This window comes from Bombina bombina, chromosome 9 (assembly GCF_027579735.1).
Source record: "Bombina bombina isolate aBomBom1 chromosome 9, aBomBom1.pri, whole genome shotgun sequence".
In the NCBI taxonomy this organism is placed as follows: Eukaryota; Metazoa; Chordata; class Amphibia; order Anura; family Bombinatoridae; genus Bombina; species Bombina bombina.
In genome coordinates, this window is record NC_069507.1 from 164,111,545 (window position 1) to 164,255,723 (window position 144,179).

Genomic DNA, 144,179 nt, shown 5'->3' on the forward strand with positions numbered 1-144,179 from the left:
GGTGTGGTGAGGGGTGTATTTATAGGCATTTTGAGGTTTGGGAAACTTTGCCACTCCTGGTAGGATTGTATATCCCATACATCACTAGCTCATGGACTCTTGCCAATATGAAAGAAATTAATTTATCAGGTAAGTTCTTACATAAATTATGTTTTCTTAATAGTATGTTTACTACTAGTGCTAGTATAATTTTATTTCATGTAATTGGCAAGAGTCCATGAGCTAGTGACGTATGGGATATACATTCCTACCAGGAGGGGCAAAGTTTCCCAAACCTCAAAATGCCTATAAATACACCCCCCACCACACCCACAATTCAGTTTTACAAACTTTGCCTCCTATGGAAGTGGTGAAGTAAGTTTGTGCTAGATTTCTACGTTGATATGCGCTTCGCAGCATGCTGAAGCCCGTTTTCCTCTCAGAGTGCAGTGAATGACAGAGGGATGTGAAGGGAGTATTACCTATTGAATGCAATGGTCAACCTAACGGGGATCTATTTCATAGGTTCTCTGTTTTCGGTCTAGAGATTCATCTCCTACTTCCCTTTTCAGATCGACGATATACTCTTATATACCATTACCTCTGCTGATTCTCGTTTCAGTACTGGTTTGGCTATCTACTTTATGTAGATGAGTGTCTTTTGGTAAGTATGTTTTATTTTATTTATGACACTCTCAGCTATGGTTTGGCACTTTATATGTAAAGTTCTAAATATATGTTTTATACTTATATTTGCCATGATTCAGGTTAATCAGTATATTTCCTTCTTACAGACTGTCTGTTTCATTTTGGGAAATGCATATGAATAAAAAAAATTCTTACCTGAAAATGTTTCAAATTGACTCTTCTTTCTAAATTGCGGGCTGTTAGGCTCGCGGGAGCACAAAATGCTATAATTTATTGCGTAATTTTTGGCGCAAGACTTTTTTTTGGCGCGAGAATTACGTTTGTTGACGTTATGACGTCATTTCCGGTGTCTTAGTTGGCGTCGAGAGTTTTCACGTAGTTGCGTCATCTATGACGCTCGTGTTTGTTGCAGACGTTTTTGGCGCAAAAAAATATTTTGTCAATTGTGGGCGTCATACTGGCGCCAGTTTTTTTGACATTATTTAAGTCATTGTTTCTTTTTGCTTCTGGTTTCCAGAGGCTTATTCTTTTTTGCATTTTTTCCCATTCCTGAAACTGTCATATAAGGAATTTGATAATTTTGCTTTATATGTTGTTTTTTCTATTACATATTGCAAGATGTCTCAATCTGATCCTGTCTCAGAATCTACTTCTGGAATGCTGCTGCCTGATGTCGGTTCTACCAAAGCTAAGTGCATTTGTTGTAAACTTGTGGTAACTGTTCCTCCGGCTGTATTTGTGTTAGTTGTCATGATAAACTTTCAAAAGCAGACAATATTTCCATTAGTAGTAATCCATTACCTGTTGTTCTTCCTTCAACATCTAATGCTCAGGATATTCCTGTTAATGTGAGAGAATTTGTTTCTAATTCTATTCAGAAGGCCCTGTCTGTTATACCACCTTCTAATAAACGTAAAAGGTCTTTTAAAACTTCTCATAAATTCAATGAATTTTTAAATGACCGCCAGCATTCTGATTTATCTATCTCTGATGAGGATCTATCTGGTTCAGAAGATTCTGCCTCAGATATTGACACTGACAAATCTTCATATTTATTTAAAATTTAGTTTATTCGTTCTTTATTAAAAGAGGTGTTGATTGCATTAGATATGGAGGAGTCTAGTCCTCTTGATATTAAAACCAGTAAACATTTAAATTTGGTTTTTAAACCTCATGTAGTTATTCCAGAGGTTTTTCCAGTTCCTGATGCTATTTCAGATGTAATTTCTAGGGAATGGAATAGTTTGGGTACTTCATTTACTCCTTCTTCAAGGTTTAAGAGACTGTACCCGTTGCCATCTGATAGATTGGAGTTTTGGGAGAAAATCCCCAAAGTTGAGGCTATCTCTACTCTTGCTAAACGTACTACTATTCCTATGACAGATAGTACTTCTTTTAAAGACCCTTTAGATAGGAAGCTTGAATCTTATCTAAGGAAGACTTATTTATGTTCAGGTCATCTTCTTAGGCCTGCTATTTCTTTGGCTAATGTTGCTGCGGCTTCAACCTTTTGGTTGGAGGCTGTAGCGCAACAAGTACCAGATCCTAATGTGTATAGCATTGTTAAGCTGATTGAACATGCTAATAATTTCATTTGTGATGCCATTTTTGATATCATTAGAATTGATGTCAGGTATATGTCTTTAGCTATTTTAGCTAGAAGAGCTTTATGGCTTAAATCTTGGAATCTGGATATGACTTCTAAGTCAACTTTGCTATCTCTTTCTTTCCAAGGTAATAAATTGTTTGGTTCTCAGTTGGATTCTATAATGTCAACTGTCACTGGGTGGAAGGGAGCTTTTTTGCCTCAGGATAAAAAAATCTAAGGTTAATTTAGGGCTGCTAACCATTTTCGTTCCTTTCGTCAGAATAAGGAGCAGAAGCCTGACCCTTCCCCTAAAGGAACGGTTTCCAATTGGAAGCCTTCTCCAGTCTGGAATAAATCCAAGCCTTTTAGAAAATCAAAACCAGCCCCCAAGTCCGCATGAATGTGCGGCCCTCATTCCAGCACAGCTGGTAGGGGCAGACTAAGATTTTTCAAAGATATTTGGATCAATTCAATCCAAAATCATTGGATTCAGAACATTGTTTCTCAAGGGTACAGAATAGGTTTCAAGGTAAGACCGCCTGTGAGAAGATTCTTTCTCTCACGCATTCCAGTGAACCCAGTAAAGGCTCAGGCTTTCCTGAAGTGTGTTTCAGACCTGGAGTCATCTGGGGTAATTGTGCCAGTTCCATATCTGGAACGGGGTCTGGGGTTTTATTCAAATCTGTTCATTGTTCCAAAGAAAGAGAATTCCTTCAGACCAGTTCTGGATCTAAAAATTTTGAATCGTTATGTATGAATATCAACATTCAAAATGGTGACTATAAGGACTATTCTGCCTTTTGTTCAGCAAGGGCATTATATGTCCACAATACACTTACAGGATGCTTATCTTCATATTCCGATTATTATTTATTTATTTATTATTATCGGTTATTTATAGAGCGCCAACAGATTCAGCAGCGCTGTAAACAAAGGGGGAGTACAACAAAACAATTATAGGGTAGAGGGCCCTGCCAAGAGTTGCACTGTTGTAGTCAGCTCTTAAGAAGGTGATCTACAAACAGCTGGACTTTTAGGCTTACATGCTAAGGGGGTGCAGGGGATTGCAGTGGAGGAGAGAAACTGGTATTAGGAAAGGTTAGCGTAGGTTGTATGCATCCCTGAACAGTAGAGTCTTTAGGGAGCGCTTGAAGCTTTTAAAACTAGAAGAGAGTCTTGTGGAGCGAGGCAGAGAGTTCCACAAAATGGGAGCCAGTCTGGAGAAGTCCTGTAAACGGGAGTGTGATGAGGTGACAAGAGAGGAAGAGAATAGGAGGTCATGAGCAGAGCGAAGGGGACGGGAGGGAGAGTATCTGGAGACAAGGTCTGAGATGTAGGGGTGAGCAGTGCAGTTGAGGGCTTTGTATGTAAGAGTGAGAGTTTTGTGTTTGATCCTAGAGGCAAGAGGAAGCCAGTGAAGGGATTGGCAGAGAGGCACAGCAGATGAAGAGCGACGTGTAAGGAAGAAGAGTCTGGCAGAGGCATTCATTATGGATTATAAAGGAGCTAGGCGGCAGGTGGGGAGACCAGAGAGGACAGAGTTGCAGTAATCAAGGCGGGAAAGAATGAGAGAGTGGATTAAAATCTTAGTTGTGTCTTGTGTAAGGAAGTGTCTAATTTTAGAGATGTTTTTAAGGTGGAAGCTGCAGGCTGTAGCCAAGGACTGAATGTGAGGAGTGAAGGAAAGATCTGAGTCAAATGTGACCCCGAGACATCGGGCATGCGGGGTAGGGGTAATGATGGAGTTGCCGACAGTTATAGAGATATTGGGGGTGGAGATTTTGGAAGAAGTGGGGAAAATGAGGAGCTCAGTTTTGGAGAGATTTAGCTTGAGAGAGAGGACATCCAGTTGGAGATGTGAGAAAGACAGTTAGTGACACGGGTTAGCAAGGAAGGAGATAGGTCTGGTGCAGAGAAGTAGATTTGGGTGTCATCGGCATACAAATGATATTGGAAACCGTGGGACTTAATTAGGGAACCTAGTGATGATGTATAGATTGAGAAGAGAAGGGGACCGAGGACAGAGCCTTGCAGTACTCTGACAGAAAGTGGTGACGGGGCAGAGGAGGCCCCAGAGAAGGCTACACTGAAGGTACGGTTTGATAAGTAGGAAGAGAGCCATGAAAGGGCTGTGTTACAGATGCCGAAGGATTGGAGGGTTTGGAGTAAAAGAGGGTGGTCGACAGTGTCAAAGGCTGCGGACAGGTCAAGGAGGATAAGCAGAGAGAAGTGGCCTTTTGATTTAGCTGTAAGTAGGTCGTTGGTGACCTTAACAATAGATATCTCTGTGGAGTGATAGGGACGAAATCCAGATTGCAGCGGGTCAAGAAGGGAGTTTAACGTAAGAAAATGGGATAGGTGTGCATATACTAGTTTTTTGAGAAGCTTTGAAGCAAGAGGGAGGAGGGAAATAGGGCGGTAGTTGGATGGGGAGGTAGGATCAAGGGAAGGTTTTTTGAGGATAGGTGTGACCAGTGCATGTTTCATCGATGAGGGAAATGTACCAGTGCTGAGGGAGAGGTTGAAAATGTGTGTTAGTATAGGGGTAAGGGTAGCAGAGAGAGAGGGGAGCAGCTGTGAGGGGATAGGGTCAAGGGGTAGTGAGGTGAGAGCGCAGTATAAGTGCTGAAACTTCTTCCTCAGTAACAGGGGAGAATGAACTAAGTTTCAGGTTATGAGGGTTGTGGTTGAATGAGAGCATTTGAGGGGGGGAGAGAATGGAATTATGTTGAGAGCTGATTTCATGTCTGATGGAGTCAATTTTGTTAATGAAGTGACAGGCAAAGTCTTGAGCTGACAGAGAAGTTGTATTAGGAAGTGGGGGAGGGCGGAGGAGAGTATTGAAAGTGGAGAACAGACGTTTTGGGTTTGAAGAAAGATTAGAGATAAGAGTAGAGAAGTAGTGTTGCTTGTGGAGATTAAGGGCAGAGTAGTAGGAGTTCAAGATGAGTTTGTAATGAAGAAAATCAGCTGAACTCCGTGATTTTCTCCAATGCCGTTCAGCAGTACGGGAACATCTACGTAGGTACCGTGTCAGAGGAGTATGCCAGGGCTGGGTATGAGTGTGTGATTTCCAAGCAGTGGTAAGAGGTAATCCAGATCACTATCAGTTCCTGAGATTCTCTTTTCTAGAAAAGCATTACCAATTTGTTGCTCTTCCTTTTGGCCTAGCAACAGCTCCAAGGATCTTTTCAAAGCATCTCGGTGCCCTACTCTCTGTAATCAGAGAGCGGGGTATTGCGGTGTTTCCTTATTTGGATGATATCTTGGTACTTGCTCAGTCTTTACATTGTGCAGAATCTCACACGAATCAACTAGTGTTGTTTCTTCAAAAAAATGGTTGGAGGATCAATTTACCAAAGAGTTCCTTGGTTCCTCAGACAAGGGTAACCTTTTTAGGATTCCAAATAGATTCAGTATCCATGACTTTGTCTCTAACAGACAAAAGATGTTTGAAATTGATTTCAGCTTGTCGGAATCTTCAGTCTCAGTCATTCCCTTCAGTAGCTATGTGCATGGAGGTTTTAGGTCTCATGACTGCAGCATCAGATGCGATACCTTTTGCTCGTTTTCAAATGAGACCTCTTCAGATTTGTATGCTGAACCAATGGTGCAGGGATTATACAAAGCTATCACAATATCCTTAAATCCCAATACTCGACTATCTCTGACTTGGTGGTTAGATCACCACCGTTTGATTCAGGGGGCTTCTTTTCTTCGTCCAACCTGGACTGTGATTTCAACAGATGCGAGTCTTTCAGGTTGGGGAGCTGTCTGGGGATCTCTGACAGCGCAGGGGGTTTGGAAATTTCAAGAGGCAAGATTACCAATCAATATTTTGGAACGTGCGATTCTCAGAGCTCTTCAGTTCTGGCCTCTTCTGAAGAGAGAACCGTTTATTTGTTTTCAGACAGACAATGTCACAACCGTGGCGTATATCAATCATCAAGGTGGGACTCCAGTCCTCAAGCTATGAAAGAAGTATCTTGGATACTTGCATGGGTGGAATCCAGCTCCTGTCTAATCTCTGCGGTCCATATCCCGGGTATAGACAATTGGGAAGCGGATTATCTCAGTCGCCAGACTTTACATCCGGGAGAATGGTCTCTTCACCCAGATGTGTTTCTTCAGATTGTTCAGATGTGGGGGCTTCCAGAAATAGATCTGATGGCTTCTCATCTAAACAGGAAACTTCCCAGGTACCTGTCCAAGTCCAGGGATCCTCAGGCGGAAGCAGTGGATGCATTGTCACTTCCTTGGAATTATCAACCTGCTTATATCTTTCCGCCTCTAGTTCTTCTTCCAAGAGTGATTTCAAAAATCATAATGGAGCGTTCATTTGTACTGCTGGTGGCTCCAGCATGGCCACACAGGTTTTGGTATGCAGATCTTTTTTGGATGTCCAGTTGCCAACCTTGGCCACTTCCGTTAAGGCTAGACCTTCTATCTCAAGGTTCATTTTTCCATCAGGATCTCAAATCATTAAATTTGAAGGTATGGAGATTGAACGCTTAGTGCTTAGTCATAGAGGTTTCTCTGACTCAGTGATTAATACTATGTTGCAGGCTCGCAAATCTGTGTCTAGAAAGATTTACTACCGAGTTTGGAAGACTTACATTTCATGGTGTTCTTCGCATAAATTCTCTTGGCATTCTTTTAGAATTCCTAGAATTTTACAGTTTCTTCAGGATGGTTTAGATAAGGGTTTGTCTGCAAGTTCCTTGAAAGGACAACTCTCTGCTCTTTCTGTTCTGTTTCACAGAAAAATTGCTAATCTTCCTGACATTCGTTGTTTTGTACAGGCTTTGGTTCGTATCAAGCCTGTTATTAAGTCAATTTCTCCTCCTTGGAATCTTAATTTGGTTTTGAGAGCTTTACAGGCTCCTCTGTTTGAGCCTATGCATTCTCTGGACATTTAATTACTTTCTTGGAAAGTATTGTTTCTTTTGGCCATCTCTTCAGCTAGAAGAGTTTCTGAGTTATCTGCTCTTTCTTGTGAATCTCCTTTTCTGATTTTTCATCAGGATAAGGCAGTTTTGCGGACTTCTTATAATTTTTTACCTAAAGTTGTGAATTCCAACAACATTAGTAGAGAAATTGTTGTCCCTTCGTTGTGTCCTAATCCTAAGAATTCTTTGGAAAGATCTTTACATTCTTTGGACGTGGTAAGAACTTTGAAATATTATGTTGAAGCTACTAAAGATTTCAGAAAGACTTCTAGCCTATTTGTTATCTTTTCTGGTTCTAGGAAAGGTCAGAAGGCTTCTGCCATTTCTTTGGCTTCTTGGTTAAAGCTTTTGATTCATCATGGTTACTTGGATCAGGTAAATCCCCGCCTCAGAGGATTACGGCTCATTCTACTAGGTCAGTTTCTACTTCCTGGGCTTTTAAGAATGAAGCTTCTGTTGATCAGATTTGCAAAGCAGCAACTTGGTCTTCTTTGCATACTTTTACTAAATTCTACCATTTTGATGTTTTCTCTTCCTCAAAAGCAGTTTTTGGTAGAAAAGTTCTTCAGGCAGCTGTTTCAGTTTGATTCTTCTGCTTATAATTTCAGTTTTTTTCATTATAAAGATTAAAACTTTTTGATTTGGGTTGTGGATTCTTTTTTCAGCGGAATTGGCTGTCTTTATTTTTATCCCTCCCTCTCTAGTGACTCTTGCGTGGAGTTCCACATCTTGGGTATTTGCTATCCCATACGTCACTAGCTCATGGACTCTTGCCAATTACATGAAAGAAAACATAATTTATGTAAGAACTTACCTGATAAATTCATTTCTTTCATATTGGCAAGAGTCCATGAGGCCCACCCTTTTTGTGGTGGTTATGATTTTTTTGTATAAAGCACAATTATTCCAATTCCTTGTTGATGTTTTCGCTCCTTTCTTATCACCCCACTTCTTGGCTATTCGTTAAACTGAATTGTGGGTGTGGTGGGGGGTGTATTTATAGGCATTTTGAGGTTTGGGAAACTTTGCCCCTCCTGGTAGGAATGTATATCCCATACGTCACTAGCTCATGGACTCTTGCCAATATGAAAGAAATGAATTTATCAGGTAAGTTCTTACATAAATGATGTTATTTATATAGAATACCCTGATCTATTTAATACTAGGTTATAAACATAAAGTACCTTTAAGCATCAGCTATATCACTATTTCTATAAAGAATATCTAGCTAAAGTCTATTAAAAACTGTAGCAGGTGTCGGGTATACCCGCTAAAGTCAGCTTCTTCCCACCAAACGCCAACCCATGAACCTCCACTGGATACCTTCCGCTATTAGAATAACAGCCGCTGCAAGTTGTTATAGCTACCCCAAAGAACATTAGTCAAGACTGAATGCTTGAGGGTCAAAATTGGAACTGCTTTATTGCACAGAAAACACAGCTTTTATACATTTCCAACAAATGGGGGTAGTTACTGCATAATCAATAGAAACAAATATTATACAATGAGACAAACATCAGACAATGGTTAGTTAAACACGATTCTAATCACATTCTGACTTACAAAAGGACAATGGATGACTCACACAATAACAGAAAGACACTTTACACCTAGACTAGATAACAACAGGGGGTCCCAGCATTAGAGCAGGAGGTTTCAATTAGCTCAAACATACTGAGTCTCTGAGTCTAGGGGGGGTTGTGAAGGGGGTTACAGAGAGAGGCAAAAGTATTTTAAGTCTAAGCGCTGTTACATATATCTCTGTATATCTAGGGGGGGTTGTAGCAGACAATGCTGGATTGGGCTGTTACCTTATACTCCAACAAAACACAGGAATCTTCAAGGCCCTTCAGTTCTTAGAGTCTCTGGGAATTCATGGAAACTGTGTAAACCTGAATCCAGGGTAAAAGTACTCCAAATGTACCCTGGGCACCCACCTCCCAAATCATAGAATCCCCTCAAGTTCCTGGGTCCATAGTCGGTGGGGAGGAGGCTGGCCTGTGGTCCTCTCCAAGTACAAAAGTAACGGAAGCATCCGTTACATTTCTCCCCCCCTGGGGTAGACTAACCAGGTACCAGACCTCCCACTGGTTTGGACCTGAGTTAGTCGGATGGCCCAACCCAAAACGTTCTTCCATTTTAGTTTTTGGCCACTGCCACTGGGGAGTGAGAATGCTGACCTCCTCTTCCTGGAACATGCTAAGCTGCTGGCAAGAGAGGTCGGCTACCTCCTGTCAATGGGACCTGCTTTGTTGCTGGGTAGAGAGGCTGGCTACCTCCTCTCCCTGGAAACTGCTCTGCCTCTGGGGAGAGAGGTCGGCTACCTCCTCTCCCTGGAACTGGTTCTGCTGATGGGGAGAGAGGTCTTGTACCTCCTCTCCCTGGAAACCACTCTGCCGCTGGGGAGAGAGGTCGGCTACCTCCTCTCCCTGGAACTGGTTCTGCCACTGGGGAGAGAGGTTGGCTACCTCCTCTCCCTGAAAACTGCTCTGCTGCTGTGGAGAGAGGTCGGCTACATCCTCTCCCTGAAAACTGTTCTGCCACTGTGTAGAGAGGTCGGCTACCTCCTCTCCCTGGAAACCGCTCTGCCGCTGGGGAGATAGGTCAGCTACCTCCTCTCCCTGGAACTGACTCTGCTGCTGTGGAGAGAGGTCGGCTACCTCCTCTCCCTGGAACTGGTTCTGCCGCTGGGGAGAGAGGTCAGCTACCTCCTCTCCCTGGAACTGGTTCTGCCACTGTGGAGAGAGGTTGGCTACCTCCTCTCCCTGGAAACCACTCTGCCACTGGGGAGATAGGTCAGCTACCTCCTCTCCCTGGAACTGGCTCTGCTGCTGTGGAGAGAGGTCTGCTATCTCCTCTCCCTGGAACTTGTTCTGCCGCTGGGGAGAGAGGTTGGCTACCTCCTTTCCATGAAAACCACTCTGCCACTGTGGAGAGAGTTCAGCTAGCTCCTCTCCCTGGAAAACGCTCTGCCGCTGGGGAGATAGGTCAGCTACCTCCTCTCCATGGAACTGACTCTGCTGCTGTGAAGAGAGGTCAGCTACCTCCTCTCCCTGGCTTCCCGGAGCTGCTGCAGGTGCTGTGCAGAGGCCAGGGGTGCTCTTCCCTGTGGCCATCTCTTCTGCTGGAGTCTCACCGGTCTGTCCCTCTCAGAGGAAAAGTCTATTAAATTATCAATCTCTGGAGCCTGTGGCTGTGTAGAGAAATTGACTACCTCCTCTCCCTGGGACTCCAGAGATATCACAGGTGCTGGACAGAGGCCATTGGTGCCCTGCCTTGTTGCCAGCACTTCTACTGGTGTGGCAAGCTCAGGGCCAGGCTGCTGATCGTGGTCTAGAAGCTCATGGTAGCTCATTACCGGTTGCCACTCCTCTGAGGAAAAGTCCAATAAATTCCTGATCGCTGCACCATAGCCCTCTTCAGGCTCTGAGGCATGCTGCTGAACGAGATCTAACAGCCTTTATATGCCTTTTCTAGCTCCCACTCATGGGCAGCTAGGTAATAAAGATTGTCTCTCAGTCCGGATACTTCTGTAAGGTTCAGCCTCAGCTCTCTGTGTTCCAGTATGTCCTCCTGACGCCACTCTGCCATACTCCCACAGTTGGGGTCCTGTGTGAGACTTTCAAATAGCAATCCTGGGCCGCCAACGCCATAGTCATAGCCCTCTGTAGCATCATCCGTCTCCATCTCCGGACACACCTGGGCCACATACCACTGCAGTGCCCGGTACCCTTCATCCACCTCCATCTCTGTTTGGACCAATCCGTCCAATTCGTCCAACTACTATAGTGAACACATGTGGTGCACCACTTTATCTATCTAAGTTGGCCATTTCCTTGTACTGAAACATTAAATATGGGGGTCCACTTACTTGCATGATTTTAAACGTTTATATATTCTAATAATTGTATTTCTAATAAATATATTATAGTTTTTGCATAGATCGTTTGTACCCGATTTTTTACTGATTTAAATGTAGATTTATAGGTGCTGTTTGCCTAGACTTTTAGACCGCACTTATTTTGTGAGATCTACTCTCTTCCAGGGATAGGCATGGACCAAGGCTGTGGTGGACATTTTCCAAAGTACAGACCTTAGTGAAGGACACCAAGGTACATTTCAAATTAAAAACATCAAAAAACACTCTTTACCGATAGGGTAGTGGATGCATGGTGGAATAGCCATCCAGCAGAAGTGGTAGAGACAGTGAAGGAGTTATAAAATGCATGGGATAGGCATAAGGCTATGCTAGGTATTAGATAAGGCCAGGAAATAATAAAAGTATTTAGAAAATTGGGAAGACTAGATGGGCCGAATGGTTCCTATCTGCCAACACATTCTAAATTTCTTTAAGTCAGGAGAGCGGCACTTTGCTGTCAAATGGGCTGCTTGTTGGTTGCCCCTCATCTAGTTTCACAAGTACAAATTAGTCATCTAATCAAACAAGTTTAAAATAACATTTATATAAAGAATACTTGTGGTATAATAGTATAAAATGTTTTCAACATTCTAATCTTTCTTTTGTTGTTGTTGTTGTTGTATTGAGAGTCTGCAACTCCTAACTTACCCACCTTGATGTTAATCACATGATCATCATGGTTGGTTACCTACTTGGTTAGGTAAGGTTTATCAGAGAAGGCGGCGGTCTTCTACACACAGACACCAGCACCACGCTGCCGCACAGATCAGGGAATTGGGACGGGTCACGGGTGGTTGACACAGGCTGCACTGCAAACAGCTTGCTTCTTCTTTCTCTCTCTTTCCGACTACTAAGCAGTGTCCCGTGGGTGCGGCCCCAACCCTGCAAAATGTGGTTTTGCCAGCATCAAGGAGGAGTCAGGACCAGCATTCATCTGTCCTACTCCTCCCTCCCCACAGTAAATGGGTGGCGGACACTGCAAGGGCCAGTCACGGACACCAGTGTCCGTGTACGGACACCTTGCCTATCCCTGCTCTCTTCTTACATGTATGTACAAATATTTGTTTATAGGTTGCACTATAAACGTTGTGGTAATGAATGTTGTGAAGTGAGCATTACATATTTTCTTTTTTTGCTATAGTTACCTGGATCAGCAGTGCTTCCCTTTTTGAAGAGTGGCACCACATCAGCTTTTCGACAATGTTTCGGTACTATGAGTCTTGAAAAATTAAGAGTAGAGGTTTGTCTATAACAGTGCTAAGTTCCTGTAAAATCCTTGGGTGTATTGCATCTGGTCGTGGAGTTTTATTTACCTTAATATTATCCATTTTTTTCCTGTTATCCTCTAGACATCAAGGAAGCACCCCTAGTCTCTGAACGAATACTTGTATCCACAATTAACAATAGACCACTTCTTTAACTCTGTTATGTTGTGGTGAATAACTAATACATTTAATTTACTTTTTTGTTTTTAAATCCTCTAGACATGCAAGAAAGTTCCCAAAGCCTCTAGTATCAAAAATAAAAATATAGCTTTATTTCATAGACGTTAAAAACGGGAGGAAACATGTAGATTCATGCCCACAACAATCTGACCAGTTTCGGTGCACTTGTGCTGCTTGCAACTTATACACTTTAAAAAACGTTCATTTGGTAAAAACAAATTGACCATAAATTAACAATTAGTAATCCAAATCACAGGGAAAGATTCCAGAACAGGCATTAATCATGTGCATAATCTGCTTAAACCCACCAAATATGTATGTTTTAACATGAAAACAATTAAACATAACACATAGGTTAAAATACATGAATAAATATATACGAGGACTTAACCAAGGAAGGCAATATATGGATAAATTATTTAACAAACATAGCATCAGATGGTGCTCCTATAGTCAGCTTGATGGATATGTAAGCTTAGCTCAGTTAAACCAGCCCTATTGATAATAAATATAAACCTTACATATTAAAGAGTGCCCCTCTAACAGTATATGTATCTGTTAGATAAACATCATATCCATATTAAGGTTTGCCATATATAGAGTAGGTAACATACCATATAGCATTAATGGACCAGGGCCAGCATCTTGGACATAATCCACTCAAAATTATAAGGACTATATATAGTTACCATTAAATAGTAAAATAATCCATTAAGGTTGTTCCGTAAGTTATACAATTGACCCCAAGTGACCATAGATACATATATAATAGAAAGAAAATGTGTCCCCTCTAGTAAGTACTACCATATAAATAGATATAATGGTTCTAAGCCACTGAATTTATGCTGTTAGTAATACTAAGGTGGACAAAAATGTATCTAGTAACTAGGAGATAATAGATAATAGAGATTGTAGAAGATGTATACTGATCTAATTTGTGCCCAGGTCAAAGTTAGAGCAAACACAGAGCTAACACTAAACAATTTACTCAATAATCAACAGAAAGTTGCATAAAAAATTACATAAAAAAGCTATTATCTTTGCCAGGAATTGATAATGTCAAATTCTGTATTGAAACCTATGGGTACTAAACTTTTCAACTTAAAAATCCAATGTATCTCTTGTCTACAAAATGTCAAGAATTTATCATCGTCCCCCTCCCCCCCCACACACTCTGGGTGGCTTACAGATCTACTCTATGGATTGCCATCTGAAGGAGCTAACATTCATGTGGTGTATCTCAATTAAATGGCTGAACAGGGCCTGTCCCCTGAGATGTAAGAAATATGTTCCCATATACGTGTACCAACATCCCTAGTAGTTCTACCCACATACTGCTTTGAACAAGAAGTGCACTCAATCAAATATATCACAAAAGTACTCCTGCAGTTGATACAACCTTTCATTGGAAAATCCTTAGCTGGTGACTTAGAGCTGAAGACATCAGATAAATATACATGATCATACGATTTACAGATCTTCCTACCACACTTAAAGGTTTAATTAAAGTGTAACCAAGAACTGCCTGATCTCTGCTTCTTCAAAAGGCTTGGTGCCAGAATGTTACCTAAAGTGATGTTCCTTCTAGATACAAACTTACATCCTCCTTCTACTGCTTTCCTTAACGTTTTATCACCCATCAGTATGGGCAGGTTATTTTTAATGACAACGCATACTTGCTCATACTGGTTTGAGTAAGTTGTAACAAATTTTGGCATCTGCTGATCAGAGAACATCTCCTTCATGGGATAACTTTGTTTTCCTGCCAGCATTTGCTGCCTGTCCATGTGACATACTTCCAAAAATGCTTTATCAATTATTTTTTTTGGGTACCCCCTTTTCCTTAAACGGTTAGTCAAATCTCTACTCTCATCCAAAAAAGATCTCTCCATGGTAGAGTTGCGTTTTGCATGCATTAATTGACCTTTAGCAATGCCCTTGAAAATGTGCCTAGGATGGTTGCTACGGGCATGTAATAAACTGTTACCAGAGATTGGTTTTCTGAAGAGAGTAGAGACAATGGTTCCATTTGCCACAATCCCTTTGAAGGTAACATCTAAAAAATTAATATCCCTTTCCATTCAAACGTAAATTTGAGTCCTATCTCATTCTGAATTAGACAGTTAACAAAATTTCTAGCCTTTGTAATGCTCGTGGGATATTCCACTATCAGACCGAACCAGTAGTCTTCTTATCCCGGAGTTGAGCCGGAATGATAGGGAATATCCCAGAGCAGAGAAAGTTTGCAAGATGAGGTAAGCAGCACTCACCCCAGGCAGGATGGTCTTCAGCGGCAACAGGCAGGGAAACATAAAAAGGCAGTTCAGGGGTAAACCACAAGAAGGGTCAGGTAGGCAGGGTTTGGCAACGGTAAAGCAGTCCAAAGGTAAACCACTAAAATGCTCAGACAGGCAGGGTTTGACAACAGAGAGGCAATCCAGAACAATAGGGGTTAATCAAGCAACATGGTCAGACAAGCAGAGTTCAGCAGCAGTATATCAATCTAGCAATTTATGGGTTAACAAGCAGAGTGGTCAGACAAGCAGAGTTCAGCAGCAGTATATCAATCCATCAATTTAGGGGTTAACAGGCAGAGAGGTCATACAAGCAGATTTCAGCAACAGTATATTGATCCAGTAATCAACAATCTATCACACCCAGACACACACAAAGTAACACCTATACTTGGGCAGTGATAGATTGCTAAATGGCAACTTACATAGGCGCAGGAAATCCCAACCGGCATCAGAGCGTGTGGTGATGACATCAGCACTGCAGGCAACAGGAGCCGACACAGCCCCTGACAACGAACAGGGAAGCAGGCGCCGCACCCCTAGCAACGGCTAGTGCGGCGTGACAGCCTTAGCTTGGTCTGAGGACCAAATAATAAGAATATCATCTATGTATCTTACATACTTGATCACATAGGAAGCCAGAGTGTCACTACCTCCATAGAGGAAGCAAATTTGACTTCCATAGCCATCCCACATCTCTGGAGGTAGTAACACCCCTGGAACATAATTTTTTTTATGTTCCAATAGGAACTTAATGACTCTGAAGATAGTTTCTTTCAAATCAACCGACAAGTCTGTATACAAATCCAAAAAATACCTAATAGCTACAAGACCCTGTGAATGAGGGATTGAGGAATACAGTGAAACTATGTCCACTGTTAACCAGCTGTATTCTTCTCTTCATCTGATTTTTTCCATTAATTGTAGAGCCTAGGTCGTGTCCTTTATGTAACTGGGTAGTAATTGGACCAGGGGTTGTAAGAAATGATCAACCCATTTGGAAAGAGGATCAAGAAGAGAACCAATACCTGCCACTACACATAACCCAGTTAATGGTAGTCACTGGCATGTTCTAGTTTGTTCCAAAGTATTCTCCATTGGTTCCTCTCTTGTATATACTGAAGAATTGGTTTAGTACCTCAGCCTTCTCCCTGTCACTGCTAATCATGTTACCCTCCATGCAATTTAATGTACCTATATTGTCCTTCTTAGATTTTTTTGCTATTTATGTAAAACAAACAAATGTAGACAAACAAAGAAGTGAACTACATCTAAAATAATGATAAAATAAATTAGGCAATTTTGTCGTTGCTTGATTGGAGAACAGTTCAAACCTTTAGCTTACAAAAAATATGACTTTTGAAGTGGGAAGCCGAAGAGCGGATTATTTAAATTTCATATCTATATTGAAACTGATTAATTAAACTCCATCTAAAATATCACTATCATTCCGTATCTATTTTCATTAAGGGGAAAGAGTTTACCATCACTTTTAGTGCGGTGACATGATGGCAGTTAGCATGGGTACTTCATTTGTTTTACAAATTTCATTCAAACAAGTTTTTTAAAAGAATACTGTCAGGTTTTTTTTCCCCTGCTTTGTTTGCCATGTGCTGCTGGCAGCTATTTTACTCACCTTTCTTACTGAATCTGGTGCAGAGTGTGTGATGATGCTCATTTCCTGCACGCCCTCTTATGGCCAGACTGTTGTACATCATCCGTGTGAAACAGGTTGCAGTCTCAGAATTGTGATGTCATCCCTTATTATTTAAAGGGCCTATGTTCAGTATGTTTTGCTCTTGCGTTGTCTCAGACCTGTTTGTGAGTTCCAGTTCCTGTGCATTACCTGGCTAGTCTGACATCTCTTCTGGTTCCTGATCCCTGGCTTGTTCCTAACTTTGTTGTTCTCCTTGTTCCTGATACCAGCTCGTCTGACTACTTGCTTTGGCTCCTGACTCGGCTCGTCTGACAACAAGCCAGGAGTCAAAACCAGAGCTGGTAATTTAACTTGTGGACTTTTTATTATTTTTGTTATTAATAAAGGTGTGATTATTTTTGCACTTCTCGTCTCAGTCTGATTCCTGGCACCCTGACATTACGCAAGGGCCATGAATCCTGATGGTGCGATTAATCCACATTTCCTACCATCATTTCCAGGATAGATGAACAGGATCACCACTTGGATCAATTTGCACTAGCCCTGCAAACCCTGCTGACTTGCACTGCACATTTGGACCAGAGTGTCCCACAAGTTATGGCTGCTCCTGTTTCCGCTGCTGCACCTAGTCCTACCAGGAGCATGTCCAGTTCTGCACCTCTACCTCAGCGTTATGGATGCGATCCTAATCAGTGTAGAGGGTTTTTGAAGCATGTGGGCATTTACTTTGAGATGTTACCTCAGGCGTTTCCCTCAGACAGAGCTAAGGTGGGATTTCTCATCTCTTTACTCTCTAAAACGGCCCTTGCCTGGGCTTATCCCTTGTGGGAGACTAATAAACCTGTGATTTCTAATTACCCTGAATTTGTGGCCTCCTTTTGAAGGGTATTTGATGTTCTGGCTTGCTCCTCCTCTGCTGCCAAACGACTCATGTCCATTCAGCAAGGTACGAGATCTGTTGCTCAGTATGCCATTGAGTTCCGTACGCTTGCCGCAGAGGTTGGTTGGAACAATGAAGCCCTTGTTGCCGCCTTCTTATATGGGCTTTCTGATGCGATTAAAGATGAAGTTGCTGCCAGAGATTTACCAGAGGCTCTCGAGGCTTTGGTGTCTTTTTTAATCCTAATTGACATCAGATTTAGAGAGAGGCCCTCTTTCAAGGAGCGCTTGCGGAAGCCTCCTGTTATGTTGTCTCCTACATTGTCGTTCCCACCCATGCCTCCCTCTCCTCCCATGTCTCCTGGTCCAAAGTCGCCAGGTACTGCTGTTACGATGCATTTGGGATTAATGCGTCTCTCCATGGTGGAGAGGGCCTTTAGGAGGAGGGAGGGGCTCTGCCTCTATTGTGGGGTACAGGGCCACCTTTTAAAGTCTTGTCCAACACGGCCAGTTAAACACTTGCACCTAGGGTCCTGTCGGGGGCAGAAACCTTTGGTCACGGTTGTCCTTTCCTGGGTGGACTCCTCCATAGTCACCCAGGCTCTTGTTGACTCCAGTGCTGCGGGTTATTTCATAGACAGTGATTTTTTATCACAGCACTCCATTCCTGTATTGCCTCAGTCCGTTATGCTTGCTATCGAGGCCATTGATGGCAGGCCTCTTCAGCCTGCACTCGTTACTCACGAAACCACTTTGTTATCCATGGCTGTTGGGGCTCTCCATTTTGAAACCCTCCAGTTCCAGGTGATTAACTCTCCACATTTTCCGGGTTGTTCTGGGTTATCCCTGGCTCTAAAAGCACAATCCCAGTCTCGACTGGCGTAGGTCCGAAATTTTGTCATGGTCTCCGCAGTGTATTTCCACTTGTCTTCAGAAACCAGACAAAGTCTTCTGCACTTCTTCGGTATCTCAATTGCCTGATGAGTACCAAGAGTTCCAAGACGTGTTTGACAAGGTGCATGCTGGTACGTTGCCTCCTCACAGGTCTTATGATTGTGCCATAGACCTGCAACCCGGAGCCATTCCTCCTCAGGTTGGGTTTACCCTCTATTGGTTGCTGAGAATTGTGCTATGGAGGAGTATGTTGCCGATGCTCTGTCACAGGGGATCATCTGCAAATCCTGCTCTCCTGCAGGGGCTGGCTTCTTCTTCGTAAAGTAAAAGTGTGGCGAGTTAAGACCATGCATCGATTATAGGGGTCTTAATCGTCTTACCATTAAGAATGCTTACCCTATTCCGCTCATTACGGAACTCTTTGGCTGCCTCAAGGAAGCTACTATCTTTTATAAACTTGATTTGAGAGGAGCATACAATCTCGTTAGGATTAAGGAGGGCCACGAATGGAAAACAGCATTTAACACCAGGAGCGGGCATTATGAGTATCTTGTAATGCCCTTTGGCCTATGTAATGCTCCAGCTGTTTTCCAGGAATTTATTAATGATGTTCTATGAGATATGTTGCAAAAGTGTGTTGTGGTGTACTTAGATGATATCCTCATACACTTACCCACTCTTGAGGCTCATTGTTCTGATGTTACACTGGTACTTTAGAGACTACGTCAGAATGGCCTGTTTTTTAAACTCGAGAAATGTGAGTTCCATCAGACTCAAGTAACCTTCCTAGGTTATGTAATCTCCGTTGCAGTGTTCTCCATAGATCCTGACAAGTTGTCTGCAATCCTGCAGTGGCCTCCCCCAGTTGGTCTTCGCTCTATTCAACGTTTTTTGGGCTTTGCTAATTACTATAGGAAGTTTATTAATAACTTTTCTTCCTTGGTCAAACCTATCACTGACATGACCCGTAAGGAGAATGATCCACTCCATTGGTCACCTACTGCCAATAAGGCTTTTGAGAGTCTTAAGACTGCCTTTGTTGCCACTCCAGTTATTGCTCATCCTAACCTTGTCCTGCCTTTCATTCTTGAGGTTGATGCGTCTGAGACTGGAGTAGGTGCCCTCTTGTCTCAACATCCTATGCCTGATGGTTTCTTGCATCCATACGGTTTCTTCTCTAAGAAATTGTCTTCAGCGGAGTGCAATTATGAAATTGGCGACAGGGAATTACTGGCCATAATTTTGGCACTCAAGGAATGGAGGCACCTTCTCGAGGGTACTAGCGTACCAGTGCTCATTCTTACTGACCACAAGAATTTGACTTATCTATCCCAAGCAAAACATGTGTCGCCCCGACAGGCCAGATGGGCGCTATTTTTGTCTCGGTTTAATTATGTAGTCTCCTACCTGCCTGGTAGTAAGAATGTTAGGGCTGATGCCCTCTCTTGTCAATTTTCACCTCTGTATAAGTAGGAGTCTGTACCTATTCCAGTTATACCTCCTGACCATAATTTGGCCACCATACGTACTAATTTCACATCTCCCTTAGGGGGGGGGATATCCTGGCTGCACAAACCAATGCACCTCCTGAGAAACCTAGCGGTAAGTGCTTTGTACCTAAGAATCTTCTAACTAAACTTTTGCACACTTACCACTATCCTAAAGCCGCAGGTCACCCAGACAAGAACCAAATTATTTGGTCTGTCACTCAACAATTCTGGTGGCCAGGTATTTGTTCTGATGTTGCTGCGTATGTTGCCTCCTGCACAGTCTGTGCACAGAATAAGACTCCTCGACGTCTACCTGTGGGTCTTCTTCAACCTATTTCTACTGATGAGTGTCCTTGGACACATCTTTCCATGGACTTCATTGTCGAGCTCCCTGTTTCCAATGGAAATACTGTTATCTTAATGGTGGTTGACCGTTTTTCTAAAATGCCACATTGCATTCCCTTGAAGAAATTGCCTTCTGCTCAGGAACTTGATTCAATTTTTGCCCTGGAGGTCTTCCGTTTACATGGGTTATCCAAGGAGATAGTCTCGGACCGGGGTAGCCAGTCTGTCTCTAGATTTTGGCTCTACTTTTGTGCTCAAATGGGGATCCAGCTTTCCTTCTCCTCGACATATCACCCTCAATCCAATGGGGTTGCGGAACGGTCTAATCAAGCTCTGGAACAGTTCCTCCATTGCTATGTCTCAGATCACCACAATAATTGGTCTGAACTGTTACCTTGGGTAGAGTTCGCTCGTAATAGTGTTATTAATGCTTCCTCCCAGTTATCCCCGTTCATGGCGAATTATGGGTTTCAACCATCCTTGTTGCCCGATTCATTCATGTCTCAGGGTATTCCAGCTTTGGAGGAGCATTCCCAGCAACTTCGTTCCATGTGGGTGCAGATTCAGGATTGCCTTCATTGTTCTATGCAGCGCCAACATTTTCAGGCTGATCGTAGGCGTCTGCCCACGCCTTCCTACCAGGCTGGTGAGAGGGTTTGACTGTCCTCCCGCAACTTGAACCTTCATGTGCCTTCCAATAAACTGGGTCACCATTACGTTGGTCCTTTTCGGATATTCTGATGGGTCAATCCTGTGGTCTACGCTCTTGACCTTCCTCCTGCAATGCGCATTTCCAATGTTTTTCATGTCTCCTTCTTGAAACCATTGGTTTGTAATCAGTTTACCACTGTGTTGCATCATCCCTGTCCTATCTCTGTTGAAAACCATGAAGAATATGAGGTCAGCAGCAATATTAACTCTCGTATGTCTAGGGGACGCGTACAGTATTTGGTTCACTGGAGGGGCTACGGTCCGCAGCAGCGTTCAAGGGTTCCCTCCTCTAATGTTCATGCACCCGCCCTCCTCCATGACTTCTATGCCATTTCCCCAATAAGCCTTTTGTTCTCCCGCGGGGGAGGGGTCATTGATGGGAGGGTACTGTCAGGGTTTTTTTTTCCTGCTTTGTTTGCCATGTGCTGCTGGCAGCCATTTTACTCACCTTTCTTACTGAATCTGGTACAGAGTGTGTGATGCTGCTTATTTCCCTCACTCCCTCTTATGGCCAGACTGTTGTACATCATCCGTGTGAGACAGGTTGCAGTGTCAGAATTGTGATGTCATCACTTATTATTTAAAGGGCCTCTGTTCAGTATGCTTTGCCCTTGCGTTGTCTCAGACCTGTTTGTGAGTTCCAGTTCCTGTGTATTACCTGACTAGTCTGACGTCTCATCTGGTTCCTGATCCCTGGCTTGTTCCTGACTTTGCTGTTCTCCTTGTTCCTGATTCTGGCTCGTCTGACTACTCGCTTTGGCTTCTGATTCGGTTCGTCTGACTACCAGCTCTGGTTTTGACTCCTGGCTTGTTATTTGACTTGTGGACTTTTTATTATTTTTGTTATTAATAAAGGTGTGATTATTTTTGCACTTCTCGTCTCAGTCTGATTCCTGGCACCCTGACAGATACTAAACCCAAATTGTTTACTTTCATGATTCAGATAGAGCATGCAATTTTAAACAACTTTCTAATTTACTCCTATTAGCAATTTTTCTTCATTCTATTGCTATCTTTATTTGAAAAGCAGGAATGTAAAGCTTAGAGCCGGCCCATTTTTGGTTCTGCACCCTGGATAGCACATGCTTTTTGGTGGCAAAATTAAGAAATAAATGTGGGTTTAGTATCCCTTTAAGGAGTTTGTCTGAGACAAATGAAGTGGCTGAGAAATTTGAACAAACCAAATTCCTAGAAAAAATCAAGATTAATTTTTCTCCCATGGACATGTCTAGTGTTTACTGACATGGAGATTGTAAAGGCCATAGCTGTGCAGCAACAAGCTCAACAAATCACCAAACAGATTTCTAGCCACACAACTTGGGGCAGTGATGGAGGTGCAATGTCCAGGGAATACCTGCACAAGCTGGCAGTCCAGAATACAGGAAGGACGGGTGCGCTGCGAGTTTTGGAATACCTTTGTACCTTAATTTTATTGCTGGTATCCAATGGTGCCTTGTTGTTCTTAACCTACTTTTGGAATAAAGTTTTATGCTTTTCCCATGTTGCCTATTCAAGTCCATGTATCCGGAGTACCGGGATCCTATGTACGATGTTTGATGCATTACGCCTGAACAGTGGTGTCTCTTTCAGTGCACATACCTCCCATACTCACATTAGTGAGCTAGCGCAGAAGACCGTCGTTGGTAATATTCTCAGCTGGAGCATCCTACCCCCTTTTGTGTAGTACACAGGAAGTATTGATATGCAAAAGATTTCATGGATGATTAATCTGTGACAATGTGCAAAGTAGACTGAAATCCTTGCACTGTTCCTACTGGGAGAGGCCCAAAAGGCAGACAATTTTTCTGCAGCTAACTTTGATAGTCTTAAAGTATAGATCTTGGTCAGGGCTGGTATAACTCCTTCAATACATGTCCACATATACATCATATGGTCATATTATGAAAAGGAGACCCCAAGGGCATGCTTGTTTAACCCCTTAATGATCGAGGACGTGCCAGGCACATCCTACAAAAAAACTGGCCTGGCATGTCCTCAGGGGTTTCAAGCACTGAAAGCAATCGAGATTGCTTCCAACCACTTTCAGGGTATTGCAGCGATGCCTCGATATTGAGGAATCCGGCAATACCCTCTGGTAAGCAACCAATGCAGAGAGGGCCACTCTTTGCCCCTCTCTGCTCGGACAGTGATGATGCCGATCATTGGTGGCGTGGGAGAGATAGGAGGAAGGCGGGTGGGCACCCCATCGCTGAAGGAGGTCTGGTGAGTGCTAATGAGAGGTCCGGGAGTGGAAGTCAGGGGGTGGGAGTGGGGGGAGGGTGCGGGAGTGGGTGGGACCGCTACACTGCAACAAATGTTAAGTGAGAGGGGGGGATAAGTGTTGGGAAAGGGATATGAGAGGGGGGTAGGGTATTGAGGGGGGGCAGCTACACTACAGAAACAATGATGTTTTTTTGTTTTATAAAAAAAGCCAAATTTTTTGCAAACTGGATACTACAAATAGGTAGAGGGGGAGGGTTAGAGAGCTGTTTGGGGGGATTAGGGAGGCTGGGGGATAAGGGAGGATACTACACTGAAGAATATATATAAAAATTAAAAAAAATATATATATATAAAAAAAGCATTTTATTTTAGTGCTGGCAGACTTTCTGCCAGTACTTAAGATGGCAGAGACAATTGTGAGGTGGGGGAGGGAAGAGAGCTGAGATGGGTCAGGGAGGGATCAGGGGGTGGGATGTGTCAGATGGGAGGCTGATCTCTACACGAAAGCTAAAATTAACCCTAAAAGCTCCCTAATTAACCCCTTCACTGCTGGGCATAATACAAGTGTGGTGCGCAGCGGTATTTAATTACCAAAAAGCAATGCCAGAGCCATATATGTCTGCTATATCTGAACAAAGGGGATCCCAGAGAAGCATTTACAACTATTTGTGCCATAATTGCACAAGCTGTTTGTAAATAATTTCAGTGAGGAACCTAAAGTTTGTGAAAAAGTTAATGATTTTTTAATTTGATTGCATTAGGCGGTAAAATGGTGGCATGAAATATACCAAAATGGGCCTAGATCAATACTTTGGGTTTTCTACTAAAAAAAAATATACATGTGAAGGGTTATTCAGGGATTAACTATTGCTAATTTTGAAAACAAATGGTTTGGAAATAGCAAAGTGCTACTTGTACTTACTGCTCTATAACTTGCAAAAAAAGCAAAGAACATGTAAACATTGGGTATTTCTAAACTCAGGAAAAAATTTAGAAACTATTTAGCATGGGTGTTTTTTGGTGGTTGTAGATGTGTAACAGATTTTGGGGGTCAAAGTTAGAAAAAGTGTGTTTTGTTTTTTTAAACGGTTTTTATTAATTAGTTTCAAAATTACAATACAATATGACATCAGTATTGTTTTGTCAAAATATATACAAGATATTTATACAACATTACAATATTAACTGGTGATACATCTGATGTAATGAACATCATTTATGTTTTCATCATATTTTATAATTTTTTTATAGTAAATTATAAGATATGATGAAAATAATGGTATATTTAGAAAGTCCATTTAATGGCGAGAAAAATTGTATATAATATGTGTGGGTACAGTAAATGAGTAAGAGGAAAATTACAGCTAAACACAAACACAGCAGAAATGTAAAAAAAGCCCTCGTCCTTAAAGGGACACTATACCCAAACATTTTCTTTTATGATTAAGGTAGAGAATATAATTTCTTTCATGTAATTAGCAAGAGTCCATGAGCTAGTGACGTATGGGATATACATTCCTACCAGGAGGGGCAAAGTTTCCCAAACCTCAAAATGCCTATAAATACACCCCTCACCACACCCACAATTCAGTTTTACAAACTTTGCCTCCGATGGAGGTGGTGAAGTAAGTTTGTGCTAGATTCTACGTTGATATGCGCTCCGCAGCAAGTTGGAGCCCGGTTTTCCTCTCAGCGTGCAGTGAATGTCAGAGGGATGTGAGGAGAGTATTGCCTATTTAAATGCAGTGATCTCCTTCTACGGGGTCTATTTCATAGGTTCTCTGTTATCGGTCGTAGAGATTCATCTCTTACCTCCCTTATCAGATCGACGATATACTCTTATATATACCATTACCTCTGCTGATTCTCGTTTCAGTACTGGTTTGGCTTTCTACAAACATGTAGATGAGTGTCCTGGGGTAAGTAAATCTTATTTTCTGTGACACTCTAAGCTATGGTTGGGCACTTTGTTTATAAAGTTCTAAATATATGTATTCAAACATTTATTTTCCTTGACTCAGAATGTTCAACTTTCCTTATTTTTCAGACAGTCAGTTTCATATTTGGGATAATGCATTTGATTTAATCATTTTTTTCTTACCTTCAAAAATTTGACTCTTTTTCCCTGTGGGCTGTTAGGCTCGCGGGGGCTGAAAATGCTTCATTTTATTGCGTCATTCTTGGCACGGACTTTTTTGGCGCAAAAATTCTTTTCCGTTTCCGGCGTCATACGTGTCGCCGGAAGTTGCGTCATTTTTTGACGTTATTTTGCGCCAAAAATGTCGGCGTTCCGGATGTGGCGTCATTTTTGGCGCCAAAAGCATTTAGGCGCCAAATAATGTGGGCATCTTATTTGGCGCTAAAAAATATGGGCGTCGCTTTTGTCTCCACATTATTTAAGTCTCATTTTTCATTGCTTCTGGTTGCTAGAAGCTTGTTCTTTGGCATTTTTTCCCATTCCTGAAACTGTCATTTAAGGAATTTGATCAATTTTGCTTTATATGTTGTTTTTTCTCTTACATATTGCAAGATGTCTCACGTTGCATCTGAGTCAGAAGATACTACAGGAAAATCGCTGTCTAGTGCTGGATCTACCAAAGCTAAGTGTATCTGCTGTAAACTTTTGGTAGCTATTCCTCCAGCTGTTGTTTGTATTGATTGTCATGACAAACTTGTTAATGCAGATAATATTTCCTTTAGTAAAGTACCATTGCCTGTTGCAGTTCCTTCAACATCTAAGGTGCAGAATGTTCCTGATAACATAAGAGATTTTGTTTCTGAATCCATAAAGAAGGCTATGTCTGTTATTTCTCCTTCTAGTAAACGTAAAAAATCTTTTAAAACTTCTCTCCCTACAGATGAATTTTTAAATGAACATCATCATTCTGATTCTGATGACTCTTCTGGTTCAGAGGATTCTGTCTCAGAGGTTGATGCTGATAAATCTTCATATTTATTTAAAATGGAATTTATTCGTTCTTTACTTAAAGAAGTTCTAATTGCTTTAGAAATAGAGGATTCTGGTCCTCTTGATACTAATTCTAAACGTTTGGATAAGGTATTTAAATCTCCTGTGGTTATTCCAGAAGTTTTTCCTGTTCCTAATGCTATTTCTGCAGTAATTTCCAAAGAATGGGATAAATTGGGTAATTCATTTACTCCTTCTAAACGTTTTAAGCAATTATATCCTGTGCCGTCTGACAGATTAGAATTTTGGGACAAAATCCCTAAAGTTGATGGGGCTATTTCTACCCTTGCTAAACGTACTACTATTTCTACGTCAGATGGTACTTCGTTTAAGGATCCTTTAGATAGGAAAATTGAATCCTTTCCAAGAAAAGCTTATCTGTGTTCAGGTAATCTTCTTAGACCTGCTATATCTTTGGCTGATGTTGCTGCAGCTTCAACTTTTAGGTTGGAAACTTTAGCGCAACAAGTAACACATCATGATTCTCATGATATTATTATTCTTCTTCAGCATGCTAATAATTTTATCTGTGATGCCATCTTTGATATTATCAGAGTTGATGTCAGGTTTATGTCTCTAGCTATTTTAGCTAGAAGAGCTTTATGGCTTAAGACTTGGAATGCTGATATGGCTTCTAAATCAACTCTACTTTCCATTTCTTTCCAGGGTAACAAATTATTTGGTTCTCAGTTGGATTCTATTATTTCAACTGTTACTGGTGGGAAAGGAACTTTTTTACCACAGGATAAAAAATCTAAAGGTAAAAACAGGGCTAATAATCGTTTTCGTTCCTTTCGTTTCAACAAAGAACAAAAGTCTGATCCTTCATCCTCAGGAGCAGTTTCTGTTTGGAAACCATCTCCAATTTGGAATAAATCCAAGTCAGCCAGAAAGGCAAAGCCTGCTTCTAAGTCCACATGAAGGTGCGGCCCTCATTCCAGCTCAGCTGGTAGGGGGCAGGTTACGTTTTTTCAAAGAAATTTGGATCAATTCTGTTCACAATCTTTGGATTCAGAACATTGTTTCAGAAGGGTACAGAATTGGTTTCAAGATGAGACCTCCTGCAAAGAGATTTTTTCTTTCCCGTGTCCCAGTAAATCCAGTAAAAGCTCAAGCATTTCTGAATTGTGTTTCAGATCTAGAGTTGACTGGAGTAATTATGCCAGTTCCAGTTCAGGAACAGGGGATGGGGTTTTATTCAAATCTCTTCATTGTACCAAAGAAGGAGAATTCCTTCAGACCAGTTCTGGATCTAAAAATATTGAATCGTTATGTAAGGATACCAACGTTCAAGATGGTAACTGTAAGGACTATCTTGCCTTTTGTTCAGCAAGGGAATTATATGTCCACAATAGATTTACAGGATGCATATCTGCATATTCCGATTCATCCAGATCATTATCAGTTCCTGAGATTCTCTTTTCTGGACAAGCATTACCAGTTTGTGGCTCTGCCGTTTGGCCTAGCTACAGCTCCAAGAATTTTTACAAAGGTTCTCGGTGCCCTTCTGTCTGTAATCAGAGAACAGGGTATTGTGGTATTTCCTTATTTGGACGATATCTTGGTACTTGCTCAGTCTTTACATTTAGCAGAATTTCATACGAATCGACTTGTGTTGTTTCTTCAAGATCATGGTTGGAGGATCAATTTACCAAAAAGTTCATTGATTCCTCAGACAAGGGTAACCTTTCTGGGTTTCCAGATAGATTCAGTGTCCATGACTCTGTCTTTAACAGACAAGAGACGTCTAAAACTGATTGCAGCTTGTCGAAACCTTCAGTCACAATCATTCCCTTCGGTAGCCTTATGCATGGAAATTCTAGGTCTTATGACTGCTGCATCGGACGCGATCCCCTTTGCTCGTTTTCACATGCGACCTCTTCAGCTTTGTATGCTGAATCAATGGTGCAAGGATTACACAAAGATATCTCAATTAATATCTTTAAAACCGATTGTTCGACACTCTCTAACGTGGTGGACAGATCACCATCCTTTAATTCAGGGGGCTTCTTTTGTGCTTCCGACCTGGACTGTAATTTCAACAGATGCAAGTCTCACAGGTTGGGGAGCTGTGTGGGGATCTCTGATGGCACAAGGAGTTTGGGAATCTCAGGAGGTGAGATTACCGATCAATATTTTGGAACTCCGTGCAATTTTCAGAGCTCTTCAGTTTTGGCCTCTTCTGAAGAGAGAATCGTTCATTTGTTTTCAGACAGACAATGTCACAACTGTGGCATACATCAATCATCAAGGAGGAACTCACAGTCCTCTGGCTATGAAAGAAGTATCTCGAATTTTGGTTTGGGCGGAATCCAGCTCCTGTCTAATCTCTGCGGTTCATATCCCAGGTGTAGACAATTGGGAAGCGGATTATCTCAGTCGCCAAACGTTGCATCCGGGCGAATGGTCTCTTCACCCAGAGGTATTTCTTCAGATTGTTCAAATGTGGGAACTTCCAGAAATAGATTTGATGGCGTCCCATCTAAACAAGAAACTTCCCAGGTATCTGTCCAGATCCCGGGATCCTCAGGCGGAAGCAGTGGATGCATTATCACTTCCTTGGAAGTATCATCCTGCCTATATCTTTCCGCCTCTAGTTCTTCTTCCAAGAGTAATCTCCAAGATTCTGAAGGAATGCTCGTTTGATCTGCTGGTAGCTCCGGCATGGCCTCACAGGTTTTGGTATGCGGATCTTGTCCGGATGGCCTCTTGCCAACCGTGGACTCTTCCGTTAAGACCAGACCTTCTGTCACAAGGTCCTTTTTTCCATCAGGATCTGAAATCCTTAAATTTAAAGGTATGGAGATTGAACGCTTGATTCTTCGTCAAAGAGGTTTCTCTGACTCTGTGATTAATACTATGTTACAGGCTCGTAAATCTGTATCTAGAGAGATATATTATAGAGTCTGGAAGACTTATATTTCTTGGTGTATTTCTCATCATTTTTCTTGGCATTCTTTTAGAATACCGAGAATTTTACAGTTTCTTCAGGATGGTTTAGATAAAGGTTTGTCCGCAAGTTCCTTGAAAGGACAAATCTCTGCTCTTTCTGTTCTTTTTCACAGAAAGATTGCTATTCTTCCTGATATTCATTGTTTTGTACAAGCCTTGGTTCGTATAAAACCTGTCATTAAGTCAATTTCTCCTCCTTGGAGTTTGAATTTGGTTCTGGGGGCTCTTCAAGCTCCTCCGTTTGAACCTATGCATTCATTGGACATTAAATTACTTTCTCGGAAAGTTTTGTTCCTTTTGGCCATCTCTTCTGCCAGAAGAGTTTCTGAATTATCTGCTCTTTCTTGTGAGTCTCCTTTTCTGATTTTTCATCAGGATAAGGCGGTGTTGCGAACTTCTTTTGAATTTTTACCTAAAGTTGTGAATTCCAACAACATTAGTAGAGAAATTGTGGTTCCTTCATTATGTCCTAATCCTAAAAATTCTAAGGAGAAATCGTTGCATTCTTTGGATGTTGTTAGAGCTTTGAAATATTATGTTGAAGCTACTAAATCTTTCCGAAAGACTTCTAGTCTATTTGTTATCTTTTCCGGTTCTAGAAAAGGCCAGAAAGCTTCTGCCATTTCTTTGGCATCTTGGTTGAAATCTTTAATTCATCTTGCCTATGTTGAGTCGGGTAAAACTCCGCCTCAGAGAATTACAGCTCATTCTACTAGGTCAGTTTCTACTTCCTGGGCATTTAGGAATGAAGCTTCGGTTGATCAGATTTGCAAAGCAGCAACTTGGTCCTCTTTGCATACTTTTACTAAATTCTACCATTTTGATGTATTTTCTTCTTCTGAAGCAGTTTTTGGTAGAAAAGTACTTCAGGCAGCGGTTTCAGTTTGAATCTTCTGCTTATGTTTTTCGTTAAACTTTATTTTGGGTGTGGATTATTTTCAGCAGGAATTGGCTGTCTTTATTTTATCCCTCCCTCTCTAGTGACTCTTGTGTGGAAAGATCCACATCTTGGGTAATCATTATCCCATACGTCACTAGCTCATGGACTCTTGCTAATTACATGAAAGAAAACATAATTTATGTAAGAACTTACCTGATAAATTCATTTCTTTCATATTAGCAAGAGTCCATGAGGCCCGCCCTTTTTTTGTGGTGGTTATGATTTTGTATAAAGCACAATTATTCCAATTCCTTATTTTATATGCTTTCGCACTTTTTTATCACCCCACTTCTTGGCTATTCGTTAAACTGAATTGTGGGTGTGGTGAGGGGTGTATTTATAGGCATTTTGAGGTTTGGGAAACTTTGCCCCTCCTGGTAGGAATGTATATCCCATACGTCACTAGCTCATGGACTCTTGCTAATATGAAAGAAATGAATTTATCAGGTAAGTTCTTACATAAATTATGTTTTTAAACAACATTCCAATTTACTTCTATTACCTAATTTGCTTTATTCTTTAGATATACTTTAATGAAGAAATAGCAATGAACACGGTGAACCAATCACAGGAGGCATCTATGTGCAGCTACCAAACAGCAGCAACTAAGCATATCTAGATATGCCTTTCCGCAAAGAATATCAAGAGAATGAAACAAAATAGATAATAGAAGTAAATTAGAAAGTTGTTTATAATTGTATGCTCTTTCTAAATCATGATAGAAAAAATGTAGGTTTCATGTCCCTTTAACTGTAAGAAAATTGAAAAATGGTCTGGTCACTAAGGGGTTAAACGAATACATGTGAGAAAGAAATGTTCAACCCCAGTAAGTTCAGTATCTGCACAGATAATTAAGACCCTTTGTTTGGACAGGCTTTTGAAGCTTTGCCACATGCACTATGCTACTGGGATGGGCATGGTAACGCCATTACTTATGACAAAATAGTGTTTGTGGTAGAGACAAATATGTCTGAGAAAACTGAAATCTTTTTCTCCACCTGCAAAAACTCTAAGCAGAAATTACCATAAAACCCAAAGGTATTGTGTTCTAGAAGGCTCCAGAAGATGACAAAATGGAATAGGTCGGGCCCAGAATGGTTTCAAGGATACTAAGCCTTAAATAGAACTGTGGATTGACCCTTTTTCCTTTACTTCTTTTGAGTATAGGTATCCAGGACACAAAGAACCTCACTGTCCACAGTTGCAAGAGCACATGGAATGTGGATATGCTTTGCTTGATATACTTGTGAGTTTGTCTGATGAGTAAGGGAACAGGTGAAAACAAGTGTTTCTATGTAATGTTCTACTAAATGGGAAGGCTGTATTGACCCTTGTAGACTCAGGGAGGGTAATTACCTTTTTATTTTGACGTTTGCTAAAATCTATAAAACTATAATAGAATTTGCTAATCATACTATTGAAATAAAAATCTGGTGCAGTACATAAAAACTGGGGCCGCAATAGTCCTTAGGTTACCTTATCTCCTTACATTGGGTCACAGTTAACTAGGCCTTAAAGCCACATTGCAAGCCCAGTAAACTCCAAAACAACCAGAACTGAATGCTGCAAATCTATGGTATATGTTCCCATTCAATCACTCTAAATTATTTCTTAAAAGGTGTAAGATCTGCAAGTCATAGAAAACTGCCCTAGTCCCTTGACAAAAGCTTAGGCAACAGATATTGTTACCTGTAGTGAGGGAGCAGAAAGGTCATTCACCCCAACCAAAACTATTCCAGATTATATCTTACATACAAAGAGAGAAGCGCTCTACCAGGAACGAACAACAGCTCAGTGGCTTGTTCTATGGCGATTTACCACCCGGAAGCAGCCTCTTTTAGACCAGTGTGCTTTTCACAGAAGAAAACTTTCCTGAAGTATATCAGTCTGATCCCGCCAAGTAAGGTCAGTCCAGCCCTGAAATACCAGGCAATTCTCCTCTGAACAAGGAACATGACAACCCCAGATGATCGTTTCGGCCTCCTATAGGCCTCGTCAGTGAGGTGCAGCCACATTGCTCTAAGCACACTGAGCAAGGAGTCCACGTCTGGTTTCCCCCATCACCCATAGGGAGACTTCCCCAGGGTCATAATAATTTGCATACAAAGAGAGAAGCGCTCTACCAGGAACGAACAACAGCTCAGTGGCTTGTTCTATGGCGATATACCACCCGGAAGCAGCCTCTTTTAGACCAGTGTGCTTTTCACAGAAGAAAACTTTCCTGAAGTATATCAGTCTGATCCCGCCAAGTAAGGTCAGTCCAGCCCCGAAATACCAGGCAATTCTAATCTGAACAAGGAACATGACAACCCCAGATGATTGTTTCGGCCTCCTATGGGCCTCGTCAGTGAGGTGCAGCCACATTCCTCTGAGCAAGGAGTCCACGTATGGTTTCCCCCATCACCCATAGGGAGACTTCCCCAGGGTCATAATAATTTGCATACAAAGAGAGAAGCGCTCTACAAGGAACGAACAACAGCTCAGTGGCTTGTTCTATGGCGATTTACCACCCGGAAGCAGCCTCTTTTAGACCAGTGTACTTTTCACAGAAGAAAACTTTCCTGAAGTATATCAGTCTGATCCCGCCAATTAAAGTCAGTCCAGCCCCGAAATACCAGGCAATTCTCCTCTAAACAAGGAACATGACAACCCCAGACGATCGTTTCGGCCTCCTATGGGCCTCGTCAGTGAAGGTGCAGCCACATTCCTCTAAGCACACTGAGCAAGGAGTCCACGTCTGGTTTCCCCCATCACCCATAGGGAGACTTCCCCAGGGTCATAATAATTTGCATACAAAGAGAGAAGCGCTCTACCAGGAACGAACAACAGCTCAGTGGCTTGTTCTATGGCGATTTACCACCCGGAAGCAGCCTCTTTTAGACCAGTGTGCTTTTCACAGAAGAAAACTTTCCTGAAGTATATCAGTCTGATCCCGCCAAGTAAGGTCAGTCCAGCCCCGAAATACCAGGCAATTCTCCTCTGAACAAGGAACATGACAACCCCAGACGATCGTTTCGGCCTCCTATGGGCCTCGTTAGTGAGGTGCAGCCACATTCCTCTAAGCACACTGAGCAAGGAGTCCACGTCTGGTTTCCCCCATCACCCATAGGGAGACTTCCCCAGGGTCATAATAATTTGCATACAAAGAGAGAAGCACTCTACCAGGAACGAACAACAGCTCAGTGGCTTGTTCTATGGCGATTTACCACCCGGAAGCAGCCTCTTTTAGACCAGTGTGCTTTTCACAGATGAAAACTTTCCTGAAGTATATCAGTCTGATCCCGCCAAGTAAGGTCAGTCCAGCCCCGAAATACCAGGCAATTCTCCTCTGAACAAGGAACATGACAACCCCAGACGATTGTTTCAGCCTCCTATGGGCCTCGTCAGTGAGGTGCAACCACATTCTTCTAAGCACACTGATCAAGGAGTCCACGTCTGGTTTCCCCCATCACCCATAGGGAGACTTCCCCAGGGTCATAATAATTTGCATACAAAGAGAGAAGTGCTCTACCAGGAACGAACAACAGCTCAGTGGCTTGTTCTATGGCGATTTACCACCCGGAAGCAGCCTCTTTTAGACCAGTGTGCTTTTCACAGAAGAAAACTTTCCTGAAGTATATCAGTCTGATCCCGCCAAGTAAGGTCAGTCCAGCCCCGAAATACCAGGCAATTCTAATCTGAACAAGGAACATGACAACCCCAGAGGATTGTTTCGGCCTCCTATGGGCCTCGTCAGTGAGGTGCAGCCACATTCCTCTGAGCAAGGAGTCCACATATGGTTTCCCCCATCACCCATAGGGAGACTTCCCCAGGGTCATAATAATTTGCATACAAAGAGAGAAGCGCTCTACAAGGAACGAACAACAGCTCAGTGGCTTGTTCTATGGCGATTTACCACCCGGAAGCAGCCTCTTTTAGACCAGTGTACTTTTCACAGAAGAAAACTTTCCTGAAGTATATCAGTCTGATCCCGCCAATTAAAGTCAGTCCAGCCCCGAAATACCAGGCAATTCTCCTCTGAACAAGGAACATGACAACCCCAGACGATCGTTTCGGCCTCCTATGGGCCTCGTCAGTGAAGGTGCAGCCACATTCCTCTAAGCACACTGAGCAAGGAGTCCACGTCTGGTTTCCCCCATCACCCATAGAGAGACTTCCCCAGGGTCATAATAATATGCATACAAAGAGAGAAGCGCTCTACCAGGAACGAACAACAGCTCAGTGGCTTGTTCTATGGCGATTTACCACCCGGAAGCAGCCTCTTTTAGACCAGTGTGCTTTTCACAGAAGAAAACTTTCCTGAAGTATATCAGTCTGATCCCGCCAAGTAAGGTCAGTCCAGCCCCGAAATACCAGGCAATTCTGCTCTGAACAAGGAACATGACAGCCTCAGACGATAGTGTCGGCCTCCTCTGGGCCTCGTCAGTGAGGTGCAGCCACATTCCTCTAAGCACACTGAGCAAGGAGTCCACGTCTGGTTTCCCCCATAGGGAGACTTCCCCAGGGTCATAATAATTTGCATACAAAGAGAGAAGCGCTCTACCAGGAACTAACAACAGCTCAGTGGCTTGTTCTATGGCGATTTACCACCTGGAAGCAGCCTCTTTTAGACCAGTGTGCTTTTCACAGAAGAAAACTTTCCTGAAGTATATCAGTCTGATCCCGTCAAGTAAGGTCAGTCCAGCCCCGAAATACCAGGCAATTCTCCTCTGAACAAGGAACATGACAACCCCAGACGATCATTTCGGCCTCCTATGGGCCTCGTCAGTGAGGTGCAGCCACATTCCTCTAAGCACACTGAGCAAGGAGTCCATGTCTGGTTTCCCCCATCACCCATAGGGAGACTTCCCCAGGGTCATAATAATTTGCATACAAAGAGAGAAGCGCTCTACCAGGAACAAACAACAGCTCAGTGGCTTGTTCTATGGCGATTTAGCACCCGGAAGCAGCCTCTTTTAGACCAGTGTGATTTTCACAGAAGAAAACTTTCCTGAAGTATATCAGTCTGATCCCGCCAAGTAAGGTCAGTCCAGCCCCGAAATACCAGGCAATTCTCCTCTGAACAAGGAACATGACAACCCCAGACGATCGTTTCGGCCTCCTATGGGCCTCGTCAGTGAGGTGCAGCCACATTCCTCTAAACACACTGAGCAAGGAGTCCACGTCTGGTTTCCCCCATCACCCATAGGGAGACTTCCCCAGGGTCATAATAATTTGCATACAAAGAGAGAAGCGCTCTACCAGGAACGAACAACAGCTCAGTGGCTTGTTCTATGGCGATTTACCACCCGGAAGCAGCCTCTTTTAGACCAGTGTGCTTTTCACAGAAGAAAACTTTCCTGAAGTATATCAGTCTGATCCCGCTAAGTAAGGTCAGTCCAGCCCCGAAATACCAGGCAATTCTCCTCTGAACAAGGAACATGACAACCTCAGACGATCGTTTCGGCCTCCTATGGGCCTCGTCAGTGAGGTGCAGCCACATTCCTCTAAGCACACTGAGCAAGAAGTCCACGTCTGGTTTCCCCCATCACCCATAGGGAGACTTCCCCAGGGCCATAATAATTTGCATACAAAGAGAGAAGCGCTCTACCAGGAACGAACAACAGCTCAGTGGCTTGTTCTATGGCGATTTACCACCCGTAAGCAGCCTCTTTTAGACCAGTGTGCTTTTCACAGAAGAAAACTTTCCTGAAGTATATCAGTCTGATCCTGCCAAGTAAGGTCAGTCCAGCCCCGAAATACCAGGCAATTCTCCTCTGAACAAGGAACATGACAACCCCAGACGATTGTTTCGACCTCCTATGGGCCTCGTCAGTGAGGTGCAACCACATTCCTCTAAGCACACTGAGCAAGGAGTCCACGTCTGGTTTCCCCCATCACCCATAGGGAGACTTCCCCAGGGTCATAATAATTTGCATACAAAGAGAGAAGCGCTCTACCAGGAACGAACAACAGCTCAGTGGCTTGTTCTATGGCGATTTACCACCCGGAAGCAGCCTCTTTTAGACCAGTGTGCTTTTCACAGAAGAAAACTTTCCTGAAGTATATCAGTCTGATCCCGCCAAGTAAGGTCAGTCCAGCCCCGAAATACCAGGCAATTCTCCTCTGAACAAGGAACATGACAACCCCAGAGGATTGTTTCGGCCTCCTATGGGCCTCGTCAGTGAGGTGCAGCCACATTTCTCTAAGCACACTGAGCAAGGAGTCCACGTCTGGTTTCCCCCATAGGGAGACTTCCCCAGGGTCATAATAATTTGCATACAAAGAGAGAAGCGCTCTACCAGGAACTAACAACAGCTCAGTGGCTTGTTCTATGGCGATTTACCACCTGGAAGCAGCCTCTTTTAGACCAGTGTGCTTTTCACAGAAGAAAACTTTCCTGAAGTATATCAGTCTGATCCCGTCAAGTAAGGTCAGTCCAGCCCCGAAATACCAGGCAATTCTCCTCTGAACAAGGAACATGACAACCCCAGACGATCATTTCGGCCTCCTATGGGCCTCGTCAGTGAGGTGCAGCCACATTCCTCTAAGCACACTGAGCAAGGAGTCCATGTCTGGTTTCCCCCATCACCCATAGGGAGACTTCCCCAGGGTCATAATAATTTGCATACAAAGAGAGAAGCGCTCTACCAGGAACGAACAACAGCTCAGTGGCTTGTTCTATGGCGATTTACCACCCGGAAGCAGCCTCTTTTAGACCAGTGTGCTTTTCACAGAAGAAAACTTTCCTGAAGTATATCAGTCTGATCCCGCCAAGTAAGGTCAGTCCAAGGCCGAAACGATCATCTGGGGTTGTCATGTTCCTTGTTCAGAGGAGAATTGCCTGGTATTTCGGGGCTGGACTGACCTTACTTGGCAGGATCAGACTGATATACTTCAGGAAAGTTTTCTTCTATGAAAAGCACACTGGTCTAAAAGAGGCTGCTTCCGGGTGGTAAATCGCCATAGAACAAGCCACTGAGCTGTTGTTCGTTCCTGGTAGAGCGCTTCTCTCTTTGTATGCAAATTATTATGACCCTGGGGAAGTCTCCCTATGGGTGATGGGGGAAACCAGACGTGGACTCCTTGCCCAGTGTGCTTAGAGGAATGTGGCTGCACCTCACTGATGAGGCCCATAGGAGGCCGAAACGATCGTCTGGGGTTGTCATGTTCCTTGTTCAGAGGAGAATTGCCTGGTATTTCGGGGCTGGACTGACCTTACTTGGCAGGATCAGACTGATATACTTCAGGAAAGTTTTCTTCTGTGAAAAGCACACTGGTCTAAAAGAGGCTGCTTCAGGGTGGTAAATCGCCATAGAACAAGCCACTGAGCTGTTGTTCGTTCCTGTTAGAGCGCTTCTCTCTTTGTATGCCAATTATTATGACCCTGGGGAAGTCTCCCTATGGGTGATGGGGGAAACCAGACGTGGACTCCTTGCCCAGTGTGCTTAGAGGAATGTAGCTGCACCTCACTGACGAGGCCCATAGGAGGCTGAAACGATCATCTGAGGTTGTCATGTTCCTTGTTCAGAGGAGAATTGCCTGGTATTTCGGGGCTGGACTGACCTTACTTGGCAGGACCAGACTGATATACTTCAGGAAAGTTTGCTTCTGTGAAAAGCACACTGGTCTAAAAGAGGCTGCATCCGGGTGGTAAATCGCCATAGAACAAGCCACTGAGCTGTTGTTCGTTCCTGGTAGAGCGCTTCTCTCTTTGTATGCAAATTATTATGACCCTGGGGAAGTCTCCCTATGGGTGATGGGGGAAACCAGACGTGGACTCCTTGCCCAGTGTGCTTAGAGGAATGTGGCTGCACCTCACTGACGAGGCCCATAGGAGGCCGAAACGATCGTCTGGGGTTGTCATGTTCCTTGTTCAGAGGAGATTTGCCTGGTATTTCGGGGCTGGACTGACCTTACTTGGCAGGATCAGACTGATATACTTCAGGAAAGTTTTCTTCTGTGAAAAGTACACTGGTCTAAAAGAGGCTGCTTCCGGGTGGTAAATCGCCATAGAACAAGCCACTGAGCTGTTGTTCGTTCCTGGTAGAGCGCTTCTCTCTTTGTATGTAGATTATATCTCAGTAGACCGTCTAGTCTTATCCCACACTAAACAATCTTACATAAAACACACATCTTGGTCTGACCACTCACTAGTTGCATGCGTCATAAAATGGCCAACAGGTAGTAGGGTAGGTAGGGTAGGGTAGTGCAGGGTATGCTCTCAATAGGACTACGTTATGAATAGCGCTCAATATGGTATTGAGCGCAACTCATAAATCACCACTTGAAATATGAGGGATGTAAGTATTTTTAAACATTCACTTTTTAATACCAGATTGTGCACTATTCATACAGTGTGCCCACAATATTGTACACATACATACACATACACACTTAAAAAATATACAGACACAAACACGCATATATATATATATATATATATATATATATATATATATATATATATGCGTGGGAATGCAGGGTCTCAATAGCCTACTTGATAGCCAAACTCTCCTTCTCTACAACTGTTTATTTCTTCTCTCTTGATAGCTCACAGGCTTGTTCCCTACATACTGGGACAGTACTACCCCAAGAACCACTTCTGAAGGATCAGTCTGCTATCTAAAATGTGGACTATCAAGTTTGGGTGACAGCATAAAGCTGCTCTCAGTGATTAACCTTTCTGCTTCTTCACTATATATATATATATATATATATATATATATATATATATATATACAGTATATATATATATTTATTTGCATACGAATAGAGAATCGCTCTACCAGGAACGAACAGCTCATCAGCTAGTTCTATGGCAATTTACCACCCAGAACCAGCTTCTTTTAGACTAGTGTGCTTTACAGAGAGGAAATGTGGCTGCACCTAACTGACGAGGTCCATAGGAGGCCAAAACGATCGCCTGGGGTTGTCATGTTCCTTGTTCAGAGGAGAATTGCCTGGTATTTCGGGGCTGGACTGACCTTACTTGGCAGGATTAGACTAATCTACTTCAGGAAAGTTTTATATATACTAGGGATGGGCGAATGTTTCTAAAAATTTTAAATTTAAAACTAATTTTGATACATAAGTTCGTTCGAATCGAATTTCGAATGTTTATATAACATTCTAACATTCTTTTTTCGAATTTTCGTTTTTGAATTTTTCAATAAAATTTGAAAATGTTCGTTCAAATAATAGAATGTATAGCTATGTATTCATTCAATTTCGAAATGTAATATTCAAATTCGAATGTGAGAAATTCGAAATAATATTTCTAGTCTACAACTGTGTTTAATAAATGTAATATTCGAATTCGAATGCTACATTCGAATGTCACATTTGAATTTGAAATAGTATTTCTAGTCTAATACTGTGTTTTAAATGTAACATGTGACATTCGAATTCAAAATAGTATTTCTAGTTTACAACTGTGTTTAATAAATGTATATTTGATTTGAATGTGATATTCGATTCGAATGTGACATTCGAATTCAAAATAGTATTTCTAGTCTAATACTGTGTTTTATAAATGAAATATTCTAATTTGAATGTGACATTCGAATTCAAATGTCACATTCGAATTCGAATTTGACATTCGAAAACTGTAAATAACATTCGAAAATCTAATTTTTAAGAATATTCGTTCTTATCAACATTCTATTATGTAAATCGAATTTCTACAATAACATTCGTTTGAATTCGAATATAAACGCATTCACCCATCCCTAATATACACACACACACACACACACACACATGAGCCCTTCCCAGTCTAACACCTTTTCATAAATTGCTGGTGTGTATAATATATCCACACACACATACACAGCATTTTTATATAGAAAGCTTAAAAAGTGTAATTTCCCTTTATCACTGATGTCCAATGAATGCAAAGCCCCATCTCAAACTAAATAACAATTCATAGACTGTTACATAAGTCATATACTTATAAACCAATGATGTTATATTAAACATATGGGAGAAATTCCAGCCAGCTTAGTTCTACTACAGACAAGTGCTTTACGAATGTCAGGAGATAAGTTAGTAAAAGCTATATGGCTTGCTTTAGTAACACATTTTTAATGCTTCACTTCTGAAAAATTTAATTTCAAGAGAAAATAAATGAAGAAAGTTGTGTTGTTGCTATTATTCCTCATTATTTATATGAAAACATGGACAATGGTATTAAAGATTATTTTAAGTTTTTGAATCTCTTACTACAAATTTGTGCATAATATTTTGTTTTAGGAATTATCCAGAAAGGTAATGAACTGATAAGAAACAAATGGTGCAATTGGCTGTGTTAGATAACTAAAACACAAAGGTCTTCAACTTTGAATTATATGTTAGACCAACTATGGATGAGTTGCTAATGCCAGTGAAAACACTGAGACACAAAGTGTTAACCATTTCAGACAGTGTTAAGTGTTTTTTTAGCTTGCATTTTGCTGCAGGTTTAAATTTGTCATTCTGTTTTACAGGTGCACAGGCATTTTGGCCATAGCCTTTTCGATAACTTATTTTACGGTTGTCTTGCTAATTATTCTTTTTAGACCTGTTTTCAGAGGCTGAAAACAGGCATGTCTAGTTTTCAGCCACCCCAATCAATATGTTGAAGGGACACTAAACACTGCAGTCCAGAACAGACAAACACCACAATACCTGTTGCACGTGGTAGAGAGCCACTGCACACACCTCTCAATGTAACCACAACAGCAGAAATCCACAGCACCAAATAAAGAGGAATATTCTTGTCTTTATGTCATTAGCATGATTAAGGGTGAATAGCCCGAAACGTTGCTTTTGTTGCTGTGTGCCTATATACTTTCTGTAAGCTAATAAATGACATAAAGACAAGAATATTCCTCTTTATTTGGTGCTGTGGATTTCTGCTGTTGTGCACACTAAACACTAAGGGACAGATTACAAGTGGATCGCTATCGTTAGCACTAGGAGCGTAAAATCTACATTACAAGTGGCAAGCTGTTTAAAATACCGCTAATTCATTTGCGCAACTTTGTGGTAATTTCTGCTCCCCATATTTTCTATGGACGGCGTTAAGTGGCAATTTCTGCTTGTATTACAATTTTAAAGTAAATGCGATTCCTCAAATCAATCGTATTTAATGCTCAAACTTTTACGTCGCGTAAAAGGTTTGGCCTGAGGAAACAGTTGCACTAAACTATTCTATTTACCCCTAAACCGCCAACCCCTATTGCAAAGAAAGCAAATACACTATTAACCCCTAAACTGCCACACCCCAATCACAAACGGCTAGATTTAGAGTTTTGACGGTAAGGACCAGCGTAGCTAACGCTGGCTTTTTTCTGGCCGCACCATAAAAATAACTCTGGTATTGAGAGTCCACATAAAGGCTGCGTTAGGCTCCAAAAAAGGAGCGTAGAGCATATTTAACGCAGCTTCAACTCTCAATACCAGAGTTGCTTACGGACGCGGCCAGCCTCAAAAACGTGCTCGTGCACGATTCCCCCATAGGAAACAATGGGGCTGTTTGAGCTGAAAAACACCTGCAAAAAAGCCACGTTCAGCTCCTAACGCAGCCCCAATGTTTGCTATGGGGAAACACTTCCTACGTCTGCACCTAACACCCTAACATGTACCCCGAGTCTAAACACCCCTAGCCTTACACTTATTAACCCCTAATCTGCTGCCCCCGCTATCGCTGACCCCTGCATATTATTTTTAACCCCTAATCTGCCGCTCCGTAAACCGCCGCTACTTACATTATCCTTATGTACCCCTAATCTGCTGCCCCTAACACCGCCGACCCCTATATTATATTTATTAACCCCTAATCTGCCCCCCACAACGTCGCCTCCACCTGCCTACACTTATTAACCCCTAATCTGCCGACCGGACCGCACCGCTATCATAATAAAGTTATTAACCCCTAATCCGCCTCACTAACCCTATAATAAATAGTATTAACCCCTAATCTGCCCTCCCTAACATCGCCGACACCTAACTTCAATTATTAACCCCTAATCTGCCGACTGGAGCTCACCGCTATTCTAATAAATGTATTAACCCCTAAAGCTAAGTCTAACCCTAACACTAACACCCCACTAAATTAAATATAATTTTAATCTAACGAAATTAATTAACTCTTATTAAATAAATTATTCCTATTTAAAGATAAATACTTACCTGTAAAATAAATCCTAATATAGCTACAATATAAATTATAATTATATTATAGCTATTTTAGGATTAATATTTATTTTACAGGTAACTTTGTATTTATTTTAACCAGGTACAATAGCTATTAAATAGTTAAGAACTATTTAATAGCTAAAATAGTTAAAATAATTACAAAATTACCTGTAAAATAAATCCTAACCTAAGTTACAATTAAACCTAACACTACACTATCAATAAATTAATTAAATAAAATACCTATAATTATCTACAATTAAACCTAAAACTACACTATCAATAAATAAATTAAATACAATACCTACAAATAACTGCAATGAAATAAACTATCTAAAGTACAAAAAATAAAAAAGAACTAAGTTACAAAAAATAAAAAAATATTTACAAACATAAGAAAAATATTACAACAATTTTAAACTAATTACACCTACTCTAAGCCCCCTAATAAAATAACAAAGCCCCCCAAAATAAAAAAATGCCCTACCCTATTCTAAATTACTAAAGTTCAAAGCTCTTTTACCTTACCAGCCCTGAACAGGGCCCTTTGCGGGGCATGCCCCAAGAAGTTCAGCTCTTTTGCCTGTAAAAAAAAACATACAATACCCCCCCCCAACATTACAACCCACCACCCACATACCCCTAATCTAACCCAAACCCCCCTTAAATAAACCTAACACTAAGCCCCTGAAGATCTTCCTACCTTATCTTCACCATACCAGGTTCACCGATCGATCCAGAAGAGCTCCTCCGATGTCCTGATCCAAGCCCAAGCGGGGGGCTGAAGAGGTCCATGATCCGGCTGAAGTCATTATCCAAGCGGGAGCTGAAGAGGTCCATGATCCGGCTGAAGTCTTCATCCAAGCGGGAGCTGAAGAAGTCCATGATCCGGATGAAGTCTTCTATCAACGGCATCTTCAATCTTCTTTCTTCGGGAGCCATCATCTTCCATCCGATGCGGAACATCCTCTTTTCCCGACGCCTACTAGCCGAATGACGGTTCCTTTAAATGACGTCATCCAAGATGGCGTCCCTCGAATTCCGATTGGCTGATAGGATTCTATCAGCCAATCGGAATTAAGGTAGGAATATTCTGATTGGCTGATTCCATCAGCCAATCAGAATCAAGTTCAATCCGATTGGCTGATCCAATCAGCCAATCGGATTGAACTTGATTCTGATTGGCTGATTCCATCAGCCAATCAGAATATTCCTACCTTAATTCCGATTGGCTGATAGAATCCTATCAGCCAATCGGAATTCGAGGGACGCCATCTTGGATGACGTCATTTAAAGGAACCGTCATTCGTCGTTCAGTCGTCGGCCAGGATGGATGTTCCGCGTCGGAGGTCTTCAGGATCCTGCCGCTCCGCTCCGGATGGATGACGATAGAAGATCCCTCTTGGATGAAGACTTCAATCGGATGGAAGACCTCTTCTGCCCCGCTTGGATGAAGACTTCTACCGGATGGAGGACCTCTTCTTGCTCCGCTTGGATGAAGAATTTGGCTCGGCTGGGTGAAGACGACTCAAGGTAGGGAGATCTTCAGGGGCTTAGTGTTAGGTTTATTTAAGGGGGGTTTGGGTTAGATTAGGGGTATGTGGGTGGTGGGTTGTAATGTTGGGGGGGGTATTGTATGTTTTTTTTTACAGGCAAAAGAGCTGAACTTCTTGGGGCATGCCCCACAAAGGGCCCTGTTCAGGGCTGGTAAGGTAAAAGAGCTTTGAACTTTAGTAATCTAGAATAGGGTAGGGCATTTTTTTATTTTGGGGGGCTTTGTTATTTTATTAGGGGGCTTAGAGTAGGTGTAATTAGTTTAAAATTGTTGTAATATTTTTCTTATGTTTGTAAATATTTTTTTATTTTTTGTAACTTAGTTCTTTTTTATTTTTTGTACTTTAGTTAGTTTATTTCATTGTAGTTATTTGTAGGTATTGTATTTAATTAATTTATTGATAGTGTAGTGTTAGGTTTAATTGTAGGTAATTGTAGGTATTTTATTTAATTAATTTATTGATAGTGTAGAGTTAGGTTTAATTGTAACCTAGGTTAGGATTTATTTTACAGGTAAATTTGTAATTATTTTAACTATTTTAGCTATTAAATAGTTCTTAACTATTTAATAGCTATTGTACCTGGTTAAAATAAATACAAAGTTACCTGTAAAATAAATATTAATCCTAAAATAGCTATAATATAATTATAATTTATATTGTAGCTATATTAGGATTTATTTTACAGGTAAGTATTTAGCTTTAAATAGGAATAATTTATTTAATAAGAGTTCATTAATTTTGTTAGATTAAAATTATATTTAATTTAGGGGGTGTTAGTGTTAGGGTTAGACTTAGCTTTAGGGGTTAATACATTTATTAGAATAGCGGTGAGCTCCAGTCGGCAGATTAGGGGTTAATGTTTGAAGTTAGGTATCGGCGATGTTAGGGAGGGCAGATTAGGGGTTAATACTATTTATTATAGGGTTAGTGAGGCGGATTAGGGGTTAATAACTTTATAATAATAGCGGTGCGGTCCGCTCGGCAGATTAGGGGTTAATAAGTGTAGGCATGTGGAGGCGACGTTGAGGGGGGCAGATTAGGGGTTAATAAATATAATATAGGGGTCGGCGGTGTTAGGGGCAGCAGATTAGGGGTACATAAGTATAACGTAGGTGGCTGCGCTTTGCGGTCGGCAGATTGGGGGTTAATTATTGTAGGTAGCTGGCTGCGACGTTGTGGGGGGCAGGTTAGGGGTTAATAAATATAATATAGGGGTCGGCGGTGTTAGGGGCAGCAGATTAGGGGTACATAAGTATAACGTAGGTGGCGGTCGGCAGATTAGGGGTTAAAAAAATGTAATCGAGTGGCGGCGATGTGGGGGGACCTCGGTTTAGGGGTACATAGGTAGTTTATGGGTGTTAGTGTACTTTAGAGTACAGTAGTTAAGAGCTTTATGAACCGGCGTTAGCCCAGAAAGCTCTTAACTACTGACTTTTTTCTGCGGCTGGAGTTTTGTCGTTAGATTTCTAACGCTCACTTCAGACACGACTCTAAATACCGGAGTTAGAAAAATCCCATTGAAAAGATAGGATACGCAATTTACGTAAGGGGATCTGCGGTATGGAAAAGTCGCGGCTGAAAAGTGAGCGTTAGACCCTTTTTTTAATGGCTCCAAATACCGGAGGTAGCCTAAAACCAGCGTTAGGAGCCTCTAACGCTGGTTTTCACGGCTACCGCCAAACTCCAAATCTAGGCCAAAGTAAGCCACAACACTATTAACCCCTAAACCACCACAACCCCCATCGTAAAGTAACCGACTAAAATCTAAAAAATCTTAACTCCCTAACCTGACACCCCCTAAGATACCCCAAAACAGACTAACCTTACCTAAAAAAAAATAACAAAAAAAACTAACAGTACTTTAAAAAAAAAAAAATTACCTGAAAAAAATAAAAGTGACGTTTTCAGGGCAATGCCAGACCCAAATGCCCTTCAGGGCAATTTTACAGTAATTTTTCTTTAGGTAGCCTTAATTTTTTTTCGGGGGGGGGTAAGATTAAGGTTAAGGTTGTGTGGAATTATTTTTTTTTACCAAAAAGAGCTGACATTTTAGGGTAATCCCCTACAAAAGGCCCTTTAAGTACCATTTCTGTAGTTTAGTGTAAGTATAGGTTTTTTGGGGGGGGACTTTTCGGTGGGCTATGCCAATAAGTAAGCTTTACTTTTTTCTTAATAATCCTGACCCCATTTAAAAAAAATAGAAAACCAATTTATTTTTGTGCTGCTGCTGGCGTGGCTTGTAGCAGTAGCACTAGCTACTACTTTATTTTAAGTTTAAGCTGTTGTTGAGCTGCTCCTTTGCTTCTCTGAACACTTTTTCCCTAGCAAATAAGGGGTAAATAAATTTCTGGTAATGAATGAATAATGTCAACATTTGTCTTAACCCAGCAATCCCCTCAACTAATATTGGACAAAAATAAATACTTTTTTGTGACTAATGATTTGTCTGAAACAAATTTTAGTCTGTGTGCATGTCTAGAAGAGTGTTTCTATGTATCTATGTAGTCTGTGCATACTTGGGATCTTAAAGGGACAGTATGAGCTAACATAAGTTTCTAAATATATAATACATCCAAAGCTTACCTGCAAAACAGTTTCTGTTTTAACCCCCATTAACCCCTTTAATTCATGCATAGTTTTGTTTGCAGCAAGCTCCTACCCTGGGCATTTTCATATATGGAAGGTGCTTTTCAGGCCATAGCTTCTGCAGAATGCACTCATGCACATGCACGGTAAGGGGCAGAGTCACATGACACCTGACTAAGGCAGTGCACAGTCAGTACAATGCTGAAGCCTTCACAAAGCATGTGACATTGTCCCCAACAAACAATAGTAGTACCTTCTGTCCCTCCTCAACCCCCCTTACTTGTATAAGTAATTATCTTCATGTGCACACTTTGTTACATGATACCACAAGGTATCAGGACACTGATAAGGAGGGTGGAGCAGGCTACACTTGGCAACATTAAAGTAAAAGTAATTTTGCAGATTTTTGGAAATTTTATTAAAATACTGATAAGCTTTTCTTTTTTTACACTTTTTTTTCACACAATGTTTTACCTCAGTTTACTCTTTTATATTTTGCACATAACTCAAAATGTTTTAAGGCACTTTAAAAGAATAGTATAACCTGCTGCAATAATAATAATGCTCAAAAACTAATGAAGCTGCAATACATTTTAAAAAAGCCTAATTTAGAAGGATCAAAATATGTGTGTATATATATATATATATATATATTATATATATATATATATATATATATATATATATATATACAGGTGGCCCTCGGTTTACGCCGGTTCAATTTGCGCCATTTCAGAATAATAACCTTTTTTTTCAGTCATGTGACTGCTATTGAAAAGCTTTGGAAAGCATAGTGCACTAATTAAAATAGCCAGTAGGTGGAGCTGTCCCCTTGTTTTGCAGAAAAGTTATGCAACTTAACAGCCTGAAATTGATCTGTGTACACAGAGCAGACATTATCTATCGAGCAACAAGTTTTAGCAGCCACTTCCCTATTATCTTCCTGAACAGCTGCTTGAGGTGAGGCTGCCTAACTGCTTAATCACTGCAGATTGAAATGCATAGAATAGGTGCAGACCCAATATTATCTAACATGCTAACAATGCAGAGAACTGATTGCAGAGAAATGCAAGTAAAAAAACTTTTTTGTTTATTAAACTTCTGTTGTGTGATTATTTAAATAGATGCTGTTAGCAAATGTTTTTGTTCATTAAACTATGTTTGATGATGATACAATCTATATTATTAGGTTTATAATGCTGTTTAGCATTTAAAGTCTTCATTTCAAAGCTTTAAAAATAATGTATTAGGTGTTACTTATGACAATTTTGAGAGGGGTCTGGAACCTAACCCCCTCACTTCCCATTGACTTACATTATAAACTGGGTTTAAATTTACAACGGTTTCGATTTACAACCATTCCTCCTGGAACCTAACCCCGGCATAAACTGAGGGCTACCTGTATATATATATTTGTACTTCTGGGTTCCAAGCACTCACTGTATTGGTGAATTGCCGGGGTGCTCTCTATGGTAGATAGGTAGAAACTTCAAAGAAAGAAGAGGCACTCACAGGGTTTAATAAACATTAGTTTTATTAGTGTTTCATCAATACGATTTCAGTCAACGTTTCGGTCCTCACAGGGACCTTTGTCAAGACTGTTTCTAATAGAAAATACATAAGTTAAAATCATAGTAAATACCCCTAAATGTAAGGCAACATATCAAAAGGGTTACAACCAGAAAGAAAAGGAAAAAGAAAAGACAAATAAAAATACAAATAAAATTCCATTGTCTATACATAGGTAAATAGGTAACTGTATACAAATCTAGATTACATCTATATAGAATTTAACGCCCAAGAATAGTCAGGTAAACTGTATACAATAGATAGATATGTAAGCAGTTAATTTTATACCTAGTAGGAAGAGGACAATAGTCAACTTAACACAGCGCCATATATATTACAATCAACATAGACAATACCGTATTAGTAAAGTAAATTGTTATATTTGAATTATGTTACTATGAAAACTCAAACCCATAGATATAGTATCCTAATCACTGTACAGAGAGTGCATGTATATGTACCAGAGTGACAAACCATTTGCACCTAATTAATAATTTATATTAATGGTGTGGAATTAACAATTTTATTTAAGTTTTTGTAATTTTACTATTACATTTTTTTTTTTACATTTTTTTGCAATCATAAGTGAACAATTCAGATTATTATAGCCTATGGTGAATAAATAATCTTGATTTTATGGCAAGACAGAAGGCTTCATATTTTGCATAAAATCTTTAGTGAATCCAAACAGCAGCAAAGAAAACATACAGAGAAAAAATAATAACATAGTAGCAAGACTGCATCAATCAGCACACAGCAGTCTAATAAACTGTGATGAACAAATCCAGCACTTCCTCTTTTCTTTGATCATAAGACAGCGGAACCAGTCATGAAGAGAACAAACTCCAAAAATATTCATCCTAGACCAAAATGGAACAGCGATACCCAGGAACGGAGAAACAACAGATGACCTGGTCCGTAGATAAGGGAGAACATAAAATCCACAAAGTCACTGAAAAGAGAAAAAAAAACGCAAAGTAACAACAATCCCAGAAAAGGAAAATCAACAGCAATAACGTCATTTAGATGAAATTTCCAGAAAACAAAATCTTATTAATATATAATGGGAGGGAACAGAAGGGGGGGAAATATTCGCCTCCTGTCTTTAATAAAATCAAGATTATTTATTCACAATAGGCAATAATAATCTGAATTTTATGGCAAGACAGGAGACTTCATATTTTGCATTTTTAAAGCACTTACATAAAAAATTTCAAAACAAAATAAACAATTTCAAATATTTGTCAGAGTCGCAGCTCTGATGTCCATCTTGAAAACCCTGGGGAAGGAAGGTTCTTACCCCATTTTACCTCTGGGGAGGAGGTTCTATCACCCCAATGTGAAAAGCCCGGGGGAGGGGCTAACAGCCTCCGAGCTGGAGTTATGCCTCTATGTAAGAATGGGAGATATAGGGTCTTCCCAAATCAATTGCGAAGATAAAAGAGACTCTGATATTGAGCTACAGAGTTTAGAGCAAGTCTCATAGGAATTCAGGGATACCTCTGAAAAGGGTTTAAGGATGATTTAATACGTCGGCCATGGCTGATACAAACATTCAAAGGCAAAAAAACTACTTAGAAGAAGGAAGAGGGTAGAAAAGAGAAATACACAAGGAAAATACATTTTCAAAGGAAGAATAAAACTAGGAAATTAAAGGAAATAAAACCACAATAAGAAACCAGTGTCGCACTGAGCAGCGGCTCGCATGACCGACTGGAACTAGTCACTGGTCAGGCACGTGTCCGCGTGGACTCTCAGCACAGCACTGGAGGAGATGGACAAAATACATTAAAGAGATAGTATTGCCAAAACCAAATCTTGATATTCACCTTCGACTAGACTATCCCTCCAAGGGAAATAATAGGTAAAAAGATTAGAGGAGTACTAACAAAGAAGCTAGTTAGTACAGAACAGATTAAACAGTAATCCTAAGTGAGGCGCCCGGGAGAGGGGCTTGAGACCTTCCAAAGCCGCTTGAGGGCAAAAGTGGCACCGATACTGGGCTGAAAGAGACTGAAGCATGGGAGACAGTTCTGGAGTGTGTTGAGAGGGTTTATGATCCTTCTCAAAAGAGGGTGGAAAGGATTTACTTTTGTGTCGAAAGCAAAGGTAAAAAAATGTAAGGAAGAAGTCCTCTTCAGAAGTAGGAAAAGTTTAAAAGGCTAATATTTGAATTTGGAATAGCCTAAATGCAGGATAAATATAGTTATATTTAATAAAGCCTTAATACAGGCTACAAGTTACAGAATATAGCCTTAATAGGCTTAATAGATTAATTGAGTCTTATATAATTTATGATTATTATTATTATTATTATCGGATATTTGGAGAGTGCCAACAGATACCGCCACACGAATTAATACAGGACTAATATAGCTATATTTAAAATAGCCTAAAACATGCTTAAAATATACAAAAAATAAACCAGGGGACAGCACTATCTTTAGTTTATTCTATCTATGTGCTCATGCACGGGATAGAGTAGGGTCATTCTATAGTAATAAGAATTTAATTATGATACCAACTTTGACAAAATCCACCACAGTGGATAGAACAGCTCTAATGTTGATTCTGGAGGGTTCCCAATGGGATCATTGAGACGCCATCACCTGCTGGTATCTAGAGCCGGAGTTATCTATGTGTCTGTACGCCTGCATCCCGGTATGACTACGACGATGGGGTAAGAGACCGAAGCGGTCTGAAGATTTGCCATTTCCACACTCGACGGGGAATAGTCTCACAGCGGCATTGAAGTCTCATAGAGACACCGCAACACCAGGTAACACTGTTACTAATTGGGAATAATATTGCAAGATTGAAGTGCATAATACATCAGATCGTCAGAGACAAGTTGTACGCTATGAGTGAAGTAGAATTGTGTCAGGTTGGTTTATCAGTTGTACAGACCCTGGATATGTCATAGCCGGTTGAGATTTGAACATTATTACGTTATGGCACAGACACAGCAGTTTCAACTCTGAGATGCATTTACAATAATGATCATGAGAAAGTTTGAATAGATCACAAATTGCTGCAACCGTTTTCATATATAAATGCAAAGACTGCGTTTGACATTATATGAAGTATACACCATTTTAAAGAGGGTTGTCCTTTTCAATGGTCTGCTTTGAACGATTGAATTTCAAAATGTTTCAGAAGAATTATACTGCTTATATATGAAGGATTGAGATTCAGCAGCCTATCAAGAGTGTATACAGTTGTATATATACATAATCCATACGTGGTTCATCTTTTGCTTTCAAAATAGCAAATGTTGCAAATTTTATTCATTCTTTAAAGGACAAATCCTGTCACTTGCGCAAGTGTGAAAAACTGTTATATCATCTTATTACAAAGAATTGATGATCACATTGCTTGACAAGACTGGTGCGTCTTTTCTCTCCAGGAGACCTTTTTTGGATTAACCAGATTAAGAGACTCTCCTGTTTTTGGTTATTTTTTACTCAGCAGGTGTTGTTCTATCACCCCCTTGGGACGCCGGGGTGGTGTGTTTATGTTTATGTTCACATTTGGAAAGTTCTTTTTTATGTTCACATTTAGGAAGTTCTTCTCATTTTTATGTACTTTCACATGTTGGACTTTCCCATCAATTATTATTTTTACATGCTTTATGGTTATGAATGATTTGGTGTGTTTGTTTGTATATCTGACTTGCTCTATTTAGCGGATCTGTATGGTAGTTGGGGTTTGCGTGAATGTGGATAGATTGACATTGGGACCCTCCAGAATCAACATTAGAGCTGTTCTATCCACTGTGGTGGATTTTGTCAAAGTTGGTATCATAATTAAATTCTTATTACTAAAAACTTGTTTGCTGGGATTTATGTGATGCTTAAAATATAGTTATATAAAATAGCCTAAGAACAGTTAATGTATATATATATATATATATATATATATATATATATATATATATATATATATATATATATATATATATATATATATATATAAAATCCAGACAGTGTACACTCCTGAACGATTGGAACAAACAGCCTTGGGTGCAGCCAAAAGATAAAATAGCTCCAGATACAAAGCGCACTCCGCAGGTCTTTTAAGGGACACTGTACCCAAAAATGTAATTTCGTGAATCAGACTGAGCATGAAATTTCAAGCAAATTTCGAATTTACTCCTATTATCAAATTATCTTCATTCTCTTGGTATCTTTATTTGAAATGCAAGAATGTAAGGTTAGATGCCGGCCCATTTTTCATCCACCAATAAAAAGGTGCTGTCCAGAGTACTGAAACAAAAAAAAAATTAGATGCCTTCTTTTTAAAAAAATGATAGCAAGAGAACGAAGAAAAATTGATAATAGGAGTAAACTAGAAAGTTGCTTAAAATTGCATGCTCTTTCTGAATTACAAATGAACAAATTTGGGTTCAGTGTCCCTTTAAGCAAGAGAAATAGTCACTTTATTGTGAACGTTTTCGGTTTTGTTAAAACCGAAAACGTTCACAATAAAGTGACTATTTTTCTTGCTTAAAGACCTGTGGAGTGCGCTTTGTATCTGGATATATATATATATATATATATATATATATATATATATATATATATATATATATATATATATATATATATATATATATATATATATATATATAAGAAAAGCCAAAATACTACAAAACAAAATAACCTAATACCGGTTAAAATACTCATATTTAATATACCTTGATAAGGGTTCATTATATATTATAGCCTAATATAGGAAATATACTTATATTCAAAGTATCCTAATACAAGCTTATTATACAAAGAAGCATTAATTAGGCAGATCTACTATATTCAGGAAAACCTTTCTACCGGCTTTATATCTAATATAGCCATAATACCGGCTTAAAACTATATAAATATAGCCTAAAATATATAGCCTGAAAACAGGCCAAATAACTTATAATATAGGCTCATAGAGGCTAAAATACTTGAATAAAATGCTAATATAGGCATATATATATATATATATATATATATATATATATATATATATATATATATATATATATATATATATATATATATATATAGTTCCTTTAAGAGAAAGCACAATCTCACCACTCCATTAGTGCCACGGTGCTCTGCTGTAAATCATCCAAGTATTCCACAGAATGCAGGCACTCATTGGTTTTAAGTGTGCTGTATATTTTTTTGTTCTAATGCTGACATTTGACAAAGGCACAACTTGGTGCCGAAACGTTATATCATTTTAACTATGCCTTAATAAAATTGTTATATTTTATCAAGACCAATGAGTGCCTGCATTCTGTGGAATACTTATATATATATATATATATATATATATATATATATATATATATATATATATATATATATATATATATATATATATATATATATAATACATTTAAAAGAGAAAATTGTGGGGAGATTAATCCTCACTTCGGTTCCCTTTATCCGGCACCAGAGTATAGGGTTAAATATATCTAATAACTAGCGATTTCTACAAAGGTCTACTTCCCCTTTAAATTCCTTACCACTATGATTTCAAAATATAATTGCTCCCATATCATCACTACCCCTACATTCAAATTACAGAGGATATTAATAATATAAAAATACATTTTAGTTGTTGCAAACTTTTAAAGAGTGATTTGAACTATATTTTTAAATTTGTATTAAATAAGAAAGCATGTTTGCTCAAGTGTATACGGCTGCTGAATTGTCGTTATCTAAAGTATTATTGTTTTTTCCCTGATGCAGAGTAGGGATGGGCGTATGTTTTGCAACATTCGAAAAATAAAACAAATTTTAACACATTCATTATTTTATTTCAAATTTCGAATGATTGTACAACATTCTAACATTTGTTTAATGCACTAGTATTTCCAATGCTATCTTTAAATTTAATAGTAAATTCAAATTTTTCTAATAATTAGATTCAAATTATGCATGCAATTTGAATTTGAAAAATTCAAATTTATATATTTGTAATAGTATTTATAATGCTTTCTTTAGATGTAATATTAGAATTATGCAATATTTGAATTATTAACATTCAAATTGATATATTTGTATCTATTATGTATAAATTTACTAAAATCCCTACCACATGAACTATTGAACTTCTGAATAGTATTTGTAAATCAAATGTTACATTCAAAATTTTGAATGTGGATTTTCGATCTAATTATGAACATTTGAAAAGGAAAGTAACATTCGAAAACCGAAAATAACATTTGATTATCAAATTGTAATGGATTTTCATTCTTAACAACATTTATTTGTCCAAAACGAATGTGCACAGGACTATTCGTTCTACCAAACGAATTACACTTTCAGCACATTCGCCCATGCAGAGGCTGTGAAAACGACACCCTTGCCAGGCTTTTTAAAAGCAAAAAAACAACAACTTTATTTATAAATAATCAAGACAATACTAAAATTTCACGTTAGTATCCATGAAGTTTTATATACATTTGTTTAACATTTCTGACCGATACATTTTTCCATTTTCAAAAACAAAACATTAAAATAAAAACTAACTTCTTAATACAAAATTAGCTAATACGGGTGCAGAATGATGTTCCTAATCTTATTCTACTATATTTTACTTTTCAGATAACATTAGTATTCCACACTCTCAATCGACTTGAATTTGAACCCCCTCCCCCTGAAATCCTTTGTGAGACACTTCACACAAATCTTCTGTTTTGAATAGATCCTATTATGAATATATAGTTGAATACATTTAAATGGATATAAACAGCCTTTCATTGTTGTAATAAAAAAAAATTAAGCAGTGGATTGTACTGAATAGAGATCATTGCAATATGTATTATTCACCATTTTAAGAGGGTTTTTACCTTTTATTTATTTATTTTATACTTCATTTGTGCAGTATCCATCACTTTCTATAACAGTTCTACAAGGAGGCTGGGGTCTCTACAGGGAGCCTTATTTAGCTTGATGTCATAAATCTTCTAGAGTAATGTAAGCTGGTTTGCTATTCAGATAATGATATAGAGGCAGAAATCTGTTTTGCTCATGCTCAGAAGAGTCAGAATGCAAATTAAGTTAAAAAAATGTCAGCTCTCTCATATCCATGAGGGCATTCACTACAATGAGAACTTCTAAGTGCTCATTTTGCAAGACAATAAGTAGGTTGTTTGCTGTTTATTAACAAAATCTGTTTATTTTTATGTTTACTTTTATTTAACATATTTATTTTTTACTAAAGGAGTACTGTTTCATGTCCCCTTAAATCAAGAGTAAAAGCCAGTATACAGATTTGTTAATGTACTAGCCTTTGGCAATATAAATATTAAATATTAAATACAATGTTTTGCTAGCAAGTTGGAATCATAGTCTATGAGGCCTATTTATTAAAGGTCTGTCGGACCTGTTCTAACAGTGCGGATCATTGTCCGACAGACCTCGCTGAATGCGGAGAGCAATATTCTCTCCGTATTCAGCATTGCACAAGCAGCTCTTGTGAGCTGCTGGTGCAACGCCTCCCCCTGCAGATTCACGGCCAATCGGCCACCAGCAGGGAGGCGGCTCAGAGCAGGCGGACAGGTTATGGAGCAGCGGTCTTTAGACCGCTGCTTCATAACTGCTGTTTCTGGCGAGCCTGCAGGCTCGCCAGAAACACAGGCCCTCAAGCTCCATTCGGAGCTTGATAGATAGGCCCCTATATCTCACTACTGTTCTTTAAAGGGACATGAAACCCATTTTTTTATTTCATGATTCAGATAGAGAAAACAATTTTAAAAAAAGTTTACTTTTATTACCAAATGTGCTTTCTTCTTATGTTATTCTTCATGAAGAGTTATCTAGATAGGTAGCATGCACATGTCTGGATCATATGGTTGCTACTTAGGCCATGTTTTCCTGGTCACTTATGAGTTACACATGTGCATAGAGGAATATGTATTGTGCTGTTCATCAGCACTATTTATGTGATGTCCAGAGGCTCAATATAAAGAGAGAGAGAGATGCACTCAGCTGAGACAGAACAAAAGCTGGAAAAACGTCCGTGCCTGTTCATTTTTGGGTGGCACTCAGGGTGCTTACTCTTTTAGCACACTATGCCCCTTCACAGAGAAAAAATATCCTGTAGCGTATCAGTCTGACCCTGCCCAATGACAGTCCAGCACCGAAATACCAGGCAATTCCTCTCTGAACAAGAGAAACAACAACCCCAGACGATCGTTTTGGCATTCTGTGGGCCTCGTCAGTGAGGTGCAGTCGCATTTCTCTAAGGACATGTGTGCAAAGAGTCCACGTCTGGTTTCCCCTTTTACTCTTAGGGAGACCCAGGAGCAATTTGCATAAATATAAAGAGAGAGAGATGCACTCAGCTGAGACAGAACAAAAGCTGGAAAAACTTCCGTGCCTGTTCATTTTTTGGTGGCACTCAGGGTGCTTACTCTTTTAGCACAATATGCCCCTTCACAGAGAAAAAATATCCTGTAGCATATCAGTCTGACCCTGCCCAATGACAGTCCAGCACCGAAATACCAGGCAATTCCTCTCTGAACAAGAGAAACAACAACCCCAGACGATCGTTTCGGCATTCTGTGGGCATCGTCAGTGAGGTGCAGTCGCATTTCTCTAAGGACATGTGTGCAAAGAGTCCACGTCTGGTTTCCCCTTTTACTCTTAGGGAGACCCAGGAGCAATTTGCATAAATATAAAGAGAGAGAGATGCACTCAGCTGAGACAGAACAAAAGCTGGAAAAACTTCCGTGCCTGTTCATTTTTGGGTGCCACTCAGGGTGCATACTCTTTTAGCATACTATGCCCCTTCACAGAGAAAAAATATCCTGTAGCATATCAGTCTGACCCTGCCCAATGACAGTCCAGCACCGAAATACCAGGCAATTCCTCTCTGAACAAGAGAAACAACAACCCCAGACGATCGTTTCGTAATTCTTTTATTAGAAAAATAATCATGTATGCATATATACAAAATAAAATCATAATAACAAATGCAAACAAAATATCTCTTGTTACAAGACTGAAATATTGACACAAATTTTTGTCATCAGAAAAAAATCAAAAATCAAACATTAAACTTAAATAATCACACAAAATAAAATTAAACATATTTCAAATACAGACAAAAACAAACTGGAGAAAAAAAAGAAAAAACTAAATAATCCAATCCTTCCACTTCTTTGTCTTCCAGATGCCTTCATAATCTATTTCCCCATATCGCCTCCTATCAAAAGAAAAATACAAAAACAACTTCCCACGGATCATACCCACACAATTACCTACAGTAACTACCTCTTTCTTAAAAATCAAAATATTACGCACATCCCACAACACCTCCACACAACATGCCAACAACCATATCAATCTTGCTTTCTCCTTTTCCACACCACTTCCACACAAACCATACATCATCATATTAAAAGTAAAAAACTGCACTCCAGTCAAACCCTTAATCATCCTTTTCAAACTTCTCCAAACATCCCTAGCATACTCACAATTCCAAAACAAATGAATAACACTCTCGCTTTGAAAACAACCATCTCTAGGACACACTTCTGAAGCCACTAAACGACGCATTCTCTGAAAATCCCTTGTTGGCAAACACTTATGCACACTCATCCAACTAATATCTTTCTGCCTATTCATCAAATACTTATTACACACATTTTTCCATACCAACACACAGTCATTTTCATTCAAACCACCAATCAACTCAAGATCTTCCTTCTTCTCCAACATTTTCAACACCATTCTGTTTTCACACCACATCTCCCTACTAACATTCTCCAAACCATATTTTTTAATCCAACATTCCACCCTTACATAAAACCACGGAACAGCAAAACATACCGGTTTCTTTCTATCAATCTCAAATAAACCATATCGTCTTAAAACATTTCCACAAGCATACTTTACCATTCAACCAGCCATGCTATCCTTACCACTCAGAACCACACACCTACTAACATATTTCACAGCCAAAAATCTCTCCACATTTGGAAAACCCTTACCACCAACATTCTTACTCTTAACAACAACATCTCTTTTCAAACGCTCCATACCAGAACTCCAGAACAAAGAAAACAACACTCTCAAAATTCTCCGAAAAATCCTCTCAGGTGGCGGAAAAACTAACGCCAAATATAACATAATAGGGATCAAAACCGATTTAATAACTAACATTTTTCTTTCCAAAGATAAAGTCCTTAAAGACCAAAACTGAAGTTTTCTACTCACTTTATCAAAAACATTCTCCCAACTTTCCAAGCCTTTCAAATCCACATCAAATTTCACACCCAACACCTCAATTGCACCTTCAGTCACAGGCCATCCACAGGAATCAATCTCCCTATCATTACCAAAAACTTTAACTTTACACTTATTCCAATTAACTCTGAAACCACTTGCCATACAAAAACATTCAACTAAAGTTTTCACCCTCCTCAAACCAGCCTGAGTCTCACATACCACACTCACATCATCCATATACCCAATCACTTTTAAACACCTTCCATTACTACCAGGAACACTCACACCTCTAACTAATTTATCCTTCCTCAAACTAGTTAATAATGGCTCAATAACACATACAAATAACACAGGAGACAAAGGACATCCTTGCCGCACTCCAGATTTAACACAAAATTCCTCAGTCAAAAAACCATTAACCTGGACTTGACTCACAATATCACTATACAAACATTTAAACCATCCAATAATCTTACCAGAAAAACCTACACGTTCTAAAACATGAAACATAAAATCATGCACTACCCTATCATACGCTTTTTCAAAATCCACAATAGCAACAGCAACAGACCTCATCCTCTCCCTCACATACCACAGTACATCACGTAGTAACAACAAACTTTCAGAAATCTGACGCCCAGGAACAGCACACACTTGCTCTTCACCCACAACCTTACCAATCACTCCACGCATTCTATTTGCCAACACCTTTGCAATAACCTTATAGTCAACATTCAACAACGTAATCGGCCTCCAATTCCTCAAATCTCTCTTATCACCCATTTTAAATAACAAAAAATTAAACCTTTCCTCATAGAAACAGGCAAAACATTCATTCTAAAAACAAACTTACAAACATCCAACATATCAACCCCAATCAAATTCCAAAAACAAGTATAAAATTCAACAGGCAAACCATCACAACCAGGTACCTTCCCATTCTTAAAACTCCTAACAACCTCTGCAATCTCATTCAAACTTAGATCCCTTTCTAACAAATCATTATCATATTTTTCCAACTTAACCTCAATGTTTTCCAACAACTAATTTTCCAATAAAACATCTCTTGTTTTTTCTTTATACAGCTCACTGTAAAACTCATGAACTTCACACAAAACACCATCCGTACCATTAATTTCACACTCAACCTTATCAAAAAAACTAACAAAACCAGTCTTTCCTTCAAAAGCTTTCTTAAAAAAAATATTTACTACAAGACTCATCCTTTTCCATTTTCTCCAATCTTGCCATAAAAACAATTTTCTTTCCTTTTTCATGCATACACTTTTTAATGATCTTTCTTGCTTCAGCAATTTCCTCATGCACATCAATACCACAATTTCTCAATTCATACAAATACAACAACCTCAGATACCATTTATCATACAACTCCCTTTCCATTCTAGCTTTCTCACAGCCTTTCTTAATAAAAAAAACCTCTTTATTTCCACCTTCAACCATTCCCACCACATAAGCACATTACTAAAATCACATTTTATTTCACGCCACCTTTCATACATCCAAACAAACTGATGCTTAAACTTCTCATCTTCTAACAAATCCACATTCAGTTTCCAAACACCCTTACCATACTTGATCTTCAAATCACAATTCACCTTACACATCAAAAGGGCATGATCCGTAAAGTGCATCCGCTTTAAAGAAAAATCATCAACACATAAAAATTTAGATAAAAAACAAAAATCAATTCGAGATTTTATCCCACCACTATCACTAAAGAAAGTAAAACCCTCCCCTGAAAAAGAAACAGACCCGAAGGCATCCTTCAAACCGAAAGATTTAAGCAAATCAAGTAAAAACTTCCCTGAGCTATCCACCCTACAATCACTCCCACCCTCTCTGTCCCCATTCTTAATAATACAATTAAAATCCCCAACCAAAAAAGTTGGCTCTCGACCTGGCAGAAAAAACTTTAAAGTTTCAAAATTAAGCAAACGTTCTACCCTATTTGGAGAAGCATATACATTAAACAAACGAAAAACAGTCCCACAAAAACTAAAACTAACCAAAAGTACCCGACCTGGGACAATATGAACTACATTAAGGATAGAAAAACTAAACCCCTTAAACAAAACTCCCACCCCCCCCCCCATTCCTATCAGAAGAACAAGACCATACTTTAGGACCATATTCCAAGTCAGCACATTTAGGATGTTCAGAGAGACCACATTCCTGCAAACAAAAAATATTAGCAGAACATACAGATAATAATTTAAAAATTGCAGCTCTCCTTGCTATAGTTGTCATACACCTGACATTAAGGGAAGAAATAGTCAGAAACATCACAAAAATAAATTAAAGAAAAACAAAAAAAGAAATAACATCAGGACTTCTTCTTTCCTTTCTTTTTCTTAGGACTCAAAGGAGATCCTTTAAATCTGCCTCTGTGATGTTCCGACCTCCTAGGCTCCCCTATGCCAGCCTCATAACCAGTAACTTCAGCAAGTTGGTTCACATCTCTTTTATCTAGATAACCAACAGAAGAGGCATCAGAAAAGTCACCTATACACTGGCTTGAGTCAGAAGGAACGTCTTTAGTAGAGACAGAAGGAAACTCTGAAATTAAAGAGTCAGCATCACTTGTAGTATCTGGATCTGCACCCTTAACTACTGGAAGATTCAAATCAGGACTCTCCCATCCATCAGAATCTGCATCTATTTTTAGCTTGGAGGCAGATTTTTTCCCTTCAGTGTCCATATCCTCCTCAGAACTAGAGGACACAACAGCAGACCAATCAATGTTCTCCCCTTCACCAAGAACAGCATCAGGAGCAGCATCACAAGATGACTCAGTGAAGGAAAAATTCTCTGTCCCAGGAACAGCAACAGTATCATCCACAGAATTGGGCAACAGGGCTTCAAGAACATCTGAAGCAGCTATCACATTAGATGTAGCAAGATCCACCTCCTGAAGATGAGATTGGGCTTCCTCTACCTTCTCAGCCACAGGAACCACCACAGGAACATCAGACACCTCTCCGACAGGGACCCCAACTGCAGATTTCTTACACAAAAGAGGTAATATAGAGTTCAATACCTCATCAGAGACCTCCTCCTCATTCACAGATGGCTCAACTGCAACTGAAGATGTTTTTTTTGCAACATCAGCATAGGAAGGCTTCACTCTATCAAGCCCCTGAAACATCTTCAAAGGACACATCCTGCACAGATGACTTGAAGAACCACACAGGTCAAAGGACCGGAGTTTACTACAGTGGGCAACAAGATGATCCTCCTCACCGCAATTTCGACATCTGGCACCTGGGCAATTTTCAGCAATGTGACCAAACAGGTTGCAACTACGGCAAAAAAGAGGCATGTCATCATAGTATAGGAAACCTCTATTTCCACCAATGGCAAAAGTCTGTGGAGGGTGTTTCTTTCCACCAATACCTAATTCATCTGGCACAAACCGCACCCAGAACCTGCGCTTTCCATTGAAAGTCCCAAACTGATTCTTCAGCTTGCTACCTCCTTGAACATCATCAAAGTAGCGACAAAGAAACAGACAAATTTCCACATCAGTGACCCAAGGGTTGTACATATGTATTGTCACCGGGATTCTTCTCTCCCTCTGCACACAGGCAACAAATTTCATGCCAACCAACTCTGGAGCAGCAGCCATATCAATAGTCTGTTGATAGTAGGTCTGTAAATAATGCTCATCGGTGAAAGCCACATCAAAAATCCCTCTTGAAGGGAATGACTGAACACAATGCAAACTTGCTCTTGGCATCTTCAAAACACCCTCCAAAACCACCTGCTGGACATGAGCCAAACCAATCTTCTCTCGAAAGTCCTCAAAAATCAACACCCGAAGTGTATGGGGAACATTTGACACATTGGTAGCCATATTTGCCCTATTGCCTCTTTAGGCTTGATTTCAGAGAGCCCCCCCCAAAAGCAGCATGTGGCTGAAGTCCAGGGATGATGCCACAAGGCCAAGGGGACGGCCCTACTACCCAGTTGCTCTACGCCTAAGGAGTAGCCACCCCCCCAATAGCAGCAGGAGCCCAAACCCCAAAGGGAAAGGACCCCAGGCCGAAGGAGCAGGTCTCCAGGCAGCAAATCTTTCAGCCAAGACCAAGCACAGAAAACTGCACTTGATCCAAGCCAAAGGCCCGAGAAGCAACCTCAGATGATCATTTTGGCCTTCTGTGGGCCTCGTCAGTGAGTTGCAGTCGCATCTCTCTAAGGACATGTGTGCAAGGAGTCCACTTCTGGTTTCCCCTTTTACTCTTAGGGAGACCCACGAGCAATTTGCATAAATATAAAGAGAGAGAGATGCACTCAGCTGAGACAGAACAAAAGCTGGAAAAACTTCCGTGCCTGTTCATTTTTGGGTGCCACTCAGGGTGCATACTCTTTTAGCACACTATGCCCCTTCACAGAGAAAAAATATCCTGTAGCATATCAGTCTGACCCTGCCCAATGACAGTCCAGCACCGAAATACCAGGCAATTCCTCTCTGAACAAGAGAAACAACAACCCCAGACGATCGTTTCGGCCTTCTGTGGGCCTCGTCAGTGAGGTGCAGTCACATCTCTCTAAGGACATGTGTGCAAGGAGTCCATGTCTGGTTTCCCCTTTTACTCTTAGGGAGACCCAGGAGCAATTTGCATAAATATAAAGAGAGAGAGAGAGAGAGATGCACTCAGCTGAGACAGAACAAAAGCTGGAAAAACTTCCGTGCCTGTTCATTTTTGGGTGCCACTCAGGGTGCATACTCTTTTAGCACACTATGCCCCTTCACAGAGAAAAAATATCCTGTAGCATATCAGTCTGACCCTGCCCAATCACAGTCAAGCACCGAAATACCAGGCAATTCCTCTCTGAACAAGAGAAACAACAATGTAGAGGACAGGCGGCACTCCAGGATAAAATTTAAAAAGTCATTCTTTATTCAAAATTTCTCTAAAATAACAACACTCATGTTGCAAACAAAAGGTGGAGAAGGAGGAAACCTTACATGTTTCGTACCCTGCGGCACTTAATCATAGGTATGATCTCCCTCACATGTGTGGACAATTTAAACCCTGATCTACCAATCAGGTGTTGACAGTGTAGTTACTATGTCAACCATACAAATTAAACCCAAGTCCTCACAGTGTGGTATGAGTACACATATATGAAAGACAAAAAAACAAAAAAAACATATATAAAAATATATTGTTTTTTAAAAAGAAATGCCAGGGGTTGAAAAAGCAACAAACACCCTAGACTGATAAGTTTGTACTCATTTTAGCACTCAAAAAAAGGCATAATCTCTGATATTGTATTATAGAAAAATATTTGCCTGTTACACATAAAAATATTATATATCTATATGGTCCCGTCTTGGAACACGACAGAGGAGGTTCCAAAGGAATTCCCAGAAAAGACAAGGAGGTGAAGCTGCCACTGATGAAAAATCTGAACAAGATGGAATAGTTGTACATCAAAAGAACAAAGGTCATCGCCAAAAGAATAAAAACAAAAAAAGCAATAAAACAAGTACACCAAAAGCAGAACCCAAATCGATTCTGAAAAACAAGTCTGATAAAAAAGTGATCTTTTCTTCAACTGAACCCGAGACCTCAAACCAGGATTCACAGCTCTCGGATGAGAGCTCTTCTTCTTCTCTCTCTCCCCACCCCTGTTTTTCGTTGCAGGGTTCCACTAATGAGGGTTCAGATGAAAGTGAACCAGCAGCACGCCCCAAGATGAAGAACAAGGATATCCCTTTAGGCGGAGGAAGAGGACACGAAGGGCAGGAAGAAGAAGAGGGAAGAAGGTCCTCAAAACGGAAAGCGAAGAAAAACTAACTTTGACAGTTATGAATTTATCAGACTTTACCCTTACAGCAGACCATGTTCAAGTCTTATCCAAGGGTTTGGGTTTTGCCCCAACTCATAATTTCTCAGTATTCAACACACTACTGGACATCAACAAATTAGTGAGAAAATTAACACTAAAAAGTTTTTTTGCAAATGTTGATGATCCCAATGGGGTGTGTATGAGTAGTGATGAGATATGTGGTGAGACACTTGTGGGCTCTGATAAAATTTGTGATCATTCTGTTGTCAATGCTAATTTTAATTTTGCTGACTTTTGTACCTTAGAACATCTAAAAAGTTTGAATGAGAATGGGTATAAGCCATCTGATGTAGACATACCGAAACCTAGGAAAAGGAGATCAAAATTTTATTTCACACATTTTAGGGGTACCCATTTAAACATGTTCCAGAAGAAGGTAGAGCAGGAAATAATAGATTTAGGAGTATCAACTAAAGTGGGTAGTACACACAGTAATCTCACAGGCAAGCAAAGATTAGCGATTGAACAGTTAAAAGAGAACAAGGATATTGTCTTTAGGTCATCAGATAAAGGTGGCAATGTGGTGGTATTAAACAAATCTTGTTATATTGCAGAGGCAAGGAAACAACTTAACAATGGGATAACATATAGAAAATTGTCTGTCAGTCCTGAACCTGATTTCACAAGGAAATTGAATAAATTATTGGATGAGGCTGTGGCTTTGGGTTTCATGTCAGTGGAGGTTGCAGCGTCACTTATTCCACAGTATCCCAAGACGCCCATCTTTCACCACCTTTCCTAAGGATTCTTTGAATCCCCCAGGGCGTCCCATTATTTCTGGGATTGACTCACTATTTGAACCACTTTCTGATTGGGTGGATTCAATATTGCAACCCATTGTTCAAGGGTTAAGCAGTTATCTGAGGGATTTGAGTCATCTTTTAAAGATCCTCAGAAATGTGCAATGGGAGGAGGACCTTAGGTGGGTGGTGATTGATGCTGTGTCCTTATACTCCAGTATACCGCACGAATTAGGTATACGGGCTGTGTCCTTTTTCTTGGACACTAGTACCAACTATTCGAGTGAGTTTAAGTTGTTTTTTTGTGAGGTCGTTGAGTTCCTGCTGTCCCACAATTTCTTCATGTTCGATGGAGAATATTATTTACAAGTCTGTGGAACAGCAATGGGGGCTAAATTTGCCCCCTCTTTTGCGAACCTGTTTGTGGGATGGTGGGAACTCAACGCCCTCTATGACATTGATAAGAATCCTTTTGCCGATAGTATAATTTTGTTTATGACAATTTGATTTTTGTGGTCAAAGATGGCTTTATATTTGAGGATTTTTTGAGTTATGTTAATAACAATGATCTTGGTTTAAGGTTTACAGGAGAAATACATAGGGATAGGGTCAACTTCTTGGATCTCACATTGGTGGGATCAGTTGAAGAAAATAGAGTGATCACTGATACTTATAGAAAGGCCACATCAGGAAATACCATACTACATGCCAAATCCTGCCATCCACAACACCTGATAAGATCTATACCCAGAAGCCAATTTCTACGGTTAAGACGAAATACCAACTCTGATGATCTTTTTGAGATCCAAGTTAAGAATCTAATCGAGAGGTTGGCATCTAGGGGTTATAATGCAGAAATGTTAAAACAAACAGCAAAGGAAGTTAATGATACTTATTCAAACAATTTAGCCTATTCTAGAGATACCACTAAACGAAGTAGATTCAATAATGATACGGTCGTCTTCTCAACGGAGTTCTCGCTGCAGTACCAGCAACTTTGTAATGCTATAAAAAGAAATTTGCCTATTTTGAAAGGGGATGACCTCTTGTTTAAAGTCGTTGACAATATAAAGTTTGTCCCGAAAAAGGCGCCCACATTAGCCACTATTCTTTCGCCTAGTTTAGTTACCAGCTAGAATACTATGGGAACCGGTAATTGGTTGTCCAGAAAGGGCACTTTTAGATGTCTCTCCAGAAACTGTGTCACTTGTGAAGTTATACAATCAGAAAATTCGTTTCAAAGCAGTGTTACTGGTGAGATATTCAAGATAGAACATTATGCCAATTGTGGCACGAATTTCGTGGTCTACCTACTTGAGTGTGAACTCTGTCATCAACAATATGTGGGTCAGACTTCCCGCACCCTACGTTCGAGAGTGGGGGAACATAAGAGGGATATTAAAAATTACAACAAGGACTCTAGTGTGGCTCAGCATTTTAATGGAGTTCATTTTAGTAATGAGCCTAGAATTCTAGTAAAAGTTATAGATATAGCTAGAAGGCCAATATGAGGTGGCAATAGGTGCAATATTCTCACTAGAAAAGAGTTATACTGGATCTGGAAATTGGGTACTAGATTACCAAGAGGCTTAAACAAAGAATGGGATATCAGTTACTTTGTAGGGTAATACATATGACATTGGTATGAGGCTTTGATATACTGGTAGACATGTATACATGAGCACATTTATATATATTTTTGATATTTGATATTTATTTATTTTTTATTTATATTTATATTAATATTTATTAATCTATGTTTATGTCTATTAGTATATTATGTGTGTGTTCATGTAGCTGGTATTACGTTATCATATCTAATGTCAAATGATAACATTACCATCCTTTTCTTTGGTAAAAAATTCCCCTTTTCAGCATTAGCATTGATAATTTGAACTGTAGCATCCTCATTACATTAGGGTGGACATCTAAATGAAGCATAGTGATTAAATCTGACATAGATGCACCTTATTAGTCCATAATAGCTGTTAGTGTAGATGTATTTTTGAAATATTTATATATGTGCATGTTCAATAAGATTTATATGAGTATGATTTGAGAATATATATATATAATATTTTTATGTGTAACAGGCAAATATTTTTCTATAATACAATATCAGAGATTATGCCTTTTTTTGAGTGCTAAAATGAGTACAAATTTATCAGTCTAGGGTGTTTGTTGCTTTTTCAACCCCTGGCATTTCTTTTTAAAAAAACAATATCTTTTTATATATGTTTTTTATATATGTTTTTTTGTTTTTTTGTCTTTCATATATGTGTACTCATACCACACTGTGAGGACTTGGGTTTAATTTGTATGGTTGACATAGTAACTACACTGTCAACACCTGATTGGTAGATCAGGGTTTAAATTGTCCACACATGTGAGGGAGATCATACCTATGATTAAGTGCCGCAGAGTACGAAACATGTAAGGTTTCCTCCTTCTCCACCTTTTGTTTGCAACATGAGTGTTGTTATTTTAGAGAAATTTTGAATAAAGAATGACTTTTTAACTTTTATCCTGGAGTGCCGCCTGTCCTTCTCTACAGTGTGCTTTGGTCTGCTCAAACCTATTTTTTTGTGTTGGCACCGCTCCTACACAGACCTACTACCCTCTTTCAGGTTTCTGAAAAAGATTACCTGCTCTGCCGTGTGACGTGGACTGAGCAACGCCGCACCTCTCTTACCAAGAGAAACAACAACCCCAGACGATCGTTTCAGCCTTCTGTGGGCCTCGTCAGTGAGGTGCAGTCGCATCTCTCTAAGGACATGTGTGCAAGGAGTCCACGTCTGGTTTCCCCTTTTACACTTAGGGAGACCCAGGAGCAATTTGCATAAATATAAAGAGAGAGAAATGCACTCAGCTGAGACAGAACAAAAAGCTGGAAAAACTTCCGTGCCTGTTCATTTTTGGGTGGCACTCAGGGTGCATACTCTTTTAGCACACTATGCCCCTTCACAGAGAAAAAATATCCTGTAGCATATCAGTCTGACCCTGCCCAATGACAGTCCAGCAACGAAATACCAGGCAATTCCTCTCTGAACAAGAGAAACAACAACCCCAGACGATCGTTTCGGCCTTCTGTGGGCCTCGTCAGTGAGGTGCAGTCGCATCTCTCTAAGGACATGTGTGCCAGGAGTCCACGTCTGGTTTCCCCTTTTACTCTTAGGGAGACCCAGGAGCAATTTGCATAAATATAAAGAGAGAGAGAGAGATGCACTCAGCTGAGACAGAACAAAAGCTGGAAAAATTTCCGTGCCTGTTCATTTTTGGGTGCCACTCAGGGTGCATACTCTTTTAGCACACTATGCCCCTTCACAGAGAAAAAATATGCTGTAGCATATCAGTCTGACCCTGCCCAATGACAGTCCAGCACCGAAATACCAGGCAATTCCTCTCTGAACAAGAGATACAACAACCCCAGGCGATCGTTTCGTAATTCTATTATTAGAAAAATAATCATATATGCATATATACAAAATAAAATCATAATAACAAATGCAAACAAAATATCTCTCATTACAAAACTGAAATATTGACCCAAATTTTTGTCATTAGAAAAAACAAAAACAAAATGCAAACATTAAACTTAAATAATCACACAAAATAAAATTAAACATATTTCAAATACAGACAAAAACAAACTGGAGAAAAAAAAACAAAAAAACCCTAAATAATCCAATCCTTCCACTTCTTTGTCTTCCAGATGCCTTCAGAATCTAATTCCCCATATCGCCTCCTATCAAAAGAAAAATACAAAAACAACTTCCCACGGATCATACCCACACAATTACCTACAGTAACTACCTCTTTCTTAAAAATCAAAATATTACGCACATCCCACAACACCTCCTTCACACAACATGCCAACAACCATATCAATCTTGCTTTCTCCTTTTCCACACCACTTCCACACAAACCATACATCATCATATTAAAAGTAAAAAATTGCACTCCAGTCAAACCCTTAATGATCCTTTTCAAACTTCTCCAAACATCCCTAGCATACTCACAATTCCAAAACAAATGAATAACACTCTCGCTTTGAAAACAACCATCTCTAGGACACACTTCTGAAGCCACTAAACGACACATTCTCTGAAAATCCCTTGTTGGCAAACACTTATGCACACTCATCCAACTAATTTCTTTCTGCCTATTCATCAAATACTTATTACACACATTTTTCCATACCAACACACATTCATTTTCATTCAAACCCCCAATCAACTCAAGACCTTCCTTCTTCTCCAACATTTTCAACACCATTCTGTTTGCACACCACATCTCCCTACTAACATTCTCCAAACCATATTTTTTAATCCAACATTCCACCCTTACATAAAACCACGGAACAGCAAAACATACCGGTTTCTTTCTATCAATCTCAAATAAACCATATCGTCTTAAAACATTTCCACAAGCATACTTTACCATACAACCAGCCATGCTATCCTTACCACTCAGAACCACACACCTACTAACATATTTCACAGCCAAAAATCTCTCCACATTTGGAAAACCCTTACCACCAACATTCTTACTCTTAACAACAACATCTCTTTTCAAACGCTCCATACCAGAACTCCAGAAAAAAGAAAACAACACTCTCAAAATTCTCCGAAAAATCCTCTCAGGTGGTGGAAAAACTAACGCCAAATATAACATAATAGGGATCAAAACCGATTTAATAATGAACATTTTTCCTTCCAAAGATAAAGTCCTTAAAGACCAAAACTGAAGTTTTCTACTCACTTTATCAAAAACATTCTCCCAACTTTCCAAGCCTTTCAAATCCACATCAAATTTCACACCCAACACCTCAATTGCACCTTCAGTCACAGGCCATCCACAGGAATCAATCTCCCTATCATTACCAAAAACTTTAACTTTACACTTATTCCAATTAACTCTGAAACCACTTGCCATACAAAAACATTCAACTAAAGTTTTCACCCTCCTCAAACCAGCCTGAGTCTCACATACCACACTCACATCATCCATATACCCAATCACTTTTAAACACCTTCCATTACTATCAGGAACACTCACACCTCTAACTAATTTATCCTTCCTCAAACTAGTTAATAATGGCTCAATGACACATACAAATAACACAGGAGACAAAGGACATCCTTGACGCACTCCAGATTTAACACAAAATTCCTCAGTCAAAAAAACATTAACCTGGACTTGACTCACAATATCACTATACAAACATTTAAACCATCCAATAATCTTACCAGAAAAACCTAAACGTTCTAAAACATGAAACATAAAATCATGCACTACCCTATCATACGCTTTTTCAAAATCCACAATAGCAACAGCAACAGACCTCATCCTCTCCCTCACATACCACAGTACATCGCGTAGTAACAACAAACTTTCAGAAATCTGATGCCCAGGAACAGCACACACTTGCTCTTCACCCACAACCTTACCAATCACTCCACGCATTCTATTTGCCAACACCTTTGCAATAACCTTATAGTCAACATTCAACAACGTAATCGGCCTCCAATTCCTCAAATCTCTCTTATCACCCTTTTTAAATAACAAAACAATCAAACCTTTCCTCATTGAAACAGGCAAAACATTCATTTTAAAAACAAACTTACAAACATCCAACATATCAACCCCAATCAAATTCCAAAAACAAGTATAAAATTCAACAGGCAAACCATCACAACCAGGTACCTTCCCATTCTTAAAACTCCTAACAACCTCTGCAATCTCATCCAAACTTAGATCCCTTTCTAACAAATCATTATCATATTTTTCCAACTTAACCTCAATGTTTTCCAACAACTCATTTTCCAATAAAACATCTCTTGTTTTTTCGTTATACAACTCACTGTAAAACTCATGAACTTCACGCAAAACACCATCCGTACCATTAACTTCACACTCAACCTTATCAAAAACACTAATAAAACCAGTCTTTCCTTCAAAAGCTTTCTTAAAAAAATATTTACTACAAGACTCATCCTTTTCCATTTTCTCCAATCTTGCCATAAAAACAATTTTCTTTCCTTTTTCATGCATACACTTTTCAATTATCTTTCTTGCTTCAGCAATTTCCTCATGCACATCAATACCACAATTACTCAATTCATACAAACACAACAACCTCAGATACCATTTATCATACAACTCCCTTTCCATTCTAGCTTTCTCACAGCCTTTCTTAATAAAAAAACCTCTTTATTTCCACCTTCAACCATTCCCACCACATAAGCACATTACTAAAATCACATTTTCTTTCACGCCACCTTTCATACATCCAAACAAACTGACGCTTAAACTTCTCATCTTCTAACAAATCCACATTCAGTTTCCAAACACCCTTACCATACTTGATCTTCAAATCACAATTCACGTTACACATCAAAAGGGCATGATCCGTAAAGGGCATCCACTTTAAAGAAAAATCATCAACACATAAAAATTTAGATAAAAAACAAAAATCAATTCGAGATTTTATCCCACCACTATCACTAAAGAAAGTAAAACCCTCCCCTGAAAAAGAAACAGACCCGAAGGCATCCTTCAAACCGAAAGATTTAAGCAAATCAAGTAAAAACTTCCCTGAGCTATCCACCCTACAATAACTCCCACCCTCTCTGTCCCCATTCTTAATAATACAATTAAAATCCCCAAACAAAAAAGTTGGCTCTCGACCTGGCAGAAAAAACTTTAAAGTTTCAAAATTAAGCAAACGTTCTACCCTATTTGGAGAAGCATATACATTAAACAAACGAAAAACAGTCCCACAAAAACTAAAACTAACCAAAAGTACCTGACCTGGGACAATATGAACTACATTAAGGATAGAAAAACTAAACCCCTTAAACAAAACTCCCACCCCCCCATTCCTATCAGAAGAACAAGACCATACTTTAGGACCATATTCCCAGTCAGCACATTTAGGATGTTCAGAGAGACCACATTCCTGCAAACAAAAAATATTAGCAGAACATACAGATAATAATTTAAAAATTGCAGCTCTCCTTGCTATAGTTGTCATACACCTGACATTAAGGGAAGAAATGGTCAGAAACATCACAAAAATAAATTAAAGAAAAACAAAAAAAGAAATAACATCAGGACTTCTTCTTTCCTTTCTTTTTCTTAGGACTCAAAGGAGATTCTTTAAATCTGCCTCTGTGACGTTCCGACCTCCTAGGCTCCCCCTTGCCAGCCTCATAACCAGTAACTTCAGCAAGTTGGTTCACATCTCTTTTATCTAGATAACCAAAAGAAGAGGCATCAGAAAAGTCACCTATACACTGGCTTGAGTCAGAAGGAACGTCTTTAGTAGAGACAGAAGGAAACTCTGAAATTAAAGAGTCAGCATCACTTGTAGTATCTGGATCTGCACCCTTAACTACTGGAAGATTCAAATCAGGACTTTCCCATCCATCAGAATCCACATCTATTTTTCTCTTGGAGGCAGATTTTTTACCTTCAGTGTCCATATCCTCCTCAGAACTAGAGGACACAACAGCAGACCAATCAATGTTCTCCCCTTCACCAAGAACAGCATCAGGAGCAGCATCACAAGATGACTCAGTGAAAGAAAAATTCTCTGTCCCAGGAACAGCAACAGGATCATCCACAGAATTGGGCAACAGGGCTTCAAGAACATCTGAAGCAGCTATCACATTAGATGTAGCAAGATCCACCTCCTGAAGATGAGATTGGGCTTCCTCTACCTTCTCAACCACAGGAACCACCACAGGAACATCAGACACCTCTCCAACAGGGACCCCAACTGCATATTTCTTACACAAAAGAGGTAATATAGAGTTCAATGCCTCATCAGAGACCTCCTCCTCATTCACAGATGGCTCAACTGCAACTGAAGATGTTTTTTTTTGCAACATCAGCATAGGAAGGCTTCACTCTATCAAGCCCTTGAAACATCTTCAAAGGACACATCCTGCACAGATGACTTGAAGAACCACACAGGTCACAGGTCCGGCGTTTACTACAGTGGGCAACAAGATGATCCTCCTCACTGCAATTTCGACATCTGGCACCTGGGCAATTTTCAGCAATGTGACCAAACAGGTTGCAACTACGGCAAAAAAGAGGCATGTCATCATAGTATAGGAAACCTCTATTTCCACCAATGGCAAAAGTCTGTGGAGGGTGTTTCTTTCCACCAATACCTAATTCATCTGGCACAAACCACACCCAGAACCTGCGCTTTCCATTGAAAGTCCCAAACTGATTCTTCAGCTTGCTACCTCCTTGAACATCATCAAAGTAGCGACAAAGAAACAGACAAATTTCCACATCAGTGACCCAAGGGTTGTACATATGTACTGTCACCGGGATTCTTCTCTCCCTCTGCACACAGGCAACAAATTTCATGCCAACCAACTCTGGAGCAGCAGCCATATCAATAGTCTGTTGATAGTAGGTCTGTAAATAATGCTCATCGGTGAAAGCCACATCAAAAATCCCTCTTGAAGGGAATGACTGAACACAATGCAAACTTGCTCTTGGCATCTTCAAAACACCCTCCAAAACCACCTGCTGGACATGAGCCAAACCAATCTTCTCTCGAAAGTCCTCAGAAATCAACACCCGAAGTGTATGGGGAACATTTGGCACATTGGTAGCCATATTTGCCCTATTGCCTCTTTAGGCTGGATTTCAGAGCGCCCCCCCAAAAGCAGCATGTGGCTGAAGTCCAGGGACAATGCCACAAGGCCAAGGGGACGGCCCTACTACCCAGTTGCTCTACGCCTAAGGAGTAGCCACCCCCCCCAATAGCAGCAGGAGCCCAAACCCCAAAGGGAAAGGACCCCAGGCCGAAGGAGCAGATCTCCAGGCAGCAAACCAAGACCAAGACCAAGCACAGAAAACTGCACTTGATCCAAGCCAAAGGCCCGAGAAGCAACCTCAGCTGATCATTTCGGCCTATTGTGGGCCTCGTCAGTGAGGTGCAGTCGCATCTCTCTAAGGACATGTGTGCAAGGAGTCCACATCTGGTTTCCCCTTTTACACTTAGGGAGACCCAGGAGCAATTTGCATAAATATAAAGAGAGAGAGATGCACTCAGCTGAGACAGAACAAAAGCTGGGAAAACTTCCGTGCCTGTTCATTTTTGGGTGGCACTCAGGGTGCATACTCTTTTAGCACACTATGACCCTTCACAGAGAAAAAATATCCTGTAGCATATCAGTCTGACCCTGCCCAATGACAGTCCAGCACCGAAATACCAGGCAATTCCTCTCTGAACAAGAGAAACAACAACCCCAGACGATCGTTTCGGCCTTCTGTGGGCCTCGTCAGTGAGGTGCAGTCGCATCTCTCTAAGGACATGTGTGCAAGGAGTCCACGTCTGGTTTCCCCTTTTACTCTTAGGGAAACCCAGGAGCAATTTGCATAAATATAAAGAGAGAGAGAGATGCACTCAGCTGAGACAGAACAAAAGCTGGAAAAACTTCCGTGCTTGTTCATTTTTGGGTGTCACTCAGGGTGCATACTTTTTTAGCACACTATGCCCCTTCACAGAGAAAAAATATCCTGTAGCATATCAGTCTGACCCTGCCCAATGACAGTCCAGCACCAAAATACCAGGCAATTCCTCTCTGAACAAGAGAAACAACAACCCCAGGCGATCGTTTCAGCCTTCTGTGGGCCTCATCAGTGAGGTGCAGTCGCATCTCTCTAAGGACATGTGTGCAAGGAGTCCACGTCTGGTTTCCCCTTTTACTCTTAGGGAGACCCAGGAGCAATTTGCATAAATTACCCTGCAGCATGCATAACTCTAATTGTTCAGGAAAAACATGACCCAGGTGGCAACCCTACTGAAGCACTACATGACAGTAAATAGTGCTGCCATCTAGTGCTCTTGCTAATGTATAACATTGTTGCAAAACTGCTGCCATATAGTACTGCAGAAACGTGCAGACTCCTTAACTTAACTTCCTGCTTTTCATTAAAGGATAATAAGAAAACAAAGACATTTTGATAATAGAAGTATGAAAGAAAAATTTGGGGTTTTATTTCCCTTTAACAATGAGTTGTTGTTTTATAAAATAGCACATGTCAGCTTCCTGTACGTAGGAGCTCCATTATATAACCTATACTCAAAGCTCCAACCACAAAGTTAAAGGAACAGTAAAGTCAAAAATAAACTTTCATGATTTAGATAGAGAATGTAATTTTAAACAACTTTCCAATTTACTTTTATCACCAATTTTGCTTTGTTTGCTTGGTACTTTTAGTTGAAAGCTAAACCTAGGTAGGCTCATATGCTAATTTCTTAGACCTTGAAGGCCACCTCTAATCTTAATGCATTTTGACAGTTTGCACAACTAGAGGGAGTTAGTTCATGTGTGTCATATAGATAACATTGTGCTCACACACGTGAAGTTACCTTGGAGTCAACACTGATTGGCTAAAATACAAGTATGTCAAAAGAACTAAAATAAAGGGGCAGTTTCCAGAGGCATAGGCCTCTATTTATCAAGCTGTCAACCGCAAATACGCTGGAATTCCGCAGCGTATTTGTGGCAAGCCTGATTCGCCGTAGTTATCAAACCCTACAGACCGGCAAAAGTAGAATATAGTGACGTAAAATACGATCCGCTGGACTCACACAGATCGATGGTTATGTCACTACAGATGTTCCGAACGCAAATTTGGCACAATCTAACTACTTTTGCTAGTTATCAAAAAACTAGCAGGTACGCTCGCCACTATTACGGCCCAGCATACCTGGTTTTCAATCTGCCGCCCTGGAGGCGGCGGATGCCATAGGAATCAATGGGAGTCTGACAACAGCGAAAGTACATGTTCGCTGCTGCCCGATATCCCATTGATTCCTATGGGAAATGTATACACCTAACATCCTAACATGTACCCCGAGTCTAAACACCCCTAATCTGCCCCCCCTACACTGCCGCCACCTACATTATACTTATTAACCCCTAATCTGCCGCCCGACACCGTCGTCACCTACATTATACTTACTAACCCCTAAACTGCCGTTCCCGGACCCCGCCGCAACTAAATAAAATGTTTAACCCCTAAACCGCTGCTCCCGGACCCCGCCGCCACCTACATTAAATTTATTAACCCCTAAACCTAAGTCTAACCCTAACCCCCACTAACTTAAATATAATTTAAATTAATCTAAATAAATATTACTATTATTAAATAAAATATTCCTATTTAAAAATAAATACTTACCTATAAAATAAACCCTAAGCTAGCTACAATATAACTAATAGTTACATTGTAGCTAGCTTAGGGTTTATTTTTATTTTACAGGCAAGTTTGTATTTATTGTAACTAGGTACAATAGTTATTAAATAGTTATTAATTATTTAATAACTACCTAGTTAAAATAAAGACAAAAGTACCTGTAAAATAAATCCTAACCTAAGTTACAATTACACCTAACACTACACTATCATTAAATTAATTCCCTAAATTAAAATAAATTAATTACAATTAAATAAAATTAACTAAAGTACAAAAAAAAAATCCAGAAAATAATAAAATAATTTTTAAATAATTACACCTAATCTAATCCCCCTAATAAAATAAAAAGCCCCCCAAAATAATACAAATCCCTACCCTATACTAAATTACAAATAGCCCTTAAAAGGGCCTTTTGCGGGGCATTGCCCCAAAGTAATCAGCTCTTTTACCTGTAAAAAAAAATACAATACCCCCCCAACATTAAAACCCACCACCCACACCCCCAACCCTACTCTAAAACCCACCCAATCCCCCCTTAATAAAATCTAACACTACCCCCTTGAAGATCACCCTACCTTGAGACGTCTTCACCCAACCGGGCACAAGTGGTCCTCCAGACGGCCAGAAGTCTTCATCCAATCCGGGCAGAAGAGGACCTCCAGACGGCCAGAAGTCTTCATGCAGGCGGCATCTTCTATCTTCATCCATCCGGCGAGGAACGGCTCCATCTTGAAGACATCCGATGCGGAGCATCCATCCAGACCGACGACTACCTGATGAATGAATATTCCTTTAAATGACGTCATCCAAGATGGCGTCCCTTGAATTCCGATTGGCTGATAGAATTCTATCAGCCAATCGGAATTAAGGTAGGCAAAATCCTATTGGCTGATTACTGTTCCAATCAGCCAATAGAATGTGAGCTCAATCCTATTGGCTGATTGGATCAGCCAATAGGATTGAACTTCAATACTATTGGCTGATTGGATCAGCCAATAGGATTTTTCCTACCTTAATTCCGATTGGCTGATAGAATTCTATCAGCCAATTGGAATTCAAGGGACACCATCTTGGATGACGTCATTTAAACGAATATTCATTCATCGGGTAGTCATCGGTCTGGATGGATGCTCTGAGTCGGATGTCTTCAAGATGGACCCGCTCTGCTCCGGATGGATGAAGATAGAAGATGCAGCCTGGATGAAGACTTCTGGCTGTCTGGAGGTCCTCTTCTGCCCGGATCGGATGAAGACTTCTGCCCCTCTGGAGGACCACTTGTGCCCGGTTGGGTGAAGACGTCTCAAGGTAGGGTGATCTTCAAGGGGGTAGTGTTAGGTTTTATTAAGGTAGATTGGTTGGGTTTTAGAGTAGGGTTGGGTGTGTGGGTGGTGGGTTTTAATGTTGGGGGGTATTGTATTTTTTTTACAGGTAAAAGAACTGATTACTTTGGGGCAATGCCCTGCAAAAAGCCCTTTTAAGGGCTATTTGTAATTTAGTATAGGGTAGGGCTTTTTATTATTTTGGGGGGCTTTTTATTTTATTAGGGGGATTAGATTAGGTGTAATTAGTTTATAAAACTTGTAATTATTTTATTATTTTCTGTAATTTAGTGTTTGTTTGTTTTTGTACTTTAGTTAATTTAATTTAATTGTAATTAATTTATTTTAATTTAGAGAATTAGTTTAATTATAGTGTAGTGTTAGGTGTAATTACAACTTAGGTTAGGATTTATTTTACAGGTACTTTTGTATTTATTTTATCTAGGTAGTTATTAATAACTATTTAGTAACTATTCTACCTAGTTAAAATAAATACAAAGTTGCCTGTAAAATAAAAATAAATCCTAAAATAGCTACAATGTAACTATTAGTTATATTGTAGCTATCTTGGGGTTTATTTTATAGGTAAGTATTTAGTTTTAAATAGGAATAATTTATTTCATGATAGGAATATTTATTTAGATTAATTTAAATTATATTTAAGTTAGTGGGTGTTAGGGTTAGACTTTTTACCAAGAAATCTGTGAATAAGCCGAAGAGCAGCGAGATCGATGACTGTTAGTTAACAAAAGTCCGCTGCTCATCGCTCCGTACTTGGTGCACAGCTTTTTGACAGCTTTCTTGATCATTTTGGAGAACGTATTCAGGTCCGCGGCAGCGATGTTAGGCGATCTTAGGCGAGCGTATTGGTGCCGGTGAATGCAAGAAAGTCGACGGCTTGATAAGTAGGGGCCATAGATACAAGGTAATTACAGAGGTAAAACGTGTATTTTTATAACTGTGTTGGTTATGCAAAATTGGGTAATGGGTAATAAAGGGATTATCTATCTTTTTAAACAACAAACATTCTGATTGACTGTCCCTTTAACCATGTGCCAAGATTGCTACAACAGACATATGTAGAGATGTCAGATTTATTTTTCACCCTACAGTTTTGTCTCATACAACAGAATCCCAATAACAAACATCTGTTTACTTTTATTTTGTACTTAAGATGATCAGGCAACTTTATTTTTTCTAAAGCTTCAATCCTAACCACATAAAAATACTTATGAGGGAACATATTAAGCTAAAAGAAATCCTTAATTTGATGAAATTTAAATGGAAAAATTGATTTAAAGATACATTTTATACTGAAAAACATAAAACATTTCCATCCCCTGATTGCAGTAGAAACATTACTGTATTTATTTAGGATGGAAAGAAGGCTGTATGCAATGTAGTTGATGTGATCTGAGAGACTGTAGCTCGCACAAATGAATTTGATGATGAACCACCATTACTCCCAGATAAAAGAAAAGGGATATGTCTTTGAATTACAACAAGTCTTTAGCTCAGCTCCACAAAAAATTAACAGGCCACATATAATGCTCACTTGTTGGGCAGCTTACAGTAGACATTGAGGTTTGTTGAGGTGGTACCTGAAAATGTTATTAGATTAAGACTAAGGGGCCCAATTATTAAGCTCTCAAATTGATGCCCCTGTTTCTGCACGAGCCTTCAGGTTCGCTGGAAACAGCAGTTATGAAGCAGCGGTCTTAAGACCACTGCTCCATAACTGGTCCGCCTGCTCTGAGACTGCAGAGATCAATCCGCCCGATCTTATATGATCAGGCTGACTAACACCTCTGCTAGCGGCCGATTTGCCGCAAATCTGCAGGGGGTGGCATTGCACAAGCAGTTCACAAGAACTGCTTCTGCAATGATAAATGCCGACAGCGTATGCTGTCGGCATTCATCAATGTCTGTCGGACATGATCCGCTGAGCGGATCATGTAGGACAGACCGATGATGAAACGGCCCCTAATTATAAAAAAAGTAATGAAGTAACCTGTATTTTTAAATTATAAATGTTAATAAGTTATATAAAAATATTAAGCATTTGTTGCATCTCTGTTAGTGGATAAAGCACTAGTCTGGTCTGCTTCATTTGATTAAGATATCTCAATCCTGGGTCGTCTGCAGCACTTAATTGATGTGTCTGGTGTTTGAGGTCTTCAACATCTATGCAAGGCAGGTGTTTAATAATGGAATATACTGCTGAATTGTGCTGATGGACTGCAGGAAATCTATTTCCTTAGCAAGTGAAAAGAGACTTTAGCTATGACTGCTCAAGGACAGCGAGATTTACCTAACAACATGAGACCTTTATGTTTGGATGTGGTCACAGAACCTCTCTTTCTCTTGTACAAAGGATTGAATGGATATCCACCACACACCATCATCTGGTGCTGCCTATTTACAGTTACAAAAAAAGAGCACAAGACCTAGGGGCCGATTTATCATGTCCGCCAGACATCGATAAATGCAACATACGCTGTCGGCATTTATCATTGCACAAGCATTCCTTGTGAAATGCTTGTGCAATACCGCCCCCTGCACATTTGCGCTAATTGGACGCTAGCAGGGGGTGTCAATCAACCCGATCGTATCCAATCGGGCTGATTTCTGTCCGCCGCCTCAGAGGTGGCGGACGAGTTAAGGAGCAGCTGCTCGCGCGAAAAAAGCTGCATCTGCAGTTTAGTAATTCGGCCCCTCAATCTTCAGCCATGATTAACTCAGGCAAGTGTTCTATATCTGTAGCTATTATGTGTGGCTTGTCCCTAAGTCTCATTTTTCCTTTTACTATCTTGCCCATAAAGGTACAGTCTACACTAAAAGTGTTATTGTTTAAAAAAATAGATAATGCCTTCACTACCCATTCCCCAGCTTTGCACAACCAACATTGTTAGATTAATATACTATACTTTATAAAACATTTAAACCTCTACATTTCTGCCTGTTTCAAAGGCTCTATAGACAGCCTCTTAATCACATGCTTTTGTATTTCCTTTTCACAACAGGAGACTGCTAGTTCATGTGAGTCATATAAATAACAATATGTTCACTCCCGAGAAGTTATTTAAGATTTAGCACAACACAGTACTAAATGCAAGTAGTGATGTCGCAAACTTAAAATTTTGCGAACGGGCGAACCGGGCGAACCGCCATTGACTTCAATAGGCAGGCGAATTTTAAAACACACAGTGACTCTTTCTGGCCACAATAGTGATGGAAAAGTTGTTTCAAGGGTACTAACACCTGGACTGTGGCATGCCGGAGGGGGATCCATGGCAAAACTCCCACGGAAAATTACATAGTTGATGCAGAGTCTGGTTTTAATCCATATAGGGCATAAATCACCTAACATTCCTAAATTGTTTGGAATAACGTGCTTTAAAACATCAGGTATGATGTTGTATCGATCAGGTAGTGTAAGGGTTACGCCCGCTTCACAGTGACAGACCAAACTCCCCGTTTAACGCACCGCAAACAACCGCAAACAGTCCATTTGCACAAACGCAAACTCCCCATTGCCACGAGATAGAAAGATTTGATAGATAGATAGATAGATAGATTAGATAGATAGATCAATAGATGCAATAGATACATTTGATAGATATGTTAGATAGATAGATAGATAGATAGATAGATAGATAGATAGATAGATTTGATAGATCAATAGATAGATTTGATAGATAGATAATTTCCCAGACAGAGAATTACAAGACGTGCGGTCTGGGACTCATGGTAAGGTTCCCAGAGGCAGTTGTGGCGCCCGAGGCTCTGATTAGAACAGAGCACTCTGGAACGTATCTGCCCTCAGCCGAAATCGGAACATTCTTTTGCTTTCTGCCTGTCGGCCAAATGTCCGTCTGCCAAATGTCCGTCTGCCAAATGTCCTTCTGCATTTTGTCAGAGCACCGCGTGCAATCTACTGTGCCACCAGATATAAGTGGTGTGTTAAGTAGTACTATTCTTATCAGTTTAATCCCTGTTACGTCCCCTATCAGGGGACGTGTATATGGCATGGATTTTAGGAACCGGGAGATGGAAAAAGATGCTTGGTCGGTCCTCCTACTTCAAATTTGGGGCACTGCGCGTGCAATCTACTGTGCCACCAGATATGAGTGGTGTGTTAAGTAGTACTATTCTTATCACTTTAATCCCTGTTACGTCCCCTATCAGGGGACGTGTATATGGCATGGATTTTAGGAACCGGGAGATGGAAAAAGATGCTTGGTCGGTCCTCCTACTTCAAATATTGGGGCACTGAGCGTGCAATCTAATGTGCCACCAGATAGGAGTGGTGTGTTAAGTAGTACTATTCCTATCACTTTAATCCCTGTTACGTGCCTTTTTTTGTTTTGTTTTTTGAAGCCACAGTGCAGCACCAGAGGCCAGAAAAATTTGGCATGTACACATGCCTGAAAAATTAGGTATTGTTGCAGCCGCTGCTGTAGCAGCACCCAGAAAAATTGATGTTTGTTTCCCTGGCAGAAAGTGCCCTAAAACATTGCGGCTTGAACCATCGTTGGTGGTGGATAAGTCACGCAAGTCACCCGGCATTCGAAAATAACATACAGCAGCTTGTGGACCATTTATAGCTCAAGGCAGATCATCTCATCAGGCCTTTTTTACTCAAATGTATCACCCAATGTCAGTCCCTTCGGGATCCATCCCTCATTAATCTTAATAAAGTTGAAGTAATCTAGACTTTTTTGACCTAGGCGACTTCTCTTCTCAGTGACAATACCTCCTGCTGCACTGAAGGTCCTTTCTGACAGGACACTTGAAGCGGGGCAGGCCAGAAGTTAAATCGCAAATTGGGATATCTCAGGCCACAGGTCAAGCCTGCGCACCCAGTAGTCAAGGGGTTCATCGCTCCTCAGAGTGTCAAGATCTGCAGTTAAGGCGAGATAGTCTGCTACCTGTCGGTCGAGTCGTTCTCTGAGGGTGGACCCCGAAGGGCTGTCGCGATGCATAGGAGTTAAAAAGCTCTGCATGTCCTCCATCAACAACATGTCTGTAAAGCGTCCTGTCCTTACCGGCGTGGTCGTGGGAGTTGGAGGATTATTTTCACCTCTTCCCCTGTTAGATTCCCGTTGTGTTGTGACATCATCCTTATACGCTGTGTAAAGCATACTTTTTAATTTATTTTGGAACTGCTGCATCCTTTCCGACTTGCGGGAATTTGTTAACATTACAGAATTCCAATAACATTGAATTCCAACGTGTTGGGCTGTCGCAAATCAAGAGCCTCACTGGCATGTTGTTTCGCCACTGGATATCTGCAAAATTCGCCATGGCCGTGTAGGAACGCTTGAAATGGCCACACACCTTCCTGGCCTGCTTCAGGACGTACTGTAAGCCTGGGTACTTATGCACAAAGCATTGTACGATCAGATTACACACATGTGCCATGCACGGCACATGTGTCAACTTGCCCAATTTCAATGCCGCCAACAAATTACTTCCGTTGTCAGAAACCACTTTGCCGATCTCCAGTTGGTGCGGAGTCAGCCACTGATCCACCTGTGCGTTCAGGGCGGACAGGAGTGCTGTTCCGGTGTGACTCTCTGCTTTCAGGCAAGTCAACCCCAAGAGGGCGCGACACTGCCATATCCGGGATGTGGAATAGTACCTGCGGAGCTGGGGGAGTGCCGTTGATGTGGAGCAAGACGCAGCAGCAGAAGAGGACTCAGCCGAGGAGGTTATGGAAGAGGATGAAGTAGGAGGAGTAGAGGAGGTGGCAGCAGGCCTGCCTGCAAGTCGTGGCGGTGTAACCAACTCCTCTGCAGAGCCACGCATTCCATGCTTGGCAGCCATCAGCAGGTTTACCCAATGCGCAGTGTAGGTGATATACCTGCCCTGACCATGCTTTGCAGACCAGCTATCAGTGGTCAGATGGACCCTTGCCCCAACACTGTGTGCCAGACATGCCATTACTTCCTTTCGCACAATCAAGTACAGGTTGGGGATTGCCTTTTGTGCAAAGAAATGTCAGCCGGGTACCTTCCACTGCAGTGTCCCAATAGCTACAAATTTTTTGAAAGCCTCAGACTCCACCAGCTTGTATGGTAAAAGCTGGCGGGCTAAGAGTTCAGACAAGCCAGCTGTCAGACGCCAGGCAAGGGGGTGACTTTGGGACATTGGCTCCTTACGCTCAAACATGTCCTTGACAGACACCTGACTGTGGGCAGATGAGCAGGAACTGCTATGGAAGAGAGACGGAGTGGCGGATGGTTGAGAGGGGGCAAGGAGGACAGCAGTGGTTGACGTGGCTGAAGATGCTGGACCAGGAGGAGGATGGCGGCTTTGATTTTGTGTGCTGCTTCTTCTCATGTGTTCATCCCATCGGCGTTTGTGATGTGAGATCATGTGCCTTCGCAAAGCAGTTGTACCTAGGTGGGTGTTGGACTTCCCACGACTCAGTTTCTTTTGGCACAGGTTGCAAATGGCATCGCTGTTGTCAGAGGCAGACACACAAAAAAAATGCCACACTGCTGAGCTCTGCGATGACAGCATTCTGGTGGTGGCAACAGCATGAGTTGAGTGGCGTGCTGTCTGGATGACCCCGGGTGCCGATGCATGCTGTCTGACGACTGTGCCACTAGCTCCTTGCGACGACCTCCCCCTGCTTCCAACTCCTCTCCTCCTCCTTCTCTCTGTCTCCCCATCTGAACTTTTTCCCTCTTCTTCTTCTCTTCTAGCGGGCACCCACGTGACATCCACGGACGCATCATCATCAATCACTTCACTTGTATCTGACAAATCAACAAAGGAAGCAGCAGTGGGTACAACATCATCATCATCACACCGTACGTCCATGTCTGTAATGCTGCCTGACTGAGACATATCACTGTTATCTACATCCTCTGTCAATGATGGTTGCGCATCACTCATTTCTTCAAACTGATGTGTCAATAACTCCTCTGACAGATCAAGTGAAGCGGCTGTGGTGCTAGTGTTGGTGGTGGTGGCAGGCGGGCGAGTGGTCACTTGAGAGGTGCCCGAAGCTAAGCTGGAGGTGGATGGTGCATCAAGGTTCCGAGCGGAAGCTGAAGAAGATTGGGTGTCCTGTGTTAGCCAGTCAACTAGGTCCTCCTCAGAACTTTTCGCGTTCATGGTACGTGGCCTCTGAACACTAGGCATTATTGTTGGGTCAACGGGAATCACAGCACCACGACCACGACAGCACCTGCGGGGTGGCCTGCCTCTGCCTGTCATTTTTTTTTAAATGTACACTTACACTACTATTAAACAAGATATGAGTGGTGGCACTGGGCAAGTGGGCACAGTATACGCTGTGAGCCTGACACAAAAAAGCAGACTGATGTTTCACAATCCAAATTTTTTTTTTTTTTAAATGTACACTTACACAACTATTAAACAAGATATGAGTGGTGGCACTGGGCAAGTGGGCACAGTATGCGCTGTGAGCCTGACACAAAAAAGCAGACTGATGTTTCACAGTCAAAAAAGTTTTTTTTTTTTAAATGTACACTTACACTACTATTAAACAAGATATGAGTGGTGGCACTGGGCAAGTGGGCACAGTATACGCTGTGAGCCTGGCACACACGCTGGCAAGCAGGCAACTGCAATTAGATTACACAAGCAGACTGTTTCACAGTCAAAAAAGTTATTTTTTTTTTTTAAATTTACACTACTGTTACAACAGATATGAGTGGTGGCACTAGTTGGCAAGTGGGCCTGGCACACACGCTGGCAGGCAGGCAACTGCAATTAGATTACACTAGCAGACTGATGTTTCACAATCAAAAAAGTTATTTTTTTTTTAAATTTACACTATTGTTACAACAGATATGAGTGGTGGCAATAGTTGGCAAGTGGGCCTGGCACACACGCTGGCAGGCAGGCAACTGCAATTAGATTACACTAGCAGACTGATGTTTCACAGTCAAAAAAGTTTTTTTTTTTTAATTTACACTACTGTTACAACAGATATGAGTGGTGGCACTAGTTGGCAAGTGGGCCTGGCACACACGCTGGCAGGCAGGCAATTGCTATTAGATTACACTAGCAAACCGATGTTTCACAGTCAAAAAAGTTATTTTTTTTAAAATTTACACTACTGTTACAACAGATATGAGTGGTGGCACTAGATGGAAAGTGGGCCTGGCACACACGCTGGCAGGCAGGCAACTGCAATTAGATTACACTAGCAGACTGATGTTTCACAGTCAAAAAAGTTTTTTTTTTAAATTTACACTACTGTTACAACAGATATGAGTGGTGGCACTTAGCAAGTGGGCCTGGCACACACGCTGGCAGGCAGGCAACTGCAATTAGATTACACTAGCAGACTGATGTTTCACAGTCAAAATTACACAGGCAAAAAAAAAAAAAATTATGTTCTAGCCCTAAAAAGGGCTTTTTGGGGTGCTGTCCTTACAGCAGAGATCAGATGAGTCCTTCAGGACTGTAGTGGACACTGAATACACTAGCCTAGCTATCAATTTACCTATGAAATCAGCAGCAGCTACACTGTCCCTCCTCTCACTAACAATGCAGCTTCCGAATGAATCTAAAATGGCTGCTGTCCAGGAGCTGGGAGGGTCTGGGAGGGAGTGTCTGCTGCTGATTGGCTGAAATGTGTCTGCAGACTGTGAGATACAGGGTCAAAGTTTACTCAATGATGACGAATAGGGGGCGGATCGAACATTGCATATGTTTGCCCGCCGCTGCAAATGCGAACAAGCTATGTTCGCCGGGAACTATTCGCCGGCGAACAATTCGCAACATCACTAAATGCAAGTCAATAGATAATAAATAGTCACAGTCATGTGATCAGGGGGCTGTCAAAAGATGCTTAGATACAAGGCAATCACAGAGGGAAAAAGTATATTAATGTAACAGTGTTGGTTATGCAAAACTGGGGAAAGGGTAATAAAGGGATTATCTATATTTTAAAACAATAAAAATTATATTGTAGACTTTAAATAAATAAAGTCCTTACAACATTTACAAGACAACAAAAAATGAATTGAAGACAATCAAAGATAAATAATCACAGAATTAATACCTAACTTTAATAAATTTAAATACAATTTATTTGGCACCAAAATAGCAATTATAACAAATCTGAAACTGACTCCCTTACAACACTTAGCCCTTCCACTGCTATAAAACCTAACTCCAACCCAGCTTTACTACACAATATATCCCCATATGTCCACCCCCGTTGATAAATGCTCTGTGAACTTTAAAACCCTACAAAATTCCTACCCAGCAGCAACCCCCTTTAACCCACACTAAAGTTGAACTCCCCTGCATAATACCGTTGCATGTAACACCCATAAATTATACCACCCATTATGCATATGGAACTCCAACAAACAACTAACAATCAAATTCACAAATAAAAAAAAAGTTAGAAAATATATTTATAAATGTATAATAACTCTGAAGTCCTGTTGAAAAAAACTTTTTTCTTAAGTCTCTTTCCACCAACAACAAGTTGCCTAGGGGTTCCACACCATGGTCTCACATTTTTAAGGGTTTTCTCCTTTTAATAGAAATGGTTCCGATCAACTAAACAGGACTGTGATGGTGGGTATGTTCACTGTAAAAATTAATTTCTCTTAATATTCAGCTATGTCCCTCAATAGTGATGTCGCGAATAGTTCGCCGGCGAATAGTTCCCGGCGAACATAGCATGTTCGCGTTCGCCACAGCGGGCGAACATATGCGATGTTCGATCCGCCCCCTATTCTTCATCATTGAGTAAACTTTGACCCTTTACCTCACAGTCAGCAGACACATTACAGCCAATCAGCGGGAGACACTCCCTCCCAGACCCTCCCACCTCCTGGACAGCATCCATTTTAGATTCATTTGGAAGCTGCATTCTTAGTGAGAGGAGGGACAGTGTAGCTGCTGCTGATTTAATAGGGAAATTGATAGCTAGGCTAGTGTATTCAGTGTCCACTACAGTCCTGAAGGACTCATCTGATCTCTGCTGTAAGGACAGCACCCCAAAAAGCCCTTTTTAGGGCTAGAACATTAGTCTGCTTTTTTTTTTTTTCCTGTGTAATCTAATTGCAGTTGCCTGCCTGCCAGCATGTGTGTCAGGCTCACAGCGTATACTGTGCCCACTTGCCCAGTGCCACCACTCATATCTGGTATAACAGTAGTGTAGATTAAAAAAAACAAAACACTTTTTTGACTGTGTTAAATAATAGCAGTCAGTTTCCTTCACACGTGTGCATTTCAGGGCCTGCCTGCCAGGGCACAGTGTCACCCCAGTGCAACTCATATCTGGTGTAACAGTAGTGTAGATTTATAAAAAAAAACACACTTTTTTGACTGTGTTAAATAATAGCAGTCAGTTTCCTTCACACGTGTGCGTTTCAGGGCCTGCCTGCCAGGGCACAATGTCACCCCAGTGCAACTCATATCTGGTGTAACAGTAGTGTAGATTTAAAAAAAAAAAAAAACACTTTTTTGACTGTGTTAAATAATAGCAGTCAGTTTCCTTCACACGTGTGCGTTTCAGGGCCTGCCTGCCAGGGCACAGTGTCACCCCAGTGCAACTCATATCTGGTGTAACTGTATTGTAGATTTAAAAAAAAAAACACTTTTTTGACTGTGTTAAATAATAGCAGTCAGTTTCCTTCACACGTGTGCGTTTCATGGCCTGCCTGCCAGAGCACAGTGTCACCCCAGTGCAACTCATATCTGGTGTAACAGTAGTGTAGATTTAAAAAAAAAACACTTTTTTGACTGTGTTAAATAATAGCAGTCAGTTTCCTTCACACGTGTGCGTTTCAGGGCCTGCCTGCCAGGGCACAGCGTCACCCCAGTGCAACTCATATCTGGTGTAATAGTAGTGTAGATTTAAAAAAAAAAACAACACTTTTTTGACTGTGTTAAATAATAGCAGTCAGTTTCCTTCACACGTGTGCGTTTCAGGGCCTGCCTGCCAGGGCACACTGTCACCCCAGTGCAACTCATATCTGGTATAACAGTAGTGTAGATTTAAAAAAAACAATACTTTTTTGACTGTGTTAAATAATAGCAGTCAGTTTCCTTCACACGTGTGCGTTTCAGGGCCTGCCTGCCAGGGCACAGTGTCACCCCAGTGCAACTCATATCTGGTGTAACAGTAGTGTGTATTTAAAAGAAACAACACTTTTTTGACTGTGTTAAATAATAGCAGTCAGTTTCCTTCACACGTGTGCGTTTCAGGGCCTGCCTGCCAGGGCACAGTGTCACCCCAGTGCAACTCATATCTGGTGTAACAGTAGTGTAGATTTAAAAAAAACAACACTTTTTTGACTGTGTTAAATAATACCAGTTTCCTTCACACGTGTGCGTTTCAGGGCCTGCCTGCCAGGGCACAGTGTCACCCCAGTGCAACTCATATTTCTGGTGTAACTGTAGTGTAGATTTAAAAACAACAACACTTTTTTGACTGTGTTAAATAATAGCAGTCAGTTTCCTTCACACGTGTGCGTTTCAGGGCCTGCCTGCCAGGGCACAGTGTCACCCCAGTGCAACTCATATCTGGTGTAACAGTAGTGTAGATTTACAAAAAACAACACTTTTTTGACTGTGTTAAATAATAGCAGTCAGTTTCCTTCACACGTGTGCGTTTCAGGGCCTGCCTGCCAGGGCACAGTGTCACCCCAGTGCAACTCATATCTGGTGTAACAGTAGTGTAGATTTAAACAAAACAACACTTTTTTGACTGTGTTAAATAATAGCAGTCAGTTTCCTTCACACGTGTGCGTTTCAGTGCCTGCCAGGGCACAGTGTCACACCAGTGCAACTCATATCTGGTGTAACAGTAGTGTAGATTTACAAAAAAACAACACTTTTTTGACTGTGTTAAATTATAGCAGTCAGTTTCCTTCACACGTGTGCGTTTCAGTGCCTACCAGGGCACAGTGTCACACCAGTGCAACTCATATCTGGTGTAACAGTAGTGTAGATTTAAAAAAAAACAACACTTTTTTGACTGTGTTAAATAATAGCAGTCAGTTTCCTTCACACGTGTGCGTTTCAGTGCCTGCCAGGGCACAGTGTCACACCAGTGCAACTCATATCTGGTGTAACAGTAGTGTAGATTTAAAAAAAAACAACACTTTTTTGACTGTGTTAAATAATAGCAGTCAGTTTCCTTCACACGTGTGCGTTTCAGTGCCTACCAGGGCACAGTGTCACACCAGTGCAACTCATATCTGGTGTAACAGTAGTGTACATTTAAAAAAAAAAAATTTTTTTGACTGTAATAGATTGAATAGCAGTTAGTTGTCTGCAAGCGTGTGTCAGGCCTACAGCGTCTACTCTGCCAACTTCTGCCAGTGCACAGTGCTACTCATATCTGTTGTCACAGTAGCTTGCACGCATAGTACCACCAATCGGAAAAAAAATGACAGGCAGAGGCAGGCCACCCCGCAGGGGCCGTCGTGTTCATGGTGCTGTGATTCCCTTTGGCTCTAGAATAATGCCCAGTGTTCAGAGGCCACGTACCCCGAACTCGAACATTTCTGAGGACATAGTCGACTGGCTAACTCAGGACACCCAATCTTCTACAGCTTCCGCTCGGAACCTTGACGCAGCATCCTCCTCCAGCTTAGCTTCGGGCACCTCTCAAGTTACCGCCTGCCGCCACCACCAACACTAGCACCACAGCCGCTTCACTTGATCTGTCAGAGGAGTTATTTACACATCAGTTGGAAGAAATAAGTGATGCGCAACCATTATTGCCAGAGGATGTAGATAACAGGGATATGTCTCAGTCAGGCAGCATTACACACATGGACGTACGGTGTGATGATGATGATGTTGTACCCGCTGCGGGAGTTTGGTCTGTCACTGTGAAGCGGGCGTAACCCTTACACTACCTGATCGATACAAAATCATACCTGATGTTTTAAAGCACGTTATTCCAAACAATTTAGGAATGTTAGGTGATTTATGCCCTTTATGGCTTAAAACCAGACTCTGCATCAACTATGTAATTTTCCATCTGAGTTTTGCCATGGACCCCCTCCGGCATGCCACAGTCCAGGTGTTAGTCCCCTTGAAACAACTTTTCCATCACTATTGTGGCCAGAAAGAGTCCCTGTGGGTTTTAAAATTCGCCTGCCCATTGAAGTCAATGGCGGTTCGCCCGGTTCGCCGGTTTGCAAACTTTTGGGGAAGTTCGCGTTCGCAAACCCAAATTTTTAGGTTCGCGACATCACTATCCCTCAACTATTATTCCATTGAACGCAATATTTATTAGGGTCAATAAATATGATCAATTTTTATAGTACAATATAATAAACTTGTGAATTTTCAAGAATTTTAAATTCATAGACATTGTCTAGATTTTTTTTTATACCTTATATTGTAATATAGGATTCTTTCCTTCACTCAAAGTAAAATATGTGTTTGCTTAGTGAGCAAGTTTTGAGGGCAGTTCCATGGGATTTTTTTGGAAGACCCTGATTGGTAGGGCAGAGTCAAAGAGTGGGCAGGGTATGGTTCAGTAGGGATGAAGCTAAACCGGCCATGGGTCAGTATGCTGGATGGTTGTGGGTTCTGCATTTATCACTTTTCGTAGTTAATTTAACTCTTTGGCTGCTAAGCCATTTTGCACCTGGGTGCTAAGCTGGATTTAAGCTTTTTTTTTTTAACTTTTTTAAATATATTTATTTTTTACTTTTATACTTTTTTTCCAGATCATTAAGACTTATACCAAAGGTTAGGTGATTACCTTTCCAATGGTGGGTCTTGGGGGTCTGTAGCTACTTAGATGCCTGAGATACAGGCTTCTAGGCAGCATGCCCCCATTTCTCTATATTGTCCATTGTTAATATTAAATAACGTTGTGCGGTGACATCATCACGTCATTGCGCGTGACTTCACCATGCAAATAATGAAGCCCCGGCTCTCACTATTCAGGCCAAACTCCCTGGGGTGGGAGTAGGTGGGAGCCCCCAGATTTCCCTCAAGGTGGGTGAGTGCTAGCAACGGCTCTGAGCCGTCGTCAGCACCTGACTGGGACAATTTGCGATGGCTCAGAGCCATCATTAGCACTGAAAGGGTTAATGCCCTTTCACTAAAACTACAGCAGTTAGCTTCTCATTGGCTACACTGGGTGATCAAGTTTGTAGAGCATAAACTGCAATACAATGGACAAGATTAATACACCTTGCTTGGTTTACCAAGTAGCAGCTTGGGGACCTTGCAGTGGCACACACCACAGAATTTAAAAAATAAAAGAGGTGGTCCTCAATTTCCCTGCTAGATGTGTGTGAGCTACTTCCCTAGAAAATAATAGAGTTCTGTGAGAATCAGCTTCAAGCAGGATACTACAAAGTTTAAAACAAGGAAAGGAAAGAGGCGCCATATGTGTGAATCGATAACCAACCAGGTATAAGCACATAGAAGACACAGGGTACTCACATGATGCCTAATGAAATGGTGGATACCGTGAAATGTGTTGCATTGTTTTATTTGTGCACAACTATAGCATGAGCTATTTTTAATTTTGTTTTTACACTGCTATATTAAACAAGTTTTATATATAGCTCGTATTGCTGTGTGCATATTCCTCTACGCTACCTTGGGAGGTTTTGATATAGCCTCCCCCTTGCTCCTCTTGTTGCTTCACCTTGGGAGCGAAGTTTTACCTGAGCCCAGCCATCCATTTGGGGATCATCGCATCTGTGTTTCCAGTATACTGACCTGGTTCAGCTAGCTGGTCTGCTGAAAAAACCAGCCTGCCTCTATTGGCAGAAGTGGGTGCCTTTACACCATGTGAGTACCCTGTGTCTTCTATGTGCTTATACCTGGTTGTATATCAATTCACACATTTGTCGCCTCTTTCCTTGTTTTCTTCAGAATTGCCTACCATTTATGGTGAAGTCAGAGTGCTGCCCTATCTGAACGGATTCACTAGAAGTCCCCATTCCACTCAAGAACCTTATTACACCACAAGAATCTCTTTTTTGGGGACTGGGTGAATATATTGTTACATCAGCTATTTGGCTTTGTATGAAAAGACATTTGTTTCTTAAAAGAGATATATACTCTTTTCAATTTTAATACGTCTTACATTTTGTACATATATTATTTCACTATATATTTACATGAGAGTCTGTGTATCCATATAGGATACCTTGTCACTATATATAACGCCTCCTATAGGGACTTTAGACCCTTTTTCCATTATTCTACTACAAAGTTTAACATGGCGACACCTGACACTGATTAATGCCTTCCATTTGAAGGGATACTAAATCAAACTTCAGTGCTGTTAATACAATTTTATTGTTTTCTGTAAATAATATTCCTTTTTTTTTTTTTTTAAACGTATTATTATTATTCTTTATTTATAAAGAGCCAACAGATTTCGCAGCGCTGCCCATGGGTACAAGGATTAAGGTACAACGGAGAAACAATACAATAAAAGACAACATTTTACAGACAAATACAGGGGAAATTTAGGCCCTATTCCCGTGGGAACTTACAATCTAGATGGGTATGAGGATGGGAAACAGGAGGTGGGGACTACAAAGGTGAGAATGATATTAGTGAGGAGATAGATGAGGGTAACTGTTAGGTTAGTGAAGTTAATTTGTTAATGAGTCGGGTGATAGGCTTCCCTGAACAAAAAGATCTTTAGGGAACGTTTAAAGGAGGAGAGATTAGGGGAGAGTCTGACAGCTCAAGGAAGTGCATTCCAGAGGGTTGGTGCCGCACGAGAGAAGTCCTGTAGTCTAGCATGAGAGGAGGTGATGTTAGAGGACGCAAGGAGCAGGTCATTGTTGGATCTTAGGGAGCGGGCTGGAGTAGATTTGTTGATAAGTGAGGGCAGGTAGGGTGGGGCAGCATTGGTGAGGGCTTTGTAGGTCAGGGTGAGAAATTTGAATTTAATTCTGCTGTGAATGGGGAGCCAGTGAAGGGACTCACAGAGAGGTGCAGCAGAAATGGAGCATCGAGAGAGGTGGATTAGCCTGGCAGATGCATTTAGGATGGATTGAAGGGGAGAGAGGCGGGAGAGAGGGAGGCCAGTTAGCAAGTTATTACAGTAGTCAAATCGGGAAATTACCAGGGAGTGGATTAGCAGTTTAGTAGTTTCATCACTCAGAAAATTTTGGATATATTGCATAGGTGGTTGCGGCAGGATGAAGAGAGCAATTGGATGTGGAGAATGAAGGACAGATTTGAGTCAAGTGTGACTCAGAGGCAGCGGACTTGGGATAATAGGGAGATAGTGGTGCCGCCAACAGTGACGGAAAAATTAGAAACTGTAGTAGAGTTAGAGGGGGGATTAGAATTAGTTAGGTCTTCGACATGTTTATTTTTAGGTGGTGAGAGGCCATACAGGAGGAAATGTCAGATAAGCAGTCGCTGATGTGAGAATTGACAGAAGGAGAGCGGGTGGAAAGGTAGATCTGGGTATCATCAGCATAGAGGTAGTAGTTGAAGCCATAGCTGTTGATAAATTTACCCAGTGAAGAAGTGTAAATAGAGAATAGTAGAGGACCCAGGACAGAGCCTTGAGGTACTCCAACAGACAAAGGCAATGGAAAGGAGGAGTCGCCAGCAAGAGATGGAGAAGGATCTGTTAGAGAGATAATAATGAATCCAGGAGAGGGCAGTGTCACAGAGCCCAAGAGAGCTGAGAGTCTGTAGGAGAAGGGGATGGTCAACAGTGTCAAAGGCAGCAGAGAGGTCAAGTAAGATGAGTATAGAGTAGAAGCCTTTGTTTTTAGCAGAAAGGAGATCGTTAGTAACCTTGGTGAGGGCAGTCTTAGTTGAGTGTTTGGGATGGAAGCCAGATTGCAGGGGGTCGAGCAGTGAGTTGGAGGACAGGATGTGGGTTAGGCGATCGAAAACTAGTTTTTCAAGGATTTTTGAAGCTAGCGGGAGCAGCGATATGGGGCGGTAGTTTGCAGGAGAGTTAGGGTCAAGGGAGGGTTTTTTGAGGATGGGGGTGACCTTTGCATGTTTGAAGGCGGCAGGGAATGAGCCTGTAGAAAGGAATAGGCTGAATATGTGGGTAAGAGCTGGAGTGAGGGTGGGAGACAGAGAAGGTATTAAATGTGAAGGAATAGGGTCAAATGGGCAGGTAGTGAGGTGTGAGGAAGACAATAGGGAAGCCACTTCACTTTCAGTGGTTGGGAGGAGAGTGCAGAGGGGGTGACTGGGAGCGAAGTTGGGAGATTGCAGGCTTGTGTTGGGATGTTTCTTCAGATTGTAAGTGTTTTATTGAAAAAATAGTCAGCCAGGTCTTGAGCACTGAACGCAGATGAGGGGGGTGGTGCAGGTGGGTAGAGAAGAGAGTTGAAAATGGAGAAGAGACTCTTAGGGTTTGAGGAGTGAGTGGATATAAGATAAGAGAAGTAGGTTTGCTTAGCTAAGTGAAGGGCAGAGGTGTAAGAGTAAAGGATGCACTTATAGTGCATGAAATCAGGTTCAAAGTGGGATTTCCTCCAGGCACGTTCAGCAGTGTGGGAGCATTTTTGTAGGTGCTGTGTTTGCTGGGAGTGCCAGGGCTGGAGCTGACGACGTGGGGATTTGCGAAGTTGGGGCGGAGAGAGAATGTCAAGTGCAGAGGAGAGAGTATTATTATAGTGGGTTATGGCAAGGTCAGGGCAGGATATTGTTGAAGTGTGGGGGAGATGTATTTGAATAAGGTTGGAGAGTTGGGGAGGGTCTACAGTGTGCAGATTTCTACAGGTACGGGGGCGAGGGGGGAAGTAGGTTTACCCTGTATATTAAGATTAAAGGTGAGCAGATGGTGTTCTGAGATGGGAAATGGGTGACAGGCAACATCTGGAGGAGAGCAGAGATAGGAGAATACCAGATCAATAGAGTGTCCATCCCGGTGGGTAGGGAATAGGGTGGATTGTGAAAGGCCGAAGGAATTAGTGAGTGAAAGAAGTTTAGAGGCAGCAGGGGCAGGGTTGTCAATTGGGATATTGAAGTCCCCAGAATTAGAGTAGGTGTATTTGTAGAGAGAAAGTAAGGCAGCCAGGCAGCAAAGTTGTCAAGGAATTGGGAGATTGGTCCAGGGGGGCGATAGATATAACTGCCACTCTGAGAGAGAGGGGGGAGAACAGTCAAATGCAGTGGACTTCAAAGGTAGAAAAGGAGAGAGATGGAAATAGAGATAGGTACTGATAGCAGCAGGAGGGGGAGAGTAAGATGCCAACCCAACACCACCACTGTGTCTCTCACCTGGCCTAGGTGTGTGGCTAAAGTGAAGACCACCATGTGTAACAGCAGCAATGGAAACAGTATCAGAGAAAGATAGCCAGGTTTTGGTAATTGCTAAACGGTTGAAACAAACAGGTCGTGGATAAATGTATTTATATTTTGTGTTTGTTTTTCCTGTAACTTTAGTGTCGCCCCCCCCCCCCCCCAAGAGGCAGAAGTACATTCAGTCTAATGCAGAACCTTGACATTCCTACATGCTCCACAGTGTTGTTTGGCTGATATGTGTAGGAGTTTATATCTGTTCTTCATTGTTCACACCAAAAGAAGTCAAATAACATTCCAGGTAGCATTCAAAGGGTGTGTCCTGTGCCTGCAAAAAAAGATATATTTAGGCCTACCTAGGTATGGTTTTTAACAAAGGATACCAAGGTAAGAAAGGAAATTAGATCAAATGAATATATTGAAATGCTGTTTTGAATTGCATGCTCTGTCTGAATCATAAAATAATTTAATGTCGCTTTAAGTGCAATAAATCATCATGTATGGCTATGTATTAGAAAAAGAAATCTGAATGAAAACAATTGTGTAAAATCCAAAATTTTAAAATTAATACAAATTACATATTGAGAGCACTATACTGTATTTTATTATTCTCTCCATATCTGCAAGGTATTAGGGACTTGTGAGTTTGAGGGGGGACGGTACAGTTTTGTGGAAGATCCATGTCGGAAGTAGGGGTGTAAAGTGGGTGGCATGATAGTCTCTTGTTGGTCAGTGGGCATATCTGAGTGGTTTGTGGGTATGTATGGGCAGTCTTTGGGTGGGTCTAAGGGAACTTATTCAAATAGGGACAAATGGCTGTCTCAGAAGGATAGCAGGACAATGCTCAGAATTAGGGACAGTCCCTCTCAAACAGGAACAGTTGGGAGGTCTGACAAGGCTTTCAATTATATATTTTTATTTAGTTAATCTTTTAAAGAACCTCTCATACGCAGCAAATATTGTATGAGCTGTGTGCATCTAGCCCATTTATTAACCCCTTCACTACCGGGACTTTCAGAGAAAAACTTGCCCACAATACTGGATTTTGCTATCACTCTATTTAAACAGAAATAGAGCGATGTTTTTTTTTTTATTTACCTGTCAAACCTATATATATATATATATATATATATATATATATATATATATATATATATAAAATTATTTTTTTTTTTATTTTTTTTAAGTAGACAACCAAAGGTATTGATCTAGGCCCATTTTGATATATTTAATGCCCCCATTTCACCGCCAAATGCAATCAAATAAAAAAATAGTTAATTTTTTCACAAACTTTGGGTTTCCCACTGAAATTATTTACATACTGCTTGAGCAATCATGGCACAGATGGTTGTAAAAGGTTCTCTGGGATCCCCTTTGTTCAGAATTAGCAGACATATATAGTCTTTGCCATTGCTTTTTGGTAATTAGAAGGCTGCTAATTATTATTATTCCCGGCAGTGAATGGGGTTAATTAGGTAGCTTGTAAGGTTAATTTTAACTTTCTTGTAGAGATTACCCTCCCACCTGACATTTCCCACCCCTGATCCCTACCTGATTCCTCCCAAACAGCTCTCTTACATCCCTCACCCCCCCAACTGGTCACCCCTATCTTAAATACTGGCCGACAGTTTGCCAATATACAATTTTAAGGATTTTTTTTTTTATAATTGTATCCCTTACTCTCCAACCTCCCTGATCCCTCCCAAACAGCTTTCTAATCCTCCCTCTCTAACTAGTGTCGCCATCTTAGGTACTGGCAGCGGTCTGCCACTACCTATAAAATGTCTATTTATATATATATATATATATATATTTATTTATTTTTTAAATTAATTTTTACTATTTTCGGTAGTGTAGTGGATACCTCACCTAACCCCCTCCCGCGATCATTAGTTAGGGTCCCCCAACAACCCACCATTTTTCTGTAGTGTAGCGCCCCTTCCCTCCTTCTCCCTTTATTTTTTATTTTTACTTTAGGGCCATAACACTTCAGCCGCCTCCCTCATCCCTTTGCTGCTGGGCAGCCCACCCGCCTCCTGGATTTACCTCCTGTCGGCACCAGCAGATGATTGTTACACACAGTGACACAGACAGTGTCATTCTGTATAACGATCTGGCATCTGCCCTCATATGGGTGCTCGGTTCCATATGCAGACAGATGCCTGGAGCTCAGGAACTCCAGCTCTCAGTTGTAACTTAACAGCCGAGACTGCTGGAGCTTCATGAAGCTCTGACATATATATATATATATATATATATACGTTGTGCGGTACGATAGCCAAAGTAACGCACAATATATATATTGACCATGTTCTGTTGTTATTCTTCAATAAAAGAATAATTGGGTTTATGTACAAATCCTGAAAGTGCCCTTTTTTGCATGGATTCATATACTTCTCAATTTTGAGGATTGCACCCAGGTCTATTATACACCATCCAGGTTGGAGTGCTGGGCCACAGGCTAATGGAAACAGTATACATATATATATATATATATATATATATATATATATATATATATATATATATATATATATATATATACACACATTTTTTGGGCCGAAAGGGTTCATATTTTTCTTTCTTGTTTTTGTCACTAACTTGTTCTTGTGTCACTAACTGCACATACATTTTGGTTATCCAGCTTGTGAGCTTCTGTCCAGTGTAACTAATGTTGTTTTTTGTTTCAGAATCAAAAATTACAACTTTACGCTTCTTTCTTTTAAACGCTTCTTGCTTTTGTGTAAACATTGTGCTTTGTCCCATTCTCCCTAGAGAGGCCAAAAGTATATGTTCCTAGGTTTTCAAAAATCGTGTGGCACAATCTTTACACAAAAGCAAGAGGATGTTAATCTCCTTTTAACCTTTTGCATACATGATATACATCTTTGGTGTTTAATTTTTCTGTAACAGACCACAAAGTTGGATCACATGACCAACTGGTAAAAATAATAAGTAACGGTCTATTTTGCATAATGACAACTCCTGTGAATTTTGCTTTCTGGTTATGACCTTCCTTTTATTTTTTTCCTTATCGCATCTAATCAGAAAAAGAAAATCAATTATGCATGAACAAATAAAGTTGTTTTACATATCTAGTACAACCTTTCTAAATAGCAGCATGGTTGAATCTAGTAACATTTCAGTTTTGTCTGGCTGAAACTACATGCTAAACAAGGAAATAGGAATATTCATCTGTGACCAGCACGTACTGTACCTGTCACAGAGCTGAAATAAAACACAGATGTGATCATGTACATATATTTCATAATGGGTTTCGTCATTACATAATTATTTCTGTGCACAACCACAAAATATATTACAGCTGTCATGAAAAAGCAATTACTTTTTAAACTCATGAATAAAAGCTTGAATATTTTCTATTTTATAGTTGTATTTTTCATAATATATCATTGTATGGACATATAGGGCTAGATTACAAGTGGAGCGCTAATTTATTGAGCGCCCGCAAACGGACACATTTTTGTGAGTGCGCAATAAATAACCAGCCATTACAAGTGGCTGGTTATTGCTACCACGAGCTTGCGGTAGCAATTAGTGCTCAGAAAATTAACCAGAGATCAGATCTCTGGTTAATTTTCCAAAATGCCCCAAATGCCCTCAAAATAGAGGGTATATAGAACCCCCTAAGCCTACGACAACAGGAGAGAGAGAGAAAGAGAGAGAGAGAGATTTATGTGTGTATATATACACATGTTAACACATAAATATAAATGTATATATTCATATACATATACATTTACAGGTAACACACAGTCCCCATAGACCGCAATGTAAAGGCGCTTTTCAGTGCCATTTTTTTTTTCAAACACCCCCCAAGCCACCAACTTTAGCCCCTTATAACTGCCTAATGCAGTTACTTTATTAAAAAATAAAAATGCTAATATTTGTATTTTTAAATAAAGATTAATGCACTTTAAGTTTGGGGTCAATGTCTGACCGGTGCTGTAGCAAGAACCAGAAACTTGCAATGGCTAGTTATTTATTGTGTGCCTGGAAACTGGCAAATTTGCTGGTGGCAGGCAAGCAATAAATTAGCGTTCCACTTGTAATCTAGTCCCATGTGTTTAACTATGGGCTAGATTAAAAGTGCCACGGTAAACAAAAACAATTTCGCTAGCAAAACCATTGCTAGCGTTAGGCTTTTTGCGCTTCTCTGGTTCTGCTTCTATTACAAAAAAGCGCAAGAGTGCATATGTGCATATGCATGTGTTCCCCCCATAGAAATCAGAGGAGACAAAAAAAGTGGGGGGGAAAACTAACACCCTACTCGCACAAACTACCTTGCATTTTCGCATTCACCATTAAGTCAACAGAGGAAAAAAAACTAACACCCTACAATAAGCCCCTAGCCTAATAACCCCTAATCGGCCATCCCCACACATCGCAAACACTAAATAAAAATATTAAACCCTAAACCGCCCTCCCCCCACATCGCAACAGCCTATAATATAAAAGGCCAAGTGTGTATGTCCAAAGCTGTCATGCGCAGTAGAGACAGCACAAGGACAAAAACACCTGGCCTTACACAAACTAACCGTCCTGATCTGCTGTCTGGGGGGGATGCGTGGAGCCAAGCAGAGTGGGCGGGACCAGGGCGGGACAGGCGGGATGAGGGCGTGACCAGTCGTGGCGGGGGCATGGTCTGAAGAGTGAGTACGCAAAAGAAGGGGGGGACAGAGCAAAAGAGAGGGGTGAGAGAGAGCAAAAGAAGGGGGACAAAGAGCACAAAAGAGAGGGGGCAGAAAGAGCACAAAAGAGAAGGGGGCAGAAAGAGCACAAAAGAGATGGGGCAGAACGAGAACAACAGAGAGGGGGCAGAAAGAGCAGAAATGAGAGGAGGCAGAAAGAGCACAAAAGAGAGGGGGGGAGAGAAAGAGCACAAAACAGATGGGGGAGAAAGAGCACAAAACAGAGGAGGGAGAAAGAGCACAACAGAGAGGGGGGAGAAAGAGCACAACAGAGAGGGGGGAGAAAGAGCACAACAGAGAGGGGGGAGAAAGAGCACAACAGAGAGGGGGGAGAAAGATCACAACAGAGAGGGGGGAGAAAGAGCACAAATGAGAGGGTGGAGAAAAAGCACAAAAGAGAGGGGGGAAGAGCACAACAGAGAGGGGGGAAAGAGCACAACAGAGAGGGGAGAGAAAGAGCACACAAAGAGAGGGGGAGGAAAGAGCACAAAAGAGAGGGGGCAGAAAGAGCACAAAAGAGAGAGGGGGAGAGAGAGCACAAAAGAGAGTGGGGAGAGAGCACAAAAGAGAGGGGAGGAGAGAGAGCACAAAAGAGAGGGGGCACAAAAGAGGGGGGATAGAGAGCACAAAAGAGAGGGGAGAGAGCACAAAAGAGAGGGGGGAGAAAGAGCACAAAAGAGAGTGGGGAGAGAGAGCACAAAAGAGAGGGGAGAGAGAGAGAGAGAGCACAAAAGAGAGGCGGGAGAGACAGAGGGCACAAAAGAGAGGGGGAAGAGAGAGAGAGAGCACAAAAGAGAGGGGGAGAGAGAGCACAAAAGAGAGGGGGCAGAGAGAGCACAAAAAAGAGGGGGACAAAGAGAGAGAGAGAGAGCACAAAAGAGAGGGGGGCTGAGAGAGAGAGAGAGAGAGCAAGGGGTGGGACCGCTGTACTGCAAAAAATGGCCCGTGTACACAGGCTTTAAGACTAGTACCTAAATAAACTACTAACCCCTAATCCACCATCCCCCCACATCGCAACATACCTAAATAAACTATTAACCCTTAAATCTCCATCCACCCACATATCAACATACCTAAATAATCTGTTAACCCCTAAACCGCCATCCCCTCACAACACAAAGTTATAAACTAACATCTAAACCCCCTTACCTAACACCCCCCTTACTTAAACCAAATTAAAATACCCCTAAATTAACTGACTTAACTAAAAAAAATCCTAACTACCTTAAAAAAAACAACTTACCTATAAAATTAAATAAAAACCTAATCTTACCTTTAAAAAAAACAAACTACCATTACACAAAAAAGTCACATTACTCCAAAAAATCCTACCATTACAAAAAGAAAAATCCTACCATTATTGAAAAATAAAAAACTAACATTACAAAAAGCAAACAAACCTATTATTACACAAAATAAAAAACTAACATTACAGAAAATAAAAATTAAAATAATTAAAAAAAAATCCTATTCTAATACCCCTTAAAAAAACAACCCCAAAATAAAAATAAAAACTATTCTAAAAAACACTAACCCCCTAATATTACAACCCCCCAAAAAAACATCACTAAAAAAAAATATTATCCATTGCCCCGAAAAGGGCATTTGAATAGGCATTGACTTAAAAGTGCATTCATCTCTTTTGCTGCCAAAAAAATAAAAACCCTCTTAACTCCTGTTTTCTATCAGCCAATCGGAATTAAGGTTGAGATGATTGCAAGAGCCAATAGGATTTTTTCAACCTTAATTCCGATTGGGTGATAGAAATCAGAATCTAAGGGACACCATCTTGGATGACATCATTTAAAGGGAAACTGCATTCGGAAGAAGACGTCGATTGAAGAGGATGCTCCACGCCGGATGGATGAAGATAGAAGATGCCGTCTGGATGAAGATTTCTGCCGGCTTGGATGAAGACTTCGGCCCGCTTGGATGAAGACTTCTGCCGGCTTTGATGAGGACTTCTGCCGCTTCGTTGAGGATGGATGTCCGGTCTTCAAAACTGTAAGTGAATCTTCGGGGGTGAATGTTCGTTTTTTTTAAGGGTTTATTGGGTGGGTTTTATTTTTAGATTAGGGGTTTGGGCTGAAAAAGAGCTAAATGCACTTTTAAGGGCAATGCCCATCCAAATGCCCTTTTCAGGGCAATGGGGAACTTAGGTTTTTTAGATTAGGTTTCTATTTGGGGGGTTGGTTGTGTGGGTGGTGGGTTTTACTGTTGGGGGGGCATTTGTATTTTTTTTTACAGGTAAAAGAGCTGATTTCTTTGGGGCAATGCCCCGCAAAAGGCCCTTTTAAGGGCTATTGGTAGTTTATTGTAGGCTAGGGGGGGGGGTTATTTTTGGGGGGCTTTTTTATTTTCATAGGGCTCTTAGATTAGGTGTAATTATTTTAAATATTTGATAGTTTATTTTTTATTTTGTGTAACTGTGTTTTTTATTTTGTGTAACTTAGTGCTTTTTGTTTTTTGTAACTTAGTTGTTATTTTTTTGTAATTTAGTAATATTTAATAGTATATTTAAATAACTTGAGTAGGGTTAGGTGTTTAAATATGTAATATAGTTTAATGTAATGTTAGGATAATAGTTAGGGTAGATAAATTAGTAGTTTAATATAGTTTAATGTAATGTTATGATGATAGTTAGAGTAGGTTAATTAGTTTAATATAGTTTAATGTAATTTTAGTATAATAGTTAGGGTAGGTTAATTAGTAGTTTAATATAGTTTAATGTAATTTTAGTATAATAGTTAGGGTAGGTTAATTAATAGTTTAATGTAGTTTAATTTAAATCTAAAGGTAAGTTTAAATTTACTATAATATAGGGATTAGTTAATATTTAATATAAAGTTAGCGGGTTGTTAGGTTTAGGGGTTAATAGGTTAATTTAGTTTATGGCGATGTAGGGGGCTGGCGGTTTAGGGGTTATTAGGTTTAGTAAGTGGTAGTGATGTGGGAGGCCAGAGATTTAGGGGTTAATATATTTATGTAGTTGTGGTGGGCTCCAGGAGCGGCAGTTTAGGGGTTAATACATTTATTTAGTTGCAGTGGGCTCCGGGAGCAGCGCAATAGAGGTTAATAACTTTATTTAGGTGGCGGCGGGCTCAGGGAGCGGCGGGATAGGGGTTAAACATTTTAGTATAGTGGCGGTGTTTAGTGACAGGGTATAAATAAAGTTGGGGGGAAAAGCCGAATAGCAGCGAGATCGATGACTGTTAGTTAGCAACAGTCCGCTGCTCATCGCCCCGTACTTGGTGCGCGGCTTTTTTGACAGCTTTCTTTATAAATATGGAGAGCGTATTCAGGTCCGCGGCAGCGATATTAGGCGATGTTAGGCAAGCGTATTGGCGAATGCAGCATAGTTGACGGCTTGATAAGTAGGCCTCTAGGAGTATGCAAGTGTCTTAAGCACTCTATGGCAGCAGTGTTTGCAGGGGCAAAACTACAGGGGGTGCAGAGGTCAAGGGTGGGGGCCCAGCTTAAAAAAACAGATTCTTGCACCTGGGCCCTGTGGTTTCTAGTTACGCCTCTGAGTGTTTGCATGTATATACAACATTGCTGCAGCCTGCAAACATTGCTGCAAGATGGCTTAAGACGTGCACACTCCTGAATTTACCTAGCATTACTCTTTAACAAAGCATAGCAAGAGAACAACGCAAATTGATAATAGAAGTAAAATTGAAAGTTGTTTAAAATTTCATGTTGTATCTAAATCATTAAAGTTTAATTTTGACTTTATTGTCCCTTTAATAATAAACCTATATGAGTTGGGGAGTGTAGGTATATTGTACATGTGTGTAAGGTGTGGTATATCTATATTTGAATTATACTGTAAAATAGTATATTATGGGCTAGATTACAAGTGGCATGCTAACTGTTGGGTGCAAGTGATATATCGGGTTTTTGCTCACATTGAAAATAGCGTGCGTATTACAAGTTGAAATCAAACGTGTTTGTGAGAGCGCAATCATATTTTACGTTTGTCTGGTTAGTGCAACTGAAACCCTTGCGTTAAGGGTAGTGCGTTGAAAAAGTTGCATAAAATAGAACATAAATACATTCAAAATTACAGTTACAATCATATAAACACTGATAAAAGTTATTCATATAAACATTTAAAAAAAAAGTTATAAGGGCTCAAATGTATATGTATATGACAGGGGGTTTGACTGCAGAGGGCTATATTGTATATATACATACATATACATGTCTAAATATGTGTGTGTATATATATATATATATATATATATATATATATATACACACACACACACACATATACAGGGCTTGTAATTTGCAGTGGTCCACTAGTGCGGATGACTTAGAAATTTGAATTTTCTACCCGTGTGTATATATATATATATATATATATATATATATGTGTGTGTGTGTGTGTTTTTATAAATAGATATTCCTATATATACCTGTATATATCTATACCTATATATAATCATCTATATATAGTTAAAATATATATATATTTTAAAAACATCACATATATGTAGAAATATTTATTTATGAATAAATAAAACATATTCTGTTATGTAAAGAAAATTGGAAAATAAATTATTAATGTTTTCATGTCTGAATAGCGTTATTGCGAATATGTGATGGTGTTTGCGCGAGAGAGTGGGGTGTTGTCAACTTTTTTCTCCAATGACTTCTATGGGTGATCGCGATTTTCGAATGTTGACTTTTTGTGCAAGTCGCATTACTGCTTGAGAAAAAACTGTTTTCTTTCAACTTGAAATACCAGTGCAACCCGACTAGCGCAAAAATGAAAAGCCTAGTGCTATAGCTCCACTTGTAATGTATCCCTAAATGTTCTGGTTAGATGTGTAGAGGATATTCATAAAACATCTTCACATATGTTTAGCAAATTTAATACAACTCTTCTGCCCCTGATTTACCACAACTGTACCGGACTATGTGATCAACCTCTCTATCCCATATAGTTGGGAGGTAGGAAACAAAGGCACAGCATAGACAAAATAAAATGTTGGTTGTGTTTGATTTTACTATATCTAATAAGTTATATAATCAGAGTTAAAGGGACACTGAACCCAATTTTTTTCTTTCGTGATTCAGATAGAGCATGCAATTTTAAGCAACTTTCTAATTTACTCCTATTATCAAATTTTCTTCATTCTCTTGGTATCTTTATTTGAAAAGCAAGAATGTAAGTTTAGATGCCGGCCCATTTTTGGGGAACAACCTGGGTTGTTCTTGCTGATTGATGGATAAATTCACCCACCAATAAACAAGTGCTGTCCAGTGTCTGAACAAAAAAATGGCTGGCTCCTTAGCTTAGATGCTTTCTTTTTTAAATAAAGATAGCAAGAGTATGAAGAAAAATTGATAATAGGAGTAAATTAGAAAGTTGCTTAAACTTGCATGCTCTATCCGAATCACGAAAGAAAAAATGTGGGTTCAGTGTCCCTTTAAATGAAAACTCTTCATATGCTAAAATCATTTATAATCAATTGAGCTGCATTTCATATGTCTGATATACAAAAGACTAAAAATAAGTACAGTCAGAAATATAGTTCATCTGGCTACAGCACAGGTCTAAACCACATAAATATCCCCAAGCTTATATTACAAGGTCATGATTTCCTATTATGTATATGCCAGAGATTGGAGTAATGGATCTTTGTATTTTCACAATTTGCTTTATGTGTGTCTTCCATTCCTCTGATGATGTAGCAGAATAATATAATTAGATCCTTTATTGCTAAACTGAACGTAGGGCTTAAATTTGTAAACTATAATTTAATAGCTGAGTAATTAATAGTGACATTGTTAAAAGGGCTATTCTAAGGCAAAATTATAAGTTGGGTCAGAAATATAGGTCTGTGCAGTGACTTGCTCATTTTTGAGAGTTAAAATACTGCATCTATCAACATATAGACTGAAGAATATTTATTGTTGCTGGGCCGTTATTCGGTCTCCCTAGAGCTCGGTAAATGCTGGTTTACTTGTTGTTAGGCTATTTGTTGAATAGTCTGGTTTTTGAAAGTATTAAATCATACTTTCATTGTAGTGGTGCTCTGTTAACCGTGACAATCTAGTGTGTATTGCTAGGTCACTGGAAATACTTCAGTTTGTATATATGAAACAATCCTGCATGTATTGGACAATTATCGTCTATATTGCTGCTTGCCAGGAAGTAGCCGTTATTTTGGCAGGACTATCGCTACAGATATTGCACCAACAAAATGTAGTAACAGAGTAGCTATAAAGCCTTATTTTGGCATAGGTTTTACCTTTTATTAGCGTCTACTACGGTACAGAGTTTAACATATGTTCTATGAAATACCCTGCAGAGTTTACCCTTTAGGCATTAAATTATATATTGTTTAGATAGTCCCCATAATGGTAACGTTTTAACCAGATTACTTGTTTGGAACGTGCTGTTAATGAGTTACTTTGCAATTTAAAACTAATGGGTATTTAAACAATACCCTGACCTGACATGTTTCGCCGATGGAGTTTAGGCTTTTTCAAAGGTCATAAATAATATATTGTTTGGAAAGTTCTTCCCAACACTGTTGAAGAAGTTCCCACAAATGTGTTGCACTTGTAGGTTAATTTGCTTTCACCCTTCTTTCAGTTCATCCCAAACCAGATTACAAGTTGAGTGCAAAATATCGCTTTCACAAAGGCGATATTTGTGCTTAACTTAGTAATACCAGCACATGCAATTGTGCACTGGTATTACAAGTGAGGTGCAATGCAAACTTCTCAAAATATCATAAAAGTAGAGGCATTTTTAACTGGCATTATACTTCTAGTAATTATTTTGTTCTCCATTTCAACTCCAAGTACAAATTCCCTCTCGACAGACAGCCTATTTAGAGACTCATTCTTATAAACTGAATGATTGTTGTAAATATTAGAAACTGAATGTTTGCTCATCTTATAAAGTTTTAAAACATCAAAGAGAGAGTTATATAAAAAGGCACGTCCTGATTCTGTAATATAGACCAACAGTAATGCCTTGCTTGAAAATAAGTGAACCTATGTACATTTGGAATATCCAATCAGTGTGATCCCATGAAGAAGACGTCTGCCAGAAGATAAGAAGCATCGGATGGAAGATGACAGAAGAAGATGGAAGACAGAAGAAGATGGAAGACAGAAGATGGAATAAGAGGACCGCCTCCATGAAGAGGACTGCCCTGGAAGACTGCCGTCATTAAGATAAAGAGGACCGCCCTGGAGGACTGTCGCCATGAAGAAAGAAGAGGAGCACCGCCGGAACTGATCACGTAGGATCCGGATTCAAGTTGGGTGAGTAGAAGCTTTGCAGTTTAGAGTTAGGATTTTTTTATTTTTTTTAAATAGCTGCAATTACAATTGTAATGCCCTATCAAATGCCATTTTCAGGGCAATTTTTAGAGTAGGTTTTTTTAGATAGTCTTTTTCTTTTGGGGGGTGAGGGGTTACTTTTATTGTAGAATGCAGTTATAGTTTTTCTGTAACTAAATTGCTTTAGGGCAGTGCCCTATAAAAAGCTCTTCTAAAGGCTATAGTAAGCTTTAGTATAGGTATAACTGGGTTTTTTATTTTTGCTAGTGCCTTGTTTTCTTGGTAATGTGTTATTTTTAGTACATTTTGTGTTGTTATTTTGTGTAACTTAGGGGGTGTTAGATTAGGCGTCTTGGGGTGGTTAGTTTTTATGTAGTCAAAGAGACAGTCTACTCCAGATTTTTTATTGTTTAAAAAGATAGATAATCCCTTTATTACCCATTTCCCAGTTTTGCATAACCAGCATTATTATATTATTACACATTTTACCTCTGTGATTACTTTGTATCTAAGCCTCTGCAGACTGCCCCCTTATTTCAGTTCTTTTGACAGACTTGCATTTTAGCCAATCTGTGCTGACTCATAGGTAACTCCACAGGAATGAGCACTATGTTATCTATATGGAACACATTAACAAATGCTGTCTAGCTGTGAAAAACTGCCAAAATGCAGTACGATAAGAGGTTAAGATTAGCATATGAGCCTACCTAGGTTTAGTTTTTAGCAAAGAATACCAAGAGAATAAAGCAAATTTGATGATAAAAGTAAATTGCAAAGTAGTTTAAAACTGCATGGCCTGGGGGCGGAGCCAGCTACAGAAGAGACAAGATGCACAGTTCACGAGCTCCTGCAAAATCAACTGATTTAAGGACATAATTAATAGATTCTAACAAAGTCTATGATCTATATTCACAAATGGGTAAATCAACCTTTCTAAAGATCCATCTGACGAAGTTTTAACCATCTACTACGACAATTACTTGGATCTAAGCCGATTGGAATGACCACGAGGCAGAAGTGACTGCTTTGTAGACGCATCCTGATACATACGGGATTCTCTACTACATAACCAAATATGGAGGACTTCTACAAACAGGTGCAAGCATTGCTTAACAAATTTGAAGAGAAGATATATCATAGCTTCGATAACCTAATACACTCGCATGAAGCTTCCCTCACATGATACTTAAGATAAAAATACCAAATATCACAAAGAAAAAAAATGTGTGAAATAAATGTGATAATACAATCATAAGATCGTATAACAATTAATAAAAATAGAAATAAAAAAGTTCATATAAGGATATGTGTGTTTCTTCTAGGAGTCTCCGATCTTCTGTGGTTTCTTTATTATGCTCTCATAGAAAAAGGAAACAAAATAGCAACATAGTGTAACTCTGTAACACTGTTCAGTCGATAAGATACTTGTTTGCGAATGATTACTCACATGTGTTGGAGCTATAGCCAAGCTCAGGGGAATGCGCATTCCCCTGAGCTTGGCTATAGCTCCAACACATGTGAGTAATCATTCGCAAACAAGTATCTTATCGACTGAACAGTGTCACATGATACTTACCTGAGCACATCTACAAGATTTGTAATTGAGAGCAGTGTTAATTTTGTCGACTAAAACTAGACTAAAATGACTATAAAACTAAAGAAATTCTAATGACTAAAATACAACTAAAACTAAAATGGCATTTTAGTCAAAAGACTATGACTAAAACTAAATCAAAATGAAATTTTAGTCAAAAGACTATCACTAAAACTAAATCAAAATTTGCTGACAAAAACATTTTATGCAAGGTGTTATAATCAACCCATATCCAATTTCTGCTCTTTTGTAAAATTTACGAAACTTCATTTTATTAAATTTTAAGAAAAATAAAGACATGTTATATACCACAACAGTTAAATCTGTTAAATCTGTATTGTATGTTCAAACCTTAATACCATATATAAAAACAGGTTAATAAACCTTTACTCCAAAAGTATATAATGAGTTTGGAAGTTCTAGAGCAGTGCTAATATCGTTTGCGAAAATTTTTCGAATCTGTGAACAATCAATTGATTCTTCCTATAGAAATAAGTATAACCTATGAATATGGGTTTAAGTTATGCTGTGCCTGTGCTAGCTGCAGAAATTTTTTGTTGTGTTAAGTTACTTGATACTTGTTTTAATTATTAACAGAGAACTGTTAAAGTTTTAATATTGTTTAAATAATGCATTACACTTTAACTACACCCCTTAGATTTTAGTCAACTAAAATCTATTGGAGATTTAGTCGACTAAAACTAGACTAAAACTAAAACAATTCAGATGACTAAAATACGACTAAAACTAAAATGGAATTTTAGTCAAAAGACTAAAACTAAGACTAAATTGAAACTTGCCATCAAAATTAACACTGATTGAGAGGAGCTCTATTTCACCAGCTCCGTTTGAAAAAGATCCAAGTGTCGGGGATGAACCACAGCAGTTCACTAATGCTCTACCACTAACTAGTAATTTGCATCCTAATACAGAGAGTTAGATGGCTGGTTCTGAAATCGTCCTTAGAGGTGAACAGCGAGCATGACTGAACACAAAGTATGCTGAATGTCCCTTCTCCTGTTTCCATAACGCAGTCGGAGTTGATTAAAGCAGCAGGGAGTGGGAGATTAATCCTCAGCGTACTCTTCTACCAAACTTACAATTATAGACACCTATCAACACCATTATAGCCATATGGGTTTCTAATGACAACACTACTGTTTAATATATGCTATTGTTTGATTTATATGTTAAATGTTTACTGAGTTCTATATCTGATCACTTACCACACCTTTAATTAATCTAACTTTGCATAACGCTTATAATCTGGCATATTGAGACTTTTACAGCAACATGATATTACAGTATTAATACCTAGAGCTATCTAAATACCTCAACAATAAAATGTCACAGAATTGCTTAGTAATTAGCAGGACTCCCAGTATTTCAGCAACTAATACTCATAACCAACCTACAAAACACATCTTGGTTACAGTGCTGGTATACATATTAATATTAACATTAATAATTCATATAAAATGATTCTCCAATGTATACCTTAATAATTTGTAATACTAAATGTGAGGTATTACCACCCTAGTATTATCAACATTTTAATAGTAATGTTACACAATTTAAGTTTTGGCATATATTATTGCTTAGTCTTTATTTTTCTGACTTATATAAGCTAATTAATATGACGAGTGAAATACTGTATATAGAGAAAATCACTGTGGAGATTGTACTTTAACATATCACTACTTTGTACATTTTTATTACCACTCTGTAAGGTATACAGGATGCTATGTAGGGTTACATATGTAGTACATATATTAATAATGGTCTTAAAGCTTCTTTGTTCTTCAAACAAGGATTACACTTACTATCTGGGCATAAGCATACTACTTAATGTTACCATATAACTTCCCGCAAATTCTATTCGGGTATGGGCTGAAAGTACTATTGTTAACGATAGAAATTACTGGCAGTATTATTATATTGACGTATTGGTAACTTTAAACAAGATGTTTTATTCACTCTTCTGGGGATTCTCACTCTTGACAAAAACAAGCACCCTGTTGTCTAGATAGAGGTTAGACTGTCAGTGTCCAAGGCAGTGAGTCCTATTTAATATACCAACTCTCCTTAATATAATAACAGGTTATTATTGTCGAAACCCCACTGTTATACATAAACTGTGATATACAGATAGTTCATAAACAAAATACAACCTCAATTATCATTACATTAACACTAGTAGGCTTTATGTTAGAACCCTAATAGTATGGCATTGTTGAATGGGAATAGTCAATAGTCACTGACTGCCTAATGGGGATGCTCTTCACTTTACCTAAGTTATCAGATCATATATTTCAATATGCCCTGTTGACTGTATATGTACTGTTTCTTTTGCCTTATTTGGAAGTTTGTGTGTTACTGATCTTGTATCTTATGTTCTGTTCTAGAGCAAACTATTGTCTCATGCTGAAATTCAGACCCTTAGGCCCCTATTTAACAAGGTCTGGCGGACCTGATCAGACAGTGCGGATCAGGTCCGCCAGACCTCGCTGAATGCGGAGAGCAATACGCTCTCCATATTCAGCATTGCACCAGCAGCTCACAAGAGCTGCTGGTGCAACGCCGCCCCCTGCAGAATCGTGGCCAATGGGCCGCCAGCAGGGGGGTGTCAATCAACCCGATCATGCTCGATCGGGTTGATTTCCGGCGATGTCTGTCTGCCTGCTCAGAGCAGGCGGACAGGTTATGGAGCAGCGGTCTTTGTGACTGCTGCTTCATAACTGCTGTTTCTGGCGAGCCTGCAGGCTCGCCAGAAACACGGGGCATCAAGCTCCATTCGGAGCTTGATAGATAGGCCCCTCTGTATGTTAAATATCATTACCGTTTAGTAATAGATATGTCTACCACTCTTGTCAAATATAACATAAGCTTAGGCTATTTTAGTCATCTCTGCAGTTAATATGACAACCCTGGCTTCCCTCTTACTGGTCAGAGCATTCTGTCCTGATGCCTTTAGCTTACTCTATTTGATACCTCTCTATTGCCCTTAATACCAAAGCACTAACCAGTAATCTTTTAACATATATGTAAAAGGGATCCTTTATTTTACATTGCCAATGTCGGTGCCGATGCAGCTTGGAATATTTCGCCGGAATTCTCGAAATTGCGTCAGATCACATTTAAATATATTGTCATCTTGCAGCACTTTCAATTATTGGGGCCTGAGTGTTATTTCATTGTCTTTTCATTATGCATTTGTTGATTATGCAATTTTGCTAAATACTATACTAGTATTTAGCGGTCCTTTAAACCAGCTTTTAATTAGAGCATGCAATTTTTGAATTACCGCCTGCTTGTATTGCTGCTCTCAAGCAGGCAGCTACCAGGGATTGGCTAATACATGTGACTGCAGCTTCTGATAGACTCAACTCTGTTACCTACAAAAAGCAAAAAAAAACTTTTAGAATCACGATAATACTTAAAATACATATTATCAGTAGGGATGGGCGAATGTTTTGCAACATTCGAAAAATAAAAAGGAATTTTAGCACATTCGTTGTTCGTTTCAAATTTTTAATGTTTGTACAACATTCTAACATTCGTTTAATGTAATAGTATTTCTAATGCTTTCTTTAAATGTAATATTTGATTTAAATTTTTTAATAATTCGATCCAAATTATGTAAAATTCTAATTCGGAAAATTTGAATCTATATATTTGTAATAGTATTTCTAATGCTCTTTTGAAATGTAAAATTAGAATTATTCAATATTCTAAATAGAAACATTTGAATTGATATATATGTGCGAATTATGTATCAATTTACTTAATTCCCTATCACAGGAACTATTGTACTTCTGAATCGTATTTGTTAAATTAAATGTAATATTCGATTTAATTATAAACATTTGAAAACAAAAGTGACATTTATTTACTAGTTTAATAGTAAGTTGTTTTTTTTTTTTGTTTTTTTTTTATTGAGGTGGAAAAAATTACAATACAGAATAACCACTTGCATAAGCCCGTAACCAGTAAGGGCAACTTATCATAATATACAAAGCAGTTTGCATACCTAACAATACACTGCTAATATAAGGCACAAGAGAAAGTGTACAGTTCCATAGCTAGTAATACAGAGGCCAGATCATCAAAAACAATTTCAGTATTGTTATGTGTGGTTAATAGAAATATAGAACTAACCTCAGGTTTTTTACAATAGGATATGGGGCCCCTTTTGACCCCTTGTATCAATATTTGCACACTTATAACCTCACATTAATATGGAAGGGACTATCAATATCATCTATACTAAAACACCTATATATAAAATTTAGGGATTGAATCATTACATCCACGACACGTCATTTCTCAAACCAATAAATGGTCACTACTGGTCCAAGAATAGAAAAAATAAAACAAGATTAGTAACAGTACTATCCAGGTCATATATGTCACAGATGGTGATTCAGAATGGGTATGTCTAAGGCCGTTAACTTGCAGCTAAGATATAATAAACATTGGGAAAAAGTTCGATGGAATCTGAGTTCCTTAGTTCACTTAGTGAACAAAAATTGGGGGGGAGGGCGGAGCCTAATTCCAATAGCCATGAACCTATGAAGACAAAAGCAAATATCCTGGCATTTATGTCTCGCTTTATGTATATAACCAGCCAGAGATCTGAGCTTTTTAATATGCAAGGGGCATTATAGACCTGTGGTAAAAATTGAGTGATTATAGGTCAGCTTGAAAATGTCTCAGGTAATTGTAAACCTCAATGCGTGATGAAAAAATAGGCATAAGCCTTGAGAATATATGCATAATCACTTAAATACCTCTAAAACTATATAACAGACCTCAATTAAAGGCAATAAGAGCTGTGCAGGAATATGCATCATTATACCTCTGGCCCAGGGGCATGGGCCCTATACCCCAAAGCCTAGAGCAAAAAGTAGCTCCCTTGCACAACACAGTTTTTTTTAGTTTTTTTATTAGCAAGGTAGATTGCAGAAATAAATTATATATATAAGGCTTTTCGTGGGAGTTTGATGGGTGTTCAATGAGAGTAAACTGTATGTTAATGGGGAAACGTTGCTGAATGTAATATTCAAAATACTGTCCTCAATGTTTAAGTGGTAAGAATTTCTATTGTGAGAAATCTAGAGAATATGCAGCAAAAAAAAAGTTTACAAATCCATTATCTAAAGTGTTACTACAGAGAAACTATTTTTTCGGTTGGCTGAAATCAATATTAAACACATACCTACAAACTTATGTGGAATGTTATATATTTGTCCTCCTAAATAATGCCTCATTTCCTAACTTCCACGGTTTCTATAAGTTGTCGTATTATGTTATAAAATCTTTCACACATAGCAACTAACTAAAATCACTTGTTGAGAGAAAATGTCATGAGGCATAATGCAGAAGGTATTGAGTGGCAAAAAAAGACAACAAAAAAATGCTGTAAAATCTATTTTGAAACCACAGAACAATGAAAGCTCTGACTTCTATTAAGCAAACTACAATTTATCTAAAGAATTTGCAAAACAAAACTTTAACAAAAGCCTGAAGGTTTTGTATTATTTCACACTTTGTTATTCTATAACCTCCCAAACAAAACATAATAATATGCATTTGACTGTTACAAATATTAAAAATCAGTTTGGATAAGAAATATTCCATGAAATTTGCTATTTTTCTTTATAATGAAAACAAATGGAGCTATTTTGCACCAGCATCATTTGTTTTCAACATATTACAAAAATAGTCTTAAACTTTTGTTTTCTATCAGGTCTCTCCATTTCTAACAATCATTTCCTAGTTGTTTGTGTGTCAGTAGGTCAATTTGGATCAAGTGTCTGTTAAAGTGACCTAAAGTAGTATTTGAAATGCACAACAGCATATTTCTGATACTTATGTCCTTTTAAAGGGTTCCCCTCTTCTTGCTAAAGATAAAGGGGTCAATTTATAAAGCTCCATACAGAGCTTAGGCTCACCGGAAACAGAAGTTATGAAGCAGCTGTCTCCATAACCTGTCCGCCTGCTCTGAGGCGGCGGCCAGAAATCAACTTGATCCAATACAAGAGGACGGAGTTGCAATAGTCGAGGTGGGAAAGGATGAGAGAGTGGATTAAAATCTTAGTTGTGTCTTGTGTAAGGAAATGTCTAATTTTAGAGATGTTTTTAAGGTGGAAGCGGCAGGCTTTAGCTAAAGACTGAATGTGAGGAGTGAAAAAAAGTTTTGAGTCAAGTGTGACCCTCAAGACATCGGGCATGCGAGGTAGGGGTAATGATGGAATTATCAACAGTTATAGAAAATTGTGGGGTGGACATTTTGAAGGAAGGGGGAAAAATAAGGAGTTTAGTTTTGAGAGATTTAGCTTAAGGTAGTGAGAGGACATCTAAGATATGAGAATGTTATGTTGCCTTCAGTATTAACAAATAAGGGATCTCAATTGCAGTAGCTACCTGGTTACTGAATATAAAGGGGTAATTGTATCACCTTGTTTGACACTTCCTATGTGGCAGAAAGTATGCTAAACGTCAGGTGATTAAGTTGTTATATTAATAACTTTGTCTCACAGTGTGTTATCATACAGGAGCTAACAGGAACTAGTATGTTTGCCTGTACTAGTAGAAAGGTGTTTCCAGCTGACAAGGGTTGCTAGCAGAAACGCAGCTGTAACCACTACGTAGTGAGAGCTTTAGGTGCAGAGCAGAGTGACGTTTAGTGGGACGTCATTTGGGGCGGAGCTGAGTTCCGATGCGGCAATCCTGTTAGTTTTGACAACGGAGACCTCGGTTTTATTGGAGACTTCCGTGGAGGTGAGTACTATTATCCCCGCTTGGCTGACAGGTAGTTTAGCTATCTTCTGATACCTAGTCTTAGTGAAGATTCCCCCGGAAACTTGTATGCAGTTGCAGGAGGGGAGATTGGCATGCAAGAGTTAGTTGTACTGAACGTGAGTGACAAGATAAAAAGTGCAGTCAGCAATTCTCTTGTAGAAATAAACTCCAAGTGAAACTGGTGTATAAAGACCACAAAAATCACCAATGATGATAGGAAAAACTGTAGCAAGAAGTCCTTCCAGGAGAGCTCAGTGCTTCAGCTTGCTGAGAACAACAATTAAAATACTAAGCACCTGTGTCAGCAATCGGTGAGCATTTAAAGGTTAAGTGGGATGGGCTACCATACACAAGGTGGAAACATGATTCCTGACATGACCCCCCATTCAGGCAAGCTGTCCCACAGCTTGAGGTCTCGGGCGATCAGGACAACGCCTATGAAACTGGAAAACCAATTTTGGTGCATAGATGTTGGAGGAAGGTTCCCAAGTATTGTCTTCCTGTGTATAGCCCTTCCAACAGACCAAATACTGCAAGTTACCTCTGTGGAATCTTGAGTCCAACAATGTCTCCACTTCGTATTCTTCAGAATCTAGGGTGGAGGTAGGAGGTGGAAGAACAGGATTAGAGTCCCTCATTGGGTTAGCTGGTTTTAGTAAGTTTACGTGAAAAGTTGGATGGATTTTCATAGAAGGGGGTAGAGCTATGGTAACTGCGTTCTGGTTAACAATTCTCATTATGGAGAATGGACCAATAAGCAATCCACTAAGTTTCTTGCTGGGTACCTGTAATTTCAGGTTTTTGGTCGAAAGCCAAACGGGATCTCCTTTAGCATAGGTCGGTGCTGGGCGTCTCTATGTAGATCGTAATATATTTTTTGGGAAAGTTGTGCTGATGTGATGTTTTGACAGAGATATTTGAAGGTCTCGAGTAAAGAGTTATGGAATTCATCCACAAGGGGTGAGGGTGAAGGATTGGAATCAGTTAATAATATCTTTGGATTGAACCCATAGTTTGCAAAGAATGGAGATAGTTTTGTAGAAGAGTTGACGTAGTTATTATAAGCGAATTCTGCTAATGAGAGATAGTGAAGCCAGTCATGTTGGTGTTGAGAACAATAACAATGGAGGTACTGCTCTAACCATTGGTTTAACTTTTCTGCTTGTCCGTTAGTTTGAGGGTGAAAAGAAGTTGTATATCTGTGATCTATTTGAGGTTTCTCACACAATCTACTCCAGAAATTTGAAGAAAATTGCGTACCGTGATCAGTGGTTAAAATTGAAGGAATCCTATGAAGCCTGACTACATGTTTCATAAAAAGATCTGCTGTTTCTGTGGACATGGGTAATTTGTGGTGAGGTATAAAATGTGCCATTTTAGGAAAAAGGTCTATCACCACTAAAATGGTATTGTGATTGTCTGAGCTTGGAAGTTCTACAATAAAGTCCATAGCTACATGTTGCCATGGTTTTTCTGGAGTGGTAATTGGCATGATTAGACCATAGGGTCGTTGTCTCTCCGGTTTGGAAGTGACACAAACAGCACAAGATGATATATACTCAGAGATGTTCTTCCTCATTGTTGGCCACCAGAATTGTCTAGAGATAGTCTCTAAGGTTTTACTAACCCCAAGAAGTCCTGATATGGGTGAATCATGAAATGTTTGTAACATTGGTTTAATTAAGTCTTGTGAGAGATAGATCTGTTCTTTGTAGTAAATAAGTCCATCTGCTTCCAATGTTACATCTGAATGGGGAATATCTTTATCATTTAGTAATGCATGTTTTTTTTGTTTTTGTTTTTTTATTTATTTATAGTTCAACAGCATAATTGTCAAAAACAATAACACCAAAGAAAATAATGTAGCATTGGTTTACAACAAAATCAAATTTTTCTATTCACTCCTCACAGTGTTGTTTAAAAAAATAATGCATAAATCTTTCTCTTAACAATATTACTAATACATAACACAAATCCTCCAATCTCGTCTCTTTAAATTTTTATACTGTTGACTGTTTTATTAATTTTTATACCACCACACAAAACATACACACACACAAACAGAACAAAACAACAAAACAAAACAAAACAACAAAACAAAACAACAAAACAAAACAAAAAAAAAAAAGGAAAAGTCCCCTCCCTCCTCAGTTTCTCGTATTATTTATTTTTATCAAGAGAATAAATTATTTGTAATTGCTATTTAAAAACAAATAATCCCCCTGAATGGTGCCTTAAACTGTCTTTGATTTTCTTCTGGTAGGTCAGAAATAATGTTTTTCCATTTTTTAAAAAACCTATTTATAAGGGCTTCAGAGTTAATCGACATATCAAATTGTTCCATTATAGCTTGGTTATATAGTTTTTGTTGAAGTTCTCTCAGGTTGGGGGCTTTATTAGTTTTCCAATATTTTAGGATTAACAACCTGCCTGTAATAATTATACTATTCAGCTGAAGTACATTCTCAGACCGAGATCCTACCTTATAGAAAAAGAAGATTGTTTCTTCTGACATTTGTATATTAGTCAGGTTGATCTTATTAAACCAGGCATTAACCTTAAACCAGAATTTTTTGATCTTGGGACATTCCCAAAATGAATGATATAAGTTTGTTCTTGGCCTTTTACATTTGGGACAGAAAATTCTGATTTCTGACCATCTAGCCTTTACGGCCGGGGTAACATAGGCTCTATTAATAAGTTTTGTATGAGTTTCTCTCCACGAGATAGATATTGTTGCTAGATCTAGAGCCTTAAAACTTTCTTTAATTTTTTCTGGATTAGTTTGCCAGCTAATCGCTAAGAGATGTAAATTTCTTATACCCAGTGACATCATAACTGTCTTATAAAACATGGAGATTGCGTATTTACCATCCCTAAATAAATTTAATAGCGATTCTAGAGTATCAGGCATTACTTCAATCGAATTATTAGAGATTAGCTGTTGTAGATAATGGCAGGCTTGTAAATACGCATGAAATTCATTGTTTATTAGACCAAATTCCTGTTTTAAACTATCAAAACTTTTACAATTTCTTGTATTAAGGTCCAGCAACTGGTGTACATTTTTAAGCCCTTTCACTGACCAATCAGTAAATACCTTAGAGTTTAATGCTGGTGTAAAACAAGGATTACCTACCAAAGGTAAATATTCTGAGTATAAAAAGTCAGAGTCCATGAGCTTGGTTAGTTTTTTCCAGGCTACTATAACATTGTGTATTATTTTTAATTGTTTTATTTTTGCTGGTGATTTATCTGGATAGTAATGTAATAAGGCTATTGGAGAATAAGGAAAGCACAATTTTTCTTCTATTACTATAGGGGAGTAGTAATTTACTCTTGTTATCCAATCTAATGCTATTTTACCAATACAAATTAGATTATATATTTCTATATCTGGCATAGCCAGGCCCCCATGGATTCTATGAAGACATAATTTTTTTAAAGGAAATGGCTCTTCTTTTTCCACCCCATAGAAATTTAGTCACCATTTGATTATAAAACTTTAAATCTTTTCTTTTGATAAAAATAGGAAGATTTTGCATGAGGTATAAGAGTTTTGGAAATAGTATCATTTTTATTAAATTAATTTTACCCGTAAGGGATAGTTTAAATTTTGCCCATTTTTCCATATCATGCTTAATTTTTAAAAAAACGGGAGGATAGTTCAAGTCATACCATTCTTCCCAATGTATGGAGAATTTAATACCGAGATAAGTAAATGAATCTTTAGACTCCTTAAATGGGATAGAATTTAGAGAGTCATTATTTTTATTGAGCCAAAAAATTTCAGTTTTCTGTGTATTTGTCTTGTAGCCCGAAAAACTACCGAACTCTTGTAAACACTGTGACAAAAGAGGAATATTTTTTTTAGTATCAGAAATTAAGACTAATAGGTCATCTGCATAAAGAAGTGTTGTTACCTTTTTTTTACCTAATTTTATCCCATCTAGCTCTTTTCTAAGTAATGCATATTTTATAGCTACTTTGATACCATGTTTAGTGGTCAGGCATAGGAATCGTTCACTTTGAATTATACTCGTAGGTGTTGTATCATTAGACGGTTTGGAATCCTTTCTGAATAAGGCGTCTGCTTTTCCATTCTTGTTTGCTGGTCTGTAGATAATATGGAAATCAAAACGAGAAAAATATAAACTCCAGCGGACTTTTCTGGCTGAAAGCGTTTTATTTTTTTGTAGGAACTCAAAATTTTTGTGATCAGTATATATTATTATCAGAGTTGATGCTCCTTCTAGAAGGTGTCTCCAATGTTCCAACAAATTCCTAATAGCTAAAAGTTCCTTGTCCCCAATGGGATAATTTATCTCGACAGGACTCATGACTTTGGAGTAGTATGAGACTGGGTGAATTGGGGATTCAACCGATTCCCTTTGTGAAAGTACGGCTCCTATTGCGAAGTCTGAGGAAACCACTTCAAGTATGTACTGTAGTTTTGGGTCTGGAAAACGTAATATAGGTGCAGTTGTGAGCTGTTGTTTGAGATGATGAAATGCTTCTGATGCTGTAGGGGACCAATGGAATGAAGTGGATGAACTGGTTAGACGAGTTAATGGTTTTGCAATTTTAGAATAATAGTTTGCTAAACCGAGGAAGCGTTGCAGTTCTTTCTTGGTAGTAGGTTGTTTCCATTCTATCACTGTTTGGACTTTGTTAACCTCCATCTTTATTCCAGAGGGGCTTATGTGATAACCAAGGAAAGTCACTTCATTGCTATGGAATAGGCATTTTTCAGGCTTGGCGTATAATTGGTGTTCTCTAAGTCTTGATAAAACTTCTGACATCTTTGACATGTTGTTCCAAGGTGTTTAAGTATACAAGAATGTCATCGAGGTAAATAACAATACATACGTCAAGGAGGTCTCTGAACACATCATTGATAAAGTGTTGGAAAGTGGCTGGGGCGTTACATAGGCCAAATGGCATAACCGTGTACTCAAATAGGCCATACCTGGTCCTGAACGCCGTCAGCCACTCGTCACCCTGTCTGATACAAATTAGGTTATAAGCCCCATGTAAATCAAGTTTTGTGAATACTTTGGCATCTTGTAGACGTTCTATAAGTTCCGGTATCAACGGGAGTGGGTACCTATTCTTGATGGTTCTTTTATTCAATTCTCAATAATCAATGATTGGTCTTAGGGATGAGTCTTTGTTTCTCACAAAAAACATTCTGGCACCTGCAGGTGAAGTAGACGGCCTGATGAAACCTTTCCTCAAGTTTTCCTAAAGATATTCCTTCAAATGTACCAACTCGGGTTGACTAAGAGGGTATTTATGTCCAAAGGGCATAGATGATCCAGGTTTTAGTTCAATTGGGCAATCATACTTGCGATGAGGTGGTAAGTTTTCTGCCATTGTTTTACTGAAAACATTTAGGAAATCTGTATATTGAGTGGGTAGGTTCAGTTTGGTATGAGGAATCTGTAAGAGAAGGTTCTGGGGGTAACAAGTTTGTTGGCAGTAAGTGGAATCTAGAGTGACCTGTAAATCTTCCCAGTTAATCTGTGGCTGATGTAACTGTAACCAGTTTAAGCCTAAAATTACAGGGAATAAAGGTGAAGGCAAAACGTCAAAGATAAGAAACTCAGAATGACCACTTGAAGTAGTCTAGTAACGGTATTGTGTTATGTGTTATGGGACCTGTTGTAATAGTAGTACCATCAATAACTCGAATCAATACTGGGTTTTGCTTAACCACAAGTGGAATATTATTATTTACAATCAGAGTGCTATCTATATAATTTCTAGATGGTCTGGAATCAAGAATGGCTTTAGTGCTCATCCTGTTTTGGTCCCACTGTAAGAAAAGAGAAAGATGACAATAATTAGGTTTTAAGCCTTTAGTTAGTGCAGAATGAATGGTTAGAAACTTACTTCTCTTGGATTTAAGCAGAAAAGGACAATCTTTTACTGTATGACTGGGGTTAGCGCAGTACATACACAGGTGTTGGGACCTGCAGAGATTCCTCTCTTCTGTTGACAAGGGTCCTCTAAAAACTCCGATCTCCATTGCTTCAGGAATGCTTTTACTACTATGTGGAACAGGTGGCTCAGGGAGTTGGGTTTGTGCTACCCTGGGGATGTAATCATCTGACTGACGTTCAACCTTCCTTTCTCTGAGTCGTCTGTCAATTTGGACAACCAATTTCATTAAAGCCTCAAGTGTCTTTGGGGGTTCTGTGCGAGCTAGCTCATCCTTTATATGATCTGATAATCTTAGTCTAAATTGGTTCTTTAAAGTGATAGAGTCAGTATCATAATGTTTAAACTCTGTAATGTAATCCTCGACATTCCTTTTCCCTTGTTTCAGGGCACGCATGTTTGTTTCTGCTGTATTTTGGATATTTATATTTGGATATAATTCATCCATGGTTTTAAAAAAATCTTCTAAGGAGGTTAGGATAGGGTCATCTGTTTTGTAGAATTGATTGGCCCATACCCTGGGTTCACCTCTTAAAAAGGAAATGAACGTTAAGACCTTTATCTTTTCTGTGTTGTAGGTTTTATTCTTCAAATTAAAAAGCAGATTACATGCATTCTTAAATTGTTTATACATCCTCCTTTCCCCGGAAAAGGTTTCTGGTAGTGATACTATAGGCTCAGGAATAGGATCATGTATACTGGATTTCTGCAGAATGGAATCCTTTATTATAGTATGTAAGGTTTGATTCTCTAGTTGTAACTCTCTGAGTCCTTGACCTATTTGATCGACTCTTTGGGACAGATTATATACAAATTGGGGTAGCTCAGCTGGATCCATAATCCTTTTTTGGCTTAGTATTATGTTATGTTGCGTTCAGTATTAACAAATAAGGGATCTCAATTGCAGTAGCTACCTGGTTACTGAATATAAAGGAGTAATCACCTTGGTTGACACTTCCTATGTGGCAGAAAGTATGCTAAACGTAAGGTGATTAAGTTGTTATTTTAATAACTTTGGCTCACAGTGTATTATCATACAGGAGCTGACAGGAACTAGTACGTTTGCCTGTACTAGTAGAAAGCTGTTTCCAGCTGACAAGGGTTGCTAGCAGAGACGCAGCTGTAACCGCTACGTAGTGAGAGCTTTAGGTGCAGAGCCGAGTGACGTTTAGTGTGACGTCATTCAGAGCAGAGCTAAGATCCGATGCGGCGATCCTGTTACTTTTGACAACGGAGACCTCGGTTTTATTGGAGACTTCCGTGGAGGTGAGTACTATTATCCCCGCTTGGCTGACAGGTAGTTTAGCTATCTTCTGATACCTAGTCTTAGTGAAGATTCCCCGGAGACTTGTATGCAGTTGCAGGAGGGGAGATCGGCATGCAAGAGTTAGTTGTACTGAATGTGAGTGACAAGATACAAAGTGCAGTCAGCAATTCTCTTGTAGAAATAAACCCCAAGTGAAACTGGAGTATAAAGATCACGAAAATCACCAATGATGATAGGAAAAACTGTAGCGAGAAGTCCTTCCAGGAGAGCTCAGTGCTTCAGCTTGCTGAGAACAACAATTAAAATACTAAGCACCTGTGTCAGCAGTCGGTGAGCATTTAAAGGAGAAGTGGGATGGGCTACTATACACAAGGTGGAAACATGATTCCTGACAGAGAAAGATAGATAGTGACACAGGTTAGTAAGGAAGGAAGTAGGTCTGGCGCACAGAGATATATTTGGGTGTCATCGGAATACAAACGGTATTGAAACCTGTGGGACTTTATTAAGGAACCTAATGATGACGTGTGGATTGAAAAGAGAAGGGGACAGAGTAGTTGTGGAATGAAGAAACCAGGATAGAGTTTCAGGAATCGAACATTTCACCCTACTTCCTAGAGTTTGCTACCACCATCCCAAGGAGTGGTGTTGCAACTGACAAGGCAAGGGAAGGTGGAGACCTAAGAAAGTCATACGGACATTGTAATACAAACATTACATGTTTAAATTTGTGGCTCCCGAGCTGGAAGTCACAGGTGAACCAATCCAGAGTGGCAGTTATACAACCCTGTCAATCACTGGCTGTGTCCTGCTCAAGAGCTGCAAGACATACAGCTCTTGAGAAGGCTTTTACATATGTGTTTAACTCCTTTGCTGGGGTTCAACACATTTATCTAGGTTCACAAATGCAAAAATTACATGCTGTAATGAATTAGAGAAAGTAATTTGTGTCCTCTTTCTTCAATCACAGATGTTGTAAACATATAGGGCTAGATTAAAAGTGAGGAGCAAATGGTTTTGCACTAACACAATCGTGTTTTTGAAAGGCATTTTCATTTTGCTGATATTACAAGTGGAGCAAAATTGCAATTGCGCAAGTGCAATCGCCCTTTATACTTCAATCCTTACTGTGATCTCAGAGCTGTGGTAAACTGGTTTCTGAAACAAGAAACTTGCACAAAAAACTTTAAAAATACATTACAAAGTACAGTTGCACTCATATTAACACTGTCTAATAAAAATTATTTGAAAAAATGATTGCACAAAAAGTTAAAATGGCTCAAAGATTGGAGATCTCAGGTGTTAGAAAAAAAGGCTGCTAAGGGTTTAACATTGATACACATACATATGCATTGTTAAATATGTATTTGTATCTATATATATATGTACACAAAAGAAAAAGATAACCAGGCAAAATGTGTGAGCAGAAGATATGCAATACTATGGCAAAAAATATTATATTGTATTTATACTGAAACACCAAAGTCCGGTATGAGGACCCTTCTAAACGTTGTATAACACAAATACAGTGAGGGTGAGACTGGATAAACTTCAGCTTTCAATGCCTGTTACACCTATCCGAACACTGCTATACATTCCTCCACACTCCTGCACCATGCACAGATACAATGTGAGGATATATGTAAAAAGCAGCACAAGCGACCTGCAGTTATAGTACCTCTTTCCGGTTACCTTCTACTGACAGGCAAGGATAGTGTTTAACACAGCAATGATAATAAGCCATCCGTCTGCAGAGACTATAAGAAGTTACTTCACTCACCCTCACTGTGAATTGGCAGCGTCTGTGAACATCGGTCCTTCGATCCTGATTGGGTTGGTTCACAGCCTTACTGTTGCAGCGATCCGGAGTAGCTCCTTGCTAAACGCTGTTCATCCTGTGTATGATGAGGACCATGTGACCGGAAGAAGGATCCAAACAAACAAATCCGGAACTAGAGTTCTATGCCACTTAGAAAAAGATTACATAGGGTGGAAGTGCATGAGCTGTCACAGCTGTGAAATGAGTAAGGCAGGACTTCTTAAAATAAAGCGGATCTGTCAGGGTGCCAGGAATCAGACTGAGACGAGAAGTGCAAAAATAATCACACCTTTATTAATAGCAAAAAATAATAAAAAGTCCACAAGTCAAATAACAAGCCAGGAATCAAAACCAGAACTGGTAGTCAGACGAGTAGAGTCAGGAGCCAAAGCGAATAGTCAGACGAGCCGGAATCAGGAACAAGGAGAACAGCAGAGTCAGGAACAAGCCAGGGATCAGGAACCAGGAGGGACGTCAGACAGCCAGTTAATACACAGGAGCTCTCGCAAACAGGTCTGAGACAACGCAAGGTCAAAGCTTACTGAACAGAGGCCCTTTAAATAATAAGTGATGACATCACAATTCTGAGACTGCATCCTGTCTCACACGGATGATGTACACCAGTCTGGCCATAAAAGGAAGTGCAGGAAATGAGCAGCATCACACAGTATGCACCAAGTCAGCAAGAGAGGTGAGTAAAATGGCTGCCAGCAGCACATGGCAAACAGATCAGGGAAAAAAACCCTGACAGGATCCCTGTAATCCACAAGATAATAGTAACAAAAAAAGAGGAGAAAAAAGTCCAGCATTCGCCTTCAAATAAAAGTAATTGTTCACTTTATTAGGAATTCATTAAAAGCAAAAACAGAGGTTATGAAAATGGGTCCGGGATACAGAGCCAATAAAGAGTCTGACCGGTTTCGGTCCGAAAAGACCGTAATCGTAGACATAAGTTAAAACAGCTCTTCATACCTTTAAAAAAGAAAGGAAACATTCTAATTGGTTAAAAACAAACCACACATTGGCTCAGTAATTATACATAATTAAAGAGGACAAACACAAGTTAACTCCATATGTGCTGGAAAGAGGGGATGTAGTCTAAATACATTACAAGGTAACAACAAATATTGCATAATATATCCAAGTATGGTGATCATAAATTGATAACAATATAGACACTCATCCTAAGAGGCCATATCTAGATAACATAAGCTTCTCCTAGTTCAACTAGGAACATGGGAGAGCATATCTAGATATGCCAGTCTGCCATCAACATTTGGAAACCTGCATAGGGTAACTCACTGTATACAACAATTAGTAGATTCAAATAAAGGAATACATAGTCATGAATTGAGGGCACATTCAACAATATTGTCCCTAAATCCCATAATCCTATAATTGGCTAATCTAAAATGGCATCCCAATTTAATGTGCAGTATCTACAGCAACCATTTTTGGCCCGTATAGGGTCATAGGCAACTACCACCTAGAGCTAGGTTAAAATGATCTAGTCACATTGCTCTTAGATAATTTATAGGTATAAAATAAAGCTTTTAGATAAAACCATTAGCTTCTCTTAGTTCAACCAGGAGTATGGGGAGAGTATATATAGATATGCCAGTCGGCCATAAACATTTGAAAACCTACATAGGGTACATAACTCACTGTATACAACAATTAGTAGATTAAAATAAAGGCATAAAATTGACATGAATTGAGGGCACATTCAAAAATATTGTCCCTAAATCCCATAGTCCTATAGTTGGCTATTCTGAAATGGCATCCCAAACTAATGTGCAGTATCTGCATCAACCATTATTGGCCCATATAGGGTCATAGGTAACTACCGCCTAGAACTAGCTTAAATTGATCTAATCATATTCCTCTTAGATAATTTACAGGTATAGGATTAAACTATTAGATATATACAGATAGAACGACCTAGGCTCCATTCTCCTACACCGTTTGGGACAAAAGTTACCTTATATCCCAAACAATCTACAACAATATGGGACCAGGCATTGACTACCTGTGCCAGTAGTTGATTATATCATACTCGGAGTTGAAACCTACTGGCATCAAACACTTAAGTTTAAAAATCCAGTAGGTTTCTTGTCTGCATAGAGCAAACAGTCTATCTCCACCCCTTGGTTTTTTGGGGATCTGTTCAATGGCTTGCCATTTAAAACTAGTCACATCTTGGTCATGAACGTCGAGGAAATGCCTCGATAACACGGAGCAGGGCCTCTCACCTGATATATAGGATAGATGTTCTCTGACTCGGGTCCCTGCTATATGTACACAGTCATGGCCAAAAATATTGACACCCCTGCATTTCTGTCAGATAATGCACCACTTCGCCCAAAAAAATTGATGCATATACAATTGTATTGGTATTACACAAAAAAGTGGAGAAAAAAAAGCCAAATCTCACACATTCCACGCAAAACTCCAAAAATGGACTGGACAAAATTATTGGCATCCTCAATTTAATATTTGGTAGCACACCCCTTGGAAAAAAAATAACTGAAATCAATTGCTTCCTGTAACCATCAATGAGTTTCTTACACCTCTCTACTGGAATTTTGGGCCATTCTTCTTTTACTCACTGCTTCAGGTCTCTCAGATTGGAAGGGTTCCTTTTCCCAAATGCTGTTTTGAGATCTCTCCACAGGTGCTCTATGTTGGGATTGAGATCTGGACTTATTGCTAGCCAGTTGATTACTCTCCAGCGCTTTGTCTTAAGCCATTTCTGGGTTCTTTTTGATGTGTGCTTTGGGTCATTGTCCTGCTGTAAGACCCATGACCTCTGACAGAGACCCAACTTTCTGACACTGGGGCCTACATTGCACCACAGAATTCTTTGGTAGACTTTAGATTTCATAATGCCATACACACAGTCATGATATCCAGTGCCTGAAGCAGCAAAGCAACCCCAAAACATCAATGAACCTCCTCTATGTTTGACTGCAGGGACTGTATTCTTTTCTTTAATAGCCTCATTTCTTTTTCTGAAAACAGTAGAATAATGAGCTTTACCAAAAAGCAGTAATTTTGTTTCGTCTGTCCACAGAACATTCTCCCAAAAGGATTTTGGCTTCCTCAGGTCAGCCTTAGCAGCTCAGAATGGTGAACGATTGAAACAAGTAAAGGAGCTTTCAGCAAGAAGTATTTTATACTTTATGAATGAAAGCCCCCTTTATTTGTTTCAATGGTCATTTCTAGTGTTTCACAAACGCTAGGATTGACTTTCACTTTAAGCAGATAAAAACATGATAAAACATAATTATGTAATATATTTATATTTAATAAAAAAAAATAACTATGTATTTACTGTAAACATTTCCCATTTGCTAATGCGAATATGCTATGTTGTATGCGCAATGGATGTTTGTTTAGTTTTTCCAACATTTGGTTTTTGCCATTGACTTCTACGGGGAATGCGAAAAGGCAATGGAGTTTGCGTGCTCTTGGGTGTTAGATTTCCCCCCCACTTTTTTTTCTCCATTGATAGCTTTGGGAGAATAGAAAGAAACAGAAGCGCCACATGGCCTAGCACTGTATGTAATCGTGTGAGATGGTGCATAGAATGTTTACACTCGCATTTAGTAGAGCACCCCTCTTGGCACTTCTGTTTCTTTCTATCCTCTACAGATGATACTGGATCTTGGCCTTTGATTCCAACTCATACAGCTGCCTGGACCTGGATTTACCACATATTCAATACCCTTCATTTTGACATATAGGACTTTGTTATTCTTATTATATTATATTTACTGATCTGATCATTGCATTTTGTCAAGTTGATAGATTCCATCATTATTGCATATTATTGTACAGATACATTTAATTGCCACAATCTATTCTCCTTTTGACCAAGGGCGCCCCCTATACATTTTTCATACTATGGGAGAAAACATGCACACACACGTAAAAACTTAAAGGGACAGTTAACACCAAATTTTGTACCCTGTGCCTGAAGGTCAGCTTGAATTTGTCTGGAAGTTGATCAAGGTTCTTTATCCACTATTCGAATAATCCTTTGATCAATTTTTCTCTTTTGTGCACGTCAAGGGAGATAAGCTACAGTGCCATGGGCTGTAAACTTCTTGACAATGTTGCGCACAGGAACATTAAAGGGATACTGAACCTAAATTTTTCCTTTCATAATTCAGATAGAGCATGCAATTTTTAAGCATCTTTCTAATTTACTCCTATTATCAATTTTTCTTCATTCACTTGGTGTCTTTATTTGAAAAATCAGGAATGTAAGCATATGAGCCGGCCCATTTTTGGTTCAGCACCATGAATAGCGCTTGCTGATTGATGGCTACATTTACCCACCAATCAGCAAGCGCAACCCAGGTGTTGAACCAAAGATGGGCCGACTCATAAGCTTAAATTACTGCTTTTCAAATAAAGATCCCAAGAGAATGAAGAAACATTGATAATAGGAGTGAATTAGAAATATGCTTAAAATTGCATGCTTTATCTAAATCAAGAAAGAAAAAAATTGGGTTCAGTATCCCTTCAAGATCTCTGGAGATGGATTTGTAACCTTGAGATTGTCCATGCTTTTCCACATTTTTTGTTTTTAAATCCTCAGACAATTATTTGTTGCTCTTTCTCTTCTCCATGCTCAGTGTGGCGTTTCACAAACGCTAGGATTGAATTTCACTTAAAGAAGATAAAAACATGAAAAAACATATTTATGCAATATTCATATTTAATAAAGATTTTATCTATGTAAACGCCAAAATTGTTATTGTTTAAAAATATATTTAACGTCTTTACTACCAATTCCCCAGCTCTGCACAACCAACATTGTTATATTAATTTACTTTATAACCTGTAAACCTCTACATTTCTGCCTGTTTCTAAGCCACTACAGACAGCCTCTTATCACATTCTTTTTTATTTGCTTTTCACAACAGGAGACAACTAGTTTATGTGGGCCATATAGATAACATTGTGCTCAAGCCTGTGAAGTTGTGCAAAACACAGCACTAATTGGCTAAAATGCAAGTCAATAGATAATAAATAAAAAGTCATGTGATCAGAGGGCTGTCAGAAGAGGCTTAGATACAAGGTAATCACTGAGGTAAAACGTATATTAATATAACAATGTTGGCTGTGCAAAACTTGGGATTGGGCAATAAAAGAATTATCTATCTTTTTAAACAATACATTTTTTTGGAGCAGACTGTCCCTTTAAGTTAGGTTTTCATGATATTCGTGTTAACACTAGCGCAAAATAAAAATCTTTGGATCTTGTAATATGAAAGCAACCTGAAAAGCGCAAAAATAAAAATTCTAGCGGAGCTTTCACTTATGAAAAAAACGGCACCACTTGTAATCTAGCCCATAGTTTTTTTTATTATAAAATAATTACATTTCCCTTAAATAGGCAATACAATTAAATTTAATTCTTATCCATTATGATACCAATACAAAATGGATTATTCAGTCATCATATTATATATACAGTATATATATACAGTGGGGCAAAAAAGTATTTAGTCAGCCACCAATTGTGCAAGTTCTCCCACTTAAGAAGATGAGAGAGGCCTGTAATTTGCATCATAGGTATACCTCAACTATGAGAGACAAAATGGGGAAACAAATCCAGACAATCACATTGTCTGGTTTGGAAAGAATTTATTTGCAAATTATGGTGGAAAATAATATCAAAAGTTCATCTCAATACTTTGTTATATATCCTTTGTTGGCAATGACAGAGGTCAACCATTTTCTGTAAGTCTTCACAAGGTTGTCACACACTGTTGCTGGTATGTTGGCCCATTTCTGCATGCAGATCTCCTCTAGAGCAGTGATGTTTTGGGGGCTGTCGCTGGGCAACACTGACTTTCAACTCCCTCCAAAGGTTTTCTATGGGGTTGAGATCTGGAGACTGGCTACGCCACTCCAGGACCTTGAAATGCTTCTTACGAAGCAACTTGCCCGGGCGGTGTGTTTGGGATCATTGTCATGCTGAAAGACCCAGCCACGTTTCATCTTCAATGCCCTTGCTGATGGAAGGAGGTTTGCACTCAAAATCTCACAATACGTGGCCCCATTCATTCTTTAATGTACACGGATCAGTCGTCCTGTTCCCTTTGCAGAGAAACAGCCCCAAAGCATGATGTTGGCACCCCCATGCTTCACAGTAGGTATGGTGTTCTTTGGTTGCAACTCAGCATTCCTCTCTCCTCCAAACACGACGAGTTGTGTTTCTACCAAACAGTTCTACTTTGGTTTCATCTGTCCATATGACATTCTCCCAATCCACTTCTTGATCATCCAAATGCTCTCTAGCATACTTCAGACGGGCCCGGACATGTACTGGCTTAAGCAGGGGGACACGTCTGGCACTGCAGGATCTGAGTCCGTGGCAGCGTAGTGTGTTACTGATGGTAGCCTTCGTTACGTTGGTCCCAGCTCTCTGCAGGTCATTCATTAGGTTCCCCCGTGTGCTTCTGGGATGTTTGCTCACTGTTCTTGTGATCATTTTGACCCCATGGGGTGAGATCTTGCGTGGAGCCCCAGATCGAGGGAGATTATCAGTGGTCTTGTATGTCTTCCATTTTTTAATTATTGCTCCCACAGTTGATTTCTTCACACCAAGCTGCTTGCCTATTGCAGATTCTTCCCATCCTGGTGCAGGTCTACAATTTTGTTTCTGGTGTCCTTCGACAGCTCTTTGGTCTTCACCATAGTGGAGTTTGGAGTGTGACTGTTTGAGGTTGTGGACAGGTGTCTTTTATACTGATAACAAGTTCAAACAGGTGCCATTAATACAGGTAATGAGTGGAGGACAGAGGAGCCTCTTAAAGAAGAAGATACAGGTCTGTGAGAGCCAGAAATCTTGCTTGTTTGTAGGTGACCAAATACTTATTTTCCACCATAATATGCAAATAAATTTCCAAATCAGACAATGTGATTGTCTGGATTTGTTTCCACATTTTGTCTCTCATAGTTGAGGTATAAGATACAAATCTAACCTGCTCAACAGAGCGCCCCTGGGGTATGTAGAAACAAATCCTGAACTTATAATAGGCACTGATAGAGTGAGGGTATATGTGAAAAGTGATAGAAAAATGTAGATAACATCCTAGGCGGCAAACAAATATTCCCAGTGCGTCTGCACACGCACAAAATAGCGACAGTCCATCCAATGTAGGGAAAAATAAGCGCTCCAAGCCCACAGATGTATAAAAGTTCAATTTTATTCCAAACTATGTTAAAATCATACAGGATAGATTAAAAAGTGGTAAGCACAATAGTGCAAAAACAAGTTGTAGAACATGTGCAAAAAACAGCAAACGTTGAGGTATACCTATGATGAAAATTACAGGCATTTCTCATCTTCTTAAGTGGGAGAACTTGCACAATTGGTGGCTGACTAAATACTTTTTTTGCCCCACTGTACAGTAGATATATATATATATATATATATATATATATATATATATATATAATTTTTTTCACTTATGAGGAGGCCAAGGTGGTGCGGTGATGTCACCAAGCCCCAGAAGCCCAGATACATTTCTTTCCTAAGAAAAAAGTTATACTTTGTTCCAAGACGATGCAGGCTCCAGTAAAGGTTAAAAAATGTATTCAAGTTAAACATAAAATAAAAATACATGGCATCACAAAGACTTAGCTGAACTCGACATAGTAAGCAGCCAAAAAAGAAATGGTCTGACTGGTTTCGGTCCTACTAGTTAGTTAGTTTAAAAAGGATTAAGAACATTGTCATTGGTTGCTTTACCTAATTGATTAATTGATTAATAGTTAACCCTTGATAGAGCTGAACATTACAGGAGAGCATACCAAAATCCTGTTAACAAATGTGCATGTATGTTGATGAAATATACTGTATACAATTGACTCACAAACTGAACTGTCAGTATTTTACAATACAGCACAATGCAGTACTTATTCAGGATAGTTGATTACTTAACTATTTGATTATTGTTCTGATAATCATATGAGATAGATAAACTCGGGAGCTCACGGTCTAATCCTAAACCAAGTCCCAGGGTGGTACACTAACTTATCCCCTGTCCTGACCTCGACCGTAACAGGAGAAGACAGCTACTCCTATTAATTACCATCCTACATCCTATGGATAGGTATGTTACCCATATAGAAAAATCTCACTTATTCTTCCCAATTTGCCAGAATTGGCTAAGACATAAGGGAACATATAGATGTGGACAAAGGAGATGCAAGGCATGCGATTTCGTGGAAGTCACAGACAGATTCGTGTCATATGCCACAAACAAGGAGTACACAACGGCACAGTGTATAAATTGTTCAACAAATTTTGTAGTCTATCTAGCCGAATGTAACATTTGTAAAAAACAGTATGTAGGCCTCACGACAAGAGACGTGAGGTCTAGGATCAGAGAACATCTTTATAATATTGAAAAAGAGAGAGAGAGTTCAGCTCTAGCAGTTCATTTTATTAAAGACCATCAAGGCAATGTCAACTCCTTCAGATGGAAGAGTATTGAAAGAGTACTCCCCCCAAAAAGAGGAGGATACAGAGTAAAACTGTTATATAAGAGGGAAGCTTACTGGATCTTTACCCTGCAAACTAGGATTCCCAAAGGATTTAATTCCACTTTTGATTTAATTAACCATTGGGAATAGGTGTAATTTTTTAGTAAGTTCAAAGATATAGTTTGAACCATGAGACCTTCTAATCCTCTTTATTTGCAAATCTTCTATCTAATATTTAATACATGTTTAGTCTGACTAGATATTGGAGCTTTCAGGATATGTAATTATGAGAGTACCGAACACATTAAACATTATCGGCTAGATTTGGAGTTTGGCGGCCAAGGGGGTGCGTTAGCTACGCGGGCTTTTTTCTGGCCGCACCATAAAAATAACTCTGGTATTGAGAGTCCAAAAAAATGCTGCGTTAGGCTCCAAAAAAGGAGCGTAGAGCATTTTTACCGCAAATGCAACTCTCGATACCAGAGTTGCTTACGGACGCGGCCAGCCTCAAAAACGTGCTCGTGCACGATTCCCCCATAGGAAACAATGGGGCTGTTTGAGCTGAAAAAAAAACTAACACCTGCAAAAAAGCCGCGTTCAGTTCCTAACGCAGCCCCATTGTTTCCTATGGGGAAACACTTCCTACGTCTGCACCTAACACTCTAACATGTACCCTGAGTCTAAACACCCCTAACCTTACACTTATTAACCCCTATTCTGCCGCCCCCGCTATCGCTGACCCCTGCATATTATTATTAACCCCTAATCTGCCGCTCCGTAAACCGCTGCTACTTACATTATCCCTATGTACCCCTAATCTGCTGCCCCTAACACCGCCGACCCCTATATTATATTTATTAACCCCTAATCTGCCCCCCTCAACGTCGCCACCACCTACCTACACTTATTAACCCCTAATCTGCCGAGCGGACCTGAGCGCTACTATAATAAAGTTATTAACCCCTAATCCGCCTCACTAACCCTATCATAAATAGTATTAACCCCTAATCTGCCCTCCCTAACATCGCCGACACCTAACTTCAATTATTAACCCCTAATCTGCCGACCGGAGATCACCGCTACTATAATAAATGGATTAACCCCTAAAGCTAAATCTAACCCTAACACTAACACCCCCCTAAATTAAATATAATTTAAATCTAACGAAATTAATTAACTCTTATTAAATAAATTATTCCTATTTAAAGCTAAATACTTACCTGTAAAATAAATCCTAATATAGCTACAATATAAATTATAATTACATTGTAGCTATTTTAGGATTAATATTTATTTTACAGGCAACTTTGTAATTATTTTAACCAGGTACAATAGCTATTAAATAGTTAAGAACTATTTAATAGTTACCTAGTTCAAATAATAACAAAATTACCTGTAAAATAAATCCTAACCTAAGTTACAATTAAACCTAACACTATACTATCATTAAATTAATTAAATAAAATACCTACAATTACCTACAATAAAACCTAACACTACACTATCAATAAATAAATTAAATACAATTCCTACAAATAACTACAATGAAATAAACTAACTAAAGTACAAAAAATAAAAAAGAACTAAGTTACAAAAAATAAAAAAATATTTACAAACATCAGAAAAATATTGCAACAATTTTAAACTAATTACACCTACTCTAAGCCCCCTAATAAAACAAAAAAGCCCCCCAAAATAAAAAAATGCCCTACCCTATTCTAAATTACTAAATTAAAAGCTCTTTTTTTCCTTACCAGCCCTGAACAGGGCCCTTTGCGGGGCATGCCCCAAGAAGTTCAGCTCTTTTGCCTGTAAAAAAAAAACATACAATACCCCCACCCCCAACATTACAACCCACCACCCACATACCCCTAATCTAACCCAAACCCCCCTTAAATAAACCTAACACTAAGCCCATGAAGATCTTCCTACCTTGTCTTCACCCTGCTAGGTTCTCCGATCGGTCCAGAAGAGCTCCTCCGATGTCCTGATCCAAGCCCAAGCGGGGGGCTGAAGAGGTCCATGATCCGGTCGAAGTCTTCATCCAAGCGGGGCAGAAGAGGTCTTCCATCCGATTGAAGTCTTCATCCAGGCGGCATCTTCTATGGTCTTCCATCCGGAGCGAAGCGGCAGCATCCTGAAGACCTCCTACGCGGAACATCCATCCGGCCCGACGACTGAACGACGAATGACGGTTCCTTTAAATGACATCATCCAAGATGGCGTCCCTCGAATTCCGATTGGCTGATAGGATTCTATCAGCCAATCGGAATTAAGGTAGGAATATTCTGATTGGCTGATGGAATCAGCCAATCAGAATCAAGTTCAATCCGATTGGCTGATCCAATCAGCCAATCAGATTGAGCTTGCATTCTATTGGCTGTTCCGATCAGCCAATAGAATGCAAGCTCAATCTGATTGGCTGATTGGATCAGCCAATCGGATTGATCTTGATTCTGATTGGCTGATTCCATCAGCCAATCAGAATATTCCTACCTTAATTCCGATTGGCTGATAGAATCCTATCAGCCAATCGGAATTCGAGGGACGCCATCTTGAATGACGTCATTTAAAGGAACCGTCATTCGTCGTTCAGTCGTCGGGCCGGATGGATGTTCCGCGTAGGAGGTCTTCAGGATGCTGCCGCTTCGCTCCGGATGGAAGACCATAGAAGATGCCGCCTGGATGAAGACTTCAATCAGATGGAAGACCTCTTCTGCCCCGCTTGGATGAAGACTTCGACCGGATCATGGACCTCTTCAGCCCCCCGCTTGGGCTTGGATCAGGACATCGGAGGAGCTCTTCTGGACCGATCGGAGAACCTGGCAGGGTGAAGACAAGGTAGGAAGATCTTCAGGGGCTTAGTGTTAGGTTTATTTAAGGGGGGGTTGGGTTAGATTAGGGGTATGTGGGTGGTGGGTTGTAATGTTGGGGGTGGGGGTATTGTATGTTTTTTTTTTACAGGCAAAAGAGCTGAACTTCTTGGGGCATGCCCCGCAAAGGGCCCTGTTCAGGGCTGGTAAGGTAAAAGAGCTTTTAATTTAGTAATTTAGAATAGGGTAGGGCATTTTTTTTATTTTGGGGGGCTTTGTTGTTTTATTAGGGGGCTTAGAGTAGGTGTAATTAGTTTAAAATTGTTGTAATATTTTTCTTATGTTTGTAAATATTTTTTTATTTTTTGTAACTTAGTTCTTTTTTATTTTTTGTACTTTAGTTAGTTTATTTCATTGTAGTTATTTGTAGATATTGTATTTAATTAATTTATTGATAGTGTAGTGTTAGGTTTAATTGTAGGTAATTGTAGGAATTGTATTTAATTAATTTATTGATAGTGTAGTGTTAGGTTTAATTGTAACTTAGGTTAGGATTTATTTTACAGGTAATTTTGTAATTATTTGAACTAGGTAACTATTAAATAGTTCTTAACTATTTAATAGCTATTGTACCTGGTTAAAATAAATACAAAGTTGCCTGTAAAATAAATATTAATCCTAAAATAGCTACAATGTAATTATAATTTATATTGTAGCTATATTAGGGTTTATTTTACAGGTAAGTATTTAGCTTTAAATAGGAATAATTTATTTAATAAGAGTTAATTTATTTCGTTAGATTTAAATTATATTTAACTTAGGGGGGTGTTAGTGTTAGGGTTAGACTTAGCTTTAGGGGTTAATCCATTTATTACAGTAGCGGTGAGCTCCGGTCGGCAGATTAGGGGTTAATAATTGAAGTTAGGTGTCGTCGATGTTAGGGAGGGCAGATTAGGGGTTAATACTATTTATTATAGGGTTAGTGAGGCGGATTAGGGGTTAATACATTTATTATAGTAGCGGTGCGGTCCGCTCGGCAGATTAGGGGTTAATAAGTGTAGGCAGGTGGCTGCGAGGTTGTGGGGGGCAGGTTAGGGGTTAATAAATATAATATAGGGGTCGGCGGTGTTAGGGGCAGCAGATTAGGGGTACATAAGGATAACGTAGTTGGCGGTCGGCAGATTAGGGGTTAAAAAAAAAATTCGAGTGGCGGCGATGTGGGGGGACCTCAGTTTAGGGGTACATAGGTAGTTTATGGGTGTTAGTGTACTTTAGGGTACAGTAGTTAAGAGCTTTATGAACCGGCGTTAGCCCAGAAAGCTCTTAACTACTGACTTTTTTCTGCGGCTGGAGTTTTGTCATTAGATGTCTAACGCTCACTTCAGAAACGACTCTAAATACCGGAGTTAGGAAGATCCCATTGAAAAGATAGGATACGCAATTGACGTAAGGGGATCTGCGGTATGGAAAAGTCGCGGCTGAAAAGTGAGCGTTAGACCCTATTTTCAGTGACTCCAAATACCGGCGGTAGCCTAAAACCAGCGTTAGGAGCCTCTAACGCTGGTTTTCACGGCTACCGCCAAACTCTAAATCTAGCCGTTAATTTGCTGTAGACATAACATCTAATGCACAATGATATGAAATTCCGTTATGAGTCTATTATTGTTACATTCTAATGTTTCCTGTAAAGTTTCAACTAGAAGTATTGAATATATTATGTATATAATATGTCCAATAGGAGAAAGGAGGTAACGCTGTTATCTAGTATAGTCCTTTGTAAATTGATATTACTAACATTGTTTTGTAAAGTTATGTTTAAATATGTATTTTGACACAGCGCTTACTTAATTACAGCATTTCCAATGATTCTATGCCCTACATGGATAATAGTAGAGTGACTACGAAATAATAATAATTTTTACTTGTGGGCTCTAATCTTTGGTACATTGTTTACGTGCTGTGGTGATCTAAATCTAGATAAATTATAAACTAACTATCTAACTGAAACAAACAAGTATTGGGTAACAAACAAGTATTGGATAATTATGTTAGGCATTTGTATAATATACAGCAGATGTGAAGCCGTAAAAGTTCTAATCGGTTACTCACATAAATCTATTTAAATATTGGTCTATTGTTAGTACTTTTTACCATTTCCTAAAACCGGGTAAATATGTTTATTCATATATATATATTTTTTGGTTTATATTCACTAATCAGTATATTGTATATAGGTCTCCCTTAAGTTATTAGGAGGTGTTCATACACGCTAATGTTAAAATACAAGTCATGTCTAATAGTCAATATTATATACAATTTAACCATTCCACTTAAAGAATTAACAGAGTGTGTTAAAATATTATTGATTGTAGACGAAGTTTTGAATTATGTTATACATTCTCTATGGAATAACTAAGCAGCCAATCCGAAATGGTTTAAGCAACATAATGGAGCAATTCACCTGTCATGTTTCCTTTAAATTGTATCCCTCGGCACCTGGGCGTTAACTATGGTTACGGGTTCATCCTGAAACGCGTCAGTGACGTCAGCAGGGCCGAGGTTGTAGCTCCTTGATTTTAAGATTTGGCGGTTACACTTGCCGTGGTCTGTATGTTTGTTTTTTATCATATTTGAAATAAAGTATCTTATTTATCTCACCGCATTGGAGCCGGACTGGGTGCTTTCACTGTTTTTTAGCCTCTATTCACCAAGGATACTCACAGGGCTCATGCAGAGAGGATATTCGGATACAGCACAACACAGTTTGGGCGAGCTGCCATTGCATAGGCAGCGATCAGCCTAAGGAAGAAGCTAGACGCCGGGAGAAAGAGCAGCAAAGAATGGTCGGAGTGACAGGACATGTAACTGTCCAGTGAGTACCAACACACTGTATGATTAATGCAAGTGCCTAATGAAGTTGTTTTTGAAGATATATTGTTGTGGATATTCACCTCTAAATATACCGGGACACTTTACATTACACATCAATTATAGCTCCGTACCGACTACGCCTTTAATATGCTGAAGGATGGTTTAACCTTTTGCTTGTTCTGTTGAATCCCAGGGTGTTACACTAACTTATCCCCTGTCCTGACCTCGGCCATAACAGGAGAAGACAGCTACTCCTTTTAATTACCATCCTACATCCTATGGATAGGTATGTTACCCATATAGAAAAATCTCACTTATTCTTCCCAATTTGCCAGAATTCTTATAATATATGTGGAATTTTGTTTCCTCTTTACAAGATACAGGAGTGAACCTTCAAGTACAGCCAGATATAAATGATTTAATATTTTAATAGTTTAATCTGTGAACAGGTGCAAAAAGACTAAGCCTCCATCATCATCTCTGCCAAAATGAATGATGTCGAATTCAAAATTGAATCCTCTCAGTACCAGGCTATCCAACTTGTGGATCCAATATATCTATTGGCAGCTAAAGATTTGTAGTTTGTCACCACCCCTGGGTGGTCTCACTATTTGTTCAATAGCCTGCCACCTAAAGGATCCAACATTGCCATGATGCACCTCTATAAAATGTTTAGAAAGAGTCGAACATGGTCTCTCGCTTGAAATATATGAGAGATGTTCCTTTATCTGCGTACCCACTTCTTGAGTGGTTCTTCCCACGTACTGCCATAAACAACTAGTGCATTCAATCAGATAGACTACAAATGTACTCGTACAATTGACGCAGCCTCTTGTCTCATACTCTTCCATGCAATTGACTGAGTAAAACTTATCCGTGACCCACACATGGTCACAAGAGCCACAGGTTCCCTTACCACATTTAAATGTTCCTTTATGTCGTAGCCAAGAGCTTGCTCTACCCTCATCTCTAAGAAGACTAGGAGACAAGATGTTGCCCAAAGTTAAGTTCTTTCTGTATACACATTTGCATCCATTTTAAATGTATGGTCTTAAATTCCAATCTTCCATCAAGATGGGTACATTTTTCTTAATTATTGAACATATTTCCCTGTTTTGTTTAGGTAAAAGCTGTAACAAAGATAGGTTCACCGCTGTCTCTCTCAGTCCTCTTAGAATCTCTCGGTGGATTACCCCTAATCAGGGCCTTTTAAATGGGTATAGTCGGTGTCTACATCTTGGGTCAATGTATTGCCTGAACATTTAGTTACTCTAGTGTCTGTGTGGTGAAAATAGTTTTAAGGGTTAGGTCCCTGACTAATTTATTGAGATCAAGGATTGTCTGAAACAGGTCAAAGTCCCTTGAAGGGACAAACCCCAACCCCATGCTCAATACTTTTTCCTCAACACTTGTTATATTAACTAAGGAAAAATTGCTAACCATACTAAGTGTTATTGATACTTCATTGATGGGTTTCTGTTCTGTTATAGGGTATTGCTGATTCCCCTCCATATTTACAAGTTGATTTGCCCCTCCCTCCTCTCCCACCCCTCATTCCTCCTCCCCCACCCCTCATTCCTCCTCCCTGTGGTTGTTTGGGGGCCCACTGAAAAACCTGAGTGCCATTAACCGGTTGATTGGGTATAGGAGTGGTTGTAGTGGAGGTGGGTGGGTAGTTGGGCTCTACATAATTTTTTGAATTGTCACTTTGGGTCTAGCCCCAAGTTGGTATGGGCTTTTCAAAATGTCCCTAGCCTGGGCATTGTTTTGGTGGTCTCCCTGATTAATCTGGGGTAATATTATTTCAGTTCTTTTGTCCTCGGGTTCAGAGCCAGTCTGTTCATCTTGCTCAAAACTTAAGGCAAACCTATCCTCATCAGTATTGTCCAGCTCTGAGTCCGAGAACACAACTCTCTTGGGGGCTTCCTGCAAATCTTGTGTAAAATTCCTATTTTGGCGTCTCCTCCATCTGTTTCGGCACCCACAACTATTTCCCTCATTGGATTGAGGTATTTCGGTGTCAACATTTGGGTTATACCAGGACTTATTTCTCTGGCTTTTACGCCATACATAGACCACACCTGAATTATAATTCTTTTGATCGCTAAGAAACTTAGAATGTTTAACTTGTAACACTAGTTTCCTAGATTCTTCTATTGTTTTCTTAAGGATATCATCATACAAGGGAAAGATGTCATATTTAGTAAACGTATTCATTTCAGATTGTAGATGTATTAGTTTAGTTTTAACCTCATTCAGTAGATACTCTTTATACTCTATCAATAAAGCAATAAACTTCAGTGAACAGTCACTCCAACGTTCTATAAAGTCCTGATCTTTTACATCATACGTTGGAAATTTGTTTATATGTAGTCCCCTCAGTATTATTCTAGGGGCCACATATTTAGAGAGAATCAACTTTAACACTTTAGTTTTTGCTCCTTAATTTTAAGATGTTCCATGTCCTGAAACAAGTCCCCCAATTTAGTGTTAATTACATTGTTTTCAAAGACATCTTTAAGCTCCACAGTCTCAAAATCATCATCCTCATTCTGTTTGAGGGAAAAGAAAGAGAAAGTGTCTATTGTGTTTGCCATATCCATTATTAAATTAAGCCAGGAGTTTGTAATCTCATATGCAACAGGCCCACAACATGCAGACAGTCTCCACAAATGTGGATTACTGGGTAGTAATAAACAGAAAACAAAAGGGATATATCCATAAGTGATTGTGCCTGTATAATGTATAGTTATAGTCCTCTATTATTTATTATTTTTTATATAGCATCAGACCATCCTGAGAGAGTCCCTTACCATATAATCACATCTAGCACCTACATGTCCCATCCAGATGTTACCCATGTAACAGAGCTATTTTACAAGCAAACTCAGAGGACCGGGACCATGTCCCTCCTACCTCTGTGCTGTAGTGTTTGATGTAAGGTGAAACGGAACGGAAACGGCAATGTTAAGCAGATTACGTGATCTACAGTCACCATATGACAATGTCCCGCTCCGTGAGCAATAATAAAGGGACTCACCCAGTGCTGTATCCGCCGGGTCCGCCTAGGGTAGCAAACGGCATCAAATAGTTAGCTGAGGAGAGTCCTTTCTCCATTCCCTTCTCTGCTTGTAATCGCTTTGTCTCCCTTTCCTCCGGTCGGCTCCACTGCCAGCAAAGGTCTTCAGTCTGTGTTTGACGTTGTGACGTCACGGGTCAAGCATGCGTGGCCTGTAATTGGCTCCTGGCTTGGAGGCGTGCTTTGCCTGGTGTTTGAGGGAGCCCCAGTGCTCCGTAAAGACTTAAGAAAAAAAGTTATACTTTGTTCCAAGACGATGCAGGCTCCAGTAAAGGTTAAAACATAAAAAATGTATTCAAGTTAAACTTAAAATACATGGCATCACAAAACTTAGCTGAACTCGACATAGTAAGCAGCCAAAAAAGAAATGGTATGACTGTTTTTTGTCCTCACGACCGTAATCATGGACCTACATTACTTACTAGTAAGTTAGTTTAAAAAGGATTAAGAACATTGTCATTGGTTGCTTTACCTAATTGATTAATAGTTAACCCTTAATAGAGCTGAACATTACAAGAGAGCATACCAAAATCCTGTTAACAAATGTGCATGTATGTTGATGAAATATACTATATACAATTGACCCACAAACTGTTAGTATTTTATAATACAGCACAATGCAGTACTTATTCAGGATAGACATGCCTTTTTCTCGAGGTAGCAGAGCTATTTTTAGTGTTCTAGGACCCAAAAATACATTTACCTCCACCAGTGGCGGTTCTACACGGAGGACTACAGGGCCCAGTGACCCTGTAAAAATGTCCCCCCCCCCCCCCCCCCGTGGCCCCCCTAAGCTGACTGAATAATAAAATGATAATGAAATAATTTAATGATCAAGTTATTACAATTTTATGCACTAGCGACAAAAGCGAAACTAAGGTAATGTGACTCAGCGTTCTACACTGATTAATTAGAGCAACGCATCCAAACACTGCCTTGCTGGATGCGAGATGAGAATGAGAACAGCAGCAACAAGTATTGAAGTCAAGAGAGGAGCTACTAATGTCTTTTTGCAATAGGCGAAGGTAAGCAAAACAATTTCATCTCGTAAAGTAATTTGTTGCACGTAACTGTTGTTCCTAATCCTCACTCCGATAAGAAAATCAAGTTTGTAAATGTCTGGTCTCGCTATGTTTAAATATCTAATTATTATTATCTGTTATTTGTAGAGCACCAACAGATTCCGCAGCGCTAACTCATTGAAGCAGAAGCAAATATCTGAATGTCAGTACCCTAGCTAGCGCTACACAATGTTTCATGCTGAAGGCCTCCATAGTTTCATGTCAGAAGGTTATAAGGTGTGGGAAAATTACATTGTTTTTGATGACATTTCAGTGGCTCCTCATCAGTTAAATATTATTTGTGGTGACATTTTTTTCAGGGGTCCATGTCCACCTTTTGCAGCATTGTCCTACTGTATTTAATTTCTAATTTTTGATGGCCCTACCTCACTGTTTGATCAATTGACGCACTCTTTATGTACAAAATAAACGTTTGTATGATTTTAATGTAAAGCAAAATGAAAGTATTTAATGTTTAAATATCATTTGTTTCCATTTTTTAATGTGCCCCTCTGATTAAACACTAGCCCCACCTTGCCCCCGCCCCCCCAGTAAAATGTGTCTAGAACCGCCACCGACCTCCACTTGTACCGATATATGTGTAGACCCTAATCCCCACTATTAAATATATCTTGACACCAGGAATAAATAATTTAGTTATATATCTAAATGTATACATACGGCTAGATTTAGAGTTTTGCGGCCAAAGGGGTGCGTTAGCTACGCGTGTTTTTTTCCTCCCGCACCTTTTAAATAACGCTAGTATTGAGAGTTCTCTGAAGGGCTGCGTTAGGCTCCAAAAAGGGAGCGTAGAGCATAATTTACCGCCACTTCAACTCTCTAAACCACCGTTGCTTACGGACGCGGCCAGCTTCAAAAACGTGCTCGTGCACGATTCCCCCATAGGAAACAATGGGGCAGTTTGAGCTGGAAAAAAACCTAACACCTGCAAAAAAGCAGCGTTCAGCTCCTAACGCAGCCCCATTGTTTCCTATGGGGAAACACTTCCTAAGTCTGC